Raw genomic sequence first — 139480 nt, 5'->3', positions numbered from 1 at the left:
AGATTCTCTCTAAAACTGCAAATTCTGCGTTTTTTCCCTGGATTTCCCTGGTCACTAGGAGTGTCTCACACCGCGACCGTTCTGTTACAAATAGTCAGGTGCTTTGCCCTCTTTAAATGCTTTCCAAGGGACGTCAGTTTAACAATCACTTTTCTGACTGAACATTTTCCTCCTGTCATTGCTACCGACCGCCCTGCAGGTGGCCAGAATTGAAAGAGAAAAAGTATTTCTGTCTTATTTGTCAGTTTCCTTCGTGTCTCAGAGTCACCATTTCCCCTTTGCAGCGTAATTCGTCAGGTTTCCTTACTGATTTGTGTGAGTCCTTCACACAGCAACATTGAAAAATGGTTAACCTTGATTGTAAAACCACAAAAATGGCAGGAAACTTAGGTGGGCGGGGCGGGGCGGGGCGGGGGGGTGAGGGAGGGGTATCTGAATCACATCTACACGTGTTCTTGTTAACATAGATTTGTTTTTCACTGGGTGAATTTTTCTGGCCTGTGCTTTGCAGGGTGGCACGTTAGATGCTCACAATAGACCCTTCTGGCCTGAGGATCTGGGAGTTGGAGCTGGTAGAAGAAAACAGCAAAGGTTCCCGTGAACGCGTTTCAATGAATTGAAGTGGTTTTCAGATCGCTCGGAAGCACTGAGGAAGAGTTCACCAGAACGGAGCCGCACTGGCCAGCGCTAATCGGGGCTGAGAAGCTGCGTGCATTGCAGCGAACGTCTGCATTGAAACTGTTCATTCGGTTCTTTACATTCCAAGAAGCGCAGCAAGAAATCAAAACGAGGAAAACGTCGACCAGCCGGGCCACAGATGGAGCTGACAAACCTTCTTCCAAGGCTCGTGACAGCTACTCACACGTCGCCAGTGGAAAACAGGCACAGCGATGCCTGTGACGCGCCTGGCGAGTCTGTTCCTTTTAAAACTAAATCCTTGGCCTCTGCATGGTTGGCCGGGACTTTTCCCGGATTTGTCACAACTGCCTGCCTGCCGTCATGCCCGCGGAGGAGCTGAATGGCAGAGGAGAAGCCTCAGGGATGAAAAAGGAGAGTCAACGTGGCCAAGTGGCTAGACCACTGGACTGGGAGTCTGTGCCCAGCTCTGCCATTGGCCAGCTGGCTAACCTTAGATACGTCATGTCCCCGCTCTTGCCTCAGTTTCCCCATCTGTACAACGGGGAGGAAGATACCTCCCTCTTTTGTAAAGTGCTTTGAGATCTGCTGGTGGAAAGTGCTGGCTAAACGCTAGGTTTCATTCCCACTGTGAAACAGTTGCCCTGGAGCATTGCACGCAGTGTAAGCGCTTTGGGACAGGGACTTAGGGGATCATTTGGACCCCACTTCAGTGGGAGTTTTGCCATTGATTTCAGTGATGAGGGCGGGGGCGGGCAGGATTTTACCCCTGGACTTTGTGCACGTGTGAAGCACCAGAGCTACGACCAGGCTAGGGAGGGCAGCAGGGCTCTGGAACGAAGATGGGGAGCGAGCTGGCAGGTTCTGCTCAGCTGTGATGGCCACGTTAACCTCGGTCTCTGGGGTTGACGGCCAGCAGGTCCCCCTCACGCCAGCCTGCAGGGAGAAGCTCCGTGCAAACAGAGAGTGTGACACGCCCAGCTCCGCTCATGCTGGCACTTCTCCCACGTCTGCCCCGCCCTGCGGGTGCTAAGGTGAATCCCCCACTCCCCCTGGGTGGGGACATCGCCGCTCATGCTTCCGGCCCTGATGTTCTTGGTCTCTGCTGTGCCAGCCTGAGGCCAGAGAGACGGGGAAGGTGAGGGTGTCTGGGCTCAGGGCCTGGAGCCAGGCTGCCCTCGCGCCGCAGTGGGCGAGGGGCGCAGGATTCAGGAAGGAGAGGGTCGTGCGGCTAGTCCTGTGACTGCCCCCGGTTGGTAACCCCTGCTGAGCCCTCCCCTCCCAGGCAGGCTGCTCGTGAGTCATGGCTCCCGCAGGGCCTCCCATGGCGGAGAACAAGTAGCCACGCACCTTGGCGGCGCTCCCCGGATCAGGCAGGTCCTGGGGGCAGCGGTGGGATGAGAGCCCAGCAGGTGCCGTGTTCAGGCTTGACATCTGGGGAGGGAGCTGGGGCCCAGACGCCTTCCTGCCCCGGCAGGTCGCTGCCTTTGGCTCGGCGGCTCTAAGCATGTACCTGGAGGGGCAGAAGGCAGCTGGTATCAGCAAGCAGGTTCTAAATGCGGAGCCCCAGGCGGTGCAGAGCCAGAACCAGAACCAGGGGCGGCTCTGATCCAAGACCTGGCTGTCTGGCAGTGGTGGTGAATTGGCCCCTGCATGAGCACTGAGCCCAGAGCAGACCTTGCATGGTCCCCGGGCAGCCCCGCCTGGGAGCCAGAGAGCCACCGGGTCTCCGTAAAGCATCCCCTTTCCAGCCGGCGCAGCTGAACCCTGTCTCATCTCTGCCAGGCAGCAGGGGCAGGCGCGATTCAGATGAGCGGCGCTGGCTCACCCCTGAGATGCACGTGTGATTCCCAGCAGGACCAGCACAGGCAGCTGTGAGACTGCCCTGCCCTGCAGAAATCCCCCCTTGGAGATGCACCGGTACCGCCCGGGGCTCAGCACAGCTCGACGGGGGGATGGATCACCGGGAAAGCCCCTCGGAAACCAGCGTGGCGCCTGTCAAGGGGCTTTTCCAGGGAGGTGTGCAGGTGGCCACCTTGCTCATTCTTACGTATCCCCCGCCCCCCGCCGCTCTGGGGGGGCGCCTGGCTTCTGAGATTGGAAGCTCTTTGGGGCAGGGACCCATTCCTCTTATACAGTCACACAGCGCCTAGCAGGACGGAGCCCCGATCCTGACTGGGGCCTCCGGGCGCTAAGGCAAGAGAAGCGGTATGAGAGTCCAGGAAACCACAGCACCCACAAGCCCGGATGGGCTCTTTCCGCCCAGAACATCGCCAGGTTCAGCCGCCACTGGGATCCCTGGGCGGTTACCGTCCCTTTGTACCGTCCCGCCAGTGATGAAATGCCAAGAGGCCTAGACCGCTGTGATATCACAAGCAGCTCCACCAATCACCACCCTTACTCCGCAGCCAATTTGCATGCAACGGTTTCTATTGGTCGTGTGAGCCAGGCGGCACAGATGGCCGATGACCTGGCCCAATGGCCACAGTTCTCGCAGCGCCAGCTTCCCGCGGCTGGGCCCGTCCAGTCCCCGCTGGGGCTGGAGTTAGGCAGCGACGCCAAGCGCCTGCGTTCACACACAGCTCGCCCCGACCTCCCTCAGTGGACAGCAGGCTGGCTGGTCCCCCAGCCATGGGGCTGGGAAAGGATGGGGGGAGATGGGGTGTTTAACACTCACTTGGGTCCCCGTGGGGCACACAGGGCCGCGTACCAATTCCTGGCCCATCCCAGGTCGAAGGGATTCCCTCTGCCCGCCTGGCGAAGCTGGGAACAGAAGAGACACAAGGGCTGTGAGCTGGGGGGCGTGGGACCCCGCTGCTCCCCAGGGGCGGGGCCCTGGGGCAGGTGGGACAGAGGGTGCCCCCTGCTGGTCTGCGTTTGTACCTGCTCGGGTTTCAGAGGCTGGAATTGGTTAGCGCTGGAATAACGAGGGGGCCAGATGGCAAGTGGGAAAAATCAGGACGGGGTGGAAAAGGGGATAACAGGCGCCTGTATAAGACAGATCCCCGAATATTGGGACTGGCCCTATAAACTCAGGACCGCTGGTCACCCTTCCTGGAACCGTTGGGGTGGAGGGCGAGTCTCCAGCCCCTGGGCCCGCCAGCGGCACTGACGTCCCCACCAGGCGGGAAAGGGACCCTGCGGGGGGGGCTCTGCCTCTCCCAGGCAAGCCCCGAGCCCCCCTTCCCCAGCACACGCCCTGGGGGTGGTTGGATCCCCTCTTCTTGGAGCCAGAGAGAATCAGCCGCTCCCAGGGCGGGCGCGCAGCTGGGAAAGCAAAGGCACCGGGTGAGCGCTCCAAAACACACACGAGCCGCTTGGCTTGGCCACCGCCAGAGCCTTGGCCCCAGCCTGCCGGACGCCTGCAACGGCAACCTCCGTGCACCAGCCGGCCCCAGCGGGCTGAGCCAGAGCCCCTCGAATCGGCCCCAGCCTCGCACGCAGGCGCCTTGGCTGCAGGCTGGAGCCGGCAGGAATCCTAGTGCGGTTAAAGGGGGGAGGCGGGGGTTGCATGTGGCAGAGCTGCAGGATCAGGCCCCCTTGCACGCGCACACACATATGCAAACACACACTCATGAATGCACACATGCATGTGGACACACACACACACGCACCTGCATGCACACACACTCGTGAATGCACACACATGCATGTGGCCACACACACATGCACACACGAATGCAGACACGCGGATTCTTTTCATGGCCTGCTTGCCCGTGACTAAAGCCAGGAGCAGCTGTGATAAGCTAAGGTCTCCGCTGGCGCCACTGCCCCCAGCTGCTGCTCACACCCCTGCAGGGGTCATAACACTGCAACCTATGTCCTGTGTCCCCCGTACCTTGAGCTCATGAGTGCGGTTAGCCAGCGTGATGCGGCTGGCCTGGGATCCCAGCAGCATCAGGAGGGGCAGCAGGTAGAGAGCGGCCGGGATGGTCACCACGATGCTGGCGGCAGGCGAGTTAGGGGCGAATATAAAGCCAGAGCTGGGCAGGAGTGTGCTGCTGTTGAGGGGTGAGGCCGCTGCCCTCCCGCTGGGCGTGGGGCACAGCCTGTGTGTGTGTGTGTGTGTGTGTGTGTGTGAGACATCCTGAAGGACCACCAAGATCAGACCCAGCATCCTGGAGCCCCACTGCCCTGGCCCGCGTGGGGTGACGCTCGGGGCCCGTGCCCAGGGCTGGGCGCTCAGGGACCTGCGGCGGGGGGGACGCCCTGGCTCGTCTCTCCAAGGATACGCACAGAGCTTCTCGGCGCTGTAGGCCTGCTGGGAGTTGAGCGCCAGGTAGGTGATGCAGGAAGCCAGGACGGCCACGTTGTAGCCACACAGGAAGGACACGAAGAGGAAGAAGAAGCGGAAGTTGCGGCCGCCGATGCAGTTGTTCAGCCACTTGCAGTGATGATCGAACTCCTGGGTGTGCAGGGAGAGCGCCCCACGTCAGCATGGCCCACGGCCCATGTTCCCCTAGGCCACTGCACGGCCCCCGCCTCCTGCCGGGGGCAGCTGTGGCTGTTGGCACAGTGTGGGTGTGAGCCCGCCTGTCCTGGGTCACTGCAGCTCACGGGGTTGTGGGAAGGGGGGTGGGGGAGCTCCCCGGGGCGGTGTGCGTGTCAGGGAGTCTCTGGAGGGGTGGATCTGTGCGTGCAGGGTGTGTACACGGGTGTACGTGTGGGGGTGCAGGGCGTGTACACAGGTATACATGTGGGGGGCAGATCTGCGCATGCAGGGCATGTACACAGGTGTACAGATCTGCGTGTGCGGGGCGTGTACACGGGTGTACGTGTGGGGGTGCAGAGCTGTGTGTGCAGGGTGTGTACACAAGTGTATGTGTTGGGGCAGATCTGCGTGTGCGGGCCGTGTACACGTGTGAGGGGCAGATCTGCGTGTGCGGGGAGTGTACACGGGTGTACAGATCTACGCGTGCGGGGCGTATAGACAGTGTACTCGGGGGGGGGGGCAGATCTGCGCGCACAGGGTGGGTGTGCTGGTGATGGCATGCCCACGGCGCAGGGGTGGGCTGGCCGGCTCCCAGACCAGGGTACCCAGCGCAGCCACACCGGCCTCACCTCCACGCAGACGTTGCACCGGGGGCAGTGCAGGGTCCGTGGCGGGCAGTAGAACTGGCACGTCTGGCACCAGTGCAGAGCGAAGCGTCTCTCGTTGACACGAAGCGCCTGGATCACCAGCCGGGCCCGGCCCTCGGCCCCTGGCTCAGAGAGACCCAGCGTGGGGTGAGACTGGCCCCGCCGTGACATGGCCCGGCCCGGCTGGGCAGGGACCTGAAAGCAGGAGCTGGGGAACGCCCTGCCCTGAACTGCACCCAGCAAAGCACTGCCTAGGGCCAGGCTGGTGCCATGCCGGCTCCCGGCCCCTCTTCCCAGCCCTGGGGACCCAGCTCCAGCCCTGTGGTGCTTTGCTGTCCCAGTCGGGGGGTCTAGGCAGCCCATGGAGAAGCCGACAGTAGCCCATGCCCAGGCCTGCCCTCTGCTGGATGTGGATGTCACTGCTCAAGAGTGTGTCATAGCCCCTATATTGCCAACAGCTGCTGACGAGTCTCCCTGAGCGACAGTGGCCGGGGTCGTGCTTTGCGGTGCTGAGCTCTGGCCTTGTCACCAGCCCCAAGTTCCGAGAGGCCGGGGATTTAAGACATCGTTTTTTTTCCACTCACTGCTGGCGTCCGGCTGTGGCTGGGTGATTGGCTTGACAGCGGGTGCTGGGGTGGGGGGGGCATTCAGGAGCCTGTCCCTGTCCTGCCTGTAGGCGAGGCTTAGAGCCAGGGAAACCCCGGGTGGTGACCTAGAGGGACAGGGTGGCCTGCAGAAGCAGCCCTCGCAGCAAAGGGTTGCTTCTCTTCCCACAAGGCCCCACGACTCATGTTTCCCATGGCTCTCGGGACCCCCAACCGTTCCTGCCTGCCCCTCCCCGCGGGAGCCCGGAGCCCCTTACCTCGGTGGAGGACGCCAGGGTCCGTGAAGCTGGCCAGCAGGAGGGTGGCGACGGTTGGGACAAAGAGGGCGCCGGCCACGAGGGGGAAAGCCAGGGAGACGTGGACGGCCAGCCAGCTGCACCTGAAAGCCAAGGAGAGGGAGAGCGGCCGCCAGCGAGCTCCCGGTGCTGCTCCATTCCTCAGCCGGGAAAGCCTGGCTGGGCGAGGTGGGACTGGGGCCCGCACCCCCTGGATCTGCTGTGCTGCGTCCCCCAGGGGAAGGGGAAACAGGCCCCGGGGCCGCTACGGATCCCTGACGCCCCTCTGGAGATCGAAGGGGTCTCTGACGCTGGTGGCCAGGGCAGATTCCCCCCCTGGGTGCGGGTTAGCGCTGGCGGGGGCCTTGGGCGGGTTCCTTCGCTGTCCTGTCCACTCCTGCTGGGGTGGGGGGCCGGGTGGCAGCAGCAGGAGAAATTCCCGGCAAGCCCATGGCCGAGCTCAGCCCCTCACTCCCGGGGGCGGCTCGAGAGCCCATGTCCCGCTGCCAAAGCACCATCCACACAGCACGGCTCTTCGGTGCGCTCGTGCGGCCGCCCCAGGACAAGGCTGTGATCCCGGGCGGGGAGGCTGGCCCCCAGGTGCCGGGTAGACGCACCTGGGGAAAGTGGCCCAGGCGTTGCCAAACCTCAGGGAAAGCCTGAGCTGATTTGGGGCGCCAAGGTTCGTGTCCTCTCTGCATCCCTAGCGGGTGCAGACACCCAGGCCCCAGCTGCCAGCGGCAGAGTTCGGATCTCAGCGGCAGGTGTGGGGGGGGGGGGGAGGGAGAGACGGGTTTAGCTCAGCCCTGAGCGCTCATCCCGCCGCTGGTGCTGAGTCAGTCCCTGAGCGCGCTGGGGTTCCGTGCCTCAGTTTCCCCATCTGTAAAATGGAGTCAACCTGCCCATCTCTGCTGGGGGTTCATTAATGCTGGATGATGTACAAGGGCCTCACTCCTGGCTTGACACCCCAGGGGCCTTTGATCCACAGCACCGGGGCCCTGCCTGCCAGGGGGATGGAGTCAGGCCCAGCCCGGCCCTCTCTCCATGCCCAGCAGGGCCTCACCCCCTCTCTGGCGCCGGACACCCTCTGCCCTTGCTGGGCCTCCTCGTCTGCCCACGTCCCCGGGTGACTCCTCTCAGAGGGGGTGTTGTCCCAGCCAGGCCAGATTGCCATGTGTCCCCTCTGATCCCCTGCCAAGCTGTGGCCTGGGCGGAGCTGGCTTCTTCCAGGAAACGTCGGTCAATAACCGTCCGGGGCTTGGGGGCAGTGGGGCCGGGGTTTGCAGGGCTGAGTCACGGAGCTGCCTGCCCATCCAGGATTGACAAAGGGACGGCAGCCTGGCCTCCTAGGAGCGCCAAGCGCTGTGCAGCCTGTACACGTGCCAGGGCTGCTTCGGCACAGAATGCAGCCAGCTCTGGGGTGGAGGCAGCAATCGCAGGGGAGATTTTGGCCCAGGGCACTGTCTATATAGAAAGTGCAGGGGGGTCCTGGCTGCCCCACGCCCAGCCGTCAGGAGCTGTAACTCCTGCCCAGCCACCACCCTGCCTGGAGGGACGGGCAATACGGCCCCCCGGCACCGCAGGATTCGAACCGGCGGCTCTGCTTACGGGAAGGAGAAGAAGAGGCCGCTCAGGCCCACAAGGGAGCTGAAGTGAAAGGAGGCGAAGAGGCTGGGCAGGACCCAGGGTGGCGCCCCCCCGGCAGGGACCATCGCGGGGGCTGTGTGAGCACCCAGCACAGCCAGGGCTCTCCGAGCGCCCCAGGCAGCCCCCCCCGCCGGAATGTATGCACCCCGTTCCCTCGGTGACGTGCTGACCTCACAGGCAGCGCCGCGCTGCTGCAGAACGTCACAGCGGTGCACTGGGCCCATGTGGGAGGGCAGTGAGGTCTAGTGGTCAGAGCAGGGGACCTGGGAGCCAGGACTCTGGGTGTCTATGCCTAGCTCTGGGAGGGGAAGGGGGCCTAGTGGGTCACGCAGGAGGCACTACGAATCAGGACTCCTGGGTTCAACGGCCACCCATGTGCTGTGCGAGCTGAGCCAGGTCTTGTTCCCCACTGTGTGCCTCAGTTTCCCCCTCTGTAACACATGGGAGGTGAGGTGGCAGGTCCCTCCCTAGGGGCACTGGGGGATTTACTGACTCGTGTGTGGCCTTCAGAGGAGATGCACACTGGCCCAGCTCTATCTGAACTGCATCCCAGCAGGGCTGACTGACAGCCCTCAGCGAGGCCGTCCCGCAGCCCCTGCAGGAGGGGGGCAGAGAGCAGGCCCCGGAAATGCCGACCGCGCACATCGCTAGGAGCGGGGCTCGGGCGGGCACAGATGCAGGCGGCAGAAGGGGTGTTACTAGCCGGCCTTCAGCAGGGGAAACTGAGGCACAGGACAAGGGAGTAACATGCCCAAGGCCTCCCAGGAAATCAGCAACAGAGCTGGGGACAGGCCTTGTGTTTGGCTGTGCACCGTGTTACCACGTGAACCAGAGCGCCCTGCGCGAGGGGCTTTGTCTTCATCCATGTTCACCACGCGGCCCCTATTTGTGTCACCCGCACATTTCATCAGCCCGGGTTTTCTGTTTTGTTCCAGAGCGCCGAGGAAAGCATTGAATAGTAGCAGGCCTCGGGCCGGTCCCGGCAGACACCCACCAACAAACCCCCCCCGTCAATGTGGATTCCCCCGGGCAGCTCCTTTTGGAGATCTCGCAGCCAGCTGGCTTTATTGTGCCCTCCGCCCGTCTTGCATAGGGCTAATGGTGCGTGGCGCTGTGCTGCACACCTCACAAAAGTCTACGTCTCTTACACGCATCTTGCAGCTACCGTCATCAACCACACGTGGACCCTCACCAAAGAAGGCAGCCAGGTTTGTCTGACGTAAAACCATGAACTGTATTCCTAGCTTTTGAGTCTTTACTGATTAAATCCTGTATCAGCTTTTCCATTATTTTGCCTGGGATTGCTGTCATACGAACTGTCGCGTATTGAAAACTGTGTTCAAATAGCAACTGTCGCTTTAAACTCCCAGGGGTTTTCCTGGTCCTTCCTCCAGGTTAGCGGGCTCTGTAGAGAAGCATAATCAGTGTCGGTCTGCAGCCAGCCCGCCCAGAGCCAGGTGGGGGGAGTTGTGCCTTTCCGGGTTCGAGAGCGAGCAGCCTGCTTTGTCTCTCTCTGGTTTTGCTTCTTGTGTTATTGTTCTGGACTCTAAGCACTAACACCGTGTTCTCCTCCCAGCAGCAGTCGCTGTGGTTTCACCTCACTTCTGTTTGTGTGCCGTGAAACACACCAGCCAGCCTAGATTTACTGCGCTCTTTCAGCCTTCTGGAATTTCCCTAGCAAGCCATGATTTATTCAAAGTTAACATCAGGGGGCCAGAGATTTCCTCAGCCAGCTTTTTTTAGGTCTCTTCTGCACAAGTTACCTGGGGCAGCTGACAGCAGAGAACTGTCTCAAACCCCTTAGCTTCCGCCAGCCCCAGCGAGGATAAAATACCTGATCCCTTTCCTTCCCACATTCTCCTCCCAGCGCCCGGCCCACAGACCCAGCACCCTGCCTGCCCCTCACAGCCAGAGCTAGCGCCCCGCCCCACACCCTTCTTGTACTGCTGCAGATCCCTGCACTCAGGGCAGGCAGCTGTGCTCCCGGGTTAACTCTTTCCCTGCCAGCTTCCACGCGGGGGCTAAGCACCCTGTGTCTAAACAGCCACATTTACACTGACCTGCCGGCCCCCGCGCCCCCCCACTACGGTAGAACAAAGCAAAGAGGCAAACGGAGCCGGGTGGGGAGCAGTGGGAGGCGGTGCGGGAACACAGTGGCTGAGGAGGCAGGGGTCTCTCACCAGCTCTGTGATCTTGGCAGGTCACTTCCCCCTCCCCACTCTTCGTCTGTCTTGTCTATTTAGCTCTTTGGGGCAGGGCCTGTCTCTCTTGCTCTGTTTATGTGCAGCTCCCAGCACAACGGTTCCCCGAGCTGAGCCGGGGCCTGCCCCTTTCCGGCCCTGCCGAGCCAGGGACCAGCAAGCGCTGGTCTGAGGAGAAGCCCGGCAGGAAGGTGTTGGGACCCCGCAATCCAGCTAAGCGGCAGCTAATGACTGGCTGCCGATCCCAGCTGGAAGCCATAAGTGAGGAGCCAGGCCCAGGAGAGGGGCTGGGCTGGAGGAGATTAAAATCAAGCACTTCCCAAAGCAGCAGGGGAAGTCTGCAAGGGGCAGGTCCCTCTGCGGTGCTGGTGGGTGGAAGACCTCGCAGGTCAGGCCTCGCCTGTTTGTTCCTTCTCCGTATTTCTTGCCTTTCTGTAGCAGAAGATACAAGCAGAGTTGGGCCTGGCTGCCTGTGCTGTGCTGGTGCCCAGACCCTGACCCTGACTCCAGAGTCTCTTTGTACCCTTGCAGTGCAAATAAATGCTCCCTTCTGCAGAGGCCTCCAAAAACTTTGACAAGGGCGAGGCTGCCGGTGAGCTGTCACCACTGTCTGTCGTGCTGATCCCCCCCGTCTGATTGTTTCCGTGGGCTCCCCCCTCGGCCTGGCTGTGTCTAGCTGTTCTCTCGCGCCTTTCACTTAGATTGCAGGCACGTGGGGGTAGGGACCGTCTTTTTGCCCTGCATTTGTACAGCACCTAGCACGACGGCGTCCTGATCCGCGACTGGGCTCCTAGGAGCTCAGATCACCAGTAAGAACGGCAGGAATCACATCTTGGTGGCCGGTGCTGGTCTCCTGCCTCGTCCTCCCCAATGCCCCTGCTGTTCTCGCCCTGGCCTTGCCATGTGCCCTGCTCCGTCACCCCCGGGCACCGCCTCAGACCATTTTGCCTTCGGCCATTTCCGCTTTGTTTTCCCCGCAGGTTTCTCCGCCGTCCCTGCAGACAAGCGACCGTGCTGCCACCGGGGCTCGGCCTGTCAGTCGCTCTTGCTCGGAGGATTCCAGTCTCTAGTCCAGGGGCGTAGATCCGGAGCGTTGGGTGTTTCGGTTTCTGCCCCTGGCGTTCCTTGGCCGGGTTTTCCAAACCCGGGGGCGTGGGTGGAGGTGGTTTCCAGACTGTGGCATCAAACGGGAGCTGCACAGCAACCGAGACACGCAGGGGTGGGAGGTTTCGAACGGATCCAAGGGGGGCTGGGCTGCCAGGGCTCAGACCACGGTGCTCAGCTTGTCTGACCTGCTGCATGACAGGCCAGAGCCCCCCCGCCCCCGGCCCATTCTTGCTCCAACTCAAGCACGGTTTTGCAAACTATCCGGGGTGGAGCATCCAGACACTATCACCGGGAAGGGGGTGAACTGGCCGGATGGGCTCTGCGGCGTAGATCTCCCTGGTGTGGAATGAAAACGCTGCCGGAGTAAATCAAACCTGGGTGACGGCGGCTGACGGCTTTTCCCCAGGGCCGGGGGGGCAGCCCGGCTGAGCGCACCCTGCTGTGGGTGGGAGCTGTGGGGGCAGCTGGTTGTTGGGGCTGGTCCTGCTTTGGGTGGGGGTTAGACTAGATGCCTCCTGAGCTCCCACCCGACCCCGAGCTGCTAGGACTCCCTGGCCGAGCGCAGGCGTAACTGCCAAAGGGACCGGCCTGGCGGGCAGGTCCAGGCTGCCCCAGAGCCCTGGCTGTCTAAGTGCAGTGTAGACACAGCCAGAGCCGTGCCCGACTCGCCAAACCCCTCCATGGCTTGCCGGGCCCGCCCTCTAGTGGTGAAGGGAAACGTGGCCGGCTCCTGGCTGAGAGGCCCCTGCTAGTTTTCTGAGCCCGCTCTGAGCCTGCAGCTGGGCAGAGTTCTCCGGCAGCTGAGAGCTGAGCACGGACCAACTCCTCTCATGCCCCGGCAGCTGGCCGAGCGGCGTGACCCTGATCCAAGCCAGACCCGGAAACCGGGCGGTTTGGCGAGCTCACTACGTGTGACGAAGCCGTCGGTTCTCAGGGCCTGGGGCTGGCTGGGGACGGCCGAGCGCCGAGAAACACAGCCACGCACAGCTGCGTGGCCTAGAAGAATCGGGCCGTGTGTTCTCGCCAAGGAGACGCAGGCGGAACGGCCGGGGCATCCCGCCGCCGGGCAGGGCCGGAGACGGGAACTAAAACAGGCGGACGCTGTGTAACGTCTCTTCTGCAGCCGGAGACTTGCTCCTTGGGCCTCCCCCGTTCTCTGCATGGACTCGATTCGCGCACCCTCAGCCGGGGCCCTGGGCTGCCGCCTCCCGGGTGCCGACCCAGCAGGTCCAACTGGAGCGGACGCGGCGTTTCTTCCCTCCCGGCGCTGTGACCCGTGGCTTTCCCTGACCCGAACCAGCCTCCTGGGGTGTTTAACCCAGGAACGGAGCGTCTTGGAGAAAAGGGGTGTTAAACCAAGCCAGGGCCCCCTGCGGGTCTGTCACACCTAGCCTCGACCTGCCCTCCTGAGCGGGGCCCGGGGGGGTGAAAGTTTGCCCAGGCCCCCCTCGTGGCAAGCGCCAGGGCTCAGACCCCCCCGACCCCTGACGTCCAGGGGAATCGAAGGGAGTCTGTGCACCCGTCTTCTCAGTCTCAAAACCTTTCCCGCCTCCAGGGAGCGTGCACCCAGAGACGAGACGTAACTGTCGGGGGGGGCACGATTTAAAGGTGGGGGCGAGGCACATGAACCCCCCCCTCCACACACACACACGTCGCCTCCGGGGCTCTGAACTTCCCCCGTTTTGATTCCCAGCCCCTGGCCCCACTCCGCAGGGAGCACTTCGCGCCCAGGGGACGCAGCCCAGTGAAAGGCTTGTGCTGCTCTCCAGTCTCGGCTGAGAGGCGTCCAGCGGATTCCCTGCCCGCCCCTTCCTGGGCGTGCGTCCTGCCAGGCCTGCTGTTTCGGTCCCTCCGCGTGTGTGTGCTGCTGGAGCCGTCACAGGAGCCTGGCGGACCCCCAATGTTCAGAATCATCCCAGGCAGCTCCAAATCCATCCCTGCGTGCGGGCAGGCCGGGGCCCTCTTCCGAGAGCCCAGCGCAGGCTCCAGCCAGCGCAATGCCCAGCCGAAGGGCCGGGGCGTCTCTCCACACCACGCTGCAAAACTGCAACCGCGCAGCGAGAAGAGGAGTCGCTGGGACCAAAGCGCTCCACACCCAGCGCGGGGAAGCCAGCGGCCGGCCGGCAGCGGGAGCTGGGTGGGCGATCCGGTGTTGGAAGGCTCTTACACCCCAGGACTGGACGTTACAGACAGAAACGATCCGTTAGCTGCTCCGGGCCGGGCAGGGCTGGTCCCTGGCACGCTGGCCAGCAGTCTGTCCAGGCCAGAGTTAGCCCCGGGCTACTGCACAGCCTGGCACCTCTTGCTCTCCGGGCATTTGCCATGTTTTCTCTTCCTTAATTCCAGCCCATTGCTCCGCGTGCAGCCCGTGGGACTCCGATTCCTTCCTGCCCCTGGAGCTGTGGCTCAGCCGGGTTCAGCACACCCTGCTCCTTTATTTTTCCCATCTCAGTTGCTGGCCCCCCCACCCCCCACCCTCCCCGGCATTTTTGTGGCTCCTCCTGAACTCCCTCCACTTTGCCCAGATCTGCCAGGGCTCGGCCCGTGGAGCAGAGACCAACTGGCCGCTTGCCCGGTCGTGTCACGCTGCCACCGCCTGTCTGCTTTGCCCTTCCGCTGTCAGCCCCGGGTCTCTCTGAGTGACTGTCTCCCTGCCGCTGAGCATGGGGCCAGCGTTCCCCACACAGAACACACACACACACCTGCACACACCTGCACACACACACACACACACCTGCACGCACACCTGCACGCACACACCTGCACTGACTCCACTTCCTCCCCTCCCTGCTGCGCTTGCAAAGTCTCCCGGGCCCGGCTGGTTAGCGCTGCAGGGCCCCAGGTCAATAACCTAGCAGCCGATGGCCGGGCTACTCCCCTGTGCAGGGCGGAGAGGAGCCACTTTCTCTTCCAGCGAACATCCTGAGACGCAGCGGAGGGAGGGGGGGGCGACCTGGCGCAGACACACCGCTTGACGGAGATTCGTGGTAATCCTCGAATTCCCTCTGCTGGGCCGCTCAGCCGTGTCTCCGGCCCGCAGCCAGCCGCAGCTGGGTACATACGGGGGCCCCTGTCCCCCCGGAGGGGCTGTTACAGCGGCACAAGGCCCGGCGCCAGGAGCCTGGCCTGCGAGCGCTGACCTTTGAGACTCTGCCCCTGCCTAGCAAACGCTGCTGCAGGGTGAGCCAGTGCCGGAGCCTTTCACCAGCGAGCGGCAGGGCGTCTTGTGCCGGAGCGGAGCCAGCCCCAGGATCCAGCATGGAGCCCGCAGCAAACCCCTTACCTGACCCCAGGTAGGTGACGTCCGGGCAGTAGGACGAGCAGCTCCTCGCTGGTTCAGCCCGCAGCGGCCCGGCTCTGCCCTGGCGTGGGGTGGGGGGAGAAGGTGGATCAAGACTGTGTAAAGGATCAGGGTGAACCTCCCCGCCCCAGGCCCCGGGAAACGGCCGGACGCTTGGTGCAACCTGATTAGTAACTGGGCTCGCAGGGAATGGGGCTGAGACCTGCCACGCTCATTTCAGAGGGGCCACCGCACGGCCACTGGCCCCTTGGCTGCCCCAGCTCGGTTGCCGCTGTCCCGGCTGGGGGTCACGGATGGGTGCCGCTCCGCGAGCGCTTCCCACCCAGAGCGCGCCGTGGGGCAGGGACGGGAGGCCAGCAGCCTGCGTGGGAACTTTGCAGGTGGCAGGATTCGCCCTCCTGGAACTGGGCTGGGCGATCTGGGCCGGTGCCCTGTCGCTGACGGGCGGATCCGACGGAGCCCAGTGCAAGCTGCTGGCTGAGTCAGGGCCCAGGTGGGGAGCGCTGGTGCTGCTTCTCCGGCCCCAGGCCCCTCCGGCGCTGGAGCCCTCCCGGCGGGTGGAGGCCGGGGCTAACCGGGATCTCGTTTTCCTGCAGGTTCCCACCTCCGCTCATCCAGCTGCTGATCAAGAATTTCAGCGTCCCCTTGGCCTGCGTCTCCCAGCCGCCCACCGCGCTGCAGCTGCTGTACCGTACGTGGGGGGCGCTGCCCCACGGGTGCCGGCGGGGGGGCATGGAGACTGAGATGGGACTGAATGCTGGCTGTCGGACCGGAGCAGCCCTGCCCTCCAGCCGGCCGGCTCCTGGGTCTCGGCCCCGGCGCTGGCCAGGGGGAGGCGGCTCCTGGCTATGGGGCTGCGGGAGAGGGCGGGGAGGTGGGGCAGGGCGGGGCCCCAGCCCAGAGGACAGCGGAGAAAAGGCAAAGGCGGGGCCTGGCCAACCACTCAGGCCTTGTCTGCGGTACAAAGACAAGTCGACCCACGTTCGGTCCGTTTCCAGTCACCGCAGTGGACTTGACTGATGTCCACCCTCCCCTCCGTGGGTCGGGGGCGCGTGTCCTCGCCAGGAGCGTTTCCACCCCCCTAACAGGGGCAGTGCCGGGAGCCAGGAATGGGGCTGCCCCACCCCTCCTGTTCCCCACGGGGAGCAGGGTCCGGCCGCCCCGCTCTGCAGGGTTCTAGCTGCCCGGCTTTCTTGTCGCTTCCCCCCCAGAGCTGACACGTGGGCAGGAACCCCAGCCAAGCGCGGCTGTAACGCACAGACTCGGCGTCGCGCTGTGGGCGTTAGGTCAGCGGGAGGCGCCACTGTTGTGTGCACAAAAGCTGACCTTTGTCGCCCGATCTCTGCCGGGCAGAGCAGGCCCGACTCTCCCGAGAGCTCGTTCGCGTCCCAGGCCAGAGGGCTCAGGCCTGAATTTCCCCGCAGCTTTCTAAAGAGAGGCCCAGGCCGTGCTAGGGCCAGGCCAAGGGGGTCTCGCGCGCTGCATGGAAGGGACACCCGAGGGACCTCTCCCGTCCCTGTCCCCTGCAGAGCTGGACCCCATTGAGCTGTCCATCAGCGGCCTCCTCACCTTCCTGACGCTGCTGTCGGTCGTGATCTTCCTCGAGGAAGCCGTCTACCTGTCGAAGAAGATCCTCTGCCTGGTCAAGATGAAAACCCTCATCTGGAGCAACGCGGCACCCACGGTGAGCCCCGGCCCCGGCCCTGGCGGGCGCCGGCTCTCCTGATGGATAGCGCAGGCGGGGTTGCTCGCAGGCACTGGCGCTGTAGTGCTGCTGGGGACCGTGCTGGGCTGGTTAAACACGTCCACATTAGAGCTGCCAAAAGTGGATCCAGATTTCGGGGCACTGCCAGTATCCCGGGGGGGGGTCTGAGATCCCGACTTGGGGCCAGGCCATTCACAGAGTTTGGGGTCCCGCTCTCCGCTCCCCCACGCTGCGGGGGCGAGGGGAGGCTGCGCCCACTCTCCCGCCAGGGACTGACTGCAAAATCCAGCTGCGGAGAGTTTGGATTGTAAGCGTTGCGGCCCGGGGAGAGCCAGAGTGCCGGTTTGGGGCCATCGCTGCCACCCGCTCACCCGCCTACCCCAGGGCCTGCGGGGGAACCGGACAGGAGCACACCCCCCTCCCGCTCACGCTGTGTCTGCCTCACCCCCTTCTCCAGGTGGTTTCCGTCTTCTGCTGCTTCGGGCTCTGGATCCCGCGCTCCATGATGGTGGTGGAGATGGCTATCGGGATGTGAGTATTGCTAACCCCAGGCCCGGCCATAGCCCTGGGGAGCTTGGACTGAGCTACTGCCCCTTGCCTGGCCAGAGATTTAGAGGGTCCCTGGGCACAAAGCACATTTCTGTGGCGAGGTATCACCCATCCCGTCACACAGAGGAGTTCACCGAGCACCTGGGCAGAACCGGTCTTACACGAACCAGCTGTTCACAGGTCACAAGTGGTTCTTTCATCTCCCCCCCGTTTTCTTAAACCTGCCCGTTATGCATCTCCCCCCCCCCACCGATTGCTCCTGTTACAGCCCAGTTTTTCTACTGGGGAAGCAAAGACGTCTGAGCGACAACCGCCCCTCTTCCAGCGAGCAACTCGGTGAAGGGGAATAATCCTGCCCTGAGGTTCAAGTGACTTGTGAAGGACTTTGCGTGTCAGCCCAGGGCGAGCCCTGGTTCACAGCAGAGCTGGCAGGCGCTGAGAACCGGCTGCAGGAACGGGCCGTGCGCCAGAGCGACTCTTGGCCGGCTGCCACGGGCCCCGCAGGGCGAAGCACGAGGTCGTTGACGTTTTACCAATGGACTTTTCGGCCTATTTCTGCTGAGCGGAGCCTGGTCCAGACGTACACAGCAGAGCCGCGCCGCGCCGCGCCGGGGATCTCCAGTGCCCGGGGGCCACGCCTGCATTTGCACCCGCCCAGGCCCCACGGGCCCTCCCCCCCAGCACAGAGCAGGAGGGGTCCCCGGCTCCCACCAGGCGGCACCGCCCCCCAGGGCCAGGGGTCTGTACCTGCTGGGGGGGGGGGAAGCGCCGCTTACCTCCTGCTGCGTGGGGGGCTTTCTGGCACTCATTGTGGCAGTGCCCCCCACACACTTACCGCCCGCCCCACAGTGACTCGGGCAGGGCGGCTTCACCCCCTGGGCAGGGTGTTGCAGGGGGAGGGGGGACGCTCCTCCAGGTCAGCCACAGCTCCCCCCCCATCTGCCCCGGGCTCCATCCAGCCGCCCCTCAGAGCCTCCTGCGCCCCCTGCCAGTGCGGCCCCCTCCTCGGTACACCCCTGGTACACAGTAAATCACACTTCTAAACACAGCCCAGGGTCTGCGTAGCCAGGAGCAGCCAACAGCCGGCGGGAACGTAGATGTTCCCATAATAAGGCAGAGAGAGAAGAGCCAGACCTGCCTCCGCGCCCGGGTAACGACGGGAAAACAGCCCCGGCACTGACGAGCTCCCGAGATACATTCCTCCCACTTCTGTCCCCAGCTGGGGTCACGTTTTATCCCCCAGCCAGGCTCGCCTGTGGCTTTCCCACAGCAACCCGGCCACCATCAGCCCCTGACAACCGCGAGTTCCAGCCCGTCTGTGTTACGTACACTGGGGGGGGCCCACGATTCCCCTGGGTAATGCGGAGTTAACTAGCACCTAGCATCTCCATCCCCTGCGACGTGGGAGCAGTAGATGAGCAGGGCTAGGACTAGAACTTCCCGAGGCCTCTTCCAGCCCTAGGAGTCTATGACCTACCCCAGGGCGGGCCCCATCGCAGCTGGGCAGGCGGGTGAATGATGCCGTCACAATGGACATGGCAGGGCTGTGCCCCCCATGCACGGGGTGTTGGGACCCACACAGGGCGCAGTGGGGCAGGGAGGGGTAAATAGGGCTATATTGTGCTGCATTGGGAGACACGGGGGTGGGGGCATCAAAGCCCCAACGAAGCCCTCTGTCTCACCGCAGAGTTTGCAATCCCCAAAGGACACAGGGAAAAACCCCCTGGATGAGCTGGGAAAGAGGAGACAGACTAGGTCAGGCCTGGGGCAGAGACGTGATTGAACATTGAGAGGCCAAGGACGCGGTGGTGGGGGCTCCCACAGGGGTGGGTGGCTGGGTTGGGGGTTTTCATGTTCCTCCCCTTGAGCAGGACAGCAGAGTCCCATCCCCCCAGCTCCCCATGTGCTGGTGGGGTTGCATTTCCCTGGGGGCTGCCCCGCTGGGTCGAGGTAGCAGGGCTTTCCCCACCTGCCCTGGCGGTGCAGAGCTCCCAGCCCGGCATCCCCCTCCCCCACCTTTACCGTCTAGGAGCTCCTGCTCGCGGACGTGCTGCAGGTTGCAGCTGGGGGTGGTCGGACTCCGGGGCGGGTCGGCCCGCGCAGCCGGGGGCCGGAGGAGACGCAGCAGGAGGTGACGTCCCCCCTCTTCCTTCGCCGGCCAGAGCTGAGGATGCAGCAGCTAAAGCGTCCTGCCCTCGCATCCCGAGATTTTCCCGGGGGGTCCCCGCCCCTTTGGCCAGGGCCCCGGCTGTGAAGCCGCCCCCGCGCCCAGCCGCTGCTCCCTGAGGCACGTGCAGAGCGGAGGCGCTGCCCCCCCCCCCCATTTGAATTCTCTCTCTGCCCCCTGCCCGCAGGTACTTCTGCATCTGCTTCTACCTGCTCATGCTGATCATGGTGGAAGGCTTCGGTGGGACGCAGGCCCTGCTCAAGGCGCTGAAGGACACGCCCATGGTGATCAGCACCGGCCCGTGCTGCTGCTGCTGCCCATGCTGCCCTCGCATCACCATGACCAAGTAAGGCCTGGCCCAGGTGGGGGCCGGGTGCTGGGCCGCTCGCGGCCAGGGCTGAGCGTGGGGGACGCCGGCTCCTTAGCCCCTCCTTTTACGAGTCGTCGTCCCCTCCCCACGAGGTGCATTGTGCTCCGTAACTCTCTCTGGAGGTGCACGGCCGGACGCGTGGGCACGGCTGAGATCTGCTTGCGGAGCATCCGCTGGAGGGAAGTGGGGGGGGGGGGGGGGACGGGACCGATGGCTTCAGTCCACCTCTGTGCTGCCGGCACCGCTGGTTCCACCCTGCCGCAGTCTAGAGCAGCCTCCAGGCTGCTCCGAAGGGCAGGCAGGGGATTTGTCGCAGGCCCGCCCAGCCGGCGAGCAGGGGCTGCCCGGCTACACCCCCTTCCGGCCCAGCTCCCCCACAGCTCCAGCTGATACCAACGGAGGTGGCAGTTCTCTGTCACCCAGGGAACCCCCTGGCAGCAGGGCTATTTCCCAGGCCCAGATCCGGCCCAGGTACAGCCCCTTTGGGCCATGCCACTATCCCAGCCTCCTCACCTGACTGATAGATGCCAAGGCCGCCCCTCGTCTGACCCCCTGTATAGCCCAGGCCAGACAACTGCCCTCTGCCCCCCAGGTGTCAGTGCTGGAGACTCACCCACAGCCCCTGCTAAATGTAGACAGGCTCGGGGGTAGGGGCAGGAGGGTCGCCCCATCCCTGGACCTCTTCAAATCTAGCCTGGGTGTTTTCTCTAAGCAATCGGCTGGAGGAATCGTTTGGGAAGCTCTGGGGCTGGGCTGTACAGGTCAGACTAGAGGATCCCGGCGGGCCCCGCTGGCCTGAGCAGCTTTGACTCCATAAACCGGCTCCTTTCTCTCACCGTTACAAATGGACACCACCTTCCCAGCTTCCCCCTGCAGCCGCTGAGACGTCTCTCTGCCAGCAGGAGGGGCCCATGAGCCCATATTTGTCGTCCCCCCCCCATCGCCCCCTTTAAACTGTAATCAAATCGCCTAGGAACCGTCTCTTTGAAAACGTAGCAAGTGGGCGATGGCGGCTGGGATCCTGGGCCGTTCCCAGGGGGGCAGCGACTGCTCCGTAGCGACTGAGAGACGGGGGGTGGGGAGAGCTGGACGGTTTAGCTTAGCGAACAGCTCCTAGCACCTAGCACAAGGGGGCTTGGTCTGTGCGCAGGGCGCGCAGGTGCAACCGCAAGGCCCATGACAGATGCAGGGCAATTTACAGCGCAGTCCCAGCAGGCAAGCGCTCTGCTCCGGAGAGTTTGCTATCCACATCAGATGCCGCGTGGGCAGCAGCAGGGAGGGGGTGTAATGGAAATCCATGGCAATTGCACTGTGCTGGCTGGGTCTCTGGCTTCCAGGGCATTTCAATATCATTTGATAGCCTGTTCTGCCGGCTGAGGGTTTGCCGAAGGGCAGGGCAGGCTGGCAAGTGGTGGAAGGTTGGGTAAAAAAAAAAAAAAAAAAAACCAATTTACCGGGAGGAAGCTCCTGTCTCTTGAGCCCGTGACTGACGCTCCGTTGCCATCACAGGAGGAAACTGAAACTCCTGCTGCTGGGCACTTTCCAGTTTGCCTTCCTCAAGACAGCCTGTATCTTTGTAGGGCTGGCCCTGGCCCCCGATGGACTCTACGACCCGTCTGATGTAAGTAACAGGGAGCTGCAGCCGCTCCGACAATTGACTGGCCCGGGTTGCTCCAGGGGAGGTGACTGGCAGCTGCGTCCCTGGAGTCAGAGGGCCCGGAGCAGGGGCCAGCCATAAATGGGGGAGTGTGGGCGAGAAGCCGAGCTGGACAGGACCGAGGGGCTAGGTACCAAGTTAACCCCACCTCTGACTCCGGCCCAGTTGCACGGCAGCAGGGAGATTGCTCTGCTGGCCGTGTGGCAGGAGGGGGACGCGATAGCGATTGGTGGGGACGACTGCCTTGCTCCGGTTCTCCATCTCTCCCCAGCGCCCAGAGGTATCAGGGCAGCACGGCCGTGCCCCAGCCTGGACAAGGCTCGGCCCTTGTACTCTGGCCTGGAAATCACCGCTGTGCTTCCTCTTCTTCCTCCCCTCCCAGATCTCCGCTCAGAGCGTGGCCCTCTGGATAAACACCTGCCTCGGCGTATCCACCATCTTCGCCCTGTGGGCTCTGGCGGTCCTTTTCCGCCAGGCCAGAACGCACTTGGCCGAGCAGAACATGGGAGGCAAGTTCGCCTGTTTCCAGGTAACGTCGCGCAGGGTGAGGTTAGCATTTTCCTAGCCCAAAGGGGCTTTTACTGGCCTTTACAACTGTACCCTGGATCCTTCAAAACCCACTCCACCTCCTCCCCCCGGGTAGCAGGCCATGTTCTGGCTGGCTGATACGCCTCACCCCAGAGCTGGCTGCCTTGAAACTACGTCCTCATCTGAAGGAGCAGCAGGGTCTTCAGGTGAGGAACCCATTCCGGCCGGGTGTGGTGGGATGGGCTGGGGGTGGATCAAGACAGACAAACCGCCGTGGATTCCAGCCCATGCTACGACACCTGGCAGTGAAATGGCAGATGGGGGGAGGGGGGGGGAGGATGATTTAAAAATGGAGACATTGATATACAGATTCCTTTTAGTAAGCAGGGAGTGAAAAGTTTAGGTGAAAAAACCAGAGGGTTAAAAACCGGAAGGGCAAGAATTGCGAAGCCAGGATAACGGAGGAGGCAGATTCTGTAATGCACCCCCCAGAGGAGAGGACCAGGCACTACTTCCCAGCTATGGCAGGAGCAGTGGACTCCTGTTTAGATTAACTGGTCACCGTAGTTTGAATAGTAATGGATATTTACTGAATAGACACAAGGGGGGGGGGATGTAACACTGGGAGGGTTAAAGGAACAGGTCACCTGACGTGGGGACGCGGGGCCTGTTCCCAGGAAAGAATATAGACGCTTAAAGTATCAGGCAAGGGGGGTAACATTAAACAGCTCTCCTGCAGCCTGGCCGTACGGGGAACGGAGGAGGTGGGGGTTACAGACGCAGCGGACGCGTCTCCATCTTCACAAAGCAGCAGCAGGAAGGCTGCGCTGGGGGCACGTATTCAAAGCAGAGCTGCAGCTTTACTGCAGGGGGGAGGGAGGCCAAGTGCATGGAAGAGAGAGGAGCTAGTGCGAAAATGACCATTGATATGGAAGGGGTGAGGCCTTGGATACTGGCAAGACCGCGGGCGAAGGGGAGAGAAAAGGGTTAGTGTTAAAAATGTTGGGCCCGTGGAGACAAGAGAGGGTAGGGCTTGTCTACACGGGAAACTGACCAGCAGATCTACACCAGTATAATTAGCTCTCTGCAGTGATGCTGCTCGGGGCGGGGTGGGGGATATGAGGGAAGAACCCGGGGGGGACTGTCCCTGCATAAGCCACTATTCCACTGTGATTACTGCATCAGGGTAGCTCTGCTGCTCCATCTCTTCCTGGAGACAAGCCCTCGGGAACAGGGCGCGCCCGCAGGGAAGGCAGAAGAGGGCGTGTTTAAGCAGAATGGGTGGAGGACGGTTGAGGTTTGTCCAGTTTTTCCAGGTGTAAAGAGACCTCCTGCCCCCTCCTCCATTATCTATCGGCCACATCACCTCCACACCAACCCGCCCCGCCGGTAGGGGGCTGTAAGTTTGCAACCAGCTCTCTCCTCCCTATTGCTTCTGGGTGCAGGTGCTCCTCATCCTGACTGCGCTGCAGCCCGCCATCTTCAGCGTCTTGGCGAACGGCGGCCAGATCGCCTGCTCCCCGCCCTTGTCTTCCAAGACGCGGTCACAGTGTGAGTAGCAGGAGGTTCCAGCCCGGGTTGAATAGAGAGCACAGCTCATTTAAGGAAGAAAACTGGCCCCGGATAGAACCCGGCCTCTCTCTGGAGGGCGTAGATGGGCAGAGGGGCCAGGAATATTTTCACCCATTTTTTTTTTTTTTTAAGAAGAGAAAAGGAGAAGCTCCTTTTATTGAATTCACTGGCAGAAAGTATAATCGCTGCCTTGGTATCTCCACTGCCACGAAGCCAGCGGTGATATTTAACCGGGGCAGACTAGGTGGGGACACATGTTTGATCAAGAAGGAAAAATACCCCATTGAAGCGGAAACTGTCCATTTAGTCAATCCAGCTGCTGCTGCATTTTTGTTTCCAGCCCTTCCTCCGGGAAATTTCCCAGGCCCGCGTCTCTTCAGCAGGCTTGTAAAAGCACAGCCGGCCGCACTGCCTGCGTGAATAGGCCACTGCCTGGGGTGCGTGACGAGGCAATGAGTTGGCCTCATGCACTAGCTTGGCATATTCACGGCTCACCCGCATGGAAGTGAAATTCTGCAGCTCCAAAGAGCTGCCCAGCGGAAGATATTTTTAGGCCCCAGTTGATAACAGCTGGGACCTGGTGAATCCTGAGTTCCCCTTACTCTCATTCATAATTCTTGGAACGACTAGACTGTGCTGGCTGGTGAGTGAATGGGGAGAAGGTGAGTGAAAGGCACTGAACCCCTCTCTTTCATGGTTTGTTTTCAGACATGAGCATGCAACTGCTCATCCTGGAGACCTTCATCATCACGGTGGTGGCCAGGATGTATTACCGAAAACAGGACAACAAGGCCGGATACCAACCTTTCAGCCCTCCGGACAAGGATGGGGAAATTAAAGCCTAGAGAGGAAGGAGCAGTGACCAGAAAGGAGCATCTGTCTGACTGCAGAGACAGCACCAGGAGCTTCTCCCCTATTGCCAAAGCACATTTCCCTCTGCAATGTCAAGGTGATAGAATATTTCCCCTAGGCAGCTGGTTGCAGCCTCATTTGGCAAGTCACATATAGGAAGGAAACAGTTTACAGACACCCGGTAGATGGGTCTGAAATCCAAAGGATACAAACCAAAGAGTTTCTGTAAATCAGCTTCTTCGGGCAGGGACCTCATCTGTAAAGTGCCTACACACCTTGGGCACTGCAGAAATACAGAATAAAATTGATGCAGGCACTTACCTGGGCTCAATGCTGTTGGAACAAACACGGCTGTTCGGTTTCATTTCCTTCTGAGGGGGGAAAAGTGTGGGCTGAAACTCTGGTCTCAGGAAGCACTGAGGGGCTCGGCTACACTTCCATTTGTTCAGACAAATGGGGATATTCCAGCACTGGGGTGCACAGATGAGTCTATGGACCTACGCAATCAGGGGAAGTGTGCAAACCAGGGGCCCCAGCTGCTAGCTTGAGTTATGGAAAGGTCCGTTCCTATCACGACTACAGCACCGTTCATCCAGAGGCACAAACAGCCTCCACCACGATGGATATTGCTAACCCAGCCTCGCGTATGGGGAAAGCAAACCCCCAGCTGGGCTAAGCGAGTGGGCTGAGGTGGCATTAGCAGAACAGAGGACAACCCAGGTGTCCTGACCCCTCGGCAGGTCTGTTTTCTAGTGGCCGATGCTGCACTTTTCTGACTCCAAAGCAAACATGGCACAGACCATGTCCTGTCTGCTTTAGCAGAACAGAGCCAGCTGCCAGGCTGGAATTCAAGGAAGAAGCAGCCTTGCGTTGGCAGAGCCATTGAAGAGAGTCTGAAGTAAGACACTGGTCCAGGAAAGCGGCATTAACCAGCTCTGGACAGGGCACAGTTTTGCACATAGAAGGGGAACAGGTGGGGAATCTGTCAGACAAGGCTAGGACTTTAGTTCTCTGGCCAGGTTTTCCTGGTCTGCCATCCCGTATTAAAAAGATGATCCAAGGTGAAACAAGGAAGATTAAAACCTCTGAAATTGAAAGAAAAGAAAATATCTGGCACAGTTTGACAAGTGTTGGGTAAAATTACTTTGCATTTATTTGGCTAAACATAAAAGCCAAAAACCAACTCAGAACAAGCCAGTAAAACACACACACACACACACGAAGCAATGCACCACACTGGTGTGTTTCAAGTACGACAGTACATTGTCCTGCTAAGACAACAAAACTCACGAGACTCCCATCTCGGGGCTCTAGCGTGTCAGCCAGCTTGGAGTAGCACTGATGGAAAGCTGCACTTTTAGCCTCTCAATCCAGCCATCACCACACCATTTAGCTCAAATCATACCCTAGCGCAAACCCTTATCTCACGGGACTTTTATAACAAGGCAAGAGTGACCTCTCAGCGAACAGAAAACCTAGTTTTAAATTCCTGATTTTTTTAAGAAAGATCATTCCAAAAAACCACATTGTTCCGTTCATTTGTTTTGGAAAAAAAATCTAAGCACTGATCTCATCCCAAGAAGGAAAAAAACCCAAACCACTATTCCGGTGGAGCTTTATGCAAGTGGCAGTATGTTAGAAAGTGAATTTGGTTAACTGGGAAACAAAGCTGTGACGAGTTATAAAATGGTCAGGTTTTACACAGTTTGTTACACTCTTGTGACAGAACATTCTCTCTCTCTCTATATATATATGGCTTTCTAGGAGTCAAGCAGCAGCCATGGAGAACGGGGGCTCCATGTACCTGACAACATGCAATACACAAATGAGTTGAAAAGACCAGGGTTCTGTCCCCTTGACGGAGAAGCTACGCCCCATTCTATATACGAAAGGCAGGGAATCTGAACACCCTAAAAAGTCACAAGAAACCACCCCTAAAGGTGGGGCCTGCATACAGGCTTCCCGCACAAGCTCCCTGCCCCAGCATGTTCCATATATATTGTCGCAAAGAAGGGAATTCTCACTGAAGAGAAGAATGGGTTAGAAGCATTAACTGTTCTAGCGCAGCGTCGAGTTACAGATGGACCCCAAGCACACCTTTGACAGTGTGCCAAGGATTTAAATTGTTTTGTTAAAGAGTTTATCCCCATAAGCCTTTTTGACAGACAGATTCCACTTTCCGTCCATGAGCTTGAATCACTTTCTTCTGAAGCCCCAGCTCGGGTGCTATTGGCCTCCAGTATCACCGCTTCTTAAGGAGTTCAGGCACTCGCAACGGAAGCACTGTTCAAGCTCAGCCCTCGCTTGCTACTATCTTCCACTGCACTTTTTAGCTTCACGCCACTGCCATCCTTCCTATCCCACATGAAAACGCATTTACAACGCTTGCCTGCAAAGCCAGCACCACATGCGTGAGACCAGAGATTGTTTTAAGCCACGTCTTATACTGTCCTGCAGAAATGGACCCATATGGATTAAGTGTTACCAGGTTCCATCTTACTGTGGCAAATTCTCCATGCAGATCATTCTCTTAGTGGGGGGAAAACACAAGTTTAGAATCTCATTCCTCTCCTCTGCTGCTTCCTTAGTAGCGTTTGACACTCATTAGCAGCTGTTCCAATGGATGAGGGTGTGTGTGTGTGTGTGAAGGTTAGGCTCAGAAAAGAAGCAGAGTGATTATGTTGAGGTGACACCCTGGGAAACCCAGCCTGCCCCTCACCAGAGCAAAGTTCCCTCTGACAATTGATGAGGGGACAGCCTTTGCCCATTACACTGTGCAGATGAAGGATTTCTAGCGGTAACCTACATGTGGCAACAGACGTGAAGCGTGCCAGACACTGGCTGCACGCGATGATGCCGTCTCTTTAAAAGCCCTGATAAACAGACTGATTTGAGTGTCCTTTTAATGTGCAAGGAGGAAGCAGGGATTCTTGGTTACAGAAAATCCTACCCCACGTCTCGACTGCACAAGTGACCCACCTCTGCAGAGACCAGGCAGTAGCTGCTCTGTGCAGGACCCCCCAGGAATGATTGGACACCAGAAATACTGTCATTATCCACCGTTACAGAATACTGTTGCATAACCTGTGTTCAAAGTGACTGTTAATGCCCCACGCTGCCCCGCCTACAGTTTGTGATCTGGTGAGGAAATATCAGAGTAGTAATCTCTACCGGAGGGTGTGCATACAGACAGATCAGTATGTGTGAGGGAGTGTTATCTGGGTGCTCTTCTACCACTCAGATGCCAAGAAATGAAGAATAGTTTGCACTCCCCATTTTGGTGCCACCTCAGAACAACGCGATTGCTCCTTATAGCTGGTCTCCAGTTGCTAAAAAACCTTCCCAGAGCCACACCTTCCCTGCTCAGAGGAATCACTCCCAGTGGGGTACTGGGAAACCAAAGCTTTCCTTCCCCTTTACATTAGGGCGGGGTAAGAATCAGTTTGACCCAATGTGGTGGAGGATTGTCTATGGCAAGCCACGAGGGCAGCATTTCAAAGAACAGATTGACATCACTTACAGGAAGCAGCAGCCTTTGTACGGCCAGGGTGGTCATGTTCTGTAGGAGTGTCTTACTGCAAAGGATGGCTCTCATGTCCGCCTTTTAGTCTCCATGGAATCATTGTTCCCCTGGATCCCGTCTGTTGCCAACAACAGGATGGAAGCAAAATTCAGGGAGCTCTTCCCAAACAGGAGATGGCCAGGCAAGCTCAGGCATGAGAATTTCACAGCTGACACTATGGCAACTCTGCCCCCTGAACGCTGGCTTCCAGGATAGTGTGTGTTCCAGCGAGACCCACGACCGGCCTGCACAAAGGAGTTCCCTTGGGCACTTGCACTGCAGGGAACTCAACGTCTGACACGATGCTGCAGATCTTACCCAGTAGCGAGGGGCGTTTAAAGCACACTATAAATATTTATTACATCGTTAATAGCAAAGTGTAATTGGACCACAATTTCCAACGAACAGGTTATCGGTTGGTTTCTAAAATTAAAAATAGTGGCAGTTTTCCGTTGATGCTATTTCTGCGCCCCCAAGGAACAGCGAACAGACAAAGGTGACCTGCACTTAATGCACCAATGATTTTACGCCTGTTCGCTGGGGTCATATACGTCATTCATCTATCTGACTGCACACACCCAAATGGACAGAGAATTCACCATGAACATTCTGGACAGCTCTCTTAGCAGGGTCTTTACCACACTGGTATGAGAGAGACTGCAGCTCTCCACCCCTTAGTGCACAATAATGTAAACAAATATACAGGCACGCACAAAGCGGAGCACCCAGAGTGGACGTTTGGACAGACAGTAACACATGCGGCACACCAGAGACCGGGGTGAAGTGTGAAGGCAGGAATAGGACGTTTCTGTTCTGAAGGAGCAGGCATATTTGTTATTGCCTAGCTAAGCGTACATGCACACACATATACGCAACGCATGTCTTGAAAGAAGAGGTAATGCTCTTCCCTCAAACAGCAGCCAAAATAAGGCCCTTAGCCTGAGATTTTGCGAGTCTCCTAGACACCTGAACGGCTAAAAGAACAATCCAAGAAAACCTTTTCCTTGCCGCGTCTGCAGTCAGGTGCAGAGTTGTACGCACTGTGCAGGTTTACTGGACTTCACAGAATGGCGCGTGACCAATTCGACGCTGGCGTGGCTTCTCAGATGGGGTATTTCCCACACAGAAGACACACGGCATGTTTCCACTGTGAAACATTGGGAACCTCAGCTAAGAGAAGCAAGGTCAAGACACGGAGTTGGTTAGGTTCTTACTGGTTTCCCATGCAGTACAGACGTCTTTTTAGGATTAAAATATCGCTCTTCTACACTACCGCTTCCTGCACTGTCTCAAGTGCACGCCGTTCAAGGACCTGGCAGATCCATAATTCGAGAGATGCAGAAGCGACAGAGAATATTGCCGTGGGGCAATAAAACGCTGCAGTGGGTCAAAGGAGCAGACAGACAAAACGGTTTGATTAACTCTTCTCCTCACACTCACGTTACCCTGCCTGGCCGAGATTTAACAGGGCAAAGACTTCAGTGCCACTCTGTTTAAAATCCTTCTAAAAAATGAAAATAAAAACCACCTCCCCCCCCGGAAACCATTGGAATGTAAACGCTAAAAAGGTGGCTGGGGACCGGGAGGAGATTAGACTGTGCTTCCCCGACCGTAGTCCTTGCTCAGAGTGGAGGGTGTCTCTTGGAGGGCCGTCAGCAGCCACCTGACTATTGCTCTCTCGTTTTCAAGTTCCCCTGGGGTTCGGCAATTCGTGACTCTGCATCCCCGCCTGGCCGCCTAGTCCTCCTCATCCTCGCTGATGTCATAGGTGACCCTGGACTCGTGCCTGGAGAGATTGGCTGGTGAGGAAGGAGGGGTCTTGGTGGAGAAGGGCCAGCGGAAGGAGGGAGAGGGGGAGCGCTCGTGCGTCGGGCTGCCGCTGGGGCTCTGCTTCGGGCTGATCGCCTGCAACATCCGGCCCTTGCCCTCTTTCAGCATGTGTTTCTAGCGAGGGGAGGGAAACGGGAGGGAGATTAACAAGGTGGCGGCTGCCCGTCAGACGGTGAAGGGAGGACCTGCAGCACTGATGGCTGCACCGGCCCATCCCCATCCCATGCTGTAATACGAACCCCACAGGAAAAACTCCGCATGCAAGGGCACAAGCTTAGCTGCGGAGGTACAGGCTCAGAGCAGTCAGTTCAAGCCCCTCTGGCCCGCAGCCTCAGGGGGCTGGGTCACAGAACACAAGTGTTTCACCGCCAGGCTGGCAGTTCAAATCAATGACTGGAAGTTACCGCCCTCCTACGGCTCTTTGGTGCCCTGTGTAAAACAAGTTGGAGGGGCCAGTCCAATTCTCGGGGAACCGGTGCTCTTAACAGAAAAGCACCGTGGCAGATGGCAGTAAGTGGCATCCATGTTGGTTATCTCAGCCGGGCCAAGGATAAGTGATCCTTGAAGACTGAGCTACCTTCTTCCTCTAGCAGGGTCCTGCTTAGCAGATAGCTGCTGCCTGCTGGGGGGATGGTCTGGGAGAGCAGCCTGCACTACACCTGCTAGCAAGAGGACCTACCCTCTGCGGGGCTATCACACCAGCCTCTTCCAGAACCAGTAAAGGTGACCAGGAAGCTTTCTGAAATCCCCCACCCACTCCATCTCTGTTTCCCATCTCCAGGGTGAACTTGTTACCAGCGCTCCTTCTGGGCCAAACATCTCCAGGAAGTTGCCGATGAATTCCCGGGATTTCTCCTCCCATTTTTGAATGAGGTCAATGCTCTTTTCCTCCACTTTCTGGACAAACTCCTTCGATTTCTCCTCCACGTCCTTCACCCTCTTTTTCACCTTGTCCACACGTTCCTGCAGGTGATACTTCTTCTCCTGCAGACACAAACAACGCAGAAGGAAGGATTAGGACATTGAGCATTTATATTTCCACTTGTCCCACAGGGACTTTTTAGGATTTATAGAGGTGAAGATAATTTGCTGGCAATACAAGCAAACGGCACTGGTCCCACTCCTACGGGCATCCTTTGCTGAGCGGCCCCAGGCTCCTGGACACACAATAGCTACGGCTGGGAGTGAATGGATGACGTTTCAATCAAAAATACACGCTACACTTTGCAACCTGCCCCCTCCAGCTTTCACAGCACAGCATGCCCCAAGGGGCTGTTTTGATGTAGTCGTGTTGCTGACTGGCTGAAACAGACAATGGAACAGAAAAGGTTTTGGTTCCCACTTTGTTGGCGCTCAGTCTTCTAAGCAGAATTTCAAGGGGGAAAATGAGCTAACAAGATCCTATTACAGCATAAAAAGCAAATATTGACTGTTCAGCCCTGCAGATTTATTACTATTTATCTGTCCTGCAGCAGCCCCCGGAGGCCTGAGGCAGGACTGCACTCCCATTGTGACGGGCGCTGCAGACGCGTGCAGTAAGAGACAGTCCTTGCCCCGGTGAGTTGACAGTCTAATGCATCTAGACTCACGTTTATGAAGCTGACGTTCAGCTCCTTGGCAGTGTAACCCCGCTGCAGGTTCCGTCTGGCATAGACATCATAGTCCCGTACAATCCGGGTGATTATATCGGATGTAGAGATCCCTTCCGTCCTCTGAGTTGGTGCGAACATGCCTAAGACCGGGGGAATAGAACCTAGGTCAGATGCAAGGTGAGAAGCTGTTACTGACTCTCACTACATAGGCTAGGGTATTTCGCAGGCTCTTAAAGATGATACTCACCCTACTTAATAGATCGATTTATTTCCCAATTGGCCTTGTTCTATATTTTGACGCTCGAAAACTGTCCAGTTCTGGTGTCCACAATTCATGAATGGTCACAAACTGGAGAGGGTTGAGATGAGCCCCGAGAATGGTTCAAGGGTTGGAAAGTATACCTAACAGTGAGTGGCTTCAGGAGCTCAGTCTCTTTAGTTTATTGAAGAGTACGCTCAGGGGCGATTAGATCAGTCTAAGTACCTACATGGCGGAAGGAGATCTGACTGTAGATGGCTCTTTAGTCTAACAGACGGAGGCATAACAAGATCCACTGGCTGGAAGCTGAAGCTAGACACACACAGACTAGAAATAAGGTGCAATTTTTTCATACTAAGAATAATTAATCACGGGAACACTTCACCAAGGGGCGTCGTGGATTTTCCAGCACTGGCAATTTTAAAATCAAGCCCGGATGTTTTTCTCAAAGCTCTGCTCTTGTTTAAGCACAGCTATTGGACTTGAAGCAGGAATTAATCCAGGAAAATCCTATGGCCTGTGTTCTGCAGGAATTCAAACTAGATGATCAGAACGGTCCCTTCCGGCCTTAGAATCTACCCAAACAGCTCACAAACAGTACTGCGCCTGAAGCCTGCACTCAGAGGCACCTGCACAATGATCCAGTGAATTCTAGGGTGTGGCATGGTGGCATGAGGGTCAGCCAGATGCACTTTGCAGCATTGGTCCAGCCACTGTAAGTAAAGGGTAAACTTCCCTGGGTCTTCTTTTACCTTGTTCAGGTGACTCTTCACTCATCCAAATGTACCAATTCTATAAAGGATGTAGGGAGACCAAGGCATGACTCCAATACACGTCACTTAATATTCCCAAAAAAATCTGACCTTCAGCCTTGGAGAACTTAACACCCCTAAATAAAGATCAGTTTGGTGGCTGCAAAAACTGTATTTCCCTTTCCATGAAAACAACCCGCCGAAGTGTATTGGTTTGTCACAGATGAAGCGATCCCTGAGTACCAAGTAGCATGCTGGAGGCTGAACTCAGATTCTCCACCCACCCCTCCTTTGTTATATCTCTGCAGGTATTTAGGACAAAACGGTGTCAACTTAAGCTGTCCTATGTCGAGCTAACTGTGTAGTGTAGACCAGCCCTAAGAAACATACTTGGCTGGTAGGTTTGTACCCAGTTCTCTTTGCTATTGACAGAGCTGTTTTAATAAGGGATTCTCCTGCACTGAATTTATGATACTGTGCTTAGGACATCAGCCCATCCTCATGGAATGGGCCATCACACGACAAACAAAGAAAGACGCTTGTGTCTGAATACAAACAGCACTGGTAGTCATGACTAGGTTTGCAGGTTTGCCACGGCAGGACAAGAATCAAGGATCGCGTGTGAGACACTCTGTACAGCCTTGATCTGTTAAACAATATCCTGTTGGATTGTCCGTGCTATCACTGTATGTGAAGTTATGCAGTTTTGTTAGGTGTGTGTTACTGAAATGTTGTGAAGTTGGCAACACCCAAAACCAGCCTTTCAGATACAACAATGGAACAGCCAGACAGGATTAATAGCTCACTAACACCCATCAAGGAAAGAATCCACTATCTCAGGAACTGTATATACGAAGACTTCGCAGAGAGAGCACACAGACAATAGACACTGCTTGACCAAGGGGGGTTGGCCCCCACCTCACAAGCATGGATCTTTTCAGCAAGTTGGAAGAAACTATAAAAGAGGGGAAGTGACATCATCACTTGGCCTCTCCTTCTGCCTCAACTCAACACCTGGAAGAAACCTCTGGAGGAGAAAGTCTTTGCACTGGGGAAGGGGATCCTGGGCTGAGAGGCAGGACCAGCCTGTGTTTTGAGGAACAGAAACAACTGTCAGGGTGAGGCACTGCTTGATTCAAATCCTGTTTAGTTTGTAGAACTTAGATCTCTACGCTTGCTCCTTCTAATCACTTAAAACCTATCTGTTTTATATTTTACCTAAAACAATGCGTTTTGGTTGGAGTGCTTGGGAAATCTCAGCTCCATTTACAAAGGCGAGTGTATTCCCTCTCCACATTGAGGGTAATGAACTTATATCATCCAGGCTTCTGACCAGTGCAAGACAGTACAGCTCTGGGGTGCAAAGCTGGGGAGCTGGGAGGAATTGGCTGGAGCCTCCCTGTTGCTGGTTCACGAGTAGCTGGGAGATCATGCATGTAACTCAGTTGGCTGTGTCCTGCCTGTGGACGTCTGTGTAAGTGCAGGACCTGCCAGTGGTTTGCTTCACAGTGTGAGGGAGCCCAGGCTGGAGGGACTGAGGGCTCAGCGGTCCCACAGTCCAAGCTGCACCCGTTACAAAGTGATTTTCCCATTTGTCAAGGACTTTTTCGTGTGCCCATGACTCACCCCACTGCGGCGGCTCCTGTCCCCTGTGGGGCTGCGCCCAGTGCCCTGAAGTGGTGATTGCAACCTGGCACACTGGGTTGCAGTGCCGTTCTAGTTTGGCCCGTCCGACGCTCTGTCCCAACAGGATGTTGGACCCAGCCCTGCAGGACAGGAGCCTCAGCTGCAGGGGGGGAACACAGGGCGGGCTCTCTCTCCAACCCACTCTCTCCCCCTTGTCCTCCTCTCCTGACCCGGTTGGGATTAAGGTTTCGGTGCTGCTCTGGGTGGTCAGTGCCCCCAGGACTTTTTTAAAATATAAAATCAGGGAGCAATCACCCAGGCCTTTTACTAAATTCACCATGACTGCTCTGTGATTTGTGACAAAAATGCCAAGACAAATTTGTAGTCCCTCCATGATGCAGAGTAAGAAAACGTTGCAGGAGGGGAGGGTCACGTTCAATGAAGCCCAACAGATGTGAAAACTGCAGCCTGCATTTTGCTTTTTTAGGCCAGTGACATTTTTAACCAACGGACAGGGAGCACTTGCTATTTCCAGAGTGGAGACAGATGAACACAGCTGGGGGCCACTTATTTTGCTAGCGATTGGATAAGAAGTGTGCAGTCGTTACCCACGGCAGTGGTTCCCAACCTTTTTGGCTTGAGGGCCACAGATACAATTTTTACAACCCGGAAGGGCCACCAGCAGCTCCTCCCCCACACTGCAGCCAGTCGGAAGGAGTTCAACAAGGAGGCTGACCTCCCGTCCTCCTGGCTGCAGCAGGGAAACCACACCCGTCCTGTAGCCCCGTGCGCTCCACCTGGGTCTTCTGCAGGCAGGGGGACAGGAGATCAGTGCTTCCCTCTTTCTGGCTCCAGCAGGGACCCCAGCACCTATGGACCCAGGCAGAGCGCTTTGCCGTGCTCCCTACAACAGCCAGGGGGAGGGCAGCGCTGATCTCCCGTCCCCTTGGCTGCAGCAAGGAGCCTGCACTGGTCTTGTAGCCCCACGGCAACGCGCTCCTCCTGGGTCCTTAGACAGTGGCTCCCTTCTGCAGCCAGGGGGAGGGGAGCAGCGGGCCACTTTGAAAGCCCCCGCAGGTCACTTCTGGCCCGTGGGCCATGGTTTGGGAACCCGTGACCTAAGGGATACATCAGGAAAGAGCAGATCCACCATCCCAGGACCAACGAGCTAAAATGTTTTAATGTATTCTATCTGAAGAGTGGCCTTGGTGTTAGAGGCGCTGCATCCGCAGGGTCTGTTTGCTCGGTGAGTCATGGGACTGACGTCCTACACACCGCCCTGCCAATGCGCTGCAAGCCTGGGGTGGAAGAATCAAACTTTCAGGCACTCCCGTCCCACGGCGAAGGGAGCGGCAGAGGCGAGCTCAGGCTCCCAAGACACTCAATCCTTGCCAAACTTGACAGTCCCCGGCACCAACCATGAGAATGTTTTTGATACAACACTTTTCCCACTAAGAACTCGACCAAGACCCACCCACTAGCGCTCGACGGCAAAGGTTACAGGTCACACCCCCCGACTTACACCTCACCTGCTTCTTTTATGTGTTTATAAACATCGTCACTTCCAGCAGATGAATAGGGGATGTCGTCATGGGCAACAAAATCAATCTGGGAGTTGAAGAAAAGAGTTAGAATAAATCGTTCCCGGAATCTACAGAAGGTCCTTTTGTGTAACGACCAAGTAATGGCTAATTGCTTACTGCTCCCAGCCTGCCTACCAGTACCTGGCTAGCAAGACAATGAGGAATGTCAAGGTGCTTTGATTTAAAAACCAGGTTAATCCTCAGCAACCTAGCCCTCCTGAGCAACTGCAGACAAGCCTGCGCATGCATGCCAAAGAGGAAGACAACTGGAGTAAGAAACAAACGGCAGGGTCAAGCTCCAGACAGTTCGTTATCAACAGAGCCAACTGCTGGCTACCGAGAAGCAGCCTGGTGCCAGCAGAGGGCAATATCTGATGTTTCAGAGGAAGGCAAGAAAGCTCTTTAGCTCATCCGGTCACAAATTCCTTCCCCATCCCTGCAGCAAAAAAGCACCCACTCTGAAGCAGGAGATTTGATTCACCTTATCTCAACTACAAGTTCCAGAGGGGTAGCCGTGTTAGTCTGTACACAGCAAAATCAGCGAGAGTTCTGCAGCACTTTAAAGACTAACAAATTTAATTTCTGCAAGCATAAGCTTTCTGAGGAAGTGGGTTGGAGCTCATGAAGGCTTATGGCTGCTGAAATTAAAATTGTTAGTCTTTAAAGTGCTACAGAACTCTCGTTGTTTCAGCTACAAGTGTTACTACTGGCCATAAAACTATCCAGCCCCTTTTTAAATCCAGCCATGGAATTTGCCTCTCTCGACTCCTGCTCATGGAACTTCACCCAGAGTCCTGGTTTTTTGCATTTATCTGCTACTAACTTTGAACGGCCCCTTGTTCTCACGTTATGGAACAGCAAACAGGAGGCCTCATGGTGACCGGCAGAATCTTACCCACTACAAATGTGGCCTCCTCTTTAAGCAGGATAAATCTCAGATTGACAGTACCTGCCGTTACAGGCTAGTCTCGCCATGCTTCTAACCTCCTTAGAAACTAACACGGCCCTTTATACCAACTCACTGCACAGTCTAGGACTTGAAACAGAAGAGGGTTGCTCTAACACAGGACGTGCTGGTACAAATGATCAGAGGAAAGTACAACAGTCACTCCGACTCCTGTGCTGCAGATGGCCAGAAAGAGCACGGCAGCTGTACGCACACACACTGCAGTCACCTGATTGTCTGAAAGCCCAGGGCAGCTCTGCTGCTGCGTCTTACCCTATGCTCTGCCAGGAACTCCGGAGTGAGCGTCCATGGTGCATTTCTCACCACTTCATCCACGTAGCGACAGTGCTGCACCGCGTCGTAACGCTCACTTTCGTTCATCACCGTGAAGCCCTTGAAGTTATGGGTCAGCTCATCGCTGCAGACTGCAGACATGGGCACGCCACAAAGAAAAGTTTCTGTTAGTCTTCTGAACACCCACCCTGCCCCTACACTACCAGAAACCACCGTCCACCCCCTGCAGCATAAGAAAACCCTGTGCCAAGACCCTGGCAGATGTTCCACGCCAAGCAGGCCCAGCAGTTACAGCTCAAGTGCTCCATGAGGTGATGGTGATTCAGGAAGAGAACCCAGCTTTCAACTCCTAGTCTACATCTCTAACCAGTAAAGCAGAGCTGTGACAGGTCTGCAGGTGGAGGGGGAAATAGAGAGTGTTGTGGAGACCAGGAAGCCTCTCAAAACAATTTCACTGATTTCCATCCATTGTGAATAATACAGCATTATTACACAAAATGGGTCAGCCTTGAAGTTGACTGGCTGGTCCCCTTCATCCCAGGCCCTCAATGGTTCTGGAAGCCATGCTGCTTCTCAAAACAAATGATGGGTACAGAAGTCAGCTTTCCTTCAAAAGCTAACAGTGTTCTTCCTCTCTGGGTGCCAGTAGCGGGAGCACACATTTACCCTTGGGATGACTCGGACCCAGAACCCTGACATCTAGCAAAGAAACCTCAGAATCAAACTGGCTTCCAAATTTAGGAGCTAAGCCAAAACCCATCTAAATAAATCAAAGCAGAACAGAATGGGTTAACAGCAAATCACCACATTAGTCCAATCAGGCTGATTAAACCACATGACATAAAAGCAGCAATTTGTTATCAGGTCTATGTAATAACTTGGGGAGGCCCAAAAGCAAACAGGCCATTGTCAATCTCAATTGATAGATTAAAACTCCAGGCAAATAGCTGATATAGGGAGGGTGAAATGTCTCCCAGCTTCCCCTCACAACACCCTGCACTGCATCCAATTCGATACTAACAAGGACGAGATTACAACGTGGCCGCCCTTTGATCTGCAACAAGTGCCAGGCACACAGCGTAAGCCGCAAAGGATGGGAGAGTGCAAAGGAATGTACAGGTACAATGCTGCCTTTGGCAAGGTTAATTATTCCTGTAAGGTCACCAGAGTCGACAGGCCTCTCCTTACCTCCCACAATGAGATATGTGTTCGGGAAGAGGTTCTTTGCCTGCATCAAGGCCCGGGCATGTCCAGAGTGAAACAAGTCAAATATCCCATCAGCGTAAACCCTGACTGGCCGATCCACTGAGCACAAAAACAAACAGATGTTATTCAGGGAGAGCCTGTTCCTGGGGAAAGCATTTGCTGGCCGCGCCTTACTGGGTGGGTCTGAAGACCTATTGTGTCTTGGGTTCCTTGTGGGAGGAATTTGGTTGTACGCAATTGCCAGAATGCGGGGCTATAGCCAGAAAAGGTTTGAGAAGGGATATGGCTGGTTTGTTTCCTCTTCTACTAGGAGTGCCAGACAGAGCACGGAACGACATTCAGAGACAGACTTAAAACTGAAAGTGCCACGTGTGTGGTGTTCTCCTGGGGCTAAGTGCAGCTGCACTGCGACCAGGTGCAAACAGCGCAAAGGGAAACGTGGGGGAAATGCGAATATCCAACACTTCCATCCTACAGGAATCAAAATGCAACATGTCAATGTTGTGTCCAGCAACTGGCTGCCAGCAGGTGACTTGCCAAAGACATTCCAAGGGTTTGGGTTATGTTTGCCCACCAAGGTCCTGGAGGAAATCCTCAGACCTTCCCAATTCCCCCCAGCAGTTTTCTCCCACACACACCATGCTTGAATCTCACCACTATAGAGGTGCTGACCTTTGATTCTGGAAGAACGGCCAAAAAGAATTCCCACTCGGTAGGACTTCTAAATCAACCAGGCAGGGCTATTATGGAGCCAGCCTTTACGTTCCTGCTTCCAGGAAATGCCAGGCTGCATTGAGAATTGCCTTGAGGCAGCAAGAAACGGTACTGCTAGACCTTGGGGCAGTCAGATGATTTCATGGATAAGCTAGTGCTGAATAAAACTTTCCCTGGAGGGGGCCAGACAGGACAGCCCCACTTGGAGGAATGGCTACTCCATCTTTTAGAAAGGACCAGTTGGTTTGTTTCAATACTTGAGCTCACGCACGTTTAACTTGGTCCCACTGTTTCACATTCAGCCTAAAGGATTCTCGGAAGCACATCTACTACTAAAACCACTATACTGGGAGACTTCGTAACTTCCACTTTGTGGGCCAACACAGGACTCTCTGACAGCTGTGGGACACTTCAGCCATCCTGAGAGGTATTTACAGAAAGGCGTGAGCGCACAGCGTTTTACACACCGGGCCAATGTAAGCCAGACAGACAAGCCTGACCCAGAGGGGGGGCACCTGTCAGACAGCAGACTGCCGCATGCATAGAGGGCAGCATTTAAGGAGACATGAATCAGTGTGGGAAGCAGATAAAAGGAGCAGCAGGGGGAGGGGATTAGGGATTGGAGAGTGCATGGGGGAAGAACACAGATGTACAGTAGTTGGGGACACTGTAGGGCACTGAAGGTGAGACAGAGAGTCAATTAAGGCAATGAGATGAGTTTTGCTGGGAAGGAACATATGTCAGATGATGAAGATGAGCTGTAGAGTGAATTCTAAGACAGTAACAATGTATTACTTGCAGAGCAAATCTGATTGATCTTGAATGTGCTAAATGGTTCCATAGAGAAACCAATGAATCAGAGATTCGAGACCTCTAACCCCCATCTGCGAGCCAATACAGGCTTGGTCCCTTGCTGTATGTATGTGAGAATGGGCATCTTGAACTTTCTCAAAGCATGGATCACAAACTACAGGTTGGAAACCTGTGCGCTAGCATTTAGGCTAGTCTATATTTGACTGTGCAAAGCAATTGGGCTTCCAGAAATTCCCTTGAGAGACCGTTCAATAGGCCTTGATAGGTCATGATATGAGCAAACCTGCTTTTAATGACTTTCTTGCTATTTACAGAAAGAAGTGCAGTGTTTCCATTACAGCTATGAAGTTGGCACCATGAAGGGCTGGGTAAGATCTTGCACTTTGAACAGTCAGCATAGACACAGCAAAGAAATGTGGTCTCTAGAAAGCGTTACTAGCAATGTCATTATCATATCTCTGAACAAGACATTGACCCGTGAGTAGTGTGCCGTTCTACGTGGAGAAGTGATTGTAGAAACTGCCACCTCCTATTCACTGGGGCAGATCTGCTGAGTACACTGAACTTCACTACTGCATGTATGCAGGACGGGGTCTCAGAATGCTGACACTGGTAAGATATTTGTTTTGCCCACGCATCTTATACTTGTCACGAGACAGGTGATTTTTTTTTTTTTAAATGCCTTTTGGCTTCTTTACTCTTCTAGCTTTTGAAGTCGTCTCAGTTGCTGCAAAGAAGAGGGTTAGCTTTGATGCTGCTCTCCAGGTGTCTGTGGCTTTGACGTAACTCAGGGAGGTGGCTCCAAGCAATATTAGCATTGAGGCGAATGTAAGCTCTTTGGGGCAGGAACCTTCTCTTATGAGGTATATGTACAGCTCCCAAAACAAAGAGACCCTAATCTCAGCTGGAGACTCCAGGCAATAATGTAATGCAAACAATAACAGTCTTCATCACCAGGGTGGATGTAGTCCTCCTACATAGCAAAGGAGGGCTCCTTCCAACCTGACAAGGGAGGATGAAACAGGCTAACTGAGCCAGGAGAAATCCTACAGCAGCGCACACGTTTCGGTTACTGGCTCGTCATTTGGTTTTACAATACTTACACGGGGTGCCTCTGGTCGCCTCTTCAAACGTTACTCTGTCGTACGGCTTACCGCAGTCCACTTCAATTTCATCTGAAAATGGAGCTGGCTCCCTCAAGCCCTGAATAATCAGAGAGAAGAATAGCTTGCAAAAATCCCGAGGCTCAGTCTATTACATGGCCACAGCATAAGCAAACAGCAAAGGCAGGGGACTTATGTTATGGCAGCAATTAAACGGCAGGCGCACTGTGCTATGAGAGTCTTGTACAAAAAGTGCGAATGAGATTGACTAAAATTAAGCCTCAAAACAGTCCTGTGGGGTAATTATCCCTAGCTTATGGATGGAGAGAACTGAGGTGAGGGGAGGTTAAGCTACACACTGAGCGAAGGGATAAACTCGGCAGAGTCCAGGGCGCAGATTCCCAGCTGGTGTGTCTGGTGATCGCTCTATTGACTTCAATGGCGCTATGACAGCTCACACCAGCGGAGGATCTGACCCAGGAGTCCTCTACTCCCACGTCTTCAGATCTAACCACTGGACCAAACTGCCGCAGCCGGCCCATACCTTGGAACCAATCTCCCCATGCTCTAATGTACAAATGGGTACAGGTCTCAGAACACTGAAGCCATTACCACCTGAAGAGAAGTTGCAATCACTCGCCTGACTCCCTAGAGGAAGTGTTCACAAGCACCGATTGGAAGCCAGTCGTTTTCTGTGGCATAGCACAAATGTCTGATGGAACATGACAAGAAAACCCCCTTGGAAACTACCAGCAAAAACAATACAATGGTAGAGTTCGTAGTGAGAATTAGGAGGCATAAAGTGCAATTACAGCTACTGGGGGGATGGAGGGAGGCTGATCTCTTCTGGACCCGAACAAAGCATCTTCCCTTCCAATAAGCAGTGGGCTCCGTTTCAGTTTAGTGACCGTGAGATGTCTGCGACTGTTACAGGCTAACTTTCCCTTTTAGCAGGAGAGCGGTGTCACAGCAGCAGATTGCTCTCCCCCAAGCTAGATGACTAGGAATCAGTCTTGCTAATCATTACACTGATGTCTTGACTTAAGCCAAACTTAACAGCTGCAGGAGGTTCCTCGGCAATCTCTTCCCGTCTCCACTGCAGCAGGCTGCTGTGAGCCCTGGCAGACTTTCTGCAAGTATTGCAGCTGTCGCTCCGGATTGGAGAGCTATGCTGAAATAGATATCTTCAGTGCAGCTCAGGGGAGGGCAGCAACCTGGCCGCTATGCTGCACTGCCTGTTGAAATCTTCTTTAATGAGAGTATTGTACCGAACCTCTGGCATCTTATACACCACCTCATCTGTTACAGTCAGAGGCCTGAGATTTACTGGACCCCGAGGGCTGCAGAGGCAGAAGGAGGCATCATTTCTAGCGCTAAATTTGTAGCCCTGGGTATGCATTGTCTCACTTCAGGGATTTTAAATTCAACTCTTACGTTTAATGAGGCCAAAATCTATTCCCCCATACCACCTTCAGATTTCCTACTTAGCTCTGAATGCCCCTCCAAGCGAGGCTTTGAATTTTTTAATATTTCCATGCTCGCCTCTGTTCCTACTGTGTGTTATGTCAGGCCCCCTAAATCAGGGGAGAGGAGGAAGAGTGTGGGTGTATTTTTTATATATAAAGAAATAAACAGATTGCTTGCAATTTCACAGTCACACACCACTGAGACAATTAGGAATGTACAGAAACACAAGTGCCTCCTACAAGCATCATAATGGATCACACAAAGCCCCTAAAACCTCGTCCTAGGAAAAAAAGGCCAGTCTTTCCAACACGCACCAGGATCGGGATACACCCCTGGAAATACAGACCACAACAGCTGATCAGAGCGGGGCTCTAAGTCAATATGCTTCTCATTACTGTCCGCTGGGGAGCTCTGCTCGTGCAGAGGAATGCAATGCCCACCAGCTCTCCAGTTCAGAGGATGTGCCAAGGCAGTGTCAAGTATCTGGTGACACTTTGGCCCTTGCAGGAACAGGAAGCTCTGCTCTAAACTCCTAGGAATAAAACCTTTCATGAAAGAAAATAAGTCAACTCCTCAAGAGACTGACACTGAGTCTGCCCCTCAAAAGGGACCGATGAATTCTGCAGAGGACTGGTTAAAGGTGGCATGAGGAAGAAGCATAAGCACAGCTCGCTTTGTGCTATCTGTGATGAGATGCCCTTGCAGGACTATAAGCGTAGCATCAAAGAGGGTGGGGGAAACACATCCTTCCTCTGCAGCATGGGGCACGACTCACTTGCTGGTGGATTCTCTGTACCTTGAAGTCTTTAAATCATTATTTGAGGACTTCAATAACTCAGTCTTAGGTCAGGGTCTATTACACGAGTGGGTGGGTGAAGTTCTGTGGCCTGTGTTGTGCAGGAGGTCAGACTAGATGATTATAATGGTCTCTTCTGACCTTAAAGTCTATGAGTCTATGATGTTACTAGGTCTGTGGGTTAAAGCACAGGCATGGAAGTCAAGGAGATTTGGGTTCTACGCCCAGCTCCGGCAAGCCACAGCATCATTCTGTGCCTCCGTTTCCCCGTCTGTAAAACTGATACTAATTCTTACTGAATGCACATGGCTGTTGTGAGGCTTAGCTCATTCAGGTCTGTGAAGCATGCTGAGATCCTCTAACGGAAGGTTTTGTTGAAGGGCAAAGCATCGTGAGTAAATTTGGGAAGGTTAAAAGTTGAAGCTGAAGCACATCGCAGATATTTTTGTAAATGACTGACCCCACTGTGATGGGTGAATGGATGGAAGCCAGCTTGGACAGAAAGAGCAGGAAGGAACAACTCTAGAACGTGTGATACACATGAGCCCCATGGACGGGAGTGGGGGGGAAGAGAGCTGCCACATAAGGACAAGAATACTGTGTTACAGCAAGGGCAGGGTGAAGTCAAGGCAGGCTCTGGAAACAGGCAGAGACTTTGACAAGGGTGGTCAATAAACCTTCAGGAGGTGACAGAAGAAAGCAGATCAGAGCCTGTGTGTGGGCCACATGCCTGCATCCATTAAACACTTCCAGCAAGTGAATTTTAAGTAAAAGCAACTGAGTTCTGGTTTTAGCAGTGTTAATGTTTTAAAAAAATACAAGAACTCAGCCAGAAAGAGAGACTCAGAGAGGCACCATCAGCTTAACGGAGGCCTCAGCATTTCAGTTTTGTAAAACAAGGTTATACTGAGCCCAGAATGGACAAGAATATTCTCATGGATTGTTTGAACACTTTCCTGCAGTGCTGGAAACACAAATACAGTTTCCTGCTAAATGCATGAGAACTAGAAAGTTGAAACCCATTAAACACACCATGAAACTAACCAGTCAACCATCACTGAAGAAGGCAAAACAGTGTGCATAAAAATAGATTAAAAAATCAGATTTTATAGAGTGAATTTTTTTTTTAAAAAACCTATTTAAAATTAAATTTGAAATGACAACCTATATTAAAGCCTAAACTTACTATATTCTATTAACATCATTTCATTTAAACAAAAATATAATATTCAAGCAGTACATATTTGATGTGGAAATTTTAAAGAAACTCAAACCAGTGAACTGGTGGCAGTCACTAGCTAAGCACCTGGAACCAGAGTTTGTTGAAGGGCTAAACCAGCTTTTGACTGACAGTAGCCTCTTCTGCAGGTGCAGAGAGAATAATTTCTTCATTTCAGTTTATTCAATTAGTTCAGTTCAGTAACTAGGTTCATTCAAAGTTGAGAAACCAATTGGAAGTTGAAAGGGCAGGAAAGCTTGTTTTCCTTTTTCCAATCTGTGAATAAAAATGGAGCATGAGCGGATGAGATCTACTAGTTCTAAAATCCTGAAGAACATGGCGACCAGAAACAATGAGCTCAGCTATTCTTCCCTTGTTTAATAAATCAGTTTTCAATGTAAAACATGTTTGAATACATTTTGGTATGTACCCAGCACATTTAAGATAATTTTATTTAACTAAGAAAAAAATTGAAAATGCTGTTTCTGTGCTTTTTTAACTGAATTCCAATTTCCATCTAAACACAGCCTGACACAAATCACAACACACACAAATTATCAATCTGGTAAATAGAAAATGGTGAATGAAGCATTCTTATCATAAAAATGTAAAAATTAAGAAACTGAATAAATGTGTTAAAGCTATATAATTGCTTAAATAAATGTGTATAGATTTAGTGGTTAGCAAGAAGTAGGACCAAATTCAGTATAAAGGCTACATTTAGTTGCAAATCAACATGTTTTATCTATTATCAACCAATAAGAATCAACCTCACTTTAGGAAAATAACGAAGAAGTCCAAATGCAAAACAAGATTAAAACTGATTATTTAAATCAAGGTTTCCTGTTTGCTGATTTAAATCAATCCGCCTCAAGTCAAGATGTTATTAAAACCAAAATAATTTTAATTAATTTAGCCCCCAGTTCTGCCAACACTCACTCACGCGTGTGACTTTAAACGCACAAGTAGTTCTATTGATTTCAGTGGCATTATTCATGTGCTTAAAGTTAAGAGTAGGTCTAAGGAACCAGTATCAATTTTGTTTAAAATCTCGACTGTCACTAAAGAAATCAGAACAGTGAAAAGTTGATTTATTTCACGTCTGTGCACATCCACACGCAGAGTAAACAATTACACACACCACAAGACTTAACGAAGCTTTTTTAAACACCTGTGTTGTTTGTCTATTAGCATAGGGAAAGGAGGGTTTCAGACCAGCTTTGCAAACAGAACTAGCTGGGCTGCATTACTCTACCTCTTTCCCTGGGCATAGAGGACATTTTACTTTGATCTAATCAATGTCGCAACTTCAGGGTCATTCAGCTGCTTTCCAAAAATTAAACATTTCTGATCAGAAGCCCGGTTTACTTACAAACGAATGACGGGACATTTTTGGCGGGATTCCATCTGGCTCTGTTGCCCCATTGGGTCCTGCCCCTTCTTTTCTTCTCTTCCGGGGATTCAGCCTAGAGGAGGTTGGTGGCTCCATCGCAGGAGACGTCTTTCCAGCAGACTATAAGAATGAAATAAAGAACAAGAAATAGAAAAGGTATTTCACTCGGGAAGGGCTAAGAAACCAGCCATCAATGGGCACTGTGTACAAAAGATCAGCCCAAAGTCACCTAGCATCAGCTACCAAAACTTCTTGACAAAGTGCATGGTAGAAACACTGAATAATTTCTCTCTGCAGAGCAGCTCCTAGTCACCTAGTCATGGGAATGATGAGAGGGTAATAATCAGCTGGCTGGAAAGGAACTCCCTCCCACTGGAGTTGCAGTATGAGTTGATATCATTAGCATGAAGCTAGTTATGCTATTTTAGTATCGGAGTGGCAGGCCAAAGATTAAAATTTGCCCAGTCCACATGTCTGAAGGGTAACTGTGTATGATTTCCCAGCTCTCCTTTCAACGACAATCTGGATGCACAAAAAGAACCCACACACAAGACAGCTGATGGGTAAAGCTGGGTTTCCTTTAGGAGAGAGGAGGGGGGGAACCTTGACAATGAACTAAATCATGACTAGATTATTTGCAGTTCGCTCTCAGCTGTTAACTTCTCATATGCTAGGAATGGAAGGAAATCCCACGTTGCTTGCTGGTGAAGTGGAGGTAGGCATTTACATGAATGGGTAACACTGGAAAATATTAACTCCAATTATCACAGGGGTTAACAGCAGACACTGGATTTGCAAATTTATGACTAAAAACAGAGTTGAAGTTTTCCCTTCACTAAATAAGCTATATGCAGACCGCCCCCCACATGGTAATTTGCACTTTGGTATTGCCTTTTGTCAGAGGAGAATGGCACCCTGGGGAAATATGGCTCACACCCAAGTCTAGGAGCCCTAATAATAAATGCTCTGTGGATTTAGGAATCTTCCACACCCACATGCAGTGGGTGTCCTGGAACACTTGTAGGGTGTGTCTGGAGTCTCTGAATTGATGGGTAACCTAATGCAGGGAGATAGCAAGCTACATGGTCACTTGAACATTGTCCCATTTCCCCTTGCAGCATGGGATTGTATATTATCAATCGCTGCAGGGTATCACTGCTCAGTGACGCCTAGGTGATTTAGGAGCACAGATCACTCTGTGTTTGGAGAGTTCCAGAGTAATGAGTTGAGCAAAGATAAAGACTATGTAGGACACGGACTAAGGATGTACTTTATAACATTGCCAATTTAGATTCAACGTGACCTCACATAACATTATGTCAGCAAAAATGGCCAGTGAGGTTTTGGGTAGAGCTGATTGGAGGACAACAATTCTATTGTGTGGCAACTTTGAGATCTGTTTCCATTCCACACTGGAACAAAATCATTATCCTTCTCAATGTTTTGGTGACAGCGTGTGAGTGGGAGTGACACTGCGCCAGCCAGGCAGTCAGGGCACTAGCGTGGATGTAGGAGACAGAGGTTCAAGCCCTGGCTCTGCCTGATTCAGAGTGATCTGGGATGAAAAACTCGGCTCTGAATCATGGTCTCTTACATCCTGTGACAGTGCCCCAATCATCAGACTACAGCGTCTTAATCTCAGTCTCTTTCCTTACAGAGCCCAAAATCTTTTAGACAAAGTCTTCATTGAAAATGTTCTGATCAGCTCTAGTTTTGGGCTGAATGAACAGGGGCCATGTAGTTAGAGAGACTAAAGTCTCCCTAAGGATCACACCAGAACTACTATGTTCAGTTCTAAGCAGCTCAACATCAGAAAGGGAGTTCAGAGAAGAGAATCTGAGATTACCAAGGGATTGGAGGAACAAAACGATGGCTAACTGGGAACAAAACCATCTGCAGGTACAGGAGGTAGAGTAAATAGCAAGCAGGGACAGGAATTGTTTAGAGAAGTGCAAGGGGCATAGCAAGGAGTAATGGAATCAAATCAGGGAGGGGAAATGTAAGACGCATGTCAGGGGAAAAATCCATGATAGTGAGATTATTAGATTGTGGAACAATCTCCCAAAGGAAGTGATGGAAGCCCTGGCACATGGGACAGGACGAGGCACGAGGAAGTGTGCTACAAGGATCCATCTTGTACCCACAGTTCATCTATCTATTCTAGTTCACATTTCCTAGTAACCTTAATCTGATGACGCTTAGAAGTCGTTTTTCGTGAGCATCCCATTATGGGAGTTGATGTTATCTTATCGCACCCATAGGTGTGGCAGGCTGCTCACAGAAAACGTACCAAGACAGTCCCAGCATCAGAGAGTTTACAGCCCAAGACCCTGGTTCTGCATGTGCTTAACTGGAAGCATGGAGTTAGTGCCAGATCTTAGGAGTTTCTGTGAGGTGGCCAGTGTGCTCAGGGATGCTGTAACCGCAACACCCTCTGCCTATGGTCACAAGCGACATGAAACGAGATATTCACTTCACTGGTTCAGCAAACAGTGCCCACTTCATGAAAAACAAAGTGACCTGTGTCTATTCTTCAAATAACCTGAATGTCCATTAACAGGACTGGAGAACTGACATCACATTTTCTTATATGGCTTAGGGCAGAACCATCTGACACTATGCTTAATGTTCCCATTCCCTGTCCTGTCACTTTCTTCCTCGCAGTCAATCCCGGCAACTGATACAATAGTCCTACGGAGTACAACAAGCACATAAAAAAATCCACTGAGTTGGCCAGTGTTGCTTTAAACTCAATGACATCAGGCTGTATCTAATCATAGGAATTATTAACTCACTCAGCTTCTGAACAGAACGTGCTGCCCTTCTTAATGTCGCAGTCTGCCTAGGAGTGATCTCTGGGTGACTCAGATTTCCATTCACCGCACTTAAACCAGTGTGTATGTATGAACACACGCATGCTCCTTGCTGAGATACTGCAAGTGTATTGCTGCCAGATGTAAAGGCTGCCACAAATCAAAGAACTATAAGTTCCTCCAGTGGGCAGTGCTGTTGATTATTTCTGCATATGGAATGAGTGACTGCCTGCGTTCAGGGCTAAAACCTATCTATTCCATCATTCATTCGCTCCCTTTTACGCTTCCTCCCCACTTCATTCTTCCTGAGCCCACCTTACTTGTCTCTTTCACTGTGTGTCCTTCTCCCACTTTGACTTAGGGAGCTTGACGGAGAGCAGCACCCGTGTGTGACAGGGCTGGGTTAGCAGGAAAAGTGGCCACACGTGCAGGAATTTAGGGGGAACCCTGCTTTAGGTATGCCTCCACTACCATTAAAAACCTGCAGTTGGCCCAGGCCAGCTGACTTGGGCTCGTGGGGCATGGACTAAGGGGCTATTTGTTTGTGGTGTAGGTATTCTGGCTCAGGCTGGAGCCTGGAGGTTTTTAAGTGCAGCGTAGACATACCCGTAGACAATGATTCAAGCATGCACGAGCTGCACCAATGCCAAGGACCAGGCCAGCTCTCACTGAAATCAGTGGCAGCCTTTCCAGCGACTTCCAGAAGAGTTGGACTGGACACTCAGAGCAAGCACAATCCATTAGACACCAACATGGATGCAGCTATTTGACAAAGCAAATTTTGCAGTATTCCAGCGTGTCAGAACTCCACTTGTCTGTGGTGAGTGAGAAGCTTCTCCAGTGAGTGTGAGCTTTTAGCAGCTTATTTCTGCAGAATTTAAGTTTCCATTTAAAAAAAAAAAAGGTTTTTGCCCTTCTGGTGGCAAAGAAAGCCTTCCAAACATGAACGAATGCTTGTTTATATTGTTGTAGCGCCTAGGAACCCTTGTCACGGACCAGGACCGAGGGACGCAGTGTAATCTCTCTGAGCCTGCAGACACATCTGCAGGGCTGAGGGCAGCAGTCTGTTAATGTCACTAGCTAGCTAGCCTTATGAAGAGTATTACAGCAGTTTACTCTCAGTCATGTAGCTCTGTCCCCCCTCTCAGCAGCCAGGGAAGAAACACCTTTCATCCAGCAGCTAAAAAGGGGTGGGAAGAATTTCAGGCGGTGGGACACTAGCCAGAGGCTGATGGCATCGCCCTGACACAGGTTCAGAGACAGCAAGCATGCTCACAAAAGCCCTGGCACCCTCCCTCTCCCCAGCAGCTGAGTTTGCGGCAGGGCTTTATTTCTGGATCTTGCTGGATCTCTCCTCCCCCGTCTTTCATATCTACCTCTGGCTAGCAGGTTTATGGTGAATCTTCAAAATCCGCACTAGCCTTTGTCAAGAACTGGGAAGATCTTGCAATAAAAGGAGTCGCGGTGATGCAGCTACTCATTTTACAGCATTTATTTAGACATGAAGGACTAAAATAGCACCGTGACCCATCAGTTAATGTTGATGAGATCCAACATCTGTGTCACAGCTTAGCACATGCTCTATCTCGTTACCCTCAAGTCTGATTGGAATGTTTCAATGCTCTGCAATTAATTATACTCACAGTGGATTGGGGCTTTGCTTTATTAGCTGTATTTTAAATTCTTTTAGGATCAAACCTGGTATGATGGAAAGGAAAAGAGGTTTTGCAAAGTATTAATATTGTTCTGTTTTATGAGCACCTTTTTGGTTTAAAAAACCTACTGCATTATTTGCTCCATGTTAGACAAGAAAACATGCTCGTTAGGAGGGAGGTTAGAAACAAAACTCATAAAGCAAGGCCCATCGGACAAGTCATCTTGTCCCCGGGGCCAGCAGCACATTCAGCCTCAGGTGAGGGCATGGGATTGTCTAGCATTGCTTTTCAACAAGCCCTCCTCTGGCAGAATAATTTGATGGGATTTACAAGAAGTTGAATATCTAATAGCAAGACTATTCAGCCCCCCCTTGGACAACAAAAGCACTGCATTCTGGGTCTCAATGGGTGCAAGAGCCGAGAGAAAAAAAGCAAATCCCCTTTAAACTGTTGAAAATACCCTTCAAGAAATCCCCTAGTCCTTTACTGATACAAATGTTACAGAGCTAAAGCTGCCCATCACAGACACACAGCCACTTCTGGGGTGAGAAGCAGCAAGTGTTTCACAGCACACAGAAACACTACACAGACATTTGAGGATGGGAGTGAAAGAATAACGTAGCCAATTGAAATCAGGGGGCACAATGAGCTGTGTTGGAATTTGGCCAGGACATGGGGATTCACACCTCCATGTTAATGAAGAGGGCAGTAGAATCTTTGGTAAGAGTGGCACAATTCTTGTTACTAAATTGAGGGTTGGCCTCAGTGGAAAGATGTATATTTCCTTAACGAGGGTGTTAATGTTTTGTTAGCCTCTTTGTGCGTGTTTAATGTTGGAGAACTACGTGTTGTAGTACTGCACAGAAACAGATCCTAGAATGGTGAATATATATACCATCGAAACACAGCAGTGGGATGAGGAGCTGACCCAACTGCATTCCACTGCCAAGAAGAGTTTCATTAAGAGAACAGTTGTGTTTGCAGATGAACAGGGAGGGGCAGAGAATAAATTCCACTGTTTCATCATAGGCCCTGCACAAAGCAAAAGGCCCAAATGAGAGTTTCCTCACTCAATGCTGCTTTGTAACTGTCCTCAAGCCCTGGTCTGAAGTTACCATGATTTTACTGAGACAGGAACCAAAGGAACTGAACGCTAGAACAGCAAGCCTTCCCTGCACGGCACTGTCTGCTTCCTTTCTTCTATACTATTTCTCTAAACTTGGGAGGCGTTCGCAGTCAGATGCCAGCATCATGTGCTGCCCTGCCTACAAGATTATTCCAATACACAAAAGTCTGCAATTTCTCCTCTGCTGACTCATACACAGACAAATATTACTAGGTTTGCACTCGACTAACCGCCTGTTAGGGAGATTTACCCTGATAGAGAGAATACGTAGCAAGAGCTACATAGAAGCCCTGTCACTGAACACATTAAAAGCTAGATTGGGCAAATTACTAGAACAACCCAGCATTGCTTGGGTAGGATGAAGGGGGAAATGGACATTAATCTAGAGTAAATGTTTCTTCCACCTTCATTATCTGTGACAGAATGTGTATATTATAATCATTACATCATCATATTAATCATATTTCTTGTATAGCTGAAGCAGCAACCAGAGGAGTTCGTGGGGGCTTGGTTGGGAACTTGGATGACTTTTTAGATTCCCATGACCTTTACATGACAAAACAGCAGCAAGCCAGATTTTGCATCTGCAACCTCCTGACCAATCTTTTTTGACAGATATGGATCTTCAGATCATGATCAGTGCCTATACTGGCAAGCCCTCCTAATGGAAACAGTTTATTCCAGCAAAACAGTCCTTTTGCTGGTATAGCTTATGCCAGTTCCCTGAGTGAAATAAATTGTAATTCCAGTAAAAAAGTCCTTTTGCCATACCTTTTACCTCTCCATTAGGGCGTTAGGCAGCACAGCTTTGTTGGCATAAAAATCACATCTTTAAATGACACAGCTATGCCGGCAAAATTCAAGCATGTACCAGGCCTTTGTCACATCTAGACTGGACTGCAATGTGCTCTAGTTGGGGCTACATGGTCACTCCATTTGGAAGACAAAAGATAGCGCAGGAAACGGTGATTCGGGCCTTATCTATCTTCAAAAGTTTTACTGCTTTAGCTATTTTGGTATAGTTAAAGCAACAAGCTACACCACTGCAAATTCAGTTTTACTGGTAGGAAAGAGCTGAGACCAGTTCCAGTTCGGTAAAGCAAAACAAGGTATACCAGTCTGACAGCATCTACACTGAGTCTTTTACCCGCATAACAACGTTGGTAAAAAAAAATCCACATCCCTTACCTACCAGAGTTACACTGGTTAAATGTTTTAAGCACGGGAGCAGGCCTTGTTTGATATAACCTCCAGCACTCTGTGATCGGCACTAGCTGGCTATTGGGTTCCAGGCGGAGTTCAGTGTGTTGGTTCTCACCTTCAAAGCCCTAAAAGGTTGAGACCATCCTAACAGAGTCCACCTCTCACCCCCATGCAAGAGCACCACATCTGAAATCAGCAAAGGCACCTCAGCCGGTGCTCTCTTGGCATATAAGAGAGCTACTGGCAGGGAATTCTTCACGAAGGCCTCTCATCTTTGAAATTCACACCCCTCCTTAGTCCAAAATAGCTCAGATGTGGTGTTGATGGGCCAGACACACCACAAGGCCCACCTGCTGACACTGGCAAAAGGAAAGGGCAGAGGTGATGGCAGTAGGCTGTATGGGGAATAGGAGGGGACATTTTGATTTGTTACCTCTCTTTACTGACTGGCACTTGATGTGAGGGAAGGGGAGATGCGGTTTTGGTTTGGTAATAGATTTTGTATTGTTTTTTAAAATTGATAACAGGGCATCTACAGCTCAGGGTTAGAGGGGATTGTCTGTTATTATTTTAGTAAATTTAAATCTAACTAAGAAGTGGTTAGTAGCTCTAGTGGTTTGCAAAATGTTACACCTTCAAACTGTCACTGACTTGTCATTCTGTAACAGTTTCTTAGCATCAGTCCAGCACCAAGCACATTAAAATTCCTGACACCAGATCAGTGTAGTTTTAAATCCCCAAAGTCAACAATTTTACAATACACTGCGCACATCTGCAGGTGTATAGGACACACCTTTTTTGGTCTGGATTTGAGAGGTAAACACGATGCCCACATTAGCTCAGAAGTAGTAAAAAAAAATAACCCTCCCTACCGCACAACTATAGATAAAATAACTCGTCTGTGCACTCTGCTTCAGTTCAACCAACCCTAATCTCTGTCACAAGCTACAGGGGAGTGGAGCAGGTACGGGTGGGGAGCATGGGGGAGGATGTGGACTCCGACTCTGTCATTACTGCCAGAGATAAGGAAACCGAAGAAAGGGAAGGACACGCAAAAACCATTCACGGGGCAGGGCTTGGAATCTGTCCTTGGCAGCTGTGTCTGGACACACCCAGTGCTGGGCACTGAGAAGAGACAGGGCAGGGGGGAAACGACCACCTTAGTGTATGTTCCTCTCCTGGATAGTCTGAGAGAGGAAGTCAAGCCACATTACGCCAGCCATTACCCTCCTTGCACGCCCAGCCAAGGTGCCCCTCCAGAGCCAAGCGCCCCCCATCCCCACACAAGCCTGCATCCCCTCCATGCCCCTAGAGCCAAACACCCCACAGACACTGCCCCCTGTGCTCCCCAGACATTGCCCCCCCCCCGAGGCACGTTTCCCCCGTACCCGCTCAGGCTAGTGTCCCCTCGACCCCCAGAGCCAAGCACCTCCCAGAAGAGCTCCCCACTGCCCAGAGCCCCCCATACCCAGGGTCCCCTTAACCCTCCAAAGCCAGGCACCCCCCCCCCAGCGCCACCCAAGCCGGTGTCCCCTCAAACCACCCCAGCGCCAGGTACCCCCGCTCCACCAGCGCCCACCCATGCTCCCCAGCTCAGCCAATGTCCCCGCAGCCAGGAGCAGGCCACAGCCCCCCAGAACCTCGTATCCCACCTGCCCACCGAGGCCGATGTCCCCTCACCCCCCGCCAGCGCCCCCCAGCGCCATGGCCCCTCAATCCCCGAGCCGGGGCCCCCCGAGCCTGTGCCACCTCCGCCCCCCCCGAGCCGACCCCCCCAGCCGGCCCCCCCCCGAGCCTGTGCCGCCTCCGCCCCCCCGAGCCGCCGCCAGCCGGGCCCCCCCCGCTCTGACCTGCCGGGCCGGGCCGGGCCGGGCCGCTCCGCGCTCGCTCGCCAGCCGGCGCTGGGCGGGAGTCGGGACAGGGCGGCCCAGGCGCTGCGGCGGGGCCGGGCCGGGCCGGGGCGGGGCGGGCGGCCCGGGGGCACGCGGACGCTGCGTGTCGGGTCGTGGCCGGACCGCACAGGAAGGGACCAGCCGCGTGCAGCGGCTCTAGCGGGGCCCCCCCGGAAACCGCAGCCGGCACCAGCGTTCCGGCTAACCCCCGGGCCGGGGCGGCCCCTGTGGGCTGGGCTTGTTTGTTTGTTGTGGTAGGGTCGCCCGTTGGCGCTGGGCCGGTTCTCGTAGGGCGGCAGGTGGATCGGTTTCTTGTTTTTGTAGGGTCCCTGGCTGCCCCTGGGTCAGGGCACTGCGCTTGTTATTGTAGGGTCGCCAGTGGACCTAGCCCAGACCTGCCCAGTTGTTACCATCGCATTACCGGTGGGCCCCGCATTTGTTGTTGTGGGATCACTGCAAGCCCAGGGCCACGTGAGCAGGGTTTGCTCTAGGAGGATCACTGCTGGGCGTGGCTGGGTTTGTTATTGTAGGGTTGCTGATGGGCTCCCTGTTTATTATTGCTGGGATTCTGAGGAGCCCGGGGTTATCAAAGGGTTGCTGGTGGGCTCCTGGCTCGGTGGACTAGATTTGTTTCCTGGGTGGCTAGTGGTCCAGCCATACACACACCAGTCCTTTTATTTGAGGGGCACTAGCTCATTCTCAGGCTGCGCAGGCCACAGATTACAGTGGAGGGTCACACCCATGACCACCAGGTGCCAGGCTGAGTCTAATGTTATGGCAGAGTTATTCCTACGCCCCGGATCATGTGCACCATAAGAACAGCCATAATGGGGCAGACCAATGGTCCATCTAGCCCAATATCCTGTCTCTAACCGTGCCTGGAGTCAGACGCATCAGAGAAAATGAACAGAAGAAGGCAATTATCGAGTGATCCATCCTGTCGTCCAGTGCCAGCTTCTGGCAGGCAGAGGCTACGGGGCACCCAGAGCAGGGGGTTGCATCTCTGACCATCTTGGCTAATAGCCATTGACGGACCTGTCTCCATGAACTTATCCAATTCTTTTTTGAACACCATTATACTTTTGGCCTTCACAACATTCCCCTGGCAATGAGTTCCACAGTTGACCAGCTTGGTTATTGTAGGGATCCCAGTGAGACCTGAGCCGCCTACTAGGTTTATTTGCCAACCTGGGGTTCTCATGGGGTGCGCTATTTGCGTATTTAATATCAGCACAGGGCTGCATGGACAGGAGCCTGTTTCAAGCTCTGCACCATAAACACAGCTCCCGCATTTTAATCAGTGTGTGATTATTAGTGATGGTAGCACATAACAGTTACTCACAACAAACGGCATCGCATCTGGCGAGGCTCTGATGACGTAGGCAGGAGTCTTCTTTGGAGTGGATGGAAAATTGCAGTGGACTGACGCGAGGGCTTTTCGATCAGGGAGGAAAGCACCTGCCTGAAGAGTTGGGGTAAGATCCTATGTAATTCCTTTCCTTCGTAAGAGGGGGCTTTGCTAAACTTACCCAGAATGGCAATGCTGGAGGAGTTTCCTCCTCCTGAGCGTCCCACTGCTCCCTGGTGGAGTCCTGGCTACGTGCAGAAGACACGGCCCCATCACATGGCTTTGACTCAAAGCCCAGCCCTGTCGCTGAGAAAGGGGGGGCTGGCTGGCAGCACATAGGACACAGTTCTCCGGCTGACGTTCCTGGAAAGGGAGCCTCACACGCTGAGCACCTTTTAGATTTGCCGCGGTGCTTGCGTGGCCGATCTGCCATTCTGCGGATGCAGCAGAAGTCCGACGAAGAGGGGCTGTGCCCAAAGGGTGAGAGGGATTAAAACCTCAGTGATCTACCGGAAAGGAGGAAGAAAGACAGGATTTGAAACAAAGGCAAGCAGCAGGATCTCCAGGGCAGGACACAGAAGGTGGTTGAAGCGAGGGGCGGGGTTTGGTGTGGTGCAGGATCCCCAGGCAAAAGTGCTGTGGGGCCTTTGAGATCCACAAGGGGGAGACATAGCCCATTTGTGGAGGACTTTGTCAGGAAATATCAGGTTCCTACCACTGCTGGGGCCAGTGGCTAGAGGGAGACAATTACATGCACTAGCTCTCATATTACACCCAAAATGTCTGCCTTCAGCCTGGGAGTACATTGCGATGCCTTAAGGCCTGCGAGGCCCTTTGCATGTCCATGGTTTCTCTCAGCAAACAAAACCAAACCTAAAAACAGGAAGGATGATCCATCAACGTATCTAGGCGACTAGCATAGCTGTGTCAAAGTGCTGCACTGCAGTAGGGTTTGTGCTAATACACGTCTTCCCTACAGCATGAGCAGTTACATTTTTCTTGAAAAAGAAATTAGATACCATCGGTTAGCCGGGGTAGATTATGGTAGCCTTGTGTCACAGAGTTCAGTATAACAGCAGCTTTACACCTTTCTTTAATAAAAGTCTCATTTTCTTGAGAAATCTCTTTTTTTTCCCCACAGTGGTTTGGTAAAAAAATAATTGGTATAGGAAGAATAACCAGAGTTTAAAAAAAACACGCCTTTTGATGACTTTTCACTGGATTGTCTCACTTTTCTTTGTACCTCAACTTCATCCAGCTTGCAGTGTTAAGGCAAAATAAATTCCCAAAGGCATGAATGGGTAACAATCAGAGGTGCAGATTGGTTGACACCCAAGCATATGAGGTCACTGTGAAGGTTTTGTAGCAGAGTTCAAGTTGGATGAAGCCAGCGTGTGTATTACTCTTGGGTATCTCTTGGAAATGGGAGTGAAGTGTTATGGCATCTTGAAGTGTGTTAGCTCCGGTGTTATAGGTGGTATCAAGATGGAAAGGAATGTGCACGTCTTCCCCCTTCATTTCCTGGTTTTTGGATGGAGGGACATGCCCTGCTGCAGTTTTAACTGTCACTAACTGTAGTTTTTGTTTGCTAATTTTTATTGTGGTAGCACCCAGCAGTCCTACTCAGTGTTGGAGTCCCACTGTGATGGGCTCTGCATGGACAATCAGTGGATCAGTCCCTGCCCCATAATGCTTAGAAACAGGTCAACTGCAACCACTTACGCACATGCTTAACTTGGCAATGAGATAACTTACATGCTAACGTTAAGCATGTGTGTCGGTGCTTGCAGGATTTGGGCCTAATGTGAAACAAGATGCAACAAGTGAGTTTAGCAAATGACAGGAAGGAAGGATGAAGGTAATGATTCTATTACCCTTCGTTGCACAGGCTAATAATGAGTCACTGCCAACGTGGTCTTGAGGAGGGATTTATAGGAGGACAGAGTAGTAGCCTTTTGGCCTAGCTCAAAGAGAGCATTCTAGCCATGGCAGGAAGCATGGAGACACTTCTGGGAGAAGTGGCTGTATGAACATTTAAGGCTGGCATATAAGAAACAAGACTACAATACTATGAGAGACAAGAGCAGATACACAGGGAGGGACAGAGATGGGAAAAAGTAAAATATATACATTTGTATTTATTATATTACATTGCTCATAAATATGTCTTACATTATGGAAACAAAGCACTACTAATAAAAGCAATCTAGTCCTTTTAAGGCACAATATTTGGTTCCTAGGAGTTAATAAATCCATTTTGTATAAAGCAGGAAGGATGATTAAAAGGACAAAAGAATAACAAATATGATACAAAGCTCTATTTACACAAGCAGGAAAGAGGAGGGAGTTGTGGACACGTTAGTGTAATATATAGTGAGGATGCTTTGTACAATTGTAAGTCTGCTTCTTTGAGAAAACATGAGTACACGCCTCCTTAGTATAAATTACAGAAGAAAACCAAACAAACTAAGAATCCTCCCTAAAATTACTCTAGTTCGTTTCTGCACTCTTCACTGGCATCAGTAGTAGAAACAGCCAAATGCAGCTACCACACAGAACAGACTGTCCTGAGAAAACAAGAGATAAGCATATTAGTTTTAACAAAAGTGCACTCCTCTCACTGAAACAAGTGCTCATATTGAAGCCCAACTAAAAGTTTAAAGTTAAAGGAACTTTTTGCTATGTAGTACAGCCTGTTCTTGGCAGAGGAATAGGTCTGCTGCAAGATTAAATTGTTGTTATGTCCTTAATTTGGTGTAAAGAAAATCTAGCAAAGTACTTAGACCAGGAGTGTCAAACATGCGGCCCGTGGGCCGGATCCAGCCCGCAGGACGCCAGATATTGCCCACGATCTTTTTTGGTCCGGCCCCTGTTGGCCGGATATGGCCCGACAACCTTTTTGTTTCGGCCCCTAGTAGCTGCTGCCCGGGAATACCATGGGAGCTGCCGCCGAAAGTCAGGACGCCATGAGCTGCCGCCGAAAGGGAGGACGCAATGAGATTTTTTGGCGGACGGTAAGACGCTGCTAGGGTATGGCCCCCTTTAAGTTCATAGAGTTGGAAGGGACCTCAGGAGGTCATCTAGTCCAACCCCCTGCTCAGAGCAGGACTAACCTCAGCTAAATAATCCCAGCGAGGGTTTTGTCAAGCCGCAGCTTAAAAACCTCTAAAGATCTTACTGCAGTGTGGCCCGCCATTGCAAATTAGTTTGACACCCCTGACTTAGACAGAACCTTTAAAAAAGAAACAGGCCAAAACAACTTATATAATCTAGCACATCAAGTTTTGTCTTTTATTTTAAAATCATTTTATTATCCATTTTTATTTATTATACTGTGTTACAAACCGACATTGACTGAAGGGCCAAATTCTGCTTTGGATGCTCGTGTGTTGCTAATGAGAGCTGTGTGCATACACCCAAAGTCTTAGTTTAAAGTACTGTTTAAAGTACTTAGTATGTAAGTAGTGCTTTTCTTCACAATACTTTACAAACATTAATTCTCAGCACCCCAATATCATCTTCATTTTGCAGAAAGGTTCAGTGACTAGTTCAAGGTCAGAGAGGAACGTCTGTGGCAAAGCTCAGGTCATCGTGGTTTCCAGTCCTGTGCTCCGACCAGCAAAGTATTAAACATGGCTCTAAGTAACTTTACCTCCCTGTGCTTCAATTTCCCTAACTATAAAATGGAGCTAAGGAAACCAAGCGCCTTTGTAAAGTGCTTTGAGATCTTGGATACAAAGCACTATGTAAGATCTAAGTATTATATTATCATCATCAATGCTTTGCTGAATAGGGCTAGACCTATACCTATAGGCCTATACAAATTCCACTTCTGACTACTGGTATTTGGTTTCAATATTGGCTTGGTACTTAGTACTAAAATATGGCCCGGAGGCGAATTTATTAAGTCCACATTCTATGATCAGAATCTCTCTCTCTATACAATACACAGAGAATAGATTCCTTCAATTTTCCCCAGGCAAAACAGCAAATACTCACATTCATAAAAACATCCTGAGCATAGTTGTCAGTGTCAGCATCCCAGAAACATCGCGCTGCCATGCTAAACAAATGAATTGGGACAAACCATTAACATGATACCCACTGGGGGTAAACTGAGATATCAGCATCTGGTCATTACTAACTTCCCTGGAAAACAAAGAGTGTTTTCTTTGAAAGAACACAACCGGCTCTTTTGGACTTGGGAACGTGCCTTTGTGCTGGGTGAAGTTAACGGTTTTTTCAGCGTTAGGGAGAGTATTACTTGCAATGTTCCCGCCTCAATCATAACCTGAGTCAATAAGAGCACAGGGTGGGCCGACTTGATTTCCCATGGCAAAGAATTGAAGGTCACAAATTTTAAGACCAGAAGGGACCATTATGATAATCTAGTCCAACGTTCTGCATAACACAGGACAGAGAATTTCCTCCAGGGATCATACATCAAGCCAAGAGAGCCAGAACCTTTGTAGAAGTGGGGGAGCCACAGGAACTCCCCCCCCAGTTTTTAACATGGGCATAATTTGAGGGGCAAGGGAACGGCATTGCCCTACGAAACTGCAAGTCTCAGGCCGGCGCGGAGTAGCGCTGGCAGGGTGGGGGCAACGCCGCCCCCGATGCCCCTCAAGCTATGCCCATGTTAAAAAGTGGGGAGCACGGTCCCCTGACTCCCCCAGTTCTGGTGCCGTTGCATCAAGCTCAACAACACAGGATTCATCAGAATAAGTCACATCATTGGTCCATCCAGTTTGGTATCTGCCTCAGACAGTGGCCAGCATGGAGATGGTTCAGAGGAAGGGGACCATGGCACACAAATTACAGCTAGCCAAATGTACAATGCTGTAAAGTGCAAGGAAGAGAGATTCTTTCCTGACCTCTAATCAGCTTACAAAGGTGCATGAGATCTGATTACCCTTATCTGCTGCATTTGTCTCCTTGTGAAGCACACAGATACTGGAGATAAACAGAGCAGATTCAAGTTACCTACTTCCTGGGTTGTTCAACCCCAGTTCTTTTCTTAGCTCAGCACTGGTAGAAGCCACAAACTTTCTATGTCAGCATGTAAGAATTCTTCTCTGATCACAGACATCTGGAGTCATATTTTCAAGCGCTCAGCACCCACAACTGAGGTCAGATTTTTAAGATAATTCTATATGTTGGGTGCTGAGCTCTTTTGAAAGTCTAGATGCTTATTTGGGGGCTAAATTGGAGCTGGGCACTTTTGCAAATCTGGCCCTGAGTGAACTGCTGCCTAACAAGACGATAATAATGGCCTTGCTTTGCTAACTCCAGCAGAGAGATCCTTGAGAAGTGAACTATTTTTTAAAATAGATTTTAAGTCCAGAAGGGACCATAGCGATGATCTAGTCTGACCTCCTGCATAACACTTGCCTATCTGGGATAGTTAGGAGCAAGGGATTTGCTGTATTAACTCTTTCTGAGGATGACAAAAGCAAGACACCTGAAATGCACAAAACTTACTTCACTCCTTCGCCTCTCTGTTCTCCAATCACAACCTGCACCACCATTTTATATCGGTGAAATCCCTCCTCTGCAGGTTAAGAGGGAGAAAAATGAAGAGTTTCAAAACGGAAGAGTACAAAATTTTATTACAGCCAAACAGGAGCCAGGGAGAGAGCTATTTATTTTGTAACTAGAAACCCTTAGTGCCCAATGGGACATGAAACTGCCTCATGGTCTCACTTTTGTAAGTGCTAAGCACCACAATCCTATTCAAATAAATGGATCTGCAGGTGCTCAGCACCTTTGAAAAACAAGCCAGGGAGAAGAAAGGCTTTCAAACAGACACATTAAGTACCAAACATGCCTATTAAACAATGTTGCAGGGTTCAAAAAAACATTAAGACAAAAGGATCTGAGTAGAAATGAGGCTGTTACATGAAACAGAGGTGTTTCAGGCAATCCGAATTATTTTAAAATTGTTCTAATCTTGAGGAAATGTACTGCTGTTTCTGCCATGTATTACTAATGTATTTTTAAGATTGGTGTGTTAGTATTAGAAGCTTCTCAAGAGCATGCGTAGCTCTGAGTGACATGACTACAAAGGTGTATGGTTCTATTCCAATAATACAGCAAAGAGGTACCTCAAAACATAGGTGATACCCAATTTAGTACAGGGGATGAAACTGGCAACCTGCCAGAAACCCAAGAGCCAGAACAAATTTGCTTAAAATAGAACAAAAATGCCAGTGTCTCTACCTTCAGTAAGGCAGGGTTCTATGGTGACTCCAGCATGCTATGCTCCATTTTTATCTCAGCTGCAAGACGGAGCATGGCATGGTATCTCTGGTAGTGCTCAGTGTCATTCTTTATTCAAGATGACAGCAGACACTGAAGGTAGGTAAAATCCCGTGGCTGTACTTGGCCACACCTGCCCCAGGGCACCATGTACATATTTATAAAGCACCGTAATCAGGTCCCGGGTGTGTTAGCTCAATATCCAAAAGTGCTCAGACTACAAATGCTACGTAATCTATTTAAAAATTCACAACTCTGTAAGGGAGACCTAAAAACACACTGTTAATGCAGGAACTCACAATATTTGGTTCTGTTGTTGTAAAGACAGGCAGCAGAGGGAGTACAACCCTATTCCCAAAATGATGCTGAAGCCATTGATAATGCTGACTCTCATCTGTGCTGTTATTTCAGAACTGGGCCTGGGGAACATTTAATGTGTCCTGAAATAACTTCTGGAACCCAAAACATGCAAAGCAATGTTCTGAAGCAACATTGCCATGCTGCAACATGCCAGCAGTACAATACAATGTCATGATCCACAGCCTCTTGCTTCACACTCCCTATTCTCTTCCCAATGCTCCCACTGAGTCTGATTCACAATATGGTCCCTTTGGACCTGATTCTGATCTCATTTACACCAGGCTAAACCAGAGTGATTCCATTTATGGAAGTGAGATCAGAAGCAAGTCCTTGTCTCTCTCTCTCCCATTCTCAGTTATGCGCCTTCCTCCATGTTACCCATGCTCCATGCATTCTACTCCTTCCATGGTCCTTCCTAAGCTTACCTCTCTCACCAGTTGGTCTGTATGTAATCGTAGTTGTCTGAATGAAATGTTAAGATGCTCAGGGCTGAGACCCAGTCTATAAAGCACCATGTACATATACACTGGTTTATTAAATAATATTGGGTTGTGGTCAGTCATCAGTGAATGAGGAATTTTAAAGAGTATTGGAGGGGATCAATACTTGATAAGGAAAAGAACAAATTAAATAAGGAAAAAGGTAGTTTCCTCATCCATCCTCATTACCTTTCAGTCTATCTTTAATTGTCTCTGATAAGGACCGTGTGAGCTGCGGCGTTTCCTCTGGGTTGTACTGCACATTGGCTAGATTCTCTTTCAGTATTGCACGGATGCATTCTTTTACGGTAGAAGATCGGAATCTAACAGGGGGAAAAAAATCCTAAATCTCAGAAAGTTCACAGGATAGGATGAAATGTGTGTCGCGATGTTGGAAACATTCACTTTTCTTTCTTGGCAGGTGGAAATGCATGAAAAGTGCAGCAAAAGTGGAAGCTCGTTAACCAACCTTGCAAAACTGTACACATTCACCAACTGCACATTCTAGTCAGGGGGATGGACAAATAAAATCTAATGTTGGATCATACCCTTCTAATCTATGCTTGGAAGTACCTGTCCACACACCTTCCCTTCCCCACACAGTACTTTCCTCTGGACCTCACAAAAAGGGTGTTCTGAAGGTCCTGGGAGCCAGATTTGGGGGGCGGGGGGAGGGACACGGTAAAGGGCCCCAGCCTGGATTTTAGGGTCTGGGCCAGTAAATGTTCATAGGGATTGTGTAAGGCGGGTTGCAACCTGTGACAGTCAGGAAAGTCACAGATTAGGCACTTATACGTCTTGTAATGCTCCCTTCCCTGCACGCGCCCAGTACCTGGGCATCTCTCCCCGAGGACTCCTAGCACCCCCACCCACCCTTCCCCCCGTACTTCTCACCTCACTACCAGAGCTCCCCGGTGTCCCCAACCACCCCCCACCCCACCCCACCCCACCAGCTCCCCATCCCCCAACCACCCCCTCCCCAGAGCCCCTACAGCCACCCACCCCAACCACCCCGCCCCCCGGGGCCGGGGCCGCTCACTTGTGCTGGAAGGCCGGCCGCAGGCTGTACGTGTTCTCGGCGACCGGCGGCCCCAGCGGCTCCCCCATGGCTACTGGCCCGCCGCGTTTCCACAGCAACCGGCCCCGCCCCCCCCAAGCCTCACTTCCGCCGCCGCCTCTGCCGGACCCCGCTCGCCCCCCCGCACGTGACGGAGGAGCGGCGCGCAGGGCGGGGCCAGAGCGCGTGCCCCGCCCCCGCCGTCCCTGCGCGGACGCGCGTCCGTCCGAGTGCGCGGGAAAGGCGCTGCGCCTGCGCAACACAGGGCGTGGGGGAGGGGTGCTGACGTCTGGGGGGAAAGAGGGGCATGCGCGCAAGGGGGGGGAAGAGGGGTCGGGTTCACATCTGGGGGGGAGGGGCACGCGCCCAGGGTGTGCGGGTGGATGCACATCTGGCGGGGGAGGCTGTACTGCGAACTCACTCACATCTGGATGGGAGGTGTGCACATCTGGAGGGGAGGCACACCCAGGCTGTGGGTGGGTGCACAGCTGGATGGGGGACATGTGCCCAGGGTGTGAGGGAAGAAGGCACATCTGGAGGGGAGGGGCCTGCGTCTAGGGGGTGAGGGTGGATGCACATCTGGATGGCGGGGGTCCATACGCCCAGGGCATGGGAGAGGATGCACACCTGGACAGGGGGCATGTACCCAGGGAGAAATGCACATCTGTAAAGGTGGGCTGTGTGCCCGGGGAGGAGCATGCACATCTGGACAGGGACCTCTGGGTCCTGGTTGTGGGAAGAGGCCGCCTGGGATGGTTTCATTTTTGGGTTACGCTCCTGCGGGGCAGCCTGCAGTGAGAGGGAGAGAAATGTGACCGACAAGCAGTTCTCTGGTCTAGGCCCTGGCAAAGCCTGCAGGCATTCAGTGAATGGCAACAAAATGCATAAGACTGAGTGGGGGGGGGGCGAGAGATCCCCTCCCACGATACGTTTTGTGGTGATGAAGTTCATTTAAAAGCAGTTATTAGGGAGAAAGAGTTGAAGGTCCATCTGTGGGTAAATGCAAAGTCGGGCTTGTGACCATGAAAGATCCCATGGTGCTATTGGCCAAAGTAAGAGTGCTAACTCTGGTGTCTTGGCCAAATTCTAGGTCAGGAGTAGCTGCCTTTTGCCTATTTAATTTCTTCCTGCAATTTCAACTATGCATGTTATTCTTTACTTTCTTCTCCTAAGCAGCTGTGCTCTGTGAAACAGCCACCCCCATTCTGCTCCAGGAGAAGCTGCACTTCAGTGGCTGATAAGGTGAACCTTCTGCCATGGGATCTGGTGGGGCGAAAGATGCTAGGGAAATGCAGGACCTTGCTTATGAAGGAACAGAGCAATGGTAGCAGCCTTTGCTTCACTCTAGCCTGTGAACCATGGTAAAGAAGTCAGAAATATTGTCTGAAGATAGACGATCTCACAGCCAAGTGGGTTGCGGGGAGCAGCAGTTTAGCTGCAACAGACTCACATACAAAACACCCACTCAGCTTATTTTTTTCTCTCTCACTACAGTGTGAAGCATCACCTGGAACAGATAATCTGGCAGATCAGAAATCTGTATCTTGTCTCATCTTGAGGAGGAGTCACTCTGCAGTTTGCCGTTGGTACATAAGCATATCTTCCTCCTCATCACGTTATTATTGGGTGAGGGGAGGCAATGTTGCCTGGCAGGTAGAGTATCTGCCTGGGAGTCAGGACACCGGGGTACTATGAAGTAGAGAGAGGGGGAATTTCTCTGCTTTCCCTCTACATGTGAATCACGAGGTAGCATAACTATAAAACATTGAATGAACTAGGCCTGCTCTTCAGAACGGGGAATCCACTGAAACCATGTGGGATACAATGGCAGGATGTCAGACAGTTCTATATGCGAGGGACCTAGAGAGAGAAAGAACACTTAGGGTTCCCCTAGTGCTGAGCGTTTCAGCTCCCATTTACCTCCACAGGAATGTACAGTGCTCAGCACCTTGCAGGATTAGACCTGTAAGAAGTAAACATCAACCACCATCTGGTAGAAATATTCTGAGCCTGTGTCTCAGAAACAGCACGCCACGGGTGAATACAATCAAGGTTGACTTTTAAAGGGTACCCAAGGGAGGATCCTATACATCAATGGAACCTGGGAGGGCACCGACTCCCCCAAAGAAGGAGGCAGCTTGCAGTGTGAACGTGATGGGAGAGTGGTGTGACCGTGGCTACGTTACTCAGCAGAATCTTCACTCTCCTGGATTGGGTTGCAAATCATTTTACTGGCATTTTCCTTTCAGTTCTTTACACTTTGTCCTGAACATTTAGGTGCAAATTTTCACAGCCGGTGGCCTAAAGATGGATTGAACTTTAGGCAGCCAATGTTTAAAATGCTGAGTCAGAGGAAGAGAACGTTGTGACTTGCCGTTCCAGAACCCTTGGATGAATCCTGGTTAATTGACTTCCCGATAGAACATTTTTGGTCCATTTCCCTTTTGCTCCCCAAACCCTTCACTCACTCCTTCTGACCCCATCTGTCCAATCACTCACGTTTGTTTCTCCATCCCCCAGTGCTAGGTGTTATTCTTAGCCTTTGGTACACGGCAGCTGCTTTTCCATCCCTGTTCTGACTCTGAGGCTCAGCAAGGCGTGGAAGAAAGAGCAGAGAGCTACGTTCATCAGGGGTTGGTTATGCTTCAAAGGGCGAGAGTCAGGTAGGAAGCTGATAAGAAGTCGTGTGGAAATTAAATAAACCATGATATAAAGTAGCCCACTTTTCCATCACACCTCCTCCTCCCAACACAGACTTGTTTTACTGGAAATGCAATGCCTTAATATACCTTATCGGAACCTGTTTAGTTGTTGTTTTTTCGCATCTCCACTTTCTTTTAAAAAAATGAATCATTTGATTATTTTTATGCAAGGGGAAGTGAATGTGACAGAAATGGTGATGGTGTGAGATAGGACTGCTTGCTAGGGAGTCAGCCAGGAAGAGGAGATACTCATATGCCTTTATATTTTCCCTTTGGCCTGTGCAAACCCTGCCTGTGCACATCTAGCAACCCTGGCTGACTGCACTCACGAGCGTCGGGAGCGGCCCACTGAATCATAGCGAGAGACTTATATGAGCTCATTTCGCAGCGACACACATCGGTTCTGTGCAGGGTTGTTTCCTGCCGTACATTCCCCAGTGGTTTGTCCCGTTTAATTTGAAATGCCTCCAAGGACTGCCCAGGCTGTGGCGGGTTGGAGCGGGGAGAAGAGGATGGGAGGGGGGGCAGTGGCTGGTGCAGCCGAAGTCTCAGTCTGGTTAAACTGGCAAGATTGGGAACCGCTGCTGCATGCTCCAGGAGGCCACCAGGAGGTGCACGTAGCCCCAGCTGTGCAGTGCACAATGTCACCGCGGGGCCTTGTCTGCACGGAGGGTCCCGCTAGTCACGTGCTCTCATCTCGATCAGGGCCATATCCTCCCCCCCGCATGCAGCCTCAGGAAGTGGGGTACACTCAGGGAACGAACACAACAGTCCTCTCCCCCAACAGGGCGTGGAGAGGTAGCCAAGTCCATTCTGTGCTGTCTGCCACAGTAGCCACCCTGGGTGTTCTGGCCACCTGGCACCTGCAAGGGGAATGGCTAATGCAGCCCTGTCTTGCCCTCCCACTTCTTCTGCATGCCAGGGTACAGGACCCATACCCCGTAAGTAGATTCTTTCCATATCACCCGCGGTGCCAGTGAGGACAATGTGGGCTACAGGATTTGACTCACAGGTTTCTTCTGAAATCCCACATGAGGCCTCAAATGTCCCAGTTTTCTCTGGCCGGATTTGTCATGGGGGAGTGTTTCCTTTCTTGTACCCACCGTTGCTTGTGATCAGCAGTTCCTTGCATGTGTCCCAAAGGAGCTGGCAAACAGCCGAGCTTCTGACACTCTCTTCTTCCGTGAGGCTCACATCCTGCTTCCTTTTTTGTTTATCTTGATACGACAAGCATCATGACAGAGTCTCGCCTGTACAGTGCGCGACACCTTTCACCCAGAAGGGTCTCGAAGCCTTCAGCTAACGGATTTAGTCGTCGCTGCAATTCAGCCACCGCTGGCGTGGAGCGCTGCATCGACGCTAAACAAGAGGTGAGGACAGCAGGTGACAACGAAGAAGGCCAGTTATGTTACCCAGATGAGACTTTGGCCAACTGGGGTTGTTTGCACCCTTACTTTTGCAAAAAAGTGCCCTGGACGCCTCAACACCCACAGAGGGATAGCACCTTGGTGTTGCATCTTGTCAGCATCTCTGAGCGCAGAGCTCCCCTTATCCCAATGCTGGGGGGCTGCAAATAACAAAAGGCCATTTCTGCATAGCTGCTGACACTTTCCTAATGCAGTGGAGTCGTTTGCAATGGGAAGTTCCCTGTAACCGTTCAGACTGCATGGCTGGGACCATGCGATGCATTGCTGCTGTGTTTTGTGTGAGTGGAGCAGCCTTTGCTTGACATCTGCCTGTACAATCTCATGTTTCCCCATTCAAACCCACGCCTTTCCTTTTCAAATAATGACTAATTACCTTTTGCTCTAGCAGCAGCAGATCTAAACAGCTGATCCCCTCTTACGAGCCCAGCCCCTCAGCAAGGATGAGTCTTCTGCATAACTTGTTAATGAGTTACCAAAGCGCGGAGAGCGTGCACTAGAAGAGGCTTCTAAAGGGGCTGGTGGGATCCCCCTCATTGGAGGCTTTTAAGAGCAGGTTAGAGAACACCTGTCAGGGATGGTCTAGGTTTACGTGGCCCTGCCTCAGGGAGGGGAGCCGGACTTGGTGACTTTTCGAGGTCCCTTCCAGCCCTCAATTGCTGTGATTCTGTGTCTGAAAACAAATTGTGATGAACCGGCTAGCATGTACCAGTGCCCTCTCTTGCACAGACTCAGAACTGCTCATTTCATGGCTATCCGTCTCGTACTGCTGATACCTGTAGATATTTTCTATAGGAGGATATACCTACCCCTCTAACTCATGGGACGGGGTATAGAGTGGGGCTAAGCAGACAGTGTTTCTGGCAGCAGGGGATGAGATTTCTGTTACTGCTGACGTATTCCCTCGACGGCCACGATTTGCGGCATCGGGATTCTCCTCTTTGCCCATGGATTTGTTTCAAGTGGATCCCTCCAAAAACGCCCACTTTTCAGAAATGGTCAGTCTGGGGCTAAGCACGCCCGAGATCGTTCAGCCCAAAGGAATTATTCTGGACTTCGTAGTGTGCCTAGACCAGTCTGAGATGCCTCAGGCAACAGAGTTAGTTACAAACTTCCTTAGGGAGACGAGTCCACAATCAAACTGATCTCACTGTCAGGATGGTTCTTGCCTTCAGAGGGGCAGCAAACAGTTTATTATGGTCATGCTTACAAGCTCTGCTTGATAGCTGCGCCCCTTTGTGCTAGGTGCTGTACGAATGCATAACCACGCAGTACCTGTTTCAAAGAGCCTGGAATTTAAATAGACAAACGATGGGAGAGGAAGCACGTGGCAAATCACACAGCAGGGGGCGAGTGCGAGAGCTAGGAATTGAAACCTTCTCCCCCGGGTCCTGTGCCACTGGGCCGGACCGCCTTGTAGATACAGTCAACATTCTCCACCCCTCCAACTTGAACAAACAAACGGATCTGTGTTTGCATCATGCCTGGGAGTCACCCGAGGAACTGGGGAGCTCACCAGACTGCGTCCCCGCCTCTGAGCCCTTCCTCAGCATGACTGGTTTGAAAGCAATCCCTTTCTCCCGTCGGAGCTGGTTTCACCACCCTGAAACTGGCCTCCGCCATGGTGCACCTGCGCCGTTGCTGGGAAGGAGGTGCTAAGTTTCTCAGCCCAGGTCAAGTCCCTGGGACACATTTTCTGGCAGCCCTGTGAATAAACCCACTAGGCCTGCCTTCCTTGGTCCCTGTTTTCACAGCAAGGCCACCTTCCCTCATACCTGCACACCACACACCGCACTTCTGAAACCCTTTCAATCACCGCAAACCAAATGGAGGAAACAACCCGTGCTCGTCAGCATCTTACGAACATTCACACCGCAGCAGGGATTGGACAGTTACAGCCTCGATACAGCTAGGTTAGAAGAAGGAGCTCATCAGGGCCCGACCCTACAACCCTGCTCACACAAGCGGGCCTTACAGGCGTGCTCTAATGCAGTGGTTCTCAACCTTTCCAGACGACTGGACCCCTGTCAGGAGTCTGAATTGTCTTGTGTACTCCAAATTTCACCTCACTTAAAAAATGACTTGCTTACAAACTCAGACATAAAAATACAAGAGTGTCACAGCCCGCTACTACTGAGCAATGGCTTGCTGTCTCATTTTTACCGTAGACTTATAAAATACATTGATTGGAATATAAATATTGTACTGACATTTCAGAGTCATCCTTGAGTCCGTTTTTTACTTGTGAGCCGTGTCTGAAGCATGTAACTTAGCTGAGTGGGACCCCGGGCAGTTGCCCTGCCTGCCATCCCCTAATGCTGGCTCTGCACTTGTAACCCCCTAAATCCATCCTGTGACCCCAAGTTGAGAAACACTGATCTAGATGAGTTAACGTACCCCCCTGAAAGACCTCCGAGTACCCCCAGGCATACAGGTACCCCTGCTTGAGAACCACTGGTCTCATTAATTGCCTAATTAAAGCTTTCCTGTTCGGGCCCTTATTCTGGAACGTATAATAGGTGCAGATAAAGGTCATTACATACACAGCATTTGTGAATAAACTTGGACAGGAGGTGACGGTGGGGAGGACCGTCAAGGTAGATTTCAAGCCCTGCGGACCTGCCCTGCAGAGATGCTAAAGATCCCCGTGTCATTTGTAGGTGATGGAAGTTTGCCCTGCTCTCCTGTCCCTTACCAGATTGTTGTTCCTCTCACTGTGTTCCAACCAAGCGCCCGGCTGCTGTGCTGCCCCCCAGAGGTGGCTGCATTTCAGGGCTGACATGATCCCAGAAGCCAAATCCTGATGGTTTTCCCTGCACAAGCAGTCCTGTCAGCATTCCCATGGGTAGGGTGACCAGATGTCCCAATTTTATATGGGCAGTCCCGATATTCGGGGCTTTTTCTTATCTAGGTGCCTGTTACCCCCCATCCCCTCCCGATTTTGCATACTTGCTCTCTGGTCACCCTACCCCTGGGTCGGTGCTTTGGGTCCTGCAGGACAGAGAAAGGCGCACAAGGGCTGCCTGCAGGAAGGATGGTTTGGATGGGGACTATGGAGAGCTGTGGCTCTGCTACTGACTCCCATTGTGACCTTGGGCACGTCACTTAAGGTACGTCTCCAGTGGCACTAGGAGTCAGTCTCCCAGCCCAAGGTGACAGACTCCTGCTGGCATGCTCAAAATCGTGTGACCCTGGCAGCTCTGGTGGGGACTCGGGTTAGCCACCCAAGCTCAGACCCTGAGGCTTGTGGGGCGAACCTGAGCTCTGTGCAAGCTGCCACGTCCACACTGCTATTGGTGCTCTAGTCTGTCGAGCCGGTTTGGGAGGTTTGCTCCCAGCTGCTGCAGCGTGGACACCTCCAGCGTGTCTCGGGGATGGGCCTCTGTTGCCTGTCTATCAAAGGGAGCTAATAATTCCTCCTTTGTCTGTCTTGTGAACGGAGATTGCAAGCGCTCAAGGGAAAGGACTGGCTCTAAGGTGGATGTGCAGCTCTCTGGCCCTGGGAGCTCAGTCCTGGTTATCACTTCTAGGTGCAGGACACACGATTAACAACTCTTCCTATTGCTGCGCTGTGGATGCATTGCTGGGTGCAGACAGCAAACACTTTAACCCGTAAGCAGCCACCTGGTTATTGAGAGCCACAGAATCACTCTGTCTCTTTGGTGTTTACACCTTTAAAATATAAAGAGGCCCCCCCGGCTCCTGCCGCTCTTGACACAGCTGCGCTCCAAGCAGCCTGGCCCTCTTTCCCCGCAGGGTCTGCTGTGCGTTATGCAAAGCAGCGGCACAAGCCCTCCTAATTTCTGAGAAGTAATTTGAAAAGCAGGGCGCATTCGGTGCCTTTGTTTGCAAACATATTAACCATTTCCTGTTCCTGCCCCAGCTACTGCTGCCGCCAGCTGATCAAATATGTGCAAGTGGCTCCAGTTGAAGCTGGGGGGAAAAAGCAAAAAAAAGATCCTGAGAGATTTCTGCAGATTTCTATTCCTGAAACTGACATTCTCCAAGTCCTTCCGGGTCCTCCACGGGAGCTAAAAAGTATGCAGAAGCAGCTCTCCCCGTCGGGACCACTCTGTACACCAAGGCCCCCGGGTACCAGGAAAGTGCACCGTACACCGTGTCTTGGAGACAAGCAGTGCAGGTGCCAGCCCCGGTGGGTCCTAGGAACCACGCAGGCACCTGGCTAATGGAAAGGCTTGCAGAAGGGCTGGCAGGAAAGGGGGCAGGTGCGCCTGGTACAGAGGCTTAGCAGCTCCAAGGGAGCGACAGTGGTTCCTGCTGGGGTCCCTGGCACAGTCCAAGGCTCTTTAGGCCCAGTGCCTGCGGTGCCCCTTTCCAGTCCAGTCTCTATTCAAGCAAACAAGCATCGGTGGGTTTCCAAGCCAGGCTCAGTTCCTGTCTCTCGTTGGGGTCCCTCTGGTTCCCTGCCTAGCTGCTGCTGCTCCCCCACGCGTGCCGCACCCCTCTGCAGCCGGCGGTGATGTCCGGCCGTCGCAGCCTGGTCCCCAAGCAGCTCGGTGCGCAGCTTCTCGCCAGCTCCCCGCTGCCGGCTCCCACTCCCAAAGAGAGCCCAGGCGTTTTCCCTTTCCCTGGCCTGGGGGAAGGGCTGAGCAGAGCTGTAGTCCCCAGCTTTGCAGGTCCATCCCGCGGGCCTGCAGATTCCAGCTGTGACGGAGAACGTGTTGGGGGCAACGATGGCTGCATTTTTATCGGGCTTCACTGGTTTTGATGTTCCTTAAAAAACAGCCGGGACCTTTTTAGCTGCTCTGGGCTGATGCAGAGCCCATGGGCATGATGGCAGAGGGACCCATTCACAACAACGGGACTGTGAGCTTTGCATACGGGGAAATGGGGTGCAACAATTTCACAGAGAGCCTAGGGCAGGGCCTGATCCAACGCCAGCCACGTCAGTGGGAGGCTTCCCTGTGAGTTCCATGCAGGATGGATCGGGTCCCTTGAAGAAGGTGCATGTTTAACACTTTCCTTGCTGGAGGGGACTGACGGATGGCAGGCACTCGCTCTCCTAATGAGGGTTGGGGCTTCGGCATGTGGTCACAATTAGTGATCCAGATTAGTACAGAAATAATACAACAGCATCATCATTATCAGAGCATCACAGTGTATAGAATTGTCATCATAGCGATTTATCTATTGGCATGCGTGCATTGATCGCAATTTTTCAGACAGTTTTTGTTGCTGAAAAATGGCCTTTTTTGCAAAAAAATTGTTCGTTTTCTGAAAATTTGTCTTTTTTTTTGATGAAAACTGATTTTTTTTGTTTTGTTTTCATTTTTTGCGTCCCCCTCCTTTCCCCCTCTGCCCTCTATTCCCTTTTTTGCCATCTTTCAGAGTCCAAGTGAAAAAAAAAAGGAGGGAAATCGTGGGATGGGGTGAGGGGAAAGAGGAAGAACTGATAACTTCACATGTTCTGTAGTGAAAAGTTTTGGTAAAAAAAGTATAAACATTTTTGAAAAGAGCTTCTTTTTGAAAACTTCAAAATAAAAATGTTCTCAAACTTTGCTTTAATTTTTTGACCAGCTCCTTCCTTCCTTTCTTTCTTTCTTTGCTTTATATCGTGCCCATCCTGTAAAATATCTTAGCGCTTTACTGTTATCATCGGAGTCCAGCAACAATTCCATGCTTGTGGCTTAAGAAGAACTTCTGGTTAGCCAATTTTTAGATATCCAAATGTAGCAAAAACCATGTTTTTCACCCAGAGTTGGTTGTTAGTGTTTCAGAATGGAAGAGCTGGTAAGGCAAATTCTGATCTCAGTGGCACTGGTGTAAAACCTGGAGTTTTGATTTTAATGGAGTGACTCTGGGTTTAAATGCAGGGCTGCTAATTATTATTATTATTAATAATCATCAGAGCTGATTGTTTTAAGTTGGTGATGCATGTTGATGTGGCGTTGCATGAAAAGACAAACCATCATTTCAAAATACATATGAGAAGTGTCAAACAGCAATCAGACCTCTCCCGACGTTTTGGCCATGCAACAACTGGCTATTGCTCCAGCTTAGAGAGAGATTAGTTCATTAGGAAAGTTTGCCAGGAGTTCAGCAGGCTTTTAGCAGTTTCTGTTATGTACTGAATAGATGTGACATTACCAAAAATGTCAGGTATTTCTGAAAGGGAAAATAATGACATCTGCATGATAGTTATCAGAGCACTTTGGTAATAATACCTGGCTATTCGTGCACTATTTGCAGGGCTAGCATTTACCACATGAGCAATGTAGGCGTTTGTTTAAGCTCGCATGGATTGATTAAATATAGCTCTTTCCGGGCACTGCTGCAAAGCTGCGAGGTGCAAACGTGCGTCTGTATTATGGCTGCGTGGCATCTGGTCCAAACCCTTCTGGATGTTGGGTCTAGACACTGCACAGGGAATTGTACGTGGCCAGCCTCCCCTAGAGAGTGTGTTGCGCTTGTCCATTTCCCGTTGGGGTTTGCAAGAGAGGGAGACAAAAAACAGTGGAAGAAGTACGCTGATTACACTGCGCTTCAGGCCCCTTCCCTGTAAAACACAGGCAATGATCCTTGTCTGGCTCCTGGCAGCGGGGGCCAAAAGGCTACATTCCAAAATGCCTGTGAAGCATCGTGCAGCTGCTAGAGAAGGAAAAATTGGAAGGACCTTCATGGTGCCCCTGGGCTAAGCCCTCTGACCACGGAGCATTTCATGCAAAGGCCAAGGCTAGAACTCAGATCTTCCTGCGCGACACTGGCCACGGCCCCTTGCGGGGAAGGAGAATCCCTTTCAGCACTATGGGCCTATGACACACAGCTGAGCTGTTCTGATTCCAGCGAGTAGAGCAGCGCAGTAGCTCATGGTCTGATCGGAAGCTCACTGAAGTGTTTCCAGTGGCCTTGGGATAGGCCCAGAGTCACCAGGCAGTTTGTCAGATGATCCTATTCCTAATGGAAACACGTTTTGGTAGTAAAGGCACTTTTTGTTGCCTTGCAAACATGCTCGCCACGTGCTCGCCCCTCTCCCCCGTCCGCGGCTGTGCCTGCTGCTGCTCCGTCCCAACGGGCTCCATCTGATTTGTTAAAACTCAGGCCCCGTCTACACTAGTGAACTTACAGCAGCACAGCCGTCAGGAGCTCTCCCGTCAGCATAATAAAACCACCTCCACGAGCGGCGGTAGAACTCTCCTGCCGACATAGCGCTGTCCTCCCTGGCACAGCTGTCGGTGTAACTTGGGGTGTGGTTTTTTCACACCCCTGAGTGACACAAACGATACTGACAAAAGTGGCGGCGTAGACATGGCCTGAAAGGAGAAGAAGGTGCTTCTGGATGTTTAAATGAACCCCGGTTTCCAGCTCTGAGCAACAAGCAGGCAGAAAAGGAGGGCAAACAGACGACTCAGCACTAGGCCTCATTTGGTTATGATTTATTATTTACGTACTATATATCTTGACACCTCCCCTGTATTTCCTGTCTCAGTAATGGGTCAAATCCTGCCAGCTGCCAAGCGCCCTCGATGACCCCTGAGGATGCTCAGTGGCTCCCAGGAATCGCTCCACACCTTGCAGGATCTGGCCCAACCAGCAGCTAACTGCTGACATTGTTTTGTGCTTTTGTATGGCTTTGTTTCTGTAACTCAAAACTCTCATTAATTATGGGCCTCATCCAAAGCCCCTTGAGTCACGATTTCCAGTGACTCTAAAGGGAATCAGTCCCTAGTAATAGATGTTAACAGTAAAGACAATAATTAATAATGACGAGTTCTTAGTGCTTTCCTCCGTAGCTCTCAGAGCGCTTTACAAAGGTTTGTTATCCCCATTGTACAGATGGGGGAACCGAGGGACAGAGAGAAGGGACTTGGCCAGGATGACCCAGCAGGCCAGTGTCAGAGCTGGGAATAGAAATAAGCGGTCATTTTGTGTTCATGAAGCTGGACTTGTTAGATAAATGAAATGACTGCATCACTGGGAGGAATTTCAGAAAGAACATAACCATTGTCATGGGACATTAGGACTGGGGAAAGGGGCCAGCTGTCTATAGATCGTATGGACTCTCTGGAGCAACATGAGCTCACTGTAATGAAAAAGGAAATATTTATGCTGGAAAAAAGAGTGAACATGTTTCTGGATTTGCCCAGGCCAATCTGTTTGTCTTTTCTATTAATGAGATTTCCCAGAGCTTGGAGTAGAAGTTACTTATTTTTTCTGTAAAAACGCCTATCCTTTTGGCTGTAGATAAATATAGCACTGTGATGAAGAGAGGCATGGGCCAGTCAATTAACTGCTCATTTAGGACTCTGAAGACATGTTGTATATAGGTCACATCAGCTGCATTTCTAAACAAACGGCAGCCTGCTACACAAACCATACGGGTTCTTCTTTGTAAGTAAATGTTGTCCTGGCTTCTAGGGCCACAGGGAATAAAAGAAAAACGCATTTAACAGCCCAGAGAATGAATTTTGCCTGAGTCCAATGGAACCCTAATGTCAAAAACTCCGAGTTCTGGTCTAAATTTAGAGGCTGTTATTTCTGAGTGGAGACAGCAGAGTTTCATCACCCCAGCCAAAAACAGTTCCCTCGCTCCTGGGTTTTAGAACATATGCTGGGAAGTTTGAACATACTTTCAACACATAGCTATAATGTCATGATGCAGGCACATTGCAGTATGTGGAGATGAAGCCATTTGGCCTGTAAATGCCTAATAATTATATGAGATACTACGTAATCATTTGTAATTCTGGAGCATCTTGCATCTAAATAAACCCCACCGCCTCCATTGAAGGCAGGAGGCTATTACCTCCATTTTACAGGTGGTGAAACTGAGGCATAGAGAGATTACACTGTGGAAGAGTCAGGAGTAGAACCGCATCTCCTAACCCCCAATCCTGGGCTTTGACCATGAGTCTGTCTTATCTCTGGTATTTAGTTACTAGAACTGGTTGAATTATTTGTTGTGAATAAGTTGTGGGATACATTTAGCCCTTTGTTTGTTTGCCAAGGATTCGCAAAAAGGTCCTGATTATGCAAATGTCTTTGCAATCCATAAATATCTATCGCCTAGATTGGCCCAACAATACCCGGACTGTGGAATGTTTGTGAACTTCAAGTGGTTCCTTGTTCATGATGTGTGACCGGTCGCTGACATCACATGGCATTGCTTCTCTGCGCCGGCCTGGCTGAGGCACGCTTTTAAACAGGAAAGTAACCAATAGTGACCAGCACACGCTCCTGTTTGCATGCGTCTGTGGGTGTCTGGATGCAAAGCAGTCATTTGCCCTCGTGTTGGTGTGAACAAAAATTCCTTCATGTGCATTAAGCGTCAATAAGCGCATAGAAAGATCAAGAGGCTGGTTGAAACAGCTGGTTCGAACTGGACAGGATATTGACCAGCACTGTCTGTGCTGGATTTGACCAGTTAGGTAGCGCCTTGCAGCGGGAAGGATCCCAAGCGCGTTTTACAAATGGGATTTTTGCATTAAAGCTATTTACTGGGTTGCAACAGGCCATCAGGATTTACAGATGGGTCCGAAAGGTTGAGAACCACTGCAGTAGCGCTCCAGGAGCAGTTTCGGGAAGCAGAATGTAGCTGCCCAAATTAAGAACTAGCCGGTGCCCCAGATACCACTTCTGCTCTGGCGTAAAATGCTGCGGGGTCGTGCATGGCTGCAGGGTTGCGGCTGACATCTCACCCAGATGGCGGCACAGGAAAAGCAGACGCAGTGGGGAAAGCTCTCAGGTGGGAGCGGGGTTTGACATTTCAAGCCCTTTTTTGGACTCTTTCCCCCCAGCCTCAGTATCTGATGCAGCCCCCTTCCCACGCCCTCCACAGACACACATTTGTGATCAAGGGCCTCGCGTTTGGTATGATCAGACTTTTTTCCACAGCTGGTGAAATGGAATCAAACAGGCCCGGTTGGAGTGGGTGGCAGCCGCATGGGGTGGTATTCAGCAGAAAGCCGGGGAGCCTGGCCTCTGATATGTCACAGTGGGGCAGGGACGTTTCTGCTCCGCACCAGAAAAGACGCCCTGGTAGCGGCATTCATTGCAGGGGGCTTTTCTTTCCAGGCATGCAGGAAAAGAAGACAAGAGAAAAATTAAGCGACGAGCAAGTATTGCCAAAGCAGAGAAAAGCTGCGGCTGGGGTGTTGTGGTGCGACTGTTTTGGGGACCGAGGGGATTGTGGAAGGACACTGCTCCAGGGGTGGGGGACAGGCAGAATGGGGTGCTGGAGAGCCAGCAAAGGGGCAGCGATTGCTGGAATCTTCAAGCGAGTGTGCTGGGATCAGGCCCAGATGAACCTGTTCTTGGGCCCTAGGCAAACATACACTTTTCCCAGCCAGGTTGGATGGAGAGCGAGCTCACCCCACACTCACCCCATAGTGGCGGCTCCCGTCCCATGGGACTGGCCTGGCTCCCTGCTCCAGGTGTCGGGACCTAGTGCGTGGGGTTCCGGCGCCGCTCAGGTTTGGCCTGGTCCCCATGCAGGCCCCGAGTGAGTGAGTGGCCTTGCGACCTAAGACGTCGCTAAGACCGTGCACATTGTCCACCTTTGGAACCCGTTTTCAAGTGCTCCTAAAAAGAAACCCCAAGCCCCAACCCCCTAGAAACCAAACACAGGCTGGGTTTTTGATGGAAATTTGCACACTTCCAAATTTTCCACCTCGCTTGGGTAGATGATAGAGAGAAGGAGCCTGTGGCTGGTGACGGACATTTCAAAAGAGCCAGATTTCCTCGCCTTTAAGTTCTATCTCAGAACACTGGCCCCCACCCAGTCTTGGCTCGAAACCCAGACCCCTAATGTAAAGGGTTTCCCTTCACCGTCAGAGCACCTCTTCCTGGCCAGGCACTGGGGAACAGCTCCGCCTGTGACGCCCCCGTCTGAGTCTCGGTTGTGCTGCGTCCCCTCTCGTGCTCCAGGAGTTTCAGTGCTGCCTCTTGGTGGCTTGGCCCTCCGGCCAGCTCACCATAGTTTTCCCTTTCTGGGATTTCAAAGTATGACTGGGCTGGACTGGTTGTGCAGGTATCGCTCCCAGCAGTCCTCCAGTCCAAGGCTCTGCCACTTTGTCAGTGACTGCTAGGGGAACTCCGGTCTGCCCAGTACTCTGGATTCCAGCCCAGGGACCCTACGATCTGCAGCCAACACCTGCTCCGTCCCAGATCTTGCTGCTCTTTCCCTGGACTGTTTCCTACACCGTTTCTATCACACTTCCTTATCCACCACCCTTCCCCCATCAGGGCCAGGATCCCATGGGGCTCTCCTTCCTCCCTCTCTAAGCCCAGAGAGTATCTGCAAGCTCCCACTCTGTAGCACCCTGCGACTGCACATTTATAATCCTTTCTCAACTTCTCCCCCCATTGGGGCGTCATCAGCAAATAAACCCTTGGGCCTCCCCGGAGGTGCGACTGTGAAGGTTAATTGGCCTCTTCTGGGCCCCCTTAACCCTTTCAGGGCTGATGTGGGGTGACCACCCCCTCAGACCACGGTTAGACTGACTCCAGCCCCAGATCTGAAATCTTCTCCTTTGTCCTGTCTCTAATTAGCCGACTGGCCCCTGTGCCATCTAGACCACCCTGGGGCTGCGTTTGAAGGCGGTCACCGAGCTAACCGCAGCGGCAAGGTTCATTTCTGCAAGCGCGGGAATTTACCAGATCACAATGACAAACAAGAACAAATCATGCATTTTCCCCTGAGGCTCTCTGAAGGTAACGAGTTCCACTCAAGAGATGCAGGAAGAACCATAGAACTGGGTGGTTGCATCATAGCTGATTTCCTATGCAAATGTTAGTCAGCGCAGCAGGCGCACACAGTCAAAGTGGGCTGAGGTGGAAAAGATCCATGTGCTAGAGGTCATCCGCCTAATCGTCTGTCATCGGTTTCTCTAAGGCCGCTCGCACTGTTCTGTCTCATTGTCCTCTGGCGCGCTTCCCTGCCAAACTGGCCTTACTGTTTTCTGTACACAGCTTCCTTGTGTGTTCAGGAAGCACCTTCTGTATATAAAACATACCGTCTGCCCTCTTCGTTTTAGACACGGCAGTTATAGTTTGGGAGGTAGGATGGCAGAAAGAGAAGGGCATCTTCAGGCTCTTGAATCTGAGCATAAGAACATAAGGGCGGCCACACTGGGGCAGACCCAGGGTCCATCTAACCCAGGATCCCGTCTTCCGACAGTGGCCAGTGCCGCGTGCTTCAGAGGGAGTGACCAGAACAGGTCATCATCGAGTGATTCATTCTGTCAGCCATTGATGGACCTAGCCTCCGTGAACGTATCTAGTTCTTTGTTGAGCACTAACTGGTACTCCTGTTGGCAGTCTCAGATCATGAAGATCTATCTATCTATCTATCTATCTGTCTATCGATCGATCTGTCTATCTGTCTGTCTATCCATCTGTCTGTCTGTCTGTCTATCTATCGATCTAATCTATCTATCTGTCTATCTATCTGTCTGTCTGTCTGTCTATCTATCGATCTAATCTATCTATCTGTCTGTCTATCTATCTGTCTGTCTGTCTGTCTATCTATCGATCTAATCTATCTATCTGTCTATCTATCTGTCTGTCTGTCTGTCTATCTATCGATCTAATCTATCTATCTGCCTGTCTATCTATCTGTCTGTCTGTCTGTCTATCTATCTGTCTGTCTCTCTCTCTCTTTCTCTCTCTATCTATCTCAAGCCATTGGCACTACTAATGCCCGTGTTGGGAATCTCAGCTGAGCAGCCGAGGCGTGAATGGACCCAGGGGATCGAGACGCCCTTTCCACCGCTAGACGTGGCCCCTGGCGGGCAAAGTCTGGGGAGAGCGGGTGGGGTGGTTTGGGGGAGCTTGGCTGCCCGTGATGGACTTGCTGTCAGGATAAACAGAGGACCTCCTGTCTCCGGGGCTGTCAGTCTGGGAGCTGCCAGCGGCCCTATCAAAAGTCAGCATCAGTAATACAGAGCTAAACGCTTCCCCAGCCACAAGCAGTGAACGCAGAGCAGTTTGCCTGTCAGGAGCGAGTGACGTCAAGAGTGTGGCGAAGGAAATGCAGCGCAGGGCCCCCTCCCCCTTCGCTTGTGGTCCCGTGCCCCAGACCCCTAACGTTCTGCTGATGCCGCTTTCTCTTCTGCGCTGGGTGCCTGGTGCGTGGGAACCTGGGCGCGGGGCGGGGGGGGGGGGGGGGCAGGGCTGGGCGCAGCTGTCGAGCTGCGCTGCGTTGGAGGAGGAGGGGCGGGGAGACGGGGGCAGGAGGCAGGCAGGGTTTCCCTCTCAAGCCGAGATGGGTACGTTTCATTTCCACTCCTGCTTCGGCTGCAGTCAGCCGCCCTGCAGCCCACGGGGGAACAGCGAGGCCGGGACGCCGGAGCCGCGCGGCACGAGGTGGCCTGGCCGGGACGCAGGCCCCCTGAGCGTCCTCCCGGCACGCAACACCGGCCTAGCAACTTGGATCCTGATTGGCGCAGCTCACGTGCAGGGAGGAAGTGGACCCCCCGGCGAGCTCCCGGCCCCTCGAAGGCGACGCCAGGGACCATGCGGGTTCTCGTGGCCGGCCTCTGTGTGGTGCTCCTGTCCTGCAGGCCGGCCCTGCTGCTTCCCCGGCTCGGTATGTATCTGAGCGGCGTGGCACGCTCGTCACGCTGCTGCTCGACAGAGATTGAGCTTGCGCTAGGCTCGGAGCTGAGCGAGCGGTGGAAATAGCCCTGGCGGCGAGAAGGCAGGAAAGCCAAATGCCGGGCCTGAAATGTCCAGGCCGCCAGGGCAGAGGAAGAGCACCCGGGATAGAAACGAAGGCAAACCTACGGCGTGGATGCAGGGCCCCGGTCTGGCCCCTGTTGCAGCGCCCATTTAGTTCCAAGGGAGCAGCCTGAGAATAGTGGAAGGGGGGTGGATAGTCCGGAGGGGTGCGTGTGTGTCTCTTGGGAGCTGCTTGACGTGTTATAGTATTAAAATGTGGGTTTGGCAAAACAGTTTGGAGCTTCCCCACCCCTGCCCCCTTAATTCGGGGCCTGATCTCTAGGGCTCAGGCCTTTAATCCGTTGTTGTTCAAGGGATCTTCTGAAAATGGAACAGGGCATGGTCCAGTACAGAGCCCGGGGCTGAGGGTCAGGATCCCCGGCATTGTGTGCCCGCTTTGCCCCTGACTTGACGTGCAGCCAAGTCACGTCCTGTCTCTGTGCCCCGGAGTTCCCATAAGTAAAAGGGGGTTAACGAGGTGTACCCACGTTTGTAAAGCACTTTCAGATCCATAGGTGACAAGCCCAGTCAAAATGCAATGCAAAACAAAAAAAGAAACAAAAAGAGGTGTCTGTAAGTGACCGGCACCTTGTGCTAAGGAAACAATAAAGATTCTGGCCTGAAAGTCACTGTCTGGCTTCTAGGATGAGCTAAGGACAAAAAAAAAGAAATCAAATCAACGCCGTGCGAAAGCACACAAGTCACATCTGGGAGAGCCAAAATGAACTGCAACCGGGACGAGTTTTTGGGTGGGTTCTAAATATGGTAAAAGGAGTTCTGGGAACGAGCAATTTCTGGATTTTGTTTTAGAACTAGAAAAAAACCACCCAAAAAACCCCTCTCGGGTTATAAGCTCCTCGGCGTGCTGCAGTCAGGGCAAACAGCTGCATTTTGTAAAAAGAAAACAACTTGCCTGGTATTTTCGAGGACAAGTCAAATAAAATCCAACCACGCGTGCATAAACTAACAAACATCACTGAGCGCAAAACCAAAAGAAACTCCTTTGCCGAATTATGAATGATTATTCCTATTACATGAGTATTATCGTAGCACTAGGGGCATCAGTCATGGACCAGCATCCCAGTGTGCTAAGTGCGGCCTAGACGCAGAGCAAAAAGACAGCCCTTGCCCCAAAGAGCTTATTATGGGAATCTGCAATGATTCCCCACTTGTCTCTGATCATTTTAATGTCCTTAGCCATTTTTTCTTCGCCTTGGCCAGGCCCTCTGCCACGTCACAACAGACTAAGTGTCTCTCTAATCTCACATCTCATAAGGAAGCCTCACAACTTCTGTAAACCATCAGAAGTCCCAATCTTGCATTCCTTTCCGACTTGAAATTTCCACGGAAGTTGAGGGAATTGTGTTCCAGAAGTCAGGGTTGGACCCAGGAGTTTTTGATCTTCTGCGTTGTTTAACAAAAAGGATTGATACGTTTATTAATCTCCGCGGTTTTCAAGGGGATTGTCGGTTCAGATCCCTGGCTCTTGTAACCTGTGAGAGAAGGGCCCTGTTACTGCTTTTTTTTTTAATGGGGAAATCAGAATGACATTAATTTAACGTCTGTGTCTCAAACTGTGTTAGTAGGGGGCTCAAATAAAAAATCTGGATTTAGATCTGGGTTTCAAACACGGCAGGCCAGGAGTGTTCAAACCCAGCTCTAATTGAGATTGACAGATAGATTGTGGAAAGTGTTTGAGAAGTTTATGATCAATAATTAACTATAATAATTGTGGGGTGGCCTGTGAACCCCTTACTCCCAGTGGTGAGCAGTTACCAACATGAATCGAGCCTCATTGGTTGGAGTCAATGGACGTAAAGCGTCCGCAGTCTGGCCTTGTCTTCAGAAACGCCTTGCTTCAGAAACGCCTTGCTTCCTCCAGTATTTTGCCAGTGATGCCCATAAGCAGCTGAAATGCAATAAGAAAATAGATCATGTCAGATATTAATGAAACATTGAAAGCAGAATGGCCGGGTTAGGAGGGTTAATGTTAATGTCCCCAGAGACGTGTTGCAAATGGCTGCAGCCCTGTACGCTCCTGTCGCCTCAATCCGAGCGATACCCACCAGCGCTCCCATCTGCGAGGAGGTGCCAGCCCTGATCTTGGCTCCCTGGTGTTTAATCTGCTGGGCATCCGTGCACGAGTGCTTCGAGCACGTTGCCCCGAGCCGTAGTTGGATATTTGGGAAACCCGTTTCTCCGAGTGCATTTCTTTAAGTACAGAATGTGGGGGGTGTCCCGGATCCACAGGGTGGGTGCTACGCCCCAGCTTTTAAATTGTCTCTTGGAGGCACCCCTTTCGTGTGCCAGCCCCCCCAGGGGCTCCCACTCTTCCTTCAGGGCTGGCCACGCTACCTCACTGCCTCCTTGACTGAGCTCCTGGACTCCAGCCCTCCTGATTCACATCATGGACTCCGTCCAGCGAGCCCAACTGAGACTCCTGGTAGGGACCTGCCCCCTCCTCTGGGATTAATGCACCTCGCCTAGTATGCGCAGTGACACCCAAGCAGCGTTTGACACTCCGATCTGTGTCGCCACTCAGGTTAGGGTTACCGTGCGTCCGGATTCTTCCCGGGCATTGCCTCTTTCTGGATGCTCTGCCCTCTCCCCGGGTGGATTTTTCAGCTAACAGGCAGACCTCCGGGATTTTTGTAGAGCGGACAGAAAAAGAGCTGACTGGTCCACTTCCCGATTGGTCCCTCCCTGCATCCACAGCTGATTACTCCCTTCCAGATGCCGGATCCCACCCCCCAAGGCCCCGGCTCCCAGCCCTGGGGAGGGGGAGAAGCCTTCAGGGTGGCGCTGACGGATGGCTCTCGCTGCGTCTCGGGTCTGCGCCAGCTGCCCTGCCACCGTAACAGGGAGTGACCCTGCCTTCCCACCTCAAAAGTGAGGCCCCACGTAACTCCTCCAGCACCCCCCAAATATCCCTCAGTACATACACATGCCTGCTCCAGCACCCCCAACTGTGCCTCCTGCCACTCACCCCCTCCCTGCCTCCAGCAGGGTCCACTTTTTGGGACCCTGAAACCTGGTAACCCTAACCCGGGTGAGCCTACATTTGGGCTAGATGGTCCCTGACACCAAGAATCACCGCGACATTCAAGTTACTGCCAGCCTCAAAGGACCCGTCACTTGCCCCAGGTCAGTTTCACCCCAGATGTCCCTCCAAAGATAACGTGTGTAGCCAATCCTACATTAAACTATATCAAGATTCATTAGGTAGGAAAAGGAAACAAGAGAGTTATTGACAAGGTTAAAGCAGGTAATAATAGATACACAACTGAGTTACGGTCTTAAGTTTCAAAAGCTTCTCTAATCAGCAAGCTTGCAATGTCCTTGAGGGCTACCCCAGGCACAGCACTGGGGATCTCTTGCTTGCGCCTAGAAACACAGGTGCTGGAACTAAGGGTGTTGGGGGGCCCTGCTGCACCCCTGGCTTGAAGTGGTTTCCATTCAATGCAGCGTTTCCAGTTGGGGTCAATGGCTCTCAGCGCCTCCCTCCCCCACTGTACAAATTGCCGAGCAACCTTTTCCCCCAGAGTGCAAGCAGCAGAGAGATCATCATCAGTTCCTCCTGTTGAGGTTTTGATCCCTCTCCTGCCATGTGCTTGGAGCTGCAAACTCAGCTGATGGGAGGAAATGTCTTGCATGGCTTCATGCAGGGCGGGCAGGGAAGAGCAGGAAAACTGTCCTTTTTAATGACACTCCTTGGGCAGGGCGTAACACCCGTTGCAGACCAGCACTTTACACTAGTTAATGTCTCTTCATTCCTGTCTGGTGATTGGAGGCTCACGGGATGGCTGCTCAAATATTCCCTTGCAATCTGGGGTACAGCTGTTATACGTGAGATTGATGCAGGCAGCGACTCACAAGCCTTCCATAAAGTCTAAACACCTTCTTATAACTCTCAGCCCTATTTTAACGATCCTAGCACACAGGTGAGCCAGACCGGGACCAGCTTTGTAGCTGTCAGGGTTGCCTTGAAGCGTGGGGACTCTGGCGTGAGCTGGCACCTGGCCTGCCAGCATCACAGAGAGTACCACCTCTTCCAGTCACCTCTCGGCCCTTCGCTCTCCAGGCATGGCCATGCTGAGTTTGGAGCCCCTTGTGCTCGGATGCCCAGCCGATAAACACTAGCCAAGATCCGAATGGGCACCTCCTGGCAGATGGGCACCCTGGTGGGTATCGCTCAAATTATAGGCGACGGGAGCGTCTGGGTCATCGATCGCTAGGTGTCAGTATTTTGGCCACTAGAATAGTCCATTGTCTTCTCGCATTTTCCACTGGCGATTCCTTTTCATGAGCCATGTAGTTTGTTCAGACAGCTTGGGGACCTCTACGCAGAGTCTGCCCTGAGAGACACCTTGAGCATTTCCCCCTTACTGGCGAGCGATGCAAAATAGAAGGGGAAACTGAGGCACACAGAGGCTTCATCAAAATATTACAAAAAATTCCCGCTTTGTCACAGGGGAGATCCCAGGGGGATGGAGCCTTCCACTGCTAGGCAACGAGTTCAAGCCGCAGGCCGGTCACTGTCTGCTAAGTGGCCTCAGGGAAAGGAGCTGGTGATCTGAGTCCAGGTCCCCGTGGGCACGTCTCCATGCCATGGCTGACACGGGCAGTCTCAGAGGAGTGGCTGGGGACCATACGTACCGTGATGGTTCCCTCCAGCGGTGTTCCCTCCAGGGCCGGGCACGTTAGACGGGCTGTTAACGATGGCTGGAGGGGCAGGTGGGGACCGTTAACACTTTCTCTAGTTAAAATGACATTTTTGGATGAGGAGGCCGATTGGCGTTGCTGGGGTTGCAGAGTCGCCCCCCTTCTGCTAGGCCCTACACAAATATTCAGTAAAAAAGATAATCTCTGCCCCAGACACTTCCCTGCCAAGGGTGACACGATGCAGCAGGCGGGTGAGGCAAGCCAGGTGACAGTAAGGGACATAGGCCAAGCTTTTCACAAGTGCCTAGCGATTTTGGGGGGCGGCGTCACGGGGTGACACTGGCCCTTTAAGGAGCAGGGCCAGTGCACCTGTTTGGGGCCAGCTGGGGCTAGAAGAGGAGGCCCGTGGGGCCCCGGGGTGAATCAGGGCTGAGAGTCTGTTTGGAAAGGGGGCAGACAAAGAACAGAGGTGGGCTACTCCCGGCGTGTGACTGCCGGAGTCCCCTGGGACGGCGGGTGACAGTCCTGGTGAAAGAGAGACCTGGGGAGACAGAGGCAGCAGGAGACAGGCTGGAGATGGGAGCTGCCAGAGGCTGCGTGTTTGGAACCGAGAGAAGGCAGGTGCGCAGCGGAGGAGGTAACCCACTGATGTCTCCAGGACTAGAGCGCTGGACCCAGAGGAACGGGGAGAGGGTGGGGGGAGTGAGGGGTGCTCGGCTGGGAGAGTTCCCCCTGGGAAGAGCAGCTTTGCACTCTAGTTAAAAGGACTGAGATCCCTGTCCTGGGACAGAGGAAAAGAAAAGGACTTGCAGAGGGTCCGGGCATGGTCCCAGGTGCTGGGCTGTGTGGCATAGGGCATTGAGGGATGAGACCTCTGGAGTTTTAATGACTGCTTACACGGTGTGTGGGAAATGGAGTGTTTGGAGCCTGTGGTTATGGACTTACCTGCATTGTGTTTTTAAATCATCTGTCCCCAAGGAAGGGTATTGTTGAAGCAAGAGTGCCTGGCGTAGAGCCCTTGGGTTACCTGAGGGGGAAACTGAGGCAGGTGTGCCTGTCATGCCGTGTTCCCGGGGTGAGGCTGCCTGATGACAGGCCCGGCGTAAGACATTTTAAGGATCTGATTCTCGGAGGGGGGTGCTCAGCACTTGAAAATCAGGTCTCTTGGTGGTGTCTGGAGCTGGGTGTCTAAAATAACTAGTCACTTTGAAAAGCCTTGCTCCTAATGGTCTGTGTATGATCTATAGCAGGGGTTCCCAATCAGTGGGAATCCCTGGGGGCCAAAAGTGGCCTGTGGGGTCTTGCAAAGTGGCTCTTTGCTCCCCTCCCGCTGGCTGCAGAAGGGAGCCGCTGCGTAAGGACCCAGGTGGAGCGCGTTGTTGCAGCCAGGGGGACGGGAGATCAGCGGGGAGGCAGCCTCCTCACCGAACTCCTTCCGTCTGGCTGCAGTGGGGGGATGTCGCTGCTGGTGGAGCAGCCAGGATCTACCAGGCTTGAGGAGGGGCCGGACTCTAAAAATCAGTGCCTTCCGGTTTGACCTGCACTTAGCAGGCCACCCACCGTGACTTAGCTGCCAGGCCATGTGCTTCAGTGAGTAGTGACAGCCCCTCGTCTACACTAGCGCTTGGTCTGTGAGTGTGTGACACACTGTGAGTCATTTGTAGGTGTCAAATAGTGACTGTAAAAATGAGCACAGCCGCATCCAAATGTTTACTTTACACATGTAGTGATTCGTCGTCCTTAATGGCGTCGACACCACTACATTTTTTCTGAGCTGGTAGACTGGTGGCCCTTCAGGGTTGTAAAAATGATATTTGTGGCTCTTGAGCTGAAAAGGTTGGGACCCACTGATCCACAGGGTCCACGGTCTCCCTCTTCGCACCCGTGAACCATCCCTTGCCTCAGCCCTGCGGCGAGGCTGTACGGCCATGCTGTACCCTGAATCTTCGCCCCAGCCCCTGCTGTTGACGTCAGTGGCAGTTCCACATGCCAGATGCAGACACGCTAGGACCCAGAGCCTTCAGGTGAAGTCATCAGTCTGTTGTTGCAGAGTTGGTTGTTTTGTTACCCACCCTCAGCTATACCCATTTCTACCCGCCCTGTAAATTGACTCTGCGTCAGTTTCACCCTCTGGCTCTGAGAGGCAAAATCAGCCACAGAAAGAATGACTAACCTGATATAAAAATAGACCCTAATTTTCATATGAGACATCTTGAAGTTCCTCTGTGGTCAAAGTGGGTGCAACCGAGAGCAGGATTTGGCCCCATATAAACATTTAATAGAACAGTTATTATCAGTGATTCAGTGTGAGTTCGTTAGTTAGCACCGATAATGGGCCAATCCTTTGCTGTGGCGATTCCATTGTTTTCAGTGGAGTTAGGCCAGCTGGGACTTTGTCTTTAGCGCTGTGCGGTACATACAGATAAAGAGTTCCCACTCCAGAAGGTAGACACAGCCAGCGGCTAAGATATATCTTTTCATTCAGGCAAAGGTCTGCAAAAGTGACTCATTTTGGGGGGTCTAATTTGACACAGTCAAGTGCTCCCCGCTCTTTGGGGAAGTTTTCGAGCACTCAGCCCCCAGAGATTTTCAGAACAGCCAGCTGCCAATGAAGCACGTACACGAGGGCAGGGTAAATTTCCCAGCCAGTGACTATCACTTAGACTCACTACACGTTTTTATCTCATAATGATAAGTCAGTATTCACGGAAGCAATTAATGACACACGTACTGCACTTTTCATCTTCCCCATGCGTTATGATACTCTTATATCAGTAGATCTCAAAGCACTTTAAAAAGGAGGCATTGTTATTCCCATTTCACAGATGAGGGAAACTGAGGCAAGTGACTTGCCCAGGCTCACCCAACCCGCCAGTGGCTGAGCCAGGGATACAACCCAGTCCCAGTCTAGTGCGCTACCCACTAGATCACACTGCCTCTCTGTGCACCCATGAGATAGGAGGTCGATGAGACAGGTGAAGCAGGGGCAGGGGTTGGATTTCCTTCTGTCTAAGGGGAGCCATGTTTGCTGCGCTGGAGCATACCCATGGTTAACAGTTTCTTGGGCTGTCAGATAGCACGTACATGGATCCTCCCTCTGCTTTTAGTGGTGGGGAATGGGAAAGGCCAGAGACCTTTATTCTTCTCATTTGTACTGCACCTTGTACGACGGGGCCCTGCTCCTTGACTGAAGCCCCTAGGCGCTACCACGATATCAATAAGAACCATTGTCCGTTTGTTCTGTGTTTGTAGGGGGCTCAGCACAGTGGGGTGCTGATTCAGCATGAGGGCTCCCGGATGCTATAATAACACAAAGAGCAAATAAATATTACTACTAGCTGGACAATGTGCCAGCGAGGCCCATCTGTGCACTGCCTGCTGCTGATCTCGGTCCTGTTCTTTGTTTCTTTTCTTTCTCTGAAACCCAGCGACGTTATCATTTCACCCACCGGAGTTATCCAGACCTGCAGGCGACACGGCCAACTTCTTCTGCAACATCTCCACCGTGAACTTCACTCTCTTTGAGTATAGTTTGAACTGGTACAAAATCCCAGCCAATTCCAACAAAAGCGAAAAATTTGCCGAGTCTAATGGGAACACACAAAAAATCAATGGGCAGAAGTTCCAGCTCAACAAGCATAACTCCATCGTCGAGATGCGGATTCTGAAGCTGCACAAGAATGACACGGGTGCCTACTATTGCGGGATGATAGCGTTCTCCTCCCCCAGTAAAGTGATAGAAAGCAACAAGTCACAGCTCACGGTTACAGGTTGGTTTTGAAGACACCATAATGAACAAGCTGGGATGGGTGTTTTCAGCTGCCCTCTGCCGGAGGGGCTCAGAGCAGCCCAGCTGTGTGTCAGAGACCCTGCCTTAGCTCAAATGGCTTGTGCTTTTGGAGCCGGAGAGGCTGTGCTCTGTCCTTGGTGCTGCGTCTGTGAAATGCGGGGAGGCTGAAGATTTATTCCAATGCTCAGCTGGCCTGTGGGCTGAGTGATATTTCCCAGCTAGCATCCTCCCCCTTCCCCCCTCCCCGCTGATACCCTGAAGAGCTCAGTTAGAATGCGCGCTTCCCAGCTGCTCATCAGTCAGCGTCTCTGGCTGTGGAACTTGCTGCTCTTGGTGGCCGTCCCGAGCCATAGCTTGCTGCTCCGCAGGGAAAGTGCCAGGCTGCCTCTTGCCAACCAATCTATTACGGTAGCACCCCAACCACACCAGGCACTATTACGTGCTTTCCTGGCCACCGTAAAAGTAGTCCTGGTCTCTGGTGTGACGTTTATAAATCACATGGCCACCTTTCCAGCCGCTGACCTGAATCAAGACCAAATCTGTGCGGGTGCAGCCCCGCTTGCTCTCGCTTTGGGTAACTGAAGGCATGTTGGTGGGTGCTTTCACACCAGTGGGTGAGAACTTGACCCGCATCAAGCACCCTGCGGTGCTGTATAAATAATAAACCATGGCATTTTGGCCAGGATCAACCACTCAGCCAGGGATATTTTCCTATTTCACTGTCCCACCCCAACTAATTATCTGCTGCTGCTGTAATTACCCGCGACCAGAGCTGCACATCTACCGACACCACAGTCAACAGGGGGACAGTCAAGTCCATAAACATCTAGCACAGTGCCTTTAAGTTGTAGGTTTTAGAAGCTGAAGGCTGACACCCCTGATGCCCTGATGCTTGTATTTATGCAGCTGTGATGCATTATAAAAAGGTACTGCAGATGGAATTTGAACTTCTGTAGATCTGAGATGCCTGGGACGAGCAGGGACTATTATTAATTATTATTATTATTTATTATTATGTATTATAGTAGCATCTAATGAGTCCCCATCATGGGCCAGATTCCCCATTGCGCTAGGCGCTGTACAAAAAGATGGTCCCTGCCCCAAAGAGCTCACTGTGCAAGAATGCAATATCATCACTATAGAGCTGGATGACACTTTTCAATCACATAGGTGGGATAGAAAGTGGCCTTTTTTAAAAAGGGCAAAACCTTGTGAAAAAACTTTTTTCACTGCTGATTTTGATCGAAAGCAGAGCAACTGTCACCGAAATAGTTATCGGCATTCTTTGGTTTGCCAAAACACGGGGTGGCTTTTTGGCTTTGCTGTTCACCACCTGCACGTTTTTCAGAAGACAAGGGCCCTTGGCCACGTCAGGAATCCTTCTGATTTAAAAATGTCATGCAAAATTTTGAAAAAGAAAATGAGAAAAGGGGCCTTTGAAACGGGAAATCTCTTCAACATTTCAATATGTTTTGTGAATTAAAAGAAAAAAGAGTCTAGCAGCTCCCATTCCCTTAGTCTGCGTGATGATGGGCCTCCCTAGCACACAGCGCAAGTGATGCTGACAGGCTGCTACTTACAGGGGTTACACCTGGATCTCCCAGGTCCATCCAGGGCTATTAGTCAAGGTGGTCAGGGATGCAACCCCATGCTCTGGGTGTTGGATGTGTCTTGGAGGCACAAGGTTGTGGGTTCAGCTGCTAGTAATGACTGACAGTATGGATTGAGTGGCCACCAGTTCATTACACAGTCTGACACTGGGCCAGATCCTCTTCCCGCTGACCCTTTTACCCAGAACCACCTAAGCGAGTGGAAGGGTGGGAGCTGTGTTATTTTAGGACGCATGTTCCGCCTTGCATTTGTTTTGACCAAATTAAGTAGAGGAGGGAGCTACCCATGGGGCCTGGACTGGGTGGCGCTGTGTGGATGAGACTCAGAGGCCGAGGCAGACAGGACTGGAAGAGACGTGTCGGGTCGAGGACGCGATTTGCTTTGCATCTGACAGAGACAGTAGAGTTTCTTCTTTTTATTCACAAATCCCTAGACGAAAGGAACACCACGACCATTCCCGGGGAGAGCGAGGAGTTAGACGAGGCGGGCGACTTTAAGGTGCCGCTCATCATCATCCTGAGCGTCGCGGGTGCCATGCTGCTCGTGTTGTTCGCCTACATGCTTTTCATCGTCACGCGCCGGCCAGCAGGTGCGTCGTGGTGGGGCGCGGGCGGCCCTGGCGGTCCACTGCCCTTCTCCCTCCGGCGCCTTCGGTTGGGGAAAGCCAGATCGAGCAGAGCTCCCCCTCTGGCCTGGAGAGAAAAACGCTGAGCACCTGCAACGCCCATCGAGCTCAGCGGGCCGAATGCCGGAGCCCGGCCGTGGTGTTTCTCTGGGAGTCGACAGTCCTCCGCGCCTCCTAGGACTGGGCCCCAAAGCGCTGACATTGCTCCTGTCCCCAACATTTCGCATTCGATGGGCCCAGCCGCAAGAAGCTCCCCCTGCCTGGAGCCCCCATGGGAAGGGCAGTCAGCCCCCAGCCCCTTACATGCCCGGCCGGCTCCCTGTCAGGGGTGGGTGGGGAACCGGCTGGCGGCAGTGCAGAGAGCAGGCTGAGTGGTCCCAAGGGAAGGTGCCTTGGGTGTTCCCCCACTACAGAGGGGCCGGGCCTCCCAGAGCTCCCCTCTGCATGTATCCACGGGCTGGCCCCTTTGCTAGCTAGGGACAACGCTGGCTGCTGGCGACCAGGAGCCAAGGGTGCAGCGTAGCCAGGGAGATGCTCAGCTGCTGCCGATTCCAGCCCCCCGGTCCCAGCAGAGCCTTTCTGGTCTGGCTAGCTGGGCTGGCTGCGGGGATGCAGGACCTCAGCGCCCTCAGAGACGCGCATGGGACAAGAACCTGAGTGGAGCAGAACAGGGGCTGGCCCCAATGCTCAGTTGCTCGTGATCAGGGCATAGTTCTCCGCACAGTGGGCCCCCGCTCTCTGAATGAGCCAAGTGAACGCCGGGTCCCCAGCCCCACACTCCGTGTGCCGGGGAAACTCCCACTGGCTTTGAGAGGAGCTTTGCCTGAGTGGGGACCCAGGTCTGGGTCTGCGGGCGCCCCCTCCAGTGGGATTGCAGGAAATGCTCGAGGGGTGGGGTGGGGTGGAGGCTGGGCAGCCGCACAGTCATTGATAGGCTTGCGGGAGGCTGAGCTACCTCTGACACCCACATCCCCCTGCGACGTTTGCTGCAGCCCAGCTCGGGTGCCCGGTCTAACCAAATGTGTTACTTTGCAGGGCTGCAGAAACCACAAAGTGAAAACGCACCATTGGTAAGTTCCCCATCACTCACGTTCCTGCTGTGCTGCTGTGGCGTGTCACGAGGTGTGAAACAAGCCGGGCTTGTCAGGTCTTTAGTGGGACGGGCCTGGATCACTGCCATGGCCACAGGCACAACGGCTCAATGCCATGACTCCTCGCCCATCCCCACAACCCCGTCGGATTCCTGCCAGGACCGGTGCGCCCGGGCACCTTCCACCAAATGCAGACAAATGAGAGCTGGGAAACAAACAGGCTGAAAGACTGGAAGATGCAGCCAAAGTTCTTTGCTTTGATATCGTTATTATCAATAATCATAATAATTGATTGGCTGTCTATTCATATGGCCGCTTTTATCCCAAAGTAACCCCCTAACACTCTGCACAGAGACAAACACTTCCCATACGGGTTGCTTGTGTGATGTCAGCGCTCAGCAACACCATAGCACCGTGAAGAATATGGCATTGGAAACAGCCAGGCGGAGAATGTAATTCTCTGAGCTGGAACTGGGCCGGGACAATTGGATTAACGTCCCTTCTTTTGATGAAAGGGCCACGGGCATGGGGACTTTGATTATCTGTCACGCCCAACAAGTGGTACCCGCAGCTCACGGTGTGTCCTAGCACCACCCAGACCTGGCTCTATGAAATCATTAGTACCTCCTATTCCTTGCAGACATCCCGTCCAGTTACTAGCCAGATCCAATCCTCTGAGTTTGTGGGTTTATAGCACAACGTGCTTTGATGCAGCCTTGCTGATTCCGTAGAATTGGGTTGCTCTGTAACAATGCCCTATAGTGAGAAACTAAAGAAACTCAATCTACTTAGTTGATCCAAGAGGCAGTTAAGAGGTAACATGGTCACGGGCTGTAAGTGCATGCACAGGGAAGAGATTTAATCTAGCAGGAACAGGCATGACGAGATGCAATGGTTGGAAGCGGAAGCTAGACCAATTCAGATTAGCTGCTAAGTGCACTTTTTAAATTCAGGGGAATTCACCACTGGAACCACTTACCCAGAGAGGTGGGGGAGTCTCCGTTTGGTGGAGTCTTTAAATCAAGACTGGGTGCCTTCTAAAAACACACACGCCTGCTCCAAGAGAAGTTCTGGGCTCAATGCAGGAATTACTGCGTGAGGGTCTGTAGCTATGCAGGAGGTTAGAATCAATGGTCCCAGTGGTCCGTTGTGGCCTTGAAAAGTATGAATCTGCGGGTGGGGGTGCATGGGCATAGAAGATCCAGTTGTGTGTGGATATGATTCTTGGTAGAAATGACCCCTCTTATTGTTGCGCTGCAGGAAGAAAAGCCCCCAGCGGTGACGGTCTACACTGTGGATTATGGGGTGTTGGAATTCCAGCAGGATGAGAACACAAAGACCCCAGAAGAGAGCTTCCCAGCTGACCAGACAGAATACGCCACCATCGTGTTCTCCGAAGAGAAGCCCGTAACCCCAGAAAGGGGGAAGAAAACTAAAAACCAGAGGGCCTGCCAAACCCGAATGCAGCCCTGACGACGGGTCAGGAGCCCGACCGCATTTCTCCTTCCGTTTTGTCGTAGCCACGGCTCTAAGGCCTGGTGGTGGCGTCTGCACTATTTGTACCTGCTGCACGCGGTTGTACACCAACCCCTGACTCTCCTTCTCCCCTGGATTGGGCCCCCGCTCCAGTGATTGACATTTTAAGGCAGTGGGCTGTCTTAATCGGGGTCCTTCCCTCCTACAGCTGGTCGCAAGCAATTGTTTGCTGCTAAGGAAGACGTGCAATCAGATCACGCTTGAAGGGCTGGACTAGTGGACATGTGGTTCCAGCCTGATGCTGCCATGGGGCAGGAGACCCATGTTGAGTCCCAGTCGGCAGTTTCTTGCGCTGCCAGGTGATTTGTGTAGGCAGCAGGATCCATCCCTGGGGTGGGGGTGAGAGAGAGATAGAGTCATGTGTCACTCAGCAGTTACCCCATCGGTTAGCCTCCCTGGCCTGCTTGTGCTCCTCAGTCATTGGTGTGGTGGTGGCAAAGCTGGGTGTAAAGGACGGGAGAGGGTAAATCAGTGGACCAGGATGTGTTGTCTAGGGCTGGAAGGCGGAGGCAGGGCACCTGCTGGAAGATGCTACCACAGACAATTAGAGACGAGTTCTGCCTCGCTTACACTCGTTCAAGTCCATGGACTTGGCTCCAAGCGGCCACCGCACGGATCGACCGAGGCTGGCCTGCAGCACTGATATTTCAGTCCTTGAACTCTCCAGTCGTGCCAAGCTGGGCACAGAAGTGCCTCTTTTGACTTCTGACTGGGTTGGAACCTACTAAGAAATCTTAAAGTTGGGAGAAATTTGTAAATGCATGCAACTGGCTGCCGAGTAAAAGGATACCATGAAACAGATTGCAGCACCGGTGTGCTCTACTCGCCCTAAAACCTGACGTGCCTAGCTGAAGTCAGTGGGTCTTCTTAGGTGCAGTGGCCAGGAAAAGATTGCCCCTTCAGTTTTGCACCACGCTAGGGGCTTCTCCTAGCTCTCTCTGTGTGAGAAGCTGCATTGCATGTAACTGTTTATTTAAGAAGACGAATGGGAAATGTACTGTCATGTGGTTTTTTTTCCTGTAGTTTCATATATTTGCACTTGGATGTAAGAGCTCCGGGTGGGTGGAGCTGGATTGAAACCAGATCAGGTGGAAATCCAGGCTGGTGGAGGAATGGCAAGAACGCCTCGCCATTCTAGGTGGCACGGAGACTGTGAAGCTCTTCCTCGCTTTGAGAAGCACCTTCCTTCTCGACCAGCCCTGCTGGAATCAGTGGGACGGTGGGAACAGTGAAGTGTTACTCCCGGGGTTCACAGTCAACTTGAGGGCTTGATCCTGTTGAGTGGAGCTTCCCCCTGGGCTTCAGCAACAGAGAGACCAGGCCCCAGGCGTTTATGCTGCAGTGGTCGAAGGTCTTTGTCAATAAAAAGAAGCTTAAACTTTACTTTCCCATTTTGTTCCTTCTGCCTGACAAATCTGTGGTGAGGAAAATGCTGGAGATGGTTTTGGGGCCGGGTCTGACACTCCGTCCTGTGTCTGAACAGCACCTGGGCAGCAGGGTCCTGGTCCAAGTGCCTATGTGCTACAGGACTGTAAATCGTAACGCGAGTTTTGTATGACTCATACGAGGGCGTAACTTAGAGGTTTCCGTTGTGGGTCATGGTGCTGTTTGGTCCCGTTTTTAGAAAAGACTCTTTGCTGACATGTACTCATTGAAGAGGAGAGCGTTTTGCCAGCTTTTGGCCCCAATGCTGCAACTGGATCCCTGGAGGTTGGATTTTGGGCCCATTGAGTTCAGTGGGAATCTGAGTGGCTGTGAAGGTCTAGCGGAACGGGTCAGACTGAGGATCGGGGCCTCAGAACCCTCTTGGATATTATGGGTTCTAGAGCCAGAACAATTCAGATTTCAGCAGGGATCACCAGATCCAAGGCCACATCCCGAGGTCTCAGTCAGTCCTCACGCAAGCTGCCGTTAGAGAGACAAGGTGGGGGAGGGAATCTCTTTTATTGGCCCGACTTCTGTTGGTGAGAGAGATGAGCTTTCGAGCCACGCAGAGCTCGTCTTCGGGTCTGGGCAGTGCCACAGCAAAATGCAAGACAGAACAGATGGTTTAACGTAAGTATTTAGCACATATTGTAAGTCTCCATTCAAGGCAGATGGCCTGTTAGCCCCTTTGCAATCATAGGACAAAAGGGGAGGGGGATTAGTGGGTCACAGGTTGTTGTAATAAACCATAAATCCACTGCCTCTGCCAGGAATTTGTCAAGGTCGTTTTGAGTTCTAACCCTGTCCTCCAAAGCGCTCGCCTCATTATGCGGTACAGGCTCAGAACGGGACAGCGCGCTGCGGTTCCGCTCCTGTCTGAGGGCGTGCGAATGGCCTCCCTGGAGCCAAGGAAAGGAGGGCTTCTTGCATGAACTAGGATTTTGCAGCCTCAGACCCAAAGAGGGTGCAGCAAGTGGGCTGGGGACAAGTCACCAAACTGAAAGAGCTCTGTTAAACATCAGCCATTTGCTTTTAATAGCCAGCCCAGACCGATATTTGCTTAGTGCATCAGAAAAGCAGAGAAGCGGTGGAGGCAGTGAGGGTGAAGTGCTAACTCAGTCAGCAGTTTTGTTTTTCGTTTTCCCGTAAGACCTGACACTTTCTAGATGCAGCCCCGGGACTGGTTCACTTTTTCCACTCTGCCTCTGTAGCAGAGAGAGAGGAATCGATGCTGCTCCGTCTCACCGGCCGCATGGTCGCGGGTCGTGTGCTGCGGTGTGCTGAGCACACCCAGGTGTTGGTGGATGGACGCTGCCAGGTGCTTGTTTATGCCTCACTGTGCGTTCTACCTGCCAAGGAGACACAGTTTAGGGTTGTAGTGTGTGTGTGGGGGGGTTGGGGCCAGAAATAAATAGCCTCCTGGAAAACAAGAGCATCGGGCAAAGGCTCAGGGACACTTTATGCTGGGCACAAGGAATGAAGTGATAGTGTCTTCGCTCCCCTGGCACTGAAAGCACGAGCCTCAACCATTTCAGCTAAAGGAGACGCTCCATTGGCAATAGCAGTAGTAGGCTCATATCCTCTTTACAGGCAAGCCGCTCGCGTGGGACAGGACACAGACACTGGGCTAGTGTGGGTCTCAGCTGAACGGGGGCGGTTCCCCAGCCCACCTGCTTGCACAAGGCAGCCTGGCATAGGACAGCTGGGGGGGCGAGGTAGAGTCCTGCCGCGCTCCTGGCTGCTGTTCAGGGTGGCATTTGCACCTTTCTGGAGCCGTCTGCTGGTAGCAGCGTCTTTGCTGGGGCTCTGGCAACGGTCTACTGCCAGACATGGTGCCCCCAACCCCCTGGAGCATGATTCTGCTCTGCCAAAGCCAACGGTATCGCTCTCTGTGACGGCAGTGGGAGCAGGTGGGTTCAGGCCCTGGTCCTTCACTCTCCTTGCTCCTGTGCCGTTGCGCTGGATGAGTGTGGGGAAGGGTCTTTCTCCCCATTTCCTCCCCATCACAACTGCAGGAGGCTGGCCAGGGTTTTGCCCATTGGCCGGACACCACGTTCTCGCCGAGGAAGGGCAGATGCAGCAGGGCTCCCCGGCAGGCGGCGGCGTTGGGAACACCAGGCGGTGATTCCCAGGCATCAGACAAACAATCTGAGAACGTTCCCAGCGGGACGGGCCCATCGGGGTGCGGTGTGGAGAGCAGGGAGCCCCCAAAGCAAAGCAACGAACAGAGAGGGGAAGCAGAGACGAGGGGACAGCCCGTGCGTGGGGCATGGGGAGGGCACCCAGATCCTTCCCCTCTTCTGCCCCTGACACGGAAGCCAGGCATAGCCGCAGCCCTGAGCTCAGGGGATAGTCCTCCTTGGTGCCCCTGGCTGGATCTGTACAGCACCTAGCACAACATGGCCTCCGATCCTGGCTAGCACCCTGAGGCGCTACGGTCATAGATACATGAAAACATTAAGCAAGGAGCAGAGAAGAGGCAAGGCCATGGTCCCATCCCATCTGCACCAGCCAGGAGAGCCCGCAGTGGGGGCAGGCGGGCGAGGTGACTGCATGCCAGGGAGCTCTGGGAGGTATGCTGGAAAGACGATCTCTCCCAGAGCGCCTCGGGCTGGTGTGGTGCTGCGCCCGGGGCAGGCCACGATCTGCCCCTCGACTGTCACCGGGACTTGCCAGAGCCTCAGCCCAGCGCACCGCTAAGAGCCGGGGAGCTCTGCACAGGCTCGGCATGTGTGCACCATCTTCCTTCCCGGGCCAGGGGCTGCAGCTGAGATGGGGAAGGGCCCACCGGAGAGAGGAGGAGAAGGAAGGGCGGAGGAGGTGGAAGGGGATTGCAGGGACGGGGCTTTGTTCATTCGTTGCCCCCCCTCCCAGCAGGAGATCGTGGAGAGGATGCTGGGTCAGGATGTTCCAGTTCCACTTCGTATGAAACTGAGAAAATCAGTGCGGTCGGCTCAGTCATACCGTCATTTTCCATACAGGCCCCAAGGGGCGGCTGCCATCTCAGTCCTCAGCCCCGACCTGCAGCCTCCCACCCCCTGCTGCTCCAGTTTAGAGCACAGGCTGCCGGCTGCACTGAACTGCGGGGTAATAGTTGCAATGGCCAGAAATGTCCACCCTGCAGCTGAGACCCAACAAACTCATTGTCACGTATGATCCTAGGGCAAGCTGGGCAGTGGATCCTCCAGAGGGGAAAGGCTAGTGCTGCAAAGCCTCCACTCTCCCTCCCCCCCCCCGTTATCACCTTGGCCTTCCCCGCTGACAGCCCTCGCCTACCGAGCACGCGAAGGTGGAAGATGCCAAGGTGCAGCGGGGTTGCAGCGAGACCTCCGGCCGTTCAGGAACATTCGCGTGGCTGCACTCAAGCTCCAGCACTTGGTCTTTCTAGTAACACAGCTCAGACAGAGGGTGGGATCTGTGGTTTTGGTGGGCTTAGCTTTCGGCTGCGCAGAAAGAGTTCTGCCTCCAGAATGACTAACCCGGCTCACCACCGCCCCGTACTCCAGCTGGGTGGCAGTGTGACCCCCTGGATTCCAGCAGGGTTACAGCAGCGAGAAGGCAAGACCTGCCGCAGTTTTACCACGCCGTCGCTCGGAGCTGCTCCCGAGTCCCACGGACGGAAGGGAGAGAAGACTTGGGCCCAGCAACGTTAGATTGCAGACGGCCGTAATGCAGTCTGTCCTTTGCTCTCGTGCCTGGGGTCACCATTTATCCCAGCACACAGTCTGGTAACTACAGCAAGGGTGTGTCACTGGGGAAGCAGGACTATTGCATTCACACCAGCCTGGGCCAGCCGCTAATGCACAATGGCTCCTGACGGCATGTTCTCCAGGGCTTTGCACCGTCTGGTTAAAATGACCGAGGCAGGTGGGATTCCACCACTTCCCGAGAGAGGTGATAGCACAGTCTAATAGCACAGTCGATCCCGCTGCTGGGAAATGTTTCCTTCTGTTCCCACACCTGCACACACGCATGCACGCACACACACACACACACACACTTCTCTGCAACTCTCACAGCCAAACTGTGCGGAGAGGTGGGTCCACTGGGAAAGCTGCTGCCGCCTCTGTTCACTCCCGTGCTGGACGGTGAATTACTGGAGCTGTCTGTGGCCACTCGTGTCCCCCCCCTCCCCCCCGGCCCCCACAACAGCCACGGCAGGCTTGCTTTGTCCTCTCGCTGAGCGCCCCACAGGCCTGCTGCAACCCGTCTTTCAGAGGCAGGAGTGCCTGGTTTGTAGGCACCAGCGCGGTAAATGTGGTCTGCACAGCAGCTCGCCTGTTCCTGTGTGCTTCGGGCTGTCAGTTAGAGCAACCACTTCCGACCACCGATACCTTGAGCCGCTCTGCCGGCTGGGTAGGAACCCGTCACGCTCAGGGTTGCTGTGTCATTCTCCTACCCACTGGGATAAATGCCATCCAGAGCCGCCGTCCCCCCGCGGGCTGAGCTGACTGGTTCACTGCAGTGACGTCCCCTCGAAACTCCTCGGCCAAACACCGGCAGAGACTTGGTTAAGAGGTCCCCCTCCACCCTTCTCAACGTGACCCCAGCCCCGCCCCACATCTCCCCCACCCTCAGTTTTGCCTACATGGGAGGTCCTAGGGAGAACCATCACACCCGTCTGCAGCACGGGGGATCTCTTCAAATTGTCTGTTCCCCTCTTCTAGACCCTCGTGTCTGGATGGGCGACCCTCCCTGGACTCCTGGTTAGAGGTGTCTGAAACCAGGTGATTTCGGTTCGTTTCGAAGTTTCGGTGTGTCCCATATTTGCTTTCCTCCCGACTGGGAACATGCTGCCGTGTGCCGGTGAACAGGGAGCCTAATGAGACGTCCCAGCTCCAGTCGGTAACTGTGAGCCTTCGTTAGTGCTTCTAGAGGCTTTGAGAGCCGTGGGTGGAAGGACAAAGTGCTGTTAGTAGGCATCAGGGTTCTGGGGCAATTTGGATCCGGGGATGGGCCTGTCCCTAGCTGGCTAAGCCTGAGCCAGGCACTGGGAGCATGCTCGTGACTGACTCTCATGGGCGAAGGCCGAGGACCACTCTGGGCCTTGTGATGGCTGAGAGCTGAGACATAAGGCTTCCATTCCTGCATCCGGACAAGCAATAACAGCGGATCTATGGATATGTTCACCTGCAGCCCCTGCTTCTGCACATGCTGTCAGCTGGCACCTCCTAGCCAGTTTCTCTCTCTTATATTTCCCTCTCTCAGAAACTCGCCTGCATCTCGACAGGAATGGGTTACCTAGGGAGGAGGTGGAATCTCCATCTTTAGAGGTGTTAAAGCTGCGGCTTGACAAAGCCCTGGCTGGGATGGTTTAGTTGGGCTTGGTCCTGCTTTGAGCAGGGGGTTGGACTAGATACCTCCTGAGGTCCCTTCCTACCCTAATATTCTATGATCTTTCCCCCGCTTGGGCGGTTTGGCTGCCTTTCACTGAGCGTGTTACGTTCAGTCTGCATTTCCTCTCTGTTGACTCGTTTTGCTTTCTCTAGTTTTGCTTTGAGTTTGCTCCGGCATCTCGTTGTTCTGTGGCTTCCTCCCTTCCCAGGTACTGAGGAATCGACCCTGCTACTCCAGCCCCCAGGGTTCGGAAAGGAAGCACGTCTCAGCGGGGGTCCCCCGGGGAGGGAGCAGCCAGATCCCCACTTTTCTAGAGGGGGCGCCGAAGTTTGTCTTTGTGGGCATCACGAGGGTTTCCACTGTGGCGGTGCACAGCTTCCTATTCCCCGCTTTACATCTGTCCCCCCACAACTTCTGTGTCCTTTCCAGAACCTCAAGGAGCCCTGGGCTGATATTTCTTCTCTGCAGTTTAGCTAGGTCTCTGGGTCTCATTCCCATCCTACCTCCTGAAGTATTCGGATCCCACACAGTGTGGGGGAAGGGGAGGGCTTAGGCTAGGATTGGTCACAGACAGGGATTTAGCCTGGCTCAGGGGTGAGCTGGTAGCTGGTCACTGCCCTGTGTAAAGGCGTCTACATCACAGCTGGCACCAACGAAGACTGAAGAACCATGCGGATCTAGCTACTTAATGGGCCCCCTTTGAGCACTTCACAGTCATTAACATATGCATCCTCCTAACACTTCTGGGAGGCAGGGCAGGGCTATTAGCTCCACTGGGCAGATGGGGAAACCGAGGCACGGCGAGACTAAGGGATGTGCCCAAGGTCGCACAGGATGTCAGTGGCAGAGCACAGAATTAAGCCCAGGCCTCCTGCACCCCCAACCCAGCGCCATAACCACTAGCCCAGTCTTACTCTCAGGCACAGCTGCTCTTAGAGCAGCATGCAGCGTACAGACGCCGCACGCCCAGCTGGCACGGGTGGAAATAGCAGTGTAGATGGCGCAGCACAGATGAGGCGGGTAGAGGAGAACAGAGTGGCCTACGTGCCTGAACGCCAGCGTGTGTAGCCTAGACAGCTCTCTGCACGCCCAGGCCGTGCCTCAGATGTCTACCCTGCTCTTCTTAACAGCGTCCTGTCCCGCTGCCTCTCCCACTGCCAGAGGCTTCCGCAGCGGTGCATAGCTACATGTGCAGCGCCTGCACTCTGCACGCTGCCACACGGGGAGACGGGGGTGCAGGGGGAGACCTAGAGCGGGGGATCCTTGAAAGCCAGATGTGAGGCATAGGAAGGGGCAGCGTGTGTCTGCAGGGAGCTGGCAGTTCGCACAGCGGCCCCAGAGAGGACGGGGAGCTTGGACTGTGCGTCTGGTACAGGGAACAGAGAATTACTGGGGGTGGGTCACGATGGGAGAGAGGGAGCCAGCGGTGATAGGGGGAGGGGAGGCTGGCAGATTGTTGGAGGCCAGGGGCTGCTCTGGCCCCAGGCCCCGGGGAGGACGGATGAGAGAGAAGGAAGAAGTGGCAAGGTGAGGTGAAGGGGAAAGGGCCAGCTCCACCCAGTCAATGGAGCCTCAAGAACAAACAGCGAGAGGCTGGGCCGTGGCTAGCGTTGGCCTCATTAAAATCTCTCTTTCTTCTGTGGAGCAGCCACGGCTGAGGTGTCAGCGTGGCACCCTACCACGCTAGGCCATGCCACCGCTGGCACCGGAGGGCACGCTTCCGTTTCCACAGCGACTGCCGGGAAGAGGCAGGGTGCCCGGGCCGGGCTGGCAGTTGCGTGTGTGAGATGGAAGAGGACGTCAGTGCACTTTCAGCCTCGTGGGTGGCAGTGGGAAAGTCCCCTTTAGTAATAGCGAATCAGAGACTTTAATAAAGAGAGCCCGGCCCCGCAATGAGACCTCGAGGAGTAATGATTTGAGTGTTGGGACCGTGACAGGGTGAGGGCTGATTTCCATGACACCAGCTTTTCTAAGGTGGGGTGCATTTTGGATGCAGGGCCTAGAATGAGCTGCTGGTTTACTTTCCATGTGCCACAGGCACGTTTCTCATAACCAGTTTGGTGATTAAAGGGCATGCAGGACCAGCTAGCTACCTGCGGGGGAAAAGAACAGACTCAGACACCAGACCCCTTCCTCCGCAGCTGTAGCAGAGGTTAGGAGGGGAGGCTCTGCTACTCATACCACATCCACTCCACTTTGTGTGGGCACCAGGAAGAAAAGTTACAGTGCACAGATGACAGGCTAACTTCACGGGTGTTTTGCTACCGTTCAAAACAGACTGAGATTTGTAGTCCAGCCTGGAGGCTTTGGACACACCTGTCATTAAAATAAATGGAAGGCATGTGTCTAAATTATTATTATTATTATTATTAATGATCTGGAGGATGGGGTAGATTGCACCCTCAGCAAGTTTGCGGACGACACTAAGCTGGGGGGAGTGGTAGATACCCTGGAGGGTAGGGATAGGATACAGAGTGACCTAAACAAACTGGAGGATTGGGCCAAAAGAAATCTAATGAGGTTCAACAAGGACAAGTGCAGAGTCCTCCACTTAGGAAGGAAGAATCCCATGCACAGCTATAGACTGGGGACTGACGAGCTGGGCAGCAGCTCTGCAGAAAAGGACCTGGGGGTAACGGTGGATAAAAAGCTGGTTATGAGTCAGCAGTGTGCCCTGGTTGTCAAGAAGGCTAATGGCATATTGGGCTGCATTAGGAGGGGCATTGCCAGCAGGTCATGGGAAGTGATTATTTCCCTCTATTCGGCATTGGTGAGGCCGCATTTAGAATACTGTGTCCAGTTTTGGGCCCCCCACTACAAAAAAGATGTGGACAATTTGGAGAGAGTGCAGCGGAGGGCAACCAAAATGATTAGGGGCTGGAGCACAGGACTTATGAGGAGAGGCTGAGGGAACTGGGCTTGTTTAGTCTGCAAAAGAGAAGAGTGAGGGGGGATTTGATAGCAGCTTTTAACTACCTGAAAGGGGGTTCCAGGGAGGATGGGGCTAGGCTGTTCTCGGTGGTGGCAGATGACAGAACAAGGAGCAACGGTCTCAAGTTGCAGGGGGAGGTCTAGGTTGGACATTAGGAAAAAGTTTTTTACTAGGAGGGTGGTGAAGCATTGGAATGGGTTACCTAGGGAGGTGGTGGAATCTCCATCCTTACAGGTTTTTAAGCTGAGGCTTGACAAAGCCCTGGTTGGGATGATATAGCTGAGGTTAGTCCTGCTTTGAGCAGGGGGTTGGACTAGATGACCTCCTGAGGTCCCTTCCAACTCTAATATTCTATGATTCTATGATTCTATGATTCTATAAATCCCCTAGCCTGCTCAGAAAATCTCAGAAAGGAATGCCAGTGGAAGATGGGCAGGTCCGATGACCGAGTGACCACGTGCTCTGAGTGCTGGGACCCCAGTCCTTATCCGTCCTCTCCTCCCATGTAACTCATGTCTGCATCACACAATGCAGCCCTGAGCCAGGACTGGGGTTCCTAGGCCCACGGCTGGCATAATAAGAATAATATGGATAACAATAATAATAGCACATATAAAGTTAACCTGCAGGCACTTGGGGCGCCTTGTTTGGCAAAGTGCCTAGCGTGTTCCATAAATAAATACTAATGCTAATCTATGGCTGTCTAAACTCCTGTAGGTGAGAGAAATGAACAGGTGACTGGTGCTTTAACGTCGCCGGTTCTCTCTCGTCATCCTCGCAGGCCCGGGGTGTTCGTCCCCCATGATGGCATCGCTCCATGCTTCACTAGGAGACCATGGGCCCATAGTTCTGCCCCTGCCATCAGGGGTGGAAATCCAAGTCCCGGGCTTGACCCTGCACTGGGGGATTTGGGAACATGCTGAGTTTTGGGTTCTGCTCTGGGCAGACCGTGGATAGCCAGCCAGCCCTCTCTCCCCTCCCCAGGCAATTCACTACTGGGTGTTGCCTGGCTGAGAACCAGAGCTGATGACAGCTCTCACCCAGAGACGTCGAAGCTTTTCATCAGTTTCCAGTGTAGGAGGAAGAAGTGTCTGTCTAGGGCTCACACACCAGCTGCAAAGGTCACGGCGCTTTGCTAATCAGCCGTGGAAGTTTGGATCCAGTGGGGAAGCGCTCACTAAATCAGACACAGCTCACCGTTTGGTAGTGGGGACTGAGCCCAAACGGAAGAGCCCATGAATGGATGCTGGGGCCGCGTGAAAATGACCTGTCACCTGCATGTCTGGTGTTTCACACGCTGCCGCCTGGGCCACGTTATGATCTCGGTGGCACTGATGTCCCGGTAACTCCAGAGCAATCCGTGGAGTCTCCCCAGACTGCGGCGGGGGCCTGGGGTGGGGTGGGGCTGGAAGATGGGAACGTCACCCTGCCACTAGGAATTCAAGGAACACCCTGAGCAGCGGGGGTGGGGTGGGATGTGGGGGGGTGTTTTGTCTGTCCGTGGTGAAAATGAAGGGCAAAAGCCAGCAGCCCACACAAGCGGCTGTGCCCCAGCTGTGAACAGGGAAAGTCTGTTTCTGTGCTGCGCCCTTCAAAACCAGCTCAGGAACCAGAGGCGACCACATGAAATGGCTCCGGCAGCAAAGGGACCTGGAGAGCTGGCAGCAGGTAACTGACACATAGGTGTGTGTGTGTGTGTGTGTGTGTGTGTAACAGCCTCTCCCTGTGCAGAGAAAACACCACAGCTCCCCGTTCTAGGCTAATCACCCAGCCAGGGAGACTGGGGTAGCCAGGTGCAGCTGGTTACTGGGCCAGGTGAAGTTATAAAGGGGAGTGATGCAAAGCCCCAGGAGTTATTGGCTGGGTGGGTGCAGGAGTCAGTGGGGATTTGGTCTCTGACAAGAGGGAGTGTGGAAGGAGGCTAGGTGCTGGAAGCCCTCCTAGGGCTCCCTGGAGTGGGGCTTTAGCCCTTTTGGGTTTGTTTGGAGGTTGTGGCTTGTCTGATCCCGTTTGTTTTCATCCCAGTTTCCTTCCTTTCACTGGAACTCTAAAGATCTCCGCCAGCCTCCCCTCCCTTGGCCTGCTGAAATGGCCAGGGAGTCCCCGCAGCAGCATTCCCAGGTGCGGCTCTGGGCCTTGCACCCTGCATTTCCCAGCACCGCACCAGTCTGGCAAGTAAGATACTTGTGCAAACGAGCAATGCCATTAGGCAGGAGACCCCTCCCCAGCCAAGCAGAGTGTGACATTCTGGCTTTTACCTGGTGCTCCTGGACAGTCTACAAAGCCCTGCGCTGGAGGGATGCACCCCTCCCAGCTTGACCGGCTGAGTGCATCTTTCCAGACACATTGCAGTGCAGTAATACAGGCACCGCACAAAATGCCCCCCTCCAGCCACCTGCCAGAGCTCTTGCAATTGCTTCCTGGTGCCATCCAATTGCTGTGTCTCACCTACCTATGGGGTAAACTTTTGGGGGGCAGTGACCATCTCTTTATGTTCTTGTGCAGCACCTTACACAGAGAGGCCCTGGTCTGGGATTGGGGGCCCTCACCACTGCTGTCCTACAAACGAGAACAAATAACAAACCCCACATCAGAGAAAAGAAATCTTTTCCCTCTGATGTGTAGCTTGTTTGCCTGGGTTTCTTTGTGTGGAATGATTGTAGAGACGTGGCTGAGGCCAGCGGAAGAGATTCCTTCTCCAAAGGAAATGTCATTGGTTCCAAGACCTAGCGACAGTTCTAGCAAAGATCCAAAGTAGTAAAGCATCAAACTGAGACTTCAGGGAAAAGGATCTCATCAGACAGTATCGTAATAAAGACTGATTCCCCCACGCTCACCAGAAGAAACAATTTCCCACCTGTACTCGCTCCATAAAGCATTGCATCTACACGATACTCGCTGCTTCTCCCTATTAACCCTACCCACCTTCCCAGGAATAGCCAGATCGGAGCAGCCCAGTGGTTCATCTAGCCCAGTGTCCTGTCTCTGACACCAACCAGCACCAGCCCCCGGTTGGACAGCTAGGAAATAACTTTCCCATAGAGGAAACACCTTCCTGATCCCCGCTCTCGTTAGCTTTTGCCCCATAGCTGCTGGGAAATGCCCTGAAACAAGGAGTCTTGTACACTTCCCTCACCTTCACCTGAGGTATCGCCGAAGGAAACCCCGCCACTGTGTCCTACAATCGCTCGCACGCTGGCTCACCCCTCCAGACTCAGCAATTTAGTCTTGTCCCTGATTTGGCCTCATAACAAAATCTCCCACTCCTTTTCTTTTCCCCCAAGCCCAGGGCACTGAGTCCCATGTGGGACATTTCCCAGCATTGAGCTCTCAAGAGAAAGTCAGAGGGGGAGGGAATGTAATTGCATTGCAGCTGCCCCGTTTCATTCCCTGGAGTTGGCTATCGGTAACCCAAAGCTGAGCATTAGGCAGGACTAGTCAGATAGTTTATTGGACAAATTCCTTCCACCAGTTTGAGTCAATAATTCCTGAGTTCAGTTTTTTCACTGTCGATGATTAAATAGTATTTGGTGTATAAACCTGGCTCTCAGAGGATGGTTTGTGGGCCACTGATAACCTATAGAAAGTCGGCTAATATGCTGAGGTTCCTAATGTGAATACATCGGTCATGTTACTTTTTGAAGTAAGCGAAGGCTGTAGTTGTCCCAAGGATGTTATATGAGTGTGAATGGTCTGTGCAGTTCCAGACGGGCAGAAAAGAGGGCCACGGGACAGCGTCTTTCTTATTCTTCTTGCATTATAGGAATCACTGTGAGCCCCAGTCATGGACCAGGCCCCCATTGTGCTAGGCACTGTACAGACAGAACAAAAAGACAGCCCCTTCCCTGCAATCTAACTAAACTCTTTATTAACACGTGGTTCACACTCGGAAAAAAGTTCAAGGGCTAAAAATTCAAGGGCTGTTGGCATAAGTGAGTTGCTCCTTTTTTTGTTGAGATGGCAACTATTTCCTAGAATCATAGAAATACAGGGCTGGGAGGGACCTAGTGAAGTCACCAAGTCCAGCCCCCTTGCACTGAAACCAGATCAAGTAAACCTAGATCATCCCTGACAGGTGTTTGTCCAAAAACCTCTAGTGGTGGGGGTTCCACAGCCTCCCTTGGAAGCCTGTCTATTGCTTCTCACCCTTAGCGTCAGAAAGTTTCCCCTAATATCTAACCTGAATCTCCCTTGTTGTGGGTTAAGCCCATTACTTCTTGTCCTACCGTCAGTGCACATGAAGAACATTTGATCCCCATCCTGTTCATAACAGCCCTTAACATATTTGAAGACTTATCAGGTCCCCCCCTCAGTCTTCTCTCAAGACTAAACCTGCCCAGTTTTTTACCTTTCCTCGCAGGTCAGGGTTTCTAAGCCTTCTCTCATTTTTGTTGCTTTTCTCTGGACTTTCCAATTTATGCACATCTTTCCTAAAGTGTGGTGCCCAGAACTGGACACAGGACTCCAGCTGGAGCCTGTGTCGAGGAGAGTAAGACAATTAATTACTGCCTGTGTTTCACATACCTTACACCTTTTAATACGCCCCGAATGATATTAGCCTTTTCACAGCTGCAGCACATTTTGGACTCATATTCAGTTTGTGATCCGCTATAACCCCCAGATCCTCTTCAGCAGCGCTGACCGCCTCGCTGGTGACTCCTCATTTTATTGTCCCTGTTTAATCAACTCTGGTTTTTAAGTCAAGAACAAATGGCTATAAACTGGCCAGGAGTAAAGATTTCTAACCATCAGAGGAGTGAGGATCGGGAACAGCCCTCAGTGTGGGCTGAAGATGGAGCTTGAGACATTTCTGAATGTGATTATATGACCGGGCTGCCTGGGATAGCCAGGGGTTGGGCTCGATGACACAGGCTGGTCTCTTCCTGTCCTTTGTCCCTATATCTCTATGGTCCTAAGTCTGACTGAGATGCAGGGTCACAATTGCATGTGGGTATGGGGGAGGAAGGGTGTTAGCCAGATGCTAGGTGGTGGGGCAATTACTAGATTGACCATCGCATGGACTTTCTGATGAATTATAGTTGTGTATATATGGCAGTGCCCGCAGGCTCCGTCAGGATTGTGGCCCGGTTGTGCCTGGCACAGTAGAGACAGAGGTGGTCCCTGCCCTGAAGAGTTTACAACCTAAGAAACAACCTGGCCCAAGCTGGCCAGAACGAAATAGAAAAGGCAATTCTCTGTCTCTGTAACTAGAGATTTTGGTTTGTTTACCGAGCCACTCCCTTGCTTTCAGCTGCCCTGGCTGGCTGGGAGACAGGCAAGATCAAAAGCCTGGCATCAGGAGAGGAGCCGGGGAAATGAAGACGGGATGCAAACAACATTCTTACAAGAAACGTTGTAATGCGTTTTTGATGGGGGTGGGAAAAGACCCTAAGAAGCTGTGGGCGGGAGATTATGGGTATAGGGAGGGGAAATCATTGGGGGAGGCGGTGAGAGATTGACCAGAATGGCTAGTGCTTGCCTATGGCCACTAAAAATCCTAGCCTGGGGTGGACAAACGTATAGAAACTGGGTTAAAGCAAAATGCAAATAGCAAGGAAAGGGGTGAATTGTGTTTCTTTCTCTGAATCCCCCTGCCGAATGTCGTGTATCTAGACTGTAAACGCTTTGGGGCAGAGAGCTGTCTTTGCTAGGCATTTGTCAGGCAGCCAGTTCCTTTGGGGGGCTAGAAACATCCTGATACTAATTTAATCATTATCATTCAAACCCCTCGAGTGACAACATTCCCCAGGGCACTTCCTAAGCACACCCAGACTGGCTGGAGCGGTGGGTTGGTGTGGGAGATGCCCAGAGACACTGACAATACAGAGCCGCCAGAATGCATTTCCACTGATTCACTCCCCACAGCCCGCAGGTGCAGAGAGCTTGGGGAGATCTGCTCTGTATTGTGTTGTGGCTAAACTCTGCCCCGGCTGGCACCTCTCAGAGCCCCAGTGGTATCAGCAGAGTCACTCTGGGTGTGACTCAGCTCCGGGACTTTGTCTTGGGAGCAAAAGTCACCCTTCACAAACACAAAACTCGGTGCCCAGGGGGGTGCCTGTTGCTGGACAAAGGGAAGCAACCCTCAAAGGTCTTTCTTCCCCAGCCACAGAGGTGGAGGTCACAAGCCAGGAGACTCAATTTCAGGCCGAATCCCTTCAGCAGTTCCTGGTCACAGTCCAGAAGCGAAACCAGCTCAAAGGCAGATGAGTTGGAACCATGGAGATATGGCAGCAAACGTTTGCTCAGAAGATTGGGCAGGTGAAGCCAGGAGACAAGTGGACTCTGAAGGAGGATTATAACCTTCAGTCCAATGACCTGGACCCTGGATGGAAACAATTCCTGCAACACCATGCGTTCGCCAGGTGAGGAGTATGCAGCAGGAGAACAGGGTTAGCAAAGGGCTTGGTGAGCATCTTCCCTTCTTAGCCCTGACACAGGCTGTTAAGAGCTGATTGAAGGAAGGATGAATTTGCAAAGAGTTGGGCTGGTGGCACATTTTCCTCCTAAATGTTTATTTGAAGGGGAAACAGCTTTTTTGATCACATGGAACAGCTCCAGCTGCATTGAACCGGCTAACTAATGAGCAATACTGTACATTCCTCAGTGCGAGCAGATGGCGCCCTGTAGAGTAATAACTACCTGCACCCGTCCCTCTACCCCTCCTGTTACGGCACTCCTGAGCACATCCTGCGAGACAGAGGCTGGATTCTCAGAGTGGCAGCTGCAGCCGGTTCCGGGCTTCGAATCTGGGTTAAGTTTTGTCTCCTGCTTTCTCCTCGTAGGTTCCAGTGCTCGCAGTGCTGGCATAGCTGGCATTCAGCACAGGTGCACATTCTCTTCCACATGCACCTGGACCGGAAGCAGAGGCGGGGCCGGGTGAGGGTGAGACTCTTCAGACAAGAGTGCAAGAGATGCCTCGTGCCCCAACTGGAACCGCCTGAATTCAGCCAGGAGGACGTCGAGAAAGTACTGGATAACCTGATGCTGAAGATTCGCGGGAAATGCTACCGGGAGCCCATCAATCCCAACGATCTGTCCAAGATCGTCGTGGAAGATCAGACGACAGGGCCGCACGAGAGTGCCCGCTGTGAAGCCTGCCGGCTGGGCATCTGTTACCTGAAAAATGAAGCCCAAGAACCAGCCAACACCTTCTTTAGACCCGCTTCTCTATTTCCACCCATCATCCCTGCCCATCAAGAAGGGAGTGAAGAAGAGACGGGGAGCAGCTGTGACTGGTGGCGCTGCTGTTTCTTCACTTGTTGCTTGGTCATATTATTGGCCGTGATCATTTTTGTTCTGGTTTATTTCTTAACCAGGTAGTGGAAATTTGCCACCCACACACCCTAATGTAACTGAACCGTAACAACATGGATAACAATTGAGCTTGGAAGGAGAAAAGCTTTATCTGTAAATGTCAGTAAATGCTAATTTTCACCACACACACATGAACCAATGAAAAAATATTTCCATCAGTGAAAGAAATTTACCGATAGGCAAAGTAAGAAAAGTACTTCTTGAGACCTTGTTAGAGTTTGATTTCAGGATATTTACTCTGTAAATTTTGACCTGTTATTGACAATTTCTGCTTTGACAGTTATGAGTGTCACTTTGACTTTTTCAATCTCAACATTGACTGTCATTAAATAATTATCGTCTGGCCCTCGAACCTCACCCATGGCATGACTGCCTCATGATTTCCCACCAGCATGAAAATTTAAATCAATAAAAATGTGCAAAAAAAAAAAGTGCATTATTTTTTGCAGCTGTGAAAATTTACAGAGAGTAAAAATTAAAAAAAAAAATGCTTAAAAATAACCCTGGATATTTTCTGTCAAAATTATATAAATAATCACATTCTGCCAAGCCTAGTAATACTAGATAATTTACATGTATATGCACTGGGCTGAGAGCTGGAAAACATATCTTTTTATCTGCCAGCTGAGCAGATTTCATCCAGCCGCCATTGAGGGATGGTAGCTATGGACCCTAAATGCCGTTTTACATGGTCAGTTTTCAGAGCGTATGTATCTTTCACAGGATCCAGACCTGGGTAAGTCGAGCAATAGAACAGAAAGATGTACGCCAGGCAAAAGGACTTTGAATTCGCTCCGCTGATCCTAGTCAGTTCAAGGAATTACTGATAGCTTCGCTGATTCTTGAACCTGCAAAACCCTTTGCAGAAAATAAATTTCTTAGCCTTTAAAGTGCTGCTGAACTCTCGTTGTTTTTGCTGTATACAGAGTAACATGGCTACCTCTCTGGAACTCAGTGATACCTGTAATCGTAGCGACTGTAGGCACACGATTTCCTACACGCAGATGGGAGGCTGTTTCATGACCGGTGGCCCTTTGTCTGTAAGGCTGATTGGGCCAGGGCTTCAGCTCTTGATGTTAAATGAAGGTTTGGTGCATTGCCATGAAACGTCCAGGAAACCGCTCGGTCCCATGGGCCAGTTGTCGCCTGGCTGTGACAAAATCTCGGGGAGGCACGGAAAGTCTGCTACCAAGCCCTTGCAAGTTCTCCTCTTTAAAGGGTGCTGTGACAAGAGTGCGCTGTGTGAGTATATGTGCAACTAGGTATTAGAGCAGGTGCTAATAGACTGAGCTGAAGGATACATAGTTCCTGAGGTCGTAGGACCAATAAAACGCTTTGTGCCCTGAAAATGGGTCCTTGTGCATCAGTCGTTACACGGCTCTTCGCAGGAGGGATTTGCAGCCTCTGGATGAGGAGAGGGCTGACACCTGCTTCCCAAGGACGCCTGAACGGTGCAGAGGGCAAAAATGCTGATCCAGAGACCCTCTGCTCTGGCTGCTAATCCTGGCCCTTTCTCCCTGAAGCAGCGCTCCCTGGTGCTGCATAGGAAAGGCAGGTAGATGCCGCAGGAGGGAGTCAATTCCTGCAATGTCAGCGGGGATATAGCGGGGTCTGCTGCCGATGCGGCCCTCCCAATCTGCGGAGCTCTGTCCATGTGGGGTCGCTGTGTGTGCATGAAGGGAGTTCCACCGGGGGAGAAAGCTACGGCAAGGCTGTGTGGTCCCAGGGCTGAATCCGGCTCAGGGTAAATACTGTACAGTCGATCCCTGTGGGCAGGGAAGTCCTGTACAGACACAGCACATTAGTTCCCTTTCAGTTTCATTTCTCACAAGCACTGAGTTGATTCCACACTCAGGGTCCTGAGCCCACAGGAACAAGCCAAAGGAGCCAGGCAGCGCAAGGCAGTTCCTCGGAGACCGAGGGGGAAGGCTGCACACCTGGGAGACCCACCTGCTCCCGCCTTCCTTAAATAAATCACAGGCTGGGTTCAGACAATAATCCCCCCCGCCCCAGGGAGGCTGTGAAGGGGAAGGTGAGAACATGAAAACCTGGCAGCGGAAGTTTGATCTGAAGATGGCACAGGAGAAGCCAGAGGACAGCTGGTCTCTCACCTTGGAGGATAACCTCAATCCTCGCAACCCAGAACGTGGATGGCACCTATACCAGCAAAGAAAAGCATTTGGCAGGTGAGGGGGAGCAGAGAAACAGGGCAGAGAATGATGTTCACAGGTGAACATCTCCCAGGGCACAGAGCCATGGCACTTGTTTCAGTGGGGGAATGAAGCAGGGAGGGCGGGTGAGAGAGATTTGGGAATAGCTGTGATTTTATGATCTGTTGGGCTAGTCCTTAGGTTCACAGCACACATGTGTAAAAGGGATTTACTGGCACCGCTCCCAGTCGTTAATGCTGGTGAGTCATGGTGACTGCATGAAACATTTGCTTCCTGGTAATTAGCATTTTCCAGCACTGTAAACATCTGAAGAGCAGGAAATTGTGACACACCCTCCCCAGTTGTGGAAATGAGGAGTAGTACAAGGGGCCTACCATCAATCAGATGGGAAATGGGTGGTGCGACCCCTCCGAGAATGCCTCCCACCCACTCCCCACCAATGGGAGGGGGTTTTGCCCTGTGGGACTGCCCCGAGAGTGGGATTGGACCACCCGCTTCTGGTCAGGTGCCCATCTTGACCCAGAAGTCATAACCCGGGGCAGGAGCGGATGTCAGGTTACTGGCGGGGTGGGATTTCCGGCGACAGGGGCGGGGCTTAAGGGGAAGGGGCGGGGCTTACGGATCAAAGGGGCGGAGCCTCCGGAGCAGGGCTGGAAGTCAGGTGACCGGATGGGACGGGACTTCCGGTGACAGGTGGGTGGATGGGGCAGGACTTCCGATAACAGGTGGGCACGGATAATGTTTGATTGATGGTAGGCCCCTTGTACTACAATGAGGTCACGGTTAGAGCAAGAGGGAGTATTTAAATAAATTCCCTTGAATTTCCATCAGCAGATTAGCAAACAAGCAGAAGATTGGTGGGAACAGTGAATTTACTATTGCAGAATATATGCATATTTCAGTTTCATAACTGACTGCAAGCCTTCACCCCAGACAGTTTCATCCAAGAGCTATGCTCTTCCAACCAGGGAACACAGACACATCATGCGATATCCGTGGCCAATCAACACTGATCACATTTCGAATACTCACAAAGGGACAGTAGGCCAAGAATTATTCACAGAGATTCTCCCTCTAATAAAGTATTATTATCACCACCACTTATTGTTTGTATTATCATAGCACCCAGGAGACCCAGTTACAATCTAAGTCTAAGACAAAAGATGGATACAGACAGTACCAGAAAACATTTAGACAGCACTGGTCAGTGGGATAGGCAGTGGTCAAAACAACGGTGATCTGCTAGCCGGCATGTACAGAAGGAAAGAAGAAATTTGAGGAATACATTTATTCCAAATGAATTTTTTGCTCCTCTCTAGTTATGGGTGAGACACTGATCCACAAATACAAACACATTCTGATTGGAGGCTGCTTCTTAATGGGTCTAGACTTCAATTGTAAATTGGCACAGTCCTGCTCAAAAGGCTTGCTTATAAATCAGTTGCAAAGCTGCAGTGGGAGTGCGGCCTGAAATGAGCCAGTGGAGAGCCGAGCCCGTGTGGAGGAAATGGCTACCTTCCCCAGTGAAACCTGACTTGGAATGCATGCTGGGTTTTCCTCTAATTGATTCTTAAGTGGAGTCTTTGCTCATCTAGAACTAGAGGAGGAAACTTAATTGCATTGGAGCTTTCCACTGGGGGAGTCATCTGAGTTGGCAATGTTTGTAGAAAGGGCAAAACTCCCATTGAGTCCGACGGGGGCAGGCTTTGAAACCTCACATGTTGAATGATCCTTCAGGAGGGACGGTGAATGCGAGCGACTGCTCTTAGGATGATGCCGTGTGGAGGCTTGATCCTGCTGAGTGCTGAGCGCTGCTGAGCCGTGCTTCCACGGACAGCAACAGGATTTGGGGAGGCCCAGCATCTTGCAGGATCAAGCCCAATGTTAGTGGATGAGTCTTTCTCTGCATTGAGTTTGGGGGCTGGTGTGGGAGCCGGGTTAAATGTCCCCTCCTTTCCCCCCTGTAGGTTTCAATGCTCACGCTGTCCCCGTCACTGGCCATCGGCTCAAGTGCTCATTCTCTTTCACATGCACCTGGGCCGGAGACGGGGCCGGGGCCAGGGCCAGGTGAAGGTGAGGGTCTGTGGACAGAAGTGTAATAAGTGCTCTGGAGCTAAGTTTGAGAAGCCCACATTCAGCCCAGAGAACACTGAGATGATCCTGGACAACTTGGTGCTGAAGATCCATGAGAAATGCTACCAAGAGTTCTTCGCAAACCGTGATTTAGCTGACCCCATTGTCGAAGAAGATGTGGAAGGGCCCCATGACACGACCCGTTGCGAGGGGTGTGTTCTGGGGATCTGTTATCTGAAAGGCACAGCCCTGCAGATCCAGCCCTGCTCCTCGGCCAACAGATTCGATACCGCCACTTCTCTGGCTGCAACCTCTCGCCCGGACCAGTCGGCTTCGTGGGGAGCAGCTATAGGAAGCTACTGCAAGCTCTTGTGTTATGTGCTACCTGTTGTGGTGGCTTTGCTCATGTTTTTTATGCTTTTCAGTGGGAAGTAGGAAATCCAGCGCTCAGAATGGTTCCCTGATATCATCCTAATGCACCTTGCGTTTTCATGAAAAAAGAAAAGAAAAAAGGTCCGAGCCGTTTGCCTGGGAACTCACACCGAGCTGAATGTTTCCATGAAATGCCCGTTCATAAGGCACCAGGGTAATAAACAGGTGCTGTAAAAAAAAAGGCCTCCTCAAAAGCAAGAGGGCACATTATGACCCCTCTGGTGGGCCCCTGTGCCCCTCTCCGTGGGTCTGATCCAGTGCCCAGTGGAACCAATGGAAAGTCTCCCACTGACTCCAGTGGGCATTAGATCAGGCCCTCTGCCCCGTCAAACCCTCATGCTCCACCTCCACCTTGTACCTGCAGAGCGGGGCAGGGCAGGACCCCAGAGGGGGCTTTGCTGCCCAGGGGAGGATGGACCTGACGGTAGCTGCTCTTGTGTTCAGGTGTCCCACATACACCCTGGATCATCTGCATCACGGGAGGGGCCACTCCCCCTGTCTCTGCTGGGGTGGCGGGAGGGGTTCCCTGGGGCCAGTGAAGCTATGTTGATTTGACTAGCAGAGGATCTGGCCCAAGGAGTTTCTCTCTTCCCCAGTAACTTGTCCCCATCCAGAGGAGAGGGACTGATGCACTCACACCACCATCTCCTTAGCCGTTCACTAATGATCTGTTTCCAATGAGGGATGCAGTGGGTGTGGGGTCACAGCAGCAGATATGCAATTGCTTTTATTATGCCTTGCAATTAATGATGCCTTTAAATGCATCCCCCACTTTCAAAAACCCTTCCTTTTTTCAGAGGTGTTCAGAGTGACGGAAATTCCACAACTTTCCTAGCTAACCTGCTCCAGTTAACTATCCCTGATATCCAACCTAAATCACCATGGCTGCGGAGTAAGCCCATTACTTGTTGTCCTACCCTCAGCGGACATAGAGAACGATTGATCACCGTCCTCTTGCCTTTGACATAGTTGAAGAGCGTTATCATATCCTCCCTCAGCCTTCTCCTCTCTAGACTACACGTGCCCAAAATGGGGGATGTAACTTTTCCGAAAATAGGTATACCTAACGCGACTCGTAACACCTACTGCTTCATTGCTATGTATTCAGCCACTTTTTGTGTTTGTCACCCGTTTTTCCCTTACAGAAGAAATGAATCGTTTCATCGACAATTTTGTGTCTCTTTAAAAAAAAAAAATCAAGCCACTGTAAAAGCCATGGTTATGGTAAGTTTAGTTGCTGTCTCTTTAAACGCCATGATGCAGGTTGGGTAGTTACAAAGCCACACTTGTAATGTTGTGGTTAACAGTGAAGCAACTCTTTGGGTTGCCCTTGAAATTTGTTGTTCCTGTTGACTAATATATGCTGGCTCGCATACGTATGTTTTATGCTGATAATATCACCCACAATATATATTCCAAGCACTTAATTATGCACATTATTAAGCATTAATATAGCAGTTATATAGCCCAGATTGGTCTGTCCCTTTATTATAATCCTGTTCAATTACTCTAAGTGTCCCATAACATCTCGCATTAGCTGAAATAAGTTTTGGCTTCAGTAGATGAGAAAACTGTCAGTAACAGGACATACGATCATTTCCGCATAGCCACAGAAAGGGAGTTACCCAGATAAGCCTCTTTACCCTGGTACAGGCCTAAAGAGTGTCTTCACGCCCCTTAGTACCTGGCATGCATGTGGTCAGAGCAAAAGATAAAGGGGTACATCATGGTGTCAGAAACAAACACAGTGAAACGCTGATTAATTAAATCCAGTTTCAGGTGATGTATATACTAGCTTTTGCTGGTAGATAAGTAGGGTTAAAAAAATAGCTATTAGGGATGTCTTGTGTAAGGGGTATGTCACAGTGCTACATGAGACGGCTCTTCTGTATTGTAGAGAATCTTGTCCCATATTAATAAACCCGACTGACATGAGTTATTTAGTCTCTTGCATATATTTCATCATGAACCAAAGGTTGGCCAAGCAACTGACTGTACAACTGACCCACCGTTGCAAGGGTTCTTTTGTAGCCTGGGGTCAATAGTTCCTCTCCCTTGACTGAGGGGGGCCGAGCCTATGCTTACCTGTCACAGTACTGGCAATAAGTACACCTCTTCCACTTTCTGCACTAAATGAGGAAGGGGCCCTCCAGCCTCATTCACGTCTCCACCCTGCTTCGTCTCCCGAGCACCATCCCTCTTTTGCACTGAAAGAAGCAGAGGAAAAATCGTATGTGAGCATGTCAATTACATTATCATAATTCATGCACACAAGGGGCTTAGTTAATGCTGCACGGGCAACCTTCGTTCTGGCATTTCCAGAGTCCATGGGGTTGCAGTATTAGAATCAGAGAAGATTAGGGTTGGAAGGGACCTCAGGAGGTATCTAGTCCAACCCCCTGCTCAAAGCAGGACTAACCTCTGCTAAATCATCCCAGCCAGGGCTTTGTCAAGCCAGACCTTGAAAACCTCTAAAGATGGAGATTCCACCGGCTCCCTAGGTAACCCATTCCAGTGCTTCACCACCCTCCTGGAGAAAACATTTTCCTAATTCTAACCTAGACCTTCCCCACTGCAACTTGAGACCATTGCTCCTTGTTCTGTCACTGCCACCACTGAGAACAGCCTAGCTCCATCCGCCCTGGAACCCCCCTTCAGGTAGTTGAAAGCTGCTATCAAATATCCCTGCCTCACTTTTCTCTTTTGCAGACTAAATAAGTCTAGTTCCCTCAGCCTCTCCTCATAAGTCCTGTGCTCCAGCCCCCTACATCATTTTCATTGCCCTCCTCTGGACTCTCTCCAATTTGTCCACATCCTTTTTGTAGTGGGGGGCCCAAAACTGGACACAATACTCCAAATGTGGCCCCACCAGTGCCAAATAGAGGGGACTAATCACTTCCCTCCATCTGCTGGCAATGCTCCTACTAACGCAGCCCAATACGCTATTAGCTTTCTTGGCAACCAGGGCACACAGCTGACTCATATCCAGCTTCTTGTTGACTGTAACCCCCAGGTCCTTTTCCGGAGAACTGCTGCCTTGCCAGTCGGTCCCCCGTCTGTAGCAGTGCATGGGATCCTTCCTCGTTGAACCTCAACAGATTTCTTTTGGCCCAATCCTCTAATTTGTCTAGGTCTCTCTGTATCCTATCCCTACCCTCCAGGGTATCCACCCCTCCCCGCAGCGTAGTGTCATCTGCCAACTTGCTGAGGGTGCAATCCACCCCACCCTCCATCTGGATGTTTGGAAGCTCCCGCTCTGCCCATCTCTCTTGTATCCGAAGTGCAGTGCTGACTCTGCTCAAGAAGGTGCTGTTCTGAGTTACACAGATCAGTCGGCACCGAGCATCCCTCCTCGTAAGCATTTTCTATTCCAGGCCATCAGACATGCCACTGTACAGCGTTGCAGCTGGGCAGCACTCCCCCAACATCCTTCTGTGCTGAGTTTCCCACCTTCGCCGGGGCAAGCCCCATTCCTACCCCCCTTTTATGGAAGGCAGAGTGTGAAATAGAATCTCTGTCCTGGACCCAGAGGGGAGAGGCATCAAGCAAAGTGTTGCATCGAACCTGGTCCTGCAGATGGCGTCTGTGTGCTCTTAGACTGAGATTTTATTCCTCCCGGGCAACGCTTCAAACCGCCTATTTATCGCCTTTTTTTGATACAGGGAGGCTTTGGGGCAGGACAGACTTGGGGTGACCAGCTGGCAAGTGTGAAAAATCGGGACAGGAGGTGCAGGGCAATAGGTGCCTCCATAAGAAAAGACCTCCAATATCGGGACTGTTCCTGTAAAATCGGGACAGCTGGACACCCTAGACAGGCTTACCCCATGAAAGCCGGGTTTGGTTAAAGCTCCATCAGGGGTCTGTGCCGTTAAGTGCAAGGCAATGAACGTTCCTTTCCTTGTCTCAGTTTTGCCCCTTCCACCTAATAAACCCCGACCAACCAAAGACAAATGGAGATTTATAAAATCGAAACCAATGTAAACCCTACCCCAAGCAGAGGTTTTCCCCGGAAAAGGGAGACGTGCCATAAAGTCCACTATGGACTTCGTTGTTGCTTTCGATTGTACTTGGAAAGTAATCAGCTGTTACAATGGTGGGCAGTAGTATAACACTCTGTTAGGTAGGTAGATCGATAGATGGATCGATAGATAGATAGATTAGATCAATCGATAGATAGATAGATTCTCAGAAATATTTCTCTGGCCATACACCTGGGGTTCTCAAACATCTTTTGCAGGGACCCCCTTTGAAAATATTTCAGGCTGTGACAAACCCCCTTCCCCCCCCCCATGCCATGTCATCCTTACCAGCATGCACAGGGACTGACAGCTTGTGACCCCTCCCATAATAACCTTGTGACCCCCTCAGGTCACTCAGGGGTGACAACCCTCAGTTTGAGAATCCCTGCCTTACACAGAATCCATCCTGAAGCAACCAAGTCTGAATTTAGTCAAACATACGGCTGGCCTAAAATCTCAGCTGGGCAATCACTAGCGAGTCCCAAGCTCAGAGCTCCTCTGTATTTTATCTTGTAGCCAGCTAAGATATTTGAAAATTTCTGCTGCAATCTTTTAGCTGTGCGAATGTTGCTGTGATTGAGAGTTAATTGTCCTGCTTGCTTTCTGCGAACCTCTCTGCATGCAGCTGGGCATTCTAACTAAGTTGAATTGTTTTGTGGCTCTGTCTTTCAAGCCAAAGTGGCTTTTGGGCTGCTAAAAAGTGGCCAGGGACTTCCCACAATGCCCGTATATGTTTATGCTGTTTCTTTGCTCTAGAGCTTTGAAAATGCACACCTAGCGAAACATAGTGGACCAGAGTCATCCCTGAGGAACCACCACTGGCTCCAACGAGTTCAGCTATTCCACTGCGACCAAGAGCAGAATCCAGCCCCATGTTGGCGGGGAGGCCTTTTCTGAGTTTTGTTTTAGTGAGGAGCGTCTGTTCCTTGTTTCCGTGAATAACGTGTTTAACGTTGCGTTTGCAGGTGTGCCCTTATGTCTCCTGACGTTCTTGCCCGTACAGATATACACACACATTCACAGGGCTGCACCCTCGCTCTCCTGCCCACGTGCGCGTTGTCCACGGACGTGCAGCTGACCCAGAAATGAAATGGCACAATAAGAGTGCTGGGGAATGTAGTTGGATGTTGTAGATAGTTCATATAGTTCCCCTAGGGCCTGACTAGGCCCAACCCCACTTTGTTTAAAATGGAGTCTGAAGAAGACGCAGACAGTCCTGAAGCTTGGCAAGGTGCCAGCAGGGCAAAGTCTGCCCAGCAACTGGGAAAAAGGCGGGAAGCCTATGGATTTTGGTGCCGTGTGCATCACCTGAGAGGGTGGTGTGCAAAAGGGTTTGGTGCCGGGTGCACAAGATTAGAGTGCCGGGTGCACAAGAATGGTGCTGTGTGCACGACGCCAAGGCGGGAAAATCCTTAGCCTCTGATTGGTCCAGGTCTGGAGGGACCAGAAGGAATAAAAGGACACTCAGCCCCTGCAGGCTTGCTGCCCATCTGAGTGGCAGTGTGGGGAGGGTGCCTTTGCCTGTTAAAGCCAGCTACGGACCAGGCAGAGAAGCCGCCGACTGCGGACCTGGGGCTGAAGCAGACAAGCTACGGACCAGGAGGAGAAGTAGACGTAGACCAGATCGAAAACCAACGCTCGGTGGTCTGAGCGAAGATCCAACAGTGAGCTCAAAGAGACTTTGGGGGGACCAAGGGTTACTTTATTGGTTGTTGGGACCTGGGGTTTACCCCCATGGTTTATCCTTGGCGTTAGTGGTTTTGTTAAGTTGTCACATAATAAATTGTCACCTTTTGTTTTGGAAACTACTGGAGCGGTGTGATCCTTACAATCTGTCCACCGGTGATAGATCCGGCAGGGTAAAGTCCTTCAGTATAGAGATCCCCTTTTTAATTCTGTTTTATGGTAACAAGAGCTCTGACGTGGGCCCCGGGCACGTGTGGCCTCTCTGTCTTTAGGACCCCCACAGCTCCCAGGGGTTCCTCAGTGGACGAAAGGCCAGTGCTTAATTTGTAATGAAAGAGGAGCCGGGGTTCAAGCCATTGGGTGCCGGGGCTCGAGAAATTATTTTACGTTAATAACTGACGCAGCAAGCCCAGAGGCGCGGGGCTCAGTCCTGGAAAGCCTGCCACAAATTAAGCGCCGAAGAAGGGGGCCTGGAGAGGGTGCTGATTTCAGCCCTGCTCACCTTCCACCCCTCCTTTGCTGCACCAGACGGGGATGGTGACAAACACCCAGCCAAGCATCTGCGCTCACCCGTTTGTTCCCACTGGCGGGGAAAGGCCAAGAAAGCCGCCCAGAACAAAACCAGGTGCTGTGCCTGAGACGCTCCTTTCCAGTCAATAGGACAGGTTCTTCTCCAGTGGTTCTTCCACAATCCCGTGGCAAAGCAGACCGCCTAGGGTTTGCTCCCGCTCAGATGGCGTGTTCCCTTTCAGCTCAAACGCCACTGGGGTTTGGGTCCCAGGCGGCTGCCCGGGTCCTCATTCGCCCTAGACTTGCTCACAGTCGGGCGTCTCCTTTAAAAAACCCAGCGTGAGTTTGGGGCTGGCGCTGAATCCCTTCCCTCCCTTGCGAGGGGCAGGCCTGGTAATGGCAGCGTAGCCCAGTGTTGGTCGTGATGTCCCTTGTCCTGTTCAGAATGCCCCGGCTGTTCCGAAAAAACACCATTGTAAAGCATCCCTGTGTCTAACCATGCCGTGCCCCATGGCATTCTTGTGACAGGCGCTATAGAAACGTCCCCCTTTTAACTCAGGGGCTCATTGTCTTCGCTAAAAGACGTTGCTTCAAATAAAGAGATTTTAAAAATGTCCCCTTGTTGTCACTTCTCTGCCACAGACTCATGTTGTGACCTTGGCAAGTCACTTACTCTCCTTGGGAAAAGGAGGACGCTAATCATTCCTTTGGCCCACGCTTTGTCTGTCTAGACTGCGAGCTCTTCAGGACAGGGCCTATCTCTTGCTCTGTGTTTGGATAATTCCCAGCACAAACTGTAATACAGATCATAACAATTTGGAACTCAGCTGCAGCCGCGGAAATGTAGTCTACCCTCACAGCGGTTTTCTGTCTAAGCTAATCGCTCTGACTGTAGGCATTTTTAGGGCAGTAGCTTTGTGTTATTGACTTCATCGGAATAACGCTGGTTTTACCCTGGTGTCTTAGTGCTTCTAACCCTATCCGCTTCTGACTCAACTCCCTTTGGCAAAAGTCCCAGGAAAGGAATTTGGTTTCTTTTGAAATAAAGCTTCCATCCCCTGCTGCTGCACAAGAATCTCCGTTAGTCGTTCGCCTTTCTTTGCCCTTGACTGCATTTACACCACCATTGATTAATGAAAGGAAAACTGCAGGGATTCATTGCAGTCTCAGGTACTGGGGCTGGGTAACGGCTGGCTCACTCACCACAAGGCATTCTGAGAAATTGTTAGATCAGAGTTTAAAAAATAATATTATCCAGCAGTTATATGGGGCTTGATATTTTTGGAGACCGGAGCAAGCATTCCTGGAGCATTATTACCCCCATTTTGCAGAGGGAGAAACTGAGGCACAGAGAGGTTATGGAACGTAGCACAGGAGGAAGGGGATGCAGGCTCAGTTCTTTGTGGAGGTAGAGATCCAGATCTGAATTTTGCAGCAGACCCATGCTGTTGGCTAGATTGTCTGCTACAGACAGCTCGGGTGTGTGCATAAGTGTGTGTGCGTGTGCAAAGCTGGCCTTTGCACTTCCCCAATCCTGGAATGAGTGTGTGCTGAGCCAGTTCTCCGACATAATGCCGCCACGGGTCAGTTACTGCAGCTGGGGATCAGCCGGCCATTCCCCCATGACTGACAGCATGGGAGAGTGGGTTTGAAAGTAGGCACTGTAGCACTAGGTCTGGAGTAGCCCAATGCAGCGCCCTGTATCCCCGCTTCCCTGGGCCAATATTTCTCTAGCAACCAGGGGTACCTTCCGGCATTTGTTGCATGGCACGCACAACTGACCCCCTCTCCCTTACTTGTCCTTGTAGCAGGTCTGCGGGCTGTCGCTGAGCGAGTCCTGCGGGCAGACCAAGGGGACCCAGGCTGCCGAAACCAGGGAGAGGCCGGGCAGGTGGGGGGAGCCTTGGTGCAGGAGCTGGCCCTCCACCCCACTCTCTACAGAATCAGCCAACGTCTGGCTGCAGAAAAGGGCTTGTGACACCGACCGGTCGAGAGGTGCCAGCAAAGGGGACGTCCGTTATTGCTTTTTCTTTTCTCGTCGGCTCCCTGTTTGCTAGCCCTGCACCGGAGTGATCTGCTGCAGTTGCTGGGGGAGCACAGAAGGACCCAAGCCCAGGAAAGCACCTCCAGGACGCATTTAATGAACAGAGGGAAGGGAGGGCAGATGGGCTCCATGTCCAGCATCAGTGATTAACTGTCAAGGCAGAGAGGAAGAAATGTTTCTTGTAGCACTCATTCATCACAGCTCCGGCTGTGTAATAGCTACCCTGGAGCTGCCAAAATGCAGATCCTAGGGCCTGGGTGTTAATGCTGCAGGGGCCAAACTTTGATTTCAGTCTTTCCTAAGGAAAAAGGTCTTCCATTTCCTTTAGCTGCCAAACTAGGGTTTTCAACACAGCCTGTCATGGGGCTGTGGGGCTATCCGCCACCTGCTTTCCTTTGCCCCAGTGTGAATCTGGAGTGGTTCCACTGAAATCCATGCGTTTATTTCAGATCTACCCCTGTGTAGCTCTGAGTAAAATTTGGGCTTACCTGGCTAGAGATGAATCTGGATCAACACTCCAGCTCTGACCCCTAAATCCAGATTTTGAAGTTCCAACCTCTCTCTGCGGGACGAACCCACCCGGCCTGACACACGGGAGAGCTTGGGAGCAGATCTGGATTTTGAGCAGCCCCGAGTGGAGTGTTGTGAAGCTGAGGGGAGAGTCTCAGCTGACTTGGGGTTTTGCCTGGCGGAGCTGGGGTGGAATCTCTCACCCCACAACTGGTCACCCTTCCCTTCCACTCTCTTTTCTGGGAAGTGACCCAATGGCCAGTCTCCCCTGCCCCTGGTATCTCCCTCCTCCGTCTTCTTCAGGGGAGAAGGGCAGCCAGAAGGGTTGTGTCTCTAGGATCCCACAGACGCCATTCCCCATTCTACAGCAGAGGCCCCCAAATTGCTGATCTCTCCACTCAAGACTTAGCGGGAAAGCAGAGGGACTGAGCAGTTTTCAGCTACTTTGAGCTGAAATGTACTTTTCTGTGATTGTAGCTACTTGCCCAGCCACATTGTGCGTTTCTGTTATTCTTTTGTAAGGTCTGAGGCCTTGGTTTTGGGTTTTTTTTTGGCTAAGCAGTAGCAGCCACATTAAGAGAGACAGCAGCCATAAGCTAAGAAGCATGTGGTCATCTCTTTGCATCCCCATCTAAATTACATCAAACACTGTAATATCGGGCTGTGTAGAAGGCGTTACTGCCCTAATGGTAGCTACCAACACCAGATAAAGAAACGGATCTTAAAGTGTTTAAAGAAAACTTTGTATAACAGTATTTGGTCTAGTGAGGAATCACTTGTCAACAGGTGTGCTTGTGAAATCTATACTTCCTTATTGTTTGGTCTTTATAGTCCTCAGTTATCTATTGTTTATTCGTATGGTTTCTGTCTGGTTCTTTCATTGTTTCTGTCTGTTGCGTAACTAAATGTGCAATATTTAAATCAATTAAGGTGGTCGCGTGTGATTGGTTGGACAATTATTTTGTAATATGTTAGGATTGGTCAAAGAGTTATTTTGTAATATTTTAGTAAAATGATTGGTTAAGGTAGAGCTGAGCAGGACTCAAATTTCACTATAAAACTGGGGTCCAAGTGGGAGACCAACTAGAGACAGGAAGAATAATAAGAAAGAAAGACCTGAAAGAAGAATAATTCACCTCCAAGACACATTCCAAGATCAGAGCTGTTAGAATCCTCTGCACGACTGTGACGTGCAGCAACCAGAACCCAGGTAAGACTGACTTTGCCTGGTCAACAGGGAAAGTCCACCTGCCTGGTCAGGATTGGTGAGCATAGCATTGTATGCTTAGCATGTCTATTATGTTTGTTAATTGTTAATAAATAGAGGTTAAGGATCTCACAGTGCAAGGCTCTTTCCCTGGTAAAAGGTCCCGCAAACCTGCAGAAGAATACACCCAGAGCCCTGCGAACTGGGAAAGGGTGAGGGGGTCTAAATTAGCCAGGTTATGCCTGGAGCCCTACAGACTAGGAAAAGGCGGGGTGACCTCATGTGTGCGGATAACACTTTCTGTTCTCAGCCTATGTGCAGCTAGCCCCCGGCCAGCTGCCACGTGCTTCTCTGAGGCTATTACAAGGTGATAGATAATTGAACAGCAAGACTTAATCCTTAGCCATTTTTAACAAACCGTATTCACGTGCAGTTGTAGAGACCTGTTTCTGAGCTTTCTTTCTTAGTGAGGCTCGAAGAGCAATAGCTACCCGGCTGTCCCTCCCGAAGCTCAAATGCAAGGGAGAATACGAGCCCAAGTAGTACACAGGTAGGGTTTCCGTGTTGCCCACATCCTGTGTTTCTCGTGTGTTGTGTACATCTTCTATGTGCGTGACGTGCTGCACCTCGCACGGGGCGCTGTGGGTTAGGATTGTACCCTGCGGGCTAACTGAGTCCACAGCATCTGTTTGATCTTTCCGACCATGCAAACCAAGGCAGGAAAAGTAGATTTTCATGCCAGCAGATCTGAGAGAGCGGGGATGCATATCGTAATCATTGCAGCCTTTTGGTACCTGAGCGGTGAGCATCACACAGCAGAAACAGAGACTTGGGGCCCGATTCAAAGCCCACTGAAAGACTGCGTCTTTCTACTGAGTTCAGTGGGGTTTGGGTCGATCCAGTAAGCACGGAGTGTCTCAGCATCACCTTGGAGTATTAGGCAAGTAACTGCTCGAGGGCAAATGCTAAATACCACCAGCAGGACTGGGTAGTCCAGTAGGCAATGGCTCTGATCCTGATGCTGCTCTGCTCGGATGGAGTTTTTCCGTTGATTTCAAGGGAATATATGTGGACAAAGCTCTGCTCTCTGTTACCCCTGTATCTGCCTTTGGTATGACTATTTGGTGTTGAAAGAATAACAGTGTTTAAATGGGGGGTTATCAAGACACAGCTGCCTACTGGAGACCACCAAGTCATTAGGAAAGGGAACGGAGGAGTCACACCGCCACATTTGGAGCCCATCTAAAGATGATGGGCTGTACACTGTACACTGACTGAGGTTCCAAGGTTCCAGCGCCCTTTTGCTCTGGCAGATCCTGAATTCTGAGCTGCTGCATGTTTGGAAAGACATTATTCACCCCGGGCCAGATCCCTATGTGTCACCTAAGTCACACTTAAGCCTTAAATACAATACAGATGTGGTGCTGGATTCACGCAGAGGGGTGAATTCCATCCACTCGATTCCCAGAAGCAGAGGAGGAGTAACTTTCTGAGGACTGATCCGGGAAATACTACTGGGCATAGTACTTTGACTTAGCATCAGGGTAGGAAATCATCACGTATTTGCAGCACCGGGCCCTTGGCTTGCATAGCAGAGGCTGCCAATTCATTAGAAGCCCTTTAAGAATAGGAAATGGTCTTTACAATAATGATTTGGTTTAAAGGGCAAACTCTCCTTTGCAGTGTTTCAGAAAGGAGAAGTTTTGCGAAACCTCAGCTTTTTTTTTAAAAAAAAGGCCCCCAGGTTTTGTAAAACCCCAAATTCCAGCAGGTTCCCCCCAGTCTAAATCATTAGCAATGATTATGGTATCAGGTTTCTCCTGCACTTTCCGGGTAAATACACAGTTACAGTGGAACTGCAGAGTTCTCCTTCCATGGCTGTTGGTCCTGGAAACCAAGGGGAAATTGGCTTGTCGCAGCAGGAATCCATGCTAGGCCTTTCCTGTCGCGATATCCAGAGGGAATTTTCGCACTCAGGCAGGCAAGGCCTCTCCCTGAGGAGGCTTTTTTGGCAGGAGAAATTGGAATGACTCATTTACGTATCCCTGGTTTAATGGTCTGCTGCAGAACTGGCAAACTTTGGTGCGCCTCCCAGTTCTTGTCACCTGAAAGCGGTTGTGAGCAGCCTGGAGAATTCAATATTCCACCCCCGTGACCTTCTTAATCCAGGCCAAACTCTTGGGCACATTGGAGTACACTCCATACCGATCGTTCTGCCCGCATCCGTCTCCCCAAGACACGGTGCCCAGCAGCTGCCAGTGGTTATTCTGATTGCTTAACGTGACCATGGGCCCCCCTGAATCTCCGCTACAAGCATCTTTTCCTCCTGCGTGAGAAAGAGAAGGATGGTCATTTCTGCAGTGCCTTGCACCCCCAAACGCTACAGACTTTGCAAACCGATCCCCCAAAGGTACGGACTTGGTTAGCAGTGCACCGCCACTAAAATACAGCCCCCTCTGAGTGGAGCCCGTGGCAATGCTTTACGGGCGCACAGCACGGCTGTGCAGAGATTTAGCGTGGGAAGGGGGGGAGAATTCTGGGCCCAGCTGAAACTAAAGGAGAAATAGAGGGAAGTTCAATGACCCAAACTAAAAGTGGGCCAGGACACCAGAGTTATCACCCGATGTGGAAAGTGGTGTAGTATCTTCAGTGACCACATGCGGTCAGGACCTTGGTTTGATGTTTCGTCCAAAGCCGGGCGACCAGGTGTCCCGATTTCACAGGGACAGTACCAATATTCGGGGCTTTGTTTTATACAGGCACCTATTACCCCCTGTCCCTGTCCTGAGTTTTCACACTTGCTATCTGGTTACTCTCATCCCAAAACCTCCAGCACTCAGAGGAAAGGAGAAAAGATGAGATTAACTTCTCAGGCTGGGTTCAAGGTGATATGAAAAACAGGCATGAAGCTGTTACACCCTCTTATCGGGAACCAGGGCTCGGCATGTCTGGGTGAATCTGCCAGTAACCAAGCCGGATACTGCATCACATCCGTAACTGCCTGGCGTGAACCTCTGCCCATGAGCCCATCCCCCCGACAGAGCCATTCATAGAGTTCATGGATGGAAGGCTAGCTGGGCTCGCCGTGAGCATCCAGTCTGACCTCCTGTCTGACACAAGCCAGATGGGCTCGCCCAGCAATTCCTGCCAGCAGGATTAGATCAGAGATTTTCAAAGCATGGGGCGTGACCCTCTGGGGGGTTCCAGGATCTGACAGGGCTGCGGTGAAGGGCCAGGGTCAGCAGGGGGCTCTGTTCGGGTGGGATGTGGGAGGCGCTCTGGCTGGGGCGGGGTCTTGGCTGCCAGGATCAGGCTCCCTGCCCATCTCGATCCCTTACTGCTGCAGCCGCAAGCTGGCAGTTCCCCTCCTTTGCTGGGGAGGCAGATAGGGACTGAGAGGGGAGCGGCAGGCTGCAATCCTGGAGTACTGCCCTTTCCCGGCCAGGCAGAGCTCCCTGCTAACCCCAGCCCTTCAGTGCAGCTTCAGGGCACAAAGCCCCGTCCATGTCACCTTCAATCCACCAGAAGCACTGCTGGGTGGCGCGTAAGCCTCATGCTGGTCTCTGCACCGGGTGACGTGTCCCCGGCCCCCTCTCCGGATGGGGAGTTGGTAAAGAACTGCGACCCCCTTCGAGTTCACCCCTGAGACAGGTTTCTAACAGGCAGCATGAGGGGGAGATCTGGGGGGGGGGGAGGGGGGCAGACAGAAAGACACACTTGCACCAAAGCTGGCTTGGAAGCTGTTGCACCAGAAGGAAGCCGTACCTTCTTTCTCTCCAGCACAGATCATGTCATCTGTCACCTTTTTCTGCAGCCTCGCATAGGCTTCCCTGCACAACGTGTGGTCAGCGAGAGGGATCTCAATCTGCAACCCAAAATATTTCATGTTTGCAAGGCACGAAAAACAGGCAGTTACTTACCAGGTACCAATTGGCTAGCGGCGGGGTGAACTCAAAGGCTGCTGTGTATATGTAGGCTTGGAAGGATTCGATTTTTATCGGTAACTGCCGACAAACGTCACACACCGTACACTGTAGACACACACAGTGCACACACACAAACCAGTAGAGAAACAGTTCCATCGCTACTAGCTGAACTTTACAGACAGGCAAAGTAAGAAAAATGCTGCTTGAGAACTTGTGAGCGTTTGCGTCAAGGCTCAGATGTCAAGGCGCAGATGTTGGTCACAGTTTGTATTGTAATGGCTATAAAGCTTTAACTCTTTTAACCCCAGCATCTACTACCTGTAAATAATTACTGTCTGATCTCCACCTTTGCCTAAAACCCCTCCCCCCCGATTTCCCACACTGGTGAGTATTTAAATGGGTAAAAATTGAAAAAAAAACCCCAACAGAACTTATAAACAAACACTGATATTATCTGTTTAAATGATAAAAAAATAAAAATTGAATTATGCCGAGCACCTCTCCTGCCTTCCCTTTCTGATATGCTGGGACTGACAGAGCTACAACTATGTATGCCCAAGCATACTTTATTCTAGCAGAATCCCCGCTTGAATTTGTAACCACGCACTCTTGGGCTGGGGTGTTAGAAACAGGGATTGAATCCTGGGACCTCTGAATCTGAAAGCAGGAGTTGCTACTGCTAGAGCCAAAGAGCCAACCCACTTACCTCCTGCTGTAGCAGGTTCATTAACCGTTATGTCGCCTAGCCATTGTCAGGGCAGGGAGGGACATACCACCACGCCAAGCCAGCGTGGGGCATGCACCTGTAACGGTATCAGTTAGCCTAGAGAAATCAGAGCAGGAGAAGATCAGCTCCTTGTATATAGCGAGAGCTTCCTCGTTGTGTCCAACTTGCAGGAGGCAGGAGCGGGCGTTCAGGCTGAACGTCTTCAGGCGAAGGGTCGCCTCCTGCCCTGAGAGGCGTGTCTGCAGTTCCCCTTCGCGCTCGGGGGTGCGGCCGCAGAGTTTGGCCCAAAGCCCAATGGAAGAGGGAGCCGGCTGGGAAAGCCGCCAGCGTGAGTAAAGGCAGTGAAGGAAGAGGCAAACATAGCGTAGGACGAGGAAGGAACGTAAGGACCAAACAGAGGTGATGGGATGAGGATGTGGACCTCTTTGCACCTCCTTCCATGCTGTCCTCCTAGCACTGATGGGTAAAGTCACCCACATGTCCTCCTTTAAGACCCACCCCTCCCACAATGTCTGCAAGAAACTGGCCCAGTGGCCATGGACAGGCTGCGGGGTGGCTGTGTATTTATTGTTCTAACCATCTCCGCTCCAAACCCAATGTCTATAAAACCTATAGACGAGTGCAACCTATTCTTGCCTGGCTCCCGCTCCTTTCCTGTGGTTCTTGACTTTGTAGTCATGTCTACACTGCAACCCCACGCGTGGCTCCAGATCAGGTAGAAAGACCAATGCTGGCTTTACCCACACCCGCCTGGTGACACATAGCAGTGCAGATGCAGCAGTGTAGGCGACAGCGTGGGTTGTGTAAGCACGCCAGGGACCCTGGGAAGAGGCTCACATTGCTGAGTTCAAACGGGAATTGTTTTCTGATGGGCCCGCATTACACAGGAGGTCTGACTGGATGATGATAGAGGTCCCATCTGGCCTTAGAATCTAATCAGTCGCTGCACTAAGATCTCTGATTGAAGTGTGGACAGACCTTTAGGTTTTAAGCACTTCAAGGCAAGCACATGTTCCAGTGTGTGTGGACAGACCGCGGCCATGGTGTGGGCACCACCACCAGACCAACAAAGAATAATTATGCTCCATGAGATAAACTGGTGCCATGAGATCTCCCATTTGGTATGGGAAAAGGATGACCAGGGTGAGCCGTCCGGTCTGAGCCGCAAAGGTGTTTTTACCAGCCTGACTCTGCGGGGAAGGAGAACATCACCCGGAAGCAATAGGAGAAACCCTGGCGAGTTCTCGTGGGGTTATTGTTAGTAGAATATAACATGTTCCCTTTGGATGCAGCGTTCCGGACTAGCCTGTTGTAAAAGGGGCGAAAGCCAAGCCATTTGGATTCCATTAGCATCGCTGGTACCACGTTTCCAATTGATGCTGAAGATTTGACCTGCTTCTCCTTTAGACTCTGCTGATGGCCGCATTCTCAGCCGTCACTGTCTTTCCAAGTCACACGTGCCTCTTAGCTGAGGGAATTGACTGAGCAAAGGGCTCATATTTGCTCACAGCTCCATGCTTGCCTGCGTGGCCATTGGTTTCTCCCCGGTTGCCGGCAGTGTGCAGAGATTTTTGGGGAACGGTGCCTCATGCTGGGCTGAGCGATGTGTTTGCTCACATTCAAAGGCCGGGTGGTTGCTGGGCTGCAGTGACTCACACAGCAGGGATGGAGTTTGGCTGCATTCTTTGGCAGAGTTTTCCAGGCAAAGCACGTGGCGGGACTATCCGCGTCCCCACGGCCCTGACGCTGCACTGGCGGTGGCACTTACTGCCATGTCTATCGTGCCGCTCAGCTCACAGCGCTGGGCAAACCCTAACCCTCACGCGGTCGCTTAGAGGGAGGAAAGCACCATTAGCCTCATTTTACAGAGGCAGCAGCTGAGGCCCAAGGAGGGGAAGTGACATGGCCGAGGTGCCAGAGACGCCTGTGTCGGAGGCAGGACGCTGGACCCCACCCCTGTACCATAGCCCCGAGACCATAGTATTTGCTGGGTAATAATAAAAGCCAATATCACCTCCATCAAGGCTTCAGGGAGTTTTAGCAAGAACTGCTTGCCCCATCCGCTGACAATGACCATGGCATCTGAAAGCAAAAGGAAGAGGAGTTTGCTAGCGATGGGATACTCAGGTTTGGGAAGGGGATTCGGCTGTTAACTGGACCCCTATTAAGCACTGTGGTAAATCAGTCTGTGTGTTAGCATCTTTCAAAGCCATTCCTTCCCGACCCACGAACTAATTGCTGCCAAGGCGCTGTTAGCTCCCTCCCAGCGGATTTTACATCCCGCTTGCCTGATTCGTTTTACGAAAGGAGTCAAGGACAAGCATAGACAGTCCTTTCATGCAGCCAGCTGCATCCTTAAGTGACCCTGACACTGGCCTGTGGCACTGGTACTACCTTCTCCGTCCCCTCTTCCAAAGCTAGATGCTGTGAGGATCACAAGCAGAGCCAGGGCCCGGGGACATATGCAGGCCTCGGGAGAGATGGCTGCCTGAGAAGATGTGTGCTTTGCACACACAGAGAAGCCCGGGGAGCTGTGCTTGAGAGAGTCTGTGTCTGCCTCTGTCTCAGGCACCGGAGAGGCAACGGGATAAAGAGCACAGCAGCCAGGAGAACCAGAGACAGAGAGAGATCTGGGGGTGAGTAAGATCAGAGCTGGGCACCTCTAGGTCATTTAGTCCATCCTGATTCCAACTCAGGATTGTCCCCTATATCCCCTACCCTCTAACTCAGAGCCCCCTAAGCATGTCCTCCCAACCCGTCTGGAGGTCTCTGCCTTTCACCTGTTTTTTGGTGACCATATCCACCCCTGGCCTTTGTTCAGCCAGGCAGTTGGGATTTATGGCCCGGTGGCAGTGGCAGCTGCCTGCAGACTGGCACCTCTGAAAAATCAGTCCCTGAACCTCAATATCCATTGCTATTTTCGTTGCCCATTTCGGAGCTGGGCGGGGGAGGAGAAGGAGCGAACTCTTGCCTTTGTGGGGCGGCCCATCGGGGAAGCAGATGGGCATCACGTAGTCGTTCAGCACCGCCTGCTCAGACAGCTCCACCAGGCCTATGTCGTACTCAAAGGTGGCCGCTCGGTAGGAGGGGTGGATGATAATGTTCTTTGGCTGCAGCTCTTGCTCCGTGTCGTCTTTCCTTAGAGTCCGGTGTTTCCCTGTGAAGGAAGGAGGGCCGGGGAGATGTGGCGACATGCAGTTATGGGAGGACATCACCCTGCCTGTCCAGAGGGGAGGCAGCTTCTTTTGCCGCGTGAATTCCCCTGAAAGTCACTCCGGGGCTTGGAGAAGCAAATGGCCCTGCATGGGAGCCCTAGCAAATATGTGCCTGGCAGACAGCATGGGTTGGCATGGCACAGCTGGCCCGTCGGGCTGCCATGGCAGGGAACCCTGCTCGGTTGGCAGGTGTAGGGAGGAACTCAGGGAGGAAAGCAGCAGACACCGCATGTTGCAGGGCTCCTGGAGGAAGCTGTGAGTCCATGTGTGAACCAAGGACATGTGCAGCAATCGTGCAGGGGAATGGCATAAATGGTGCCGGCTCAAGGCCACCTTGCGTTTAATTGCCTGGGCCATGGGATCTTGGGAGAGCACCAGGCCACTGACCGCCTGTCTCTGCCCCATGTCCACGCCTGGCTCCAGTGGGCAGTTCTGACTGCTGTTCGCTCACCCAGGATTATTCTGAAGGATGAAGGGCTGAGAACATCTGAGCTGCGAAAAACCGGGTTCTCTGGCTCCAGTTCCTGGTGGAGGCAGTGAGCAGCAGTGACAATCCATTTGGTTCCTAGAAAATAAGAGTTGGCATGGAATAGAGCACACAACCCAGCCGGCCCGGTCCCCACCCAGTGGAGAGCTCCCGATACCCGACCGCCTCGCTAACAATAACCATGCTTTATAAGGTACACAGCATCTTTTATCCAAGACGCTCCGGGCACTTTACACAAGTCAATTACATCCCTCCACACCTCTACTCCCCTGGAGGCACCATGCTGAGAACACATCTCATGCCCTCCAGGCCATTTGTTCTTTTTGAAAGGTTTAGTGGTGCCCAGGACTGGGACAATTGTGGCATCTGAACTTCTTTCCCTGTGAGGGGAGTGTGGGAGGGAAATTCATGCCTGTGTGCAGAGGCCTGGCATCACTTATGCCTTAATGGGACCAAGAAACCTTGTGCCGGACTCTGGGGTGAACTGGGATTCACCCGGGATGTAGGCCTCGTGCTCAATTTCACCCCATGTGCAGCGGGACGTGCGCAGTGCTAAGCACACGAGAGAGATCCCCGAAGGCCACTGACCCTAAGGGGAATCCCAGCCCCATTTCTGATACGGCCAGGCAGCAGCAGGAGGAGTCAGAGACGCCTTTTTGGAATAGGCATTAAACTAATAGCCCTTCTGGTCCTCTCTGCTGGCTGCCTCATTGGAAGTTAAAGGTCCTGTCTGAAGGTATCAGGGGAGAGCCCTTGTGTCTGATCTGAATTTCCTTCTCTGGTAAAACAAGCTCTGCTCTCTCTCCAAGGCTGTACGGGACCTGCTGCACTTTGCTTCATAGCCCTTCACGGTCACTGAACACTCAGTGTCTAACTCGTGGCTTTGCAATGCTCTCTGGGGTCTCCGGAGAGTGCAGAAGCCATTGGGTCAAACCACATTCGATTCCACTCTGTGCCCTACGAATCGCCAGTCACCCCAGGCTTGCTCATTTTCCTCGAGCTGTTGAACCACCGTGTTATTGCTGCAGTTGTCAGCTCCCTGGGCATTGAGCTCAGATTATGCGGAGTACCAAAGAGATTCTTACCGAGCAGGGAGCCGCCGCAGAAGGGACGTCCGCTCCTAGACAGCATGGCAATCCATGGAGCTATTCCTCGCTGGGCATAGCGGCCGCTGGAAATCCGGGCCAGCAAACTCCTGGAAAACTTTGGCTTCCCACACACTGAAACCACAGGGAGTAAGGTCAGGTGCAAGAGAGACACACGCGAAACCCGCCCGACACACCGAGTTTTCTAGAGGAGGTGGAGGCAAATCCCCAGATCAGTTGTTGACTCTGGTTTTATTGGGAGTTGGAGTAAAACTGCAGTGGCAATTGCATCAGGACCTCAGGATTCGGCCTTTTCAGATGTTGTGAGAAGACATCAACAAGAAATCACCTCCTGTTGAATTCTCAACAGTTCCTAAGACACCTTTCCCCTCCCCCCACATCTGATGTCATTTCTCTAAATCTATCCGGAGTAAGTGAGACGGAGTCACTCAGGAGTTGCCTGATGATCACAGAGCAAAATATGGTCCCGTATCATCCCTGAGACCCAGCCAACTGGGATCCCAGGTCTCCAAAGAGAAAAGGCTCATGGAGAAACTCACTTGGCAGCCCATATTCCTTAGATTTTGGGTTTTTTAAAAACAAAATGTAGCTGTACTTTGGGACAAATCCTGAGTCCCTTGGCTTAGTTTATTACACAGACAAGTTGCCCAGGAAGTCGGCGGCAGTCGGTGGAGGGATTTTCTGATGTGACCAAGTGACTAAGAAGCACAAATAACACTGGAAATGAATGGGACGTAGGCTTGTGAGCCACTGAGAGTTTGTCTTACACTGCATTTGTAAACTGGGACTGCACGAGCGTCCACAGTTCATTGTAAACCTGGGTTTACAATCGCTGGGCCTGGATCTCACAGCCGTGCTAACCTGGCCACACTGCATGACACAGATCTGACTCGAGGCTGTGGTTTGAGCTGTGTCCACACTGCAAAATGAGGCCGGTCAGGGCTTGGACCGGAGTCTCAGTGGGTCTGGGGCTCTGACCCGCCCCCAGCAGGATCCTTGGATCTGGGTCCTGAGTGCTTGCAGATCTGAATCAGAGTGAGTTGGGTGTGGACAGAAGGGCAGCTTGGGCTCAAACCTGAGTCTGAGCCTGGACTTAGTGTGCAGTTTAGGTGCTTTGGAAAATCCCTCCTAGAATGAACAAAACTGAGTCAGGGCTTTAGGATCTGGCCCTTTTAAAAAAGCTCTTGACTCTCCTAGCACGTACAACATAGCACTGATCATAATCCAGGACGTGCATAGTCACTAAAAGCTCTGGTCAGACTCTGAAGCATATAGGTTAGTTTTTCCAAAGTCAGGCATGCTACACTGGAGACAGGCTGGGAATAAAAAACTGGTGCTGTGTGAGGGTGGATGGCACTCCAGAAAATTAGGCATGTTGCAAGACGGACTAGCAGTCAAAGAGGTAAGACGGGGGGTGGTACGGTGGCATGGAGCATGCCAGCCGGGGGTGGATTGGCGTGGAAGGAAAAGCTGTCAAACCCCCTGAAAACTTCGGAAGCATCCTTTTAGTTATCCACGGTTTTGATACTCTATAGGCCCTCTCTCTCCTTTTGTAGAAGGATGTTTGCCTGAAAGTTGCAGTATTTGCTTGTTTCATATGAGTTCCTCTGCTCTCTACTGTCTGCCTGAAGACACATGGCAGATGGTCTCGATGCAGCTGAACGGGTTCCCGGATATGCAGTCTTCAGCAATGCGAGGGCACTTGGCCGTTGGTGTGTTGAATCCCTCTGATGCACCTGGGGCTAACCTGATTGTGGGCCGGGAAGGAATTCCCCAGCCAGGGGCACAGTGGCAGGACCTGGAGTGACGTTTCACTTCCCTTTGGGAGCGGAGATTGTCTGCCGGGGTCACATAGGCGTATCCACATAAGGCCAATTCCCTGTGATGGCAGGGGCTAGGCCTGACTGAGCCTCACCCTTCCCATTATTCCGAGGCATACTCCTGGGGAGGGGAGACACAGACATAAGGAGCACTGAGGTTGTGGAAGGGGAAGGAGCAGCAGCAGTGTGGATGCAGGGTGTGGCAATCAAAGCGCAGTCCTATGAACGTCCCTCAGCCTCCTGCTTAGAAGAGCTGCCTCTCATGGAATAGCCAATACACACGCTTTGTCCATACAAGGGCTTTATTTTTCCCGTAGTAAGAATGATACAGACGTACACAGAGTTGGAGAGCTGACAGAATATAGTACAAAACAGGTTAAAAAATATATCTTCTAGCTATGAGGCCTAGTCAGGAGTACAGGTCGTAGCATGTGTATAAATATAGACACGTTCCTTTGGTCTCCGGATGATCTTGCTCCTCTACACGCTGCTTAAATGTCTGTCGGTCAAAGGCTGAGTTTCTAGCTCCGTGTTTACTCATCCTCACCCAGGTAAAAGGCCCGAGGTCTGAGTAAAAACGAGCAAGAACAGTAAGGTTTGGCCCAAGAGAAGCGACATGCACATATCCGTCAGAGAGCAGCTACCCTTCCGGGATGGCTGTGTGTGGGGACATAGGACTTCACGAGCACATAGGGGAGACCAGGTCCCTGCCCCGAAGAGCTTACAATCTGACCCAGACAGACACAATGCACCGGTGGAGCAAGGCTGTAGCATCACCTGTTGTGAGATTGATCGGCAGTGAGGAGCATGAGGGAAGAAGTGGGAGTCGAGAGGAACCTTTGTCGTAGGGTGACCTGAGAGCAAGCGGGAAAAATCGGGACCCTTTTTTTTCCGGGGGGAAGAGGTGCATATAGTGGCATATGTAAGACAAAGCCCCTAATATTGGGACGGTCTTGATAATATCGGAACGTCTGGTCACCCTACTTGATTGTTCCCCTTGGGCAAATTCAGCCCTGTTGTGAGTGAGTGCAGCTCCGTTGGCTTCCCCCCGGACTGCGTTTGGCCCCTCATGTTGGCTAGCTGGCCAGAAGGAAAAGGTAGAGGAGGAGGGAGTGTTGTAAAGGTTGGGGAAAAGTGGGTGGGAAGAATCTGCTTCTCTTAGCCCACTTGCGCTTCCCCCTGAAAACGTTACGGTTTTGTCGTGAGTCACACGGGGGCCTGGACTCTAGGAAAGGCAAGATGGTTTTGAAACTTTCCACGGCTGGGAACTCTACTGGGGGGGCCGAAGGGGGAAGTTTTCGAAGGGGCACGTGATTCCCACCTTGGGCTAACTTTTCAAAACTAGGTGTCTAAGCTGTGCCAGCTAAACGTGCTCAGGTAACTGCGCCTGCCAGTTTCTGACGGGCATCAACAAGGTGCCCGGGTGAAAACAGAGCGACATGGCCAATGCCCTTTGGAAATGTCCCCGTACCTCGCCTGGAGAGGAAGCCCGAATTCCTGCCTGTGGCAAAGCTGGCATTCTTAAGGGTGAAAGCGGAGGGGAGCAGATGGGCGCTGGGCAAAACTGCGGAGGCTTAAGCCTGGAATCAGGGGGAACTTGTGGAAGCTGAAATCTCAGCCTGTGCTCCTCAGAGGGTTTGCTTGAGTTTGTGAACCTGGGTCTATCTCCGAGACAGCACAGAGCTGAGAGAACCCAGCTCTCGGTATGATAGAGGTGGAGCTGCTGTGTGATAAACAGTGAGGATGGTACAATGCTCGGCTGTGACCATTTTCTGAACCCTCTCTATCTGGGTTGTCAGAATGACTGGATCTAGCAAGAGAAAG

At 52.5% G+C, this 139480-nt stretch overlaps 7 protein-coding genes across 7 annotated transcripts in view; 4 read left to right on the top strand and 3 right to left on the bottom strand.

Moving 5' to 3' along the window:
• ZDHHC19 (zinc finger DHHC-type palmitoyltransferase 19) overlaps positions 1-10101 on the bottom strand; it is a 10709-nt gene extending 608 nt beyond the window's left edge. Inside the window, 9 exon segments of the mRNA XM_067561029.1 lie at positions 1528-1572; positions 1987-2149; positions 3314-3399; positions 4475-4580; positions 4869-5041; positions 5698-5837; positions 6578-6699; positions 8732-8799; positions 8801-10101. Coding sequence (XP_067417130.1) covers positions 1528-1572; positions 1987-2149; positions 3314-3399; positions 4475-4580; positions 4869-5041; positions 5698-5837; positions 6578-6699; positions 8732-8799; positions 8801-8887 — 990 coding nt within the window. The 5' untranslated portion in view covers positions 8888-10101.
• Positions 10102-14492: 4391 nt separating this feature from the next.
• Positions 14493-24590, top strand: SLC51A (solute carrier family 51 member A). Its single transcript, XM_067561027.1, has 9 exons — positions 14493-14843; positions 15448-15542; positions 16381-16535; positions 17014-17087; positions 19460-19618; positions 21152-21263; positions 21682-21828; positions 23273-23378; positions 24108-24590. Exons 1-9 carry the CDS (start codon positions 14809-14811, stop codon positions 24242-24244), a joined length of 1020 nt encoding a protein of 339 aa, XP_067417128.1. The 5' UTR covers positions 14493-14808; the 3' UTR covers positions 24245-24590.
• Positions 24591-25381: 791 nt separating this feature from the next.
• PCYT1A (phosphate cytidylyltransferase 1A, choline) lies at positions 25382-45753 on the bottom strand. Its single transcript, XM_067561080.1, has 9 exons — positions 45636-45753; positions 45386-45526; positions 40532-40631; positions 37884-38000; positions 36675-36826; positions 35402-35480; positions 31233-31375; positions 30439-30627; positions 25382-29757 (listed from the first exon to the last, which is right to left on the bottom strand). The coding sequence occupies exons 2-9, from the start codon at positions 45500-45502 to the stop codon at positions 29551-29553; spliced, it is 1104 nt and encodes a 367-aa protein (XP_067417181.1). The 5' UTR covers positions 45503-45526; positions 45636-45753; the 3' UTR covers positions 25382-29550.
• An 11545-nt stretch (positions 45754-57298) lies between these two features.
• On the bottom strand, positions 57299-63687 carry DYNLT2B (dynein light chain Tctex-type 2B). Its single transcript, XM_067561026.1, has 5 exons — positions 63580-63687; positions 62730-62863; positions 60925-60994; positions 59443-59506; positions 57299-58010 (listed from the first exon to the last, which is right to left on the bottom strand). Exons 1-5 carry the CDS (start codon positions 63645-63647, stop codon positions 57963-57965), a joined length of 384 nt encoding a protein of 127 aa, XP_067417127.1. The 5' UTR covers positions 63648-63687; the 3' UTR covers positions 57299-57962.
• A 3847-nt stretch (positions 63688-67534) lies between these two features.
• PDCD1 (programmed cell death 1) lies at positions 67535-94652 on the top strand. The gene is made up of 6 exons (XM_067561047.1): positions 67535-67669; positions 80984-81269; positions 89491-89832; positions 91897-92052; positions 93124-93158; positions 94440-94652. Exons 1-6 carry the CDS (start codon positions 67535-67537, stop codon positions 94650-94652), a joined length of 1167 nt encoding a protein of 388 aa, XP_067417148.1.
• A 15973-nt stretch (positions 94653-110625) lies between these two features.
• On the top strand, positions 110626-111729 carry LOC137161642 (receptor-transporting protein 3-like). Its single transcript, XM_067561025.1, has 2 exons — positions 110626-110771; positions 111192-111729. The coding sequence occupies exons 1-2, from the start codon at positions 110626-110628 to the stop codon at positions 111727-111729; spliced, it is 684 nt and encodes a 227-aa protein (XP_067417126.1).
• A 670-nt stretch (positions 111730-112399) lies between these two features.
• On the top strand, positions 112400-116402 carry LOC137161665 (receptor-transporting protein 3-like). Its single transcript, XM_067561046.1, has 4 exons — positions 112400-112459; positions 112650-112763; positions 113737-113909; positions 115862-116402. The coding sequence occupies exons 1-4, from the start codon at positions 112400-112402 to the stop codon at positions 116400-116402; spliced, it is 888 nt and encodes a 295-aa protein (XP_067417147.1).
• The last annotated feature ends 23078 nt before the right edge of the window (positions 116403-139480 follow it).

Source organism: Emydura macquarii, unplaced genomic scaffold (assembly GCF_026122565.2).
Source record: "Emydura macquarii macquarii isolate MOO-44397 ecotype Brisbane River unplaced genomic scaffold, CSIRO-AGI_Emac_v2 contig_2365, whole genome shotgun sequence".
Classification (NCBI taxonomy): Eukaryota; Metazoa; Chordata; order Testudines; family Chelidae; genus Emydura; species Emydura macquarii.
Note: the sequence above shows the minus strand (reverse complement) of the source record. Positions and strands in the feature narration are given on the sequence as shown.

Coding starts and splice junctions, on each gene's coding strand:
- PDCD1 (XM_067561047.1), top strand. CDS start 67,535: ATGACAGAGTCTCGCCTGTACAGTGCGCGACACCTTTCACCCAGAAGG. Junction 67,670..80,983: donor GCATCGACGCTAAACAAGAG/GTGAGGACAGCA, acceptor CTTCGGCTGCAG/TCAGCCGCCCTGCAGCCCAC. Junction 81,270..89,490: donor CCTGCTGCTTCCCCGGCTCG/GTATGTATCTGA, acceptor TCTGAAACCCAG/CGACGTTATCATTTCACCCA.
- LOC137161665 (XM_067561046.1), top strand. CDS start 112,400: ATGCCGTTTTACATGGTCAGTTTTCAGAGCGTATGTATCTTTCACAGG. Junction 112,764..113,736: donor TGACCGGTGGCCCTTTGTCT/GTAAGGCTGATT, acceptor CCCCCGCCCCAG/GGAGGCTGTGAAGGGGAAGG. Junction 113,910..115,861: donor CAAAGAAAAGCATTTGGCAG/GTGAGGGGGAGC, acceptor TCCCCCCTGTAG/GTTTCAATGCTCACGCTGTC.
- LOC137161642 (XM_067561025.1), top strand. CDS start 110,626: ATGGAGATATGGCAGCAAACGTTTGCTCAGAAGATTGGGCAGGTGAAG. Junction 110,772..111,191: donor CAACACCATGCGTTCGCCAG/GTGAGGAGTATG, acceptor TTCTCCTCGTAG/GTTCCAGTGCTCGCAGTGCT.
- DYNLT2B (XM_067561026.1), bottom strand. CDS start 63,647: ATGGGGGAGCCGCTGGGGCCGCCGGTCGCCGAGAACACGTACAGCCTG. Junction 62,864..63,579: donor CGGCCGGCCTTCCAGCACAA/GTGAGCGGCCCC, acceptor TCCCCCTGTTAG/ATTCCGATCTTCTACCGTAA. Junction 59,507..60,924: donor CAGAGAGGCGAAGGAGTGAA/GTAAGTTTTGTG, acceptor TCATTTGTTTAG/CATGGCAGCGCGATGTTTCT.
- SLC51A (XM_067561027.1), top strand. CDS start 14,809: ATGGAGCCCGCAGCAAACCCCTTACCTGACCCCAG. Junction 14,844..15,447: donor AACCCCTTACCTGACCCCAG/GTAGGTGACGTC, acceptor GTTTTCCTGCAG/GTTCCCACCTCCGCTCATCC. Junction 21,829..23,272: donor GCAAGTTCGCCTGTTTCCAG/GTAACGTCGCGC, acceptor TTCTGGGTGCAG/GTGCTCCTCATCCTGACTGC.
- PCYT1A (XM_067561080.1), bottom strand. CDS start 45,502: ATGGAGCCACCAACCTCCTCTAGGCTGAATCCCCGGAAGAGAAGAAAA. Junction 36,827..37,883: donor CACATATCTCATTGTGGGAG/GTAAGGAGAGGC, acceptor CCATGTCTGCAG/TCTGCAGCGATGAGCTGACC. Junction 35,481..36,674: donor AGTTCCTGGCAGAGCATAGG/GTAAGACGCAGC, acceptor TTCAACTCCCAG/ATTGATTTTGTTGCCCATGA.